The sequence below is a fragment of the Eschrichtius robustus genome, chromosome 3 (assembly GCF_028021215.1).
Source record: "Eschrichtius robustus isolate mEscRob2 chromosome 3, mEscRob2.pri, whole genome shotgun sequence".
Taxonomy (NCBI): domain Eukaryota; kingdom Metazoa; phylum Chordata; class Mammalia; order Artiodactyla; family Eschrichtiidae; genus Eschrichtius; species Eschrichtius robustus.
The window spans coordinates 132,431,182-132,575,360 of NC_090826.1; the positions used below are offsets into that span (position 1 = coordinate 132,431,182).

Below are 144,179 nucleotides of genomic sequence, written 5' to 3' on the forward strand. Positions count from 1 at the left end.
AGCCCAGCAGGTTTCAACCACAGCCAGGTGTGGTCTCCTGGGAGGAGTTTTGATAAATACAGGGTCTCAGTGAGGAGCCCTCACCCACACATCCAAAAGAGTGCTATTAAGCATCTCTGGTGACTGCTGAGTGCCTGCTAGGGTCTCCCTGGTCCTGATTCTATGTCCCAGGGTAGCGTCTGGTGGGGGAATGAGATGGAACCAGACTGTCCTTAGGCAGTAGCTCTGGAACATACTGGGTTGGCTTTCAACGTAGCCTGGTCCTCTTCACCTCTCTCCACCCGAAGAGTCAGCGGTGGGGCTGACCTCAGCTGTGGCTGCTTTGTTCCACTCTTGTGTCCTCTGTTCCTTGTTCTCTGGCTTTTCATCTTTTTGCCCCCTCCTGTTCTCAGGTGGCCGTCGGCTCACCCATGATAGCAAGCTGATGCTCTTATTTTTCCCAGGGCATTTTTTTAAGGCAATAAGTTGCTTTAGGGAACTAGGTTAGTGAAAGTTTAGATCATAACGCTGCTGGGAAGATATCTGAGGTTTAAGCATGATTTTCAACATTGTTATACCTTCACCAAGTTATCTCATTTCCAGTAGTGAGGATACCTACTTGAAAGCATTTTCTGCACATTTTAAAGTTTGCCTCTCACAGTAGTCTGTTGAAGTAGGAAGGACAGCTATTCTTGTTCCCATTTTAGAGATAAGGACACTAAGCTTCAGAGAGGCAAAGGGACTTACCCTAGGGCATGTTACCAGTAAGTGGCAGAAATGGTTCGATCACATAGGCCTCTGACCTAATATCCAGCATTCTTTCCTCTGTTCCTCATATGGTCTCAAAGTATGCTATTTTAGGGATCTATCCTGAATTTTAACAAAATTAAAGCTGTTAATTGAGTCTCTTTTATAGACATAAGATAGGACTGATTCGATTCCGTTTACATCAATTCTATGTTGAGTCCAAACAGAGGGCTGGGCTAAATTTTGGGAATAGAAATGGAAAACCCAGCCTCTTCCCTCAAGGAGCTCACAGATGAGGGGGATACTCTTCTCACTGGTACTTTCCCAATCCCTTCCCAATCCCCTCCAAGCCTTTGGAAAGAAAATACGCTTTCTACTTCACCAAACTGGAGGGCTGACTCTTCAGAGTGGCTTGGTCTTGGAAGAGAAACAAATGGTCTGGCAATCTGATAAAGCCAGACCCTAATGGGAGAATCACTTTTTGAGCTGCTTCAGTGGCTCTTGATCTGGAAGAAAACTCTGTGGTGGAAAAGACCATGATGGAGAGCAGCACATCTCCTTTGGTACCAAGATGTGAACCCCACATTTTCCTCCCTTGCTGCAAGCTCTGTGGCTGTGCCCATCCCTGTAGGAAAGGGACCTCATCAGAATCTCTTGAGAGACTGAACCAGACCTGTCCCATTTGACCAAGAGAGCTGTTAGTCACACTTGCATGTTGATACTCTCCTGAGCCCAGATGACCTTTACAAGTAACATAACATTACAGAGATCTACCATGGTGGCTGGTTTTTCTAAGCACAAAACTAGGCCAAGTGGCTCTACAGGCATGGCTGGGACACTAGGAAGGAAAAATCAACACGGTGACTCCTCTGAAAAATCTGGAAGTAAAAATGACATCCCTCCTTGCCTCCACCTTCCTGTTCTGGAAGAGCTTGTTTGGGAGGGTGAGCTGGGGAGAGGGTTTAATGGTAGGTGTGCTTCTCTGCCATGTGCTGCAGTAGATTTCTTTCATGGACAGCTATCTATTTTTCCCTTTTGCTCCATTTCTATTCTTGTGACACAATTAAAGTTCTCCCTTGCTGGAGGTCTTAGCCTTTTGCTTTCCCTAACATCACAGAGCACCCTCTTAGGCAAGTGACTTTGATATACACATTCTTCTGGGGAACATAGGCAGTGATACTGTCCTTCCTTGCTTATTTGACCAGAATCCTGGACCTAAGTAGAATTTTGGGACAAAGCCTTCCCTCCTCCTGTCTTTGCTGCCCAACTCTCCCTTGATTTCTTTGTTCTTAAGAAACCTTCAGGACATATGAGATTGAGAAGCATCTGGGGATCTTAGACAATCAATACCATTTATTATTGTCCTTCATGGTGGAGCAACAGAGCCATAGGTCTAATTTCCTAGTGACCCTAGGTTTGAAACTTAATTGAGCCCTGGAGAGCCATGACAAATTGAACCATTTGTAAGTCATACTATCATTTTCAGCAAGCACCATCTTATAAATTCTACTTGCTGCCTTGGAATCTAATCTTATACCACAAAAATACCCGGAGTCATTACAACAAAATGAAACTAAAACACAGATATATGCTTTTCAAACATTTATAAATTATATAAAAAGAAATTCAATAGAAAATCTACATCAGTGTTCAATTTGGGTGACTCTTTTGTCTTTTGGACTGAAATGGACTGGCTGAAGCTTCTGAAAATGTTGCTTCGACGAAGCTGGGACTGAAGTCATCTTCTTTTGTGATAAATCTCCCTAGACAGTGGTTGTCAACTGAAGGTGATGTTTTGCTCCTGAGGGGGCATTTGGCAATGTCTGCAGATATTTTTGGAGGGGGTGGTGGTCCTACTGGAGTTCGGTGAGTAGAGACCACGGATACTGCTAAATATTCTACAATGCACAAGACAGTTCCCTGCAACAAAGAATTATCTGACCAAAATGTCAGTCGCACTGCTGTATTGAAACCCTGCCCTATAGCAAGCATGGGCATTTCAAACTGAGTTAAAATTCAGGTCATTTCTTTGGGGGGAAAAAAAGGGTCAAAGGTAGATTTATATAAATGTCTCTCAGAGTCTCTAAATGGTACATGCTGGGGCTGGGGGAGGGCAGGTGGTTCCACCTTGACCTCTTCAGTGATCCCTTGCTCATCTAAGTCAGTAAGTCAGCAAGTCAGCTGAGTTGCCTTTAATAGCAATCCAGGTTGTCATTGCTGCTCATTGTTTCAGTGTAGCTTTGGTTGCAAATACAAGTTTTTGTTATTACTCTGTGGGTTTTATTTATGTGGGGGAAAAAGTCATAAAAAGTGAGTGTGGGTCACAAATCACGCCAGGTATTGCCTGCACACAGACATAATTTACACATTCCCTCAGAGTTCTCTCTGTTTTCCTTGGATCTTTAAATTTCCTGTACAGCTAGCGTATTGAATTTTCATAATTGCCACTGCATTTCTTGTAATTTATACTCATTTCCCAGAAACCTCTAAAGGGCTTATTGTTTGTCATGAAGAGCAGACCCAAAGCTTTTACACAAGCTATGAATGAGTGCTTGGTAGTCATCTCTGAGCATAGCAATTCTTACTTAAGGCATTAAAGGGCATCCACATCCGAAAGTACCAGAACATTTTCTGATGCCCTTTTCCCCCTTCCCCTTCCCAAGGAAGATTCTGTAGTAATCAGTCCTTTGAGAAGGTTCTGTTAACTTTTTGGATCCAAGAACTTTCCTTAATTGCCACATTTCTTAGTGTTTGAAATGTGTCTGAGTTAAAAAAAAAAATTGTCAGTTTTGAAATGACAACCCTCATCCTAATTGACTGAATTCTATTACTGTATATCTCTTTCCAATTCCTCATGAACACATAAACATAAATTTGGAAAACTTACTCTATTTTATTTTAAAACCTTTGAATCGAGGGTCTTCACTCACATATGTGTGGAACATTGATTGGGGAGTAGGGAGTTTGGTACCAGTGGACAGAAACAGAAAGAGGCAAAAAGAGGCGAAATCTCTTCAAGGGAGAGGCGGCCCTTTCATCTCTGCACATGCAGGGCCAGCGTTGGGTCTGGTCCATAGCAGGTGCCCATTGAACGCAGATGATGAGATGAGGGAAGAGGAATAAGAGATGAAGTTATGTGTAGATTTACGAGTCCAATGCATGTTCCTTGAAAGCCTGGGCAATGGAGACTATTGTACATATCACATGAGAGGAGAGATACAGGCCCCATGGGCTCTTACTCTGCGATGATGTCTTACTGCTAACTGGCAAAGAAGTCACTGCTGGGAGTGAAGAGAAGGGAGAGAAGACGCTACTGTGTTTAGGTCGGGTTCTTGGTAATCGCACTGATTGTTAATGCTGTTAACATTTCGCTTGCTTAATAATCCACTTTTAATTTTACCCGTGGCAGTTCTTCGTTCCCACAACACAGCAATGATTAAATCTGTGTTCAGATGGTTGTAAATGCACCCAAAGGTCTTAAGCAATGGGTGAATTATACTCATTTAAGTTAGAACATAACATTAGCATTCAGGCACCTCAGGAATAAATACTAATTCCTGAAATGCCTTTGAGTTCCATTATATTCCTTTAATTTCCTTTTCCCAGATACACGCAGGACGAGATTCAGGGGATGGGTTTTATCTGAATATTATAAAGGTCACTCTTCTGGTAACATAATCCTGACATATGGGTTTCCGGGGTGGCTTATTTAAAATAGGACCAGGAAATGTGATTTTTTTAAAAAAGGGCCTCTCTTGTCTGATATTACAGAAATCTGCTTTTTAGGAAAAGAGGCACAGGGAAAGGCTAAGAAAAGTGTTCTGCCCCCTTTCGAGTAGGGTGCCTTCTGTGGGAGATTGTCACGTGATTGGAAGCTGGGATTTTTGTCCGTGTTTCTCACACAGCCACAGGGTTGAGGAGAGGCCTGCTGGTGCTTAGAAAAGGTTTATTCCTAAGAGGAATAAACCTTTAAAAAATTTATTTCCGAGGCTGGGAATCTGTCCCTTTTTAAAAGTACGCTCTACGTCTCCCTTTTAATATGGGGATGTGGAGAAAAGTCTCTCCCTGTTGGCCTTGGGATTTCACAGTGCTCAGTCTGTCCCTGTGAGCGGCTCTGTCATCAAACTCCCGTTCAGGGCCCCAGGGAGCCAGGCCAACATGAATACTCACCACTCCTGGCCCTGCTGTTTCATGCCCTCTGACTCTCATTCATGCCCTCTGACTCTCATTCATGCTGTTCCCTCCTCATCTTTCCCTCGGCTAATGCCTATTGTCGTGAGACCCAGCCAGGTTGACCTCCTCAGGTAGTCTCCCCCATGTCCCTGCCCCAGCCAGCTGGGGAAGAGCCTTTCTGGGTTTATGGTGCCTACCATGCTCTGTCACAGTCATCTGTGTACTTCCTGGCTCTGCATGCCTGTAGAATTGAACTGCATGGAAGTTTCCCTCATGACCTCCCTCTTGGGGCTGTTACCTTGCTGGGTCTCACCTAATGTTACCTGGAGGTTAGAGTTGATCTGACAGTGTGTGCTGGGACTAGTTTCAAGGGAGAGAAAGAGACAGTGTTATCCCAGGTAACCAAGTCTGAGAGGCAGGTGGTCACAAGGAGTTGGAGACTGACTGAGCCAATGGGAGGCAGGCTCAGCGAGTTGGGCCTGTTAGATGTTCTCCACCGGTGCCCATAGATGGCACTAGAGCCTTGGCGATCTGGCTACCACTGGGCACTGCAGGCTTGAGAGAGCTGGATAATGAGTCAGTCTTTGTGGCTGATCAAGGGCTCAGGATCATAGACAGGACCAGTCCGGGTGATGCTGGAGCATCGAGCAGAGGCTGCCACCCAGCAGTGACATTTCCTGATGATAAATGCAAAGGGTGAGATGGAGACTTCAAAGCGAGTGGGAGATAGGGAAGGAAGAAAGAGAGAGAGACGAAGAAAGGATAGAGGAGGAGGAGGAGGTGGGGAGAAGGAGGTAGAGATAACGAGGCTATAATGAGAGAATAGGAACAGGGGAGGCAAGAAACACAGATGGAGTAGCAAGACATTGGGAATGAGATCAGCCTACCTGTGTTATTGTGATTTATAATAAATACATAGTTGTCTTCATCCACCGTTCCTGGCTCACAGCTCCCAAAACCCTTGGGATTTCCTAAAAGTTGAGAAGTGATAAAGGTGTCTTTCATTATGTGAATGAGGTGACTTTTGGAAGCACCTAAGGATGGGGGCTGGTTGCCAAGAGAACCAACCACACGATTAGAGGGTTGGAAATTTCAGTCCCACCCCCTGACCTCCAGGGAGGGGAGAGAGAGAGGCTGGAGGTTGGAACAGTCACCAATGGCCAATGATTTAATCAATCATACCTATGTAATAAAAAGCTAAAAGGACAGAGTTCGGAGAGCTTCCAGTTGGTGAACAGGTGGAGATTTGGGGAGAGCGGTGTGCCTGGGGAGGGCATGAAAACTCCATGCCCCTTTCCCCATGCCTTGTCCTATGCACCTCTTCCATCTGGCTGTTCCTGAGTTATATCCTATTATAATAAACCAGCGATCTAGTAAGGAAAATGTTTCTTTGAGTTCTGTGAGCCGCTCTGGCAAATTAATCAAACCCAAGGAGAGGGTCTTGGAACCTCCAATTTGTAGCTGCCAACCAGAGGCACAGGTCACAACCTGGTCTTGAGACTGGTGTCTGAAGCGGAGGGTGGTCTCCCGGGACTGAGCCCTTTACCTGATTCTATTCCAGGCCGATAGTGTTTGAGAATCATTTGTTGGTGTGGGGAAGCCTCCACATACACGATGGGATTGGGTCCAGGAACCCCTTCACTACCCAAGAGGGTGATGCAAAGAAGATACTTTGGCGGAAGTGATGGGTGAACACTGAGGGGCGGGGGAGGGGCTGGAGCAGAGGAGAAGGCTGGCCTGTCGGGAAGAAAGGTGCACCTCCGAGATTCCCCACAGGACTCAGCAGAAGCACGTCATTCCTTCAGGATCTTTTATTAACGTATAGAAAATGTGTTTAAAAAAGGAACTATACAGAGGCTAAAAGCAACCAGGACTAAAAATACTAGTTAACAATGGTTAACAAGTGGAGATTCCAGTCTTTGAGCTACAGTGCCACGGAAAGATGGGGGAAATGTGTTAGTCCTCTCCCTTCCTCTGTCTGTTTTTAACGTTATTTTAGTTCATTTACGTGTGCATTGCCTGGGGAGTGTGTACTCCATTTCTTCTTGTTTTTTTCTTCCTTCCAGTCTTTCTTTTAAGGAAATGCTTTTCCCGGCACATTGTAGCTACAAAGTGAGTAAACCGGTCTTTGTTATTTTTACCTGAAAAGGCTTGTTAAAAGTTAAAACGACAAACTCAAATTTGGAGAGACTGGAGGATTTGGTGTTTATGACTTCTCAGAACAACAGTCTAGAGACCATCAGGGTGGGTTCCAGCTGCCGAGCCCCAGGTAACAGCTCCCTCAAAGTCACGGTGACTTGCTTCGGGTACCTGGGAATTCCTGTGGGCCTGGAGTGTCTTTGAGGTTGGAATGATGGGATGGGTGTGTGGAATGAGAGGAAGGGGGAGTCTGTGTGTTAGCTGTAGCTTGTGAACCTTGGTCTATGGGGCCATGGTGCGAGTCTAGGCATCAGGGAGGTCATGGGTGGGGACGGAGAGTTGGCAGGGGAGCACTTTCTTGACTGACATGTTTTTGGAACCTGTGGTGTCTGCTGCATCTAACACAGAGGTCGCTGCTGCCCAAGCAGCCCCTACATGGGAGAGGACCATAAAATGCAGAGATCTCCCCCAGGACACCTATTCCTTTACATATAAATGTTCAAATAAGAGACAGGGGCTCGTTTCTGGAGTTCGGGCCAGGCAGTGAAAAATACAAGTTACCAAGTACCAATTGCCTTCTAAGTTCCCCAAAGTAGCATCTCAAAGTAGCTGAGATTATAGTTCCTGTTCTGAGGCCCCCTGCCCCCTGGGAGGTGGGAGCAGGAAGGGAGAAGGGTAAAGAAACCAGGGAATGAAAAAGATTAATTTGTTTCCTGCCTTCTTCTAGCCTCATTCCTCAAAAGTTTCCACTGACATGTCCCTGCAAAGAACCATGAAGGTCCTAGTACCCCTGAGAGTCTAGAAGGAGGGAGCCCAAGTCAGTCTATAACTTACAGGTTTTAGCCTAAAAATTCTTGGCATTTCTGCATTTGATGCCATCTGCATTGCTTTGAATACATGAATGATATAATCCTTTTCCTCCCAAATTCAAGAGTAAAACTGACACTCCAGGAACACGTGCCATGCTTATTCTGGGGGCATCCCCCTCCTCAATCCTGGCCACGTCTTCTGCCTCAGTTTGAGAAGAATGACTCTGGAATTTCCCACTCTTCTGATGTTGGATGAGACGGAGGCTGCATATTCTCCAAGAAGTGGGGTGGGGGAAATCGTGTTTCTGTTCTGGTCTTTACCTTCCCCTCCCAACCCACTGTGACCCTCTCCTTCACCTCCCAAATTAAAAAAAAAAGGAAAAGGAAGAAGTTGCCAGGATGTTTCTTACTTCTGATGGTGAGGTTGAAGGTCCCCTGGAGTATGTGGCAAAAACTATGCAAGAACTGCCTTTTCTTAAAAGACAGAGAGGAGAGAGGAAGTGGCGTTAGAAGCCCCTGTGTGAGAATATTAGTAAATCCAAGATGGTGGCCACTTGGCTAAATAAATTTAAAGGGCTGCAGCCTCATGAAGCAGCAAAAGCATGGACTTTAGTTAGACAGAGAGCTTCCAATTATGGCTCTACTTAGCAGCTGTGTGACTTCGGGCATGTTACTTAACCTTCCCGTTCTTCTATTCTCTCATCTGTAAAATGATTAAACTTGAGCCAGGGTGTGGTGAAGATTTAACAGTGTGGTGAAGATTTAACAAAGTAATAGATGTCAAGCTCCTAGCACAGTATCTGGAAAATAGTAGGTATGCAATAAATACCATTTCTCTTAGTCTTCATCTGGGGAGAGAAAAATGAAAAAGCCTATGCCAGATCTGATCTCAGCTCTGTTACTGATTAGCTGGGTGAACTTGGGCAAGTTGCCTAACCTTTCTGGGCCTCAGTTACCTGGAGAATGAAATGAGGGGGATGGGTTAGATGATTTTCAGAGTCCCTTCCAGCTTTGAAGGTTTCCATATTTGCCTTTTGGAGGCTGTGTTGAGCTTATCAGTGTCAAGGACAAGATGTTAATAAAGAACGCAGGGTCTTCCTGGGGGCTGCCAAACCAGTGATGGGAAGAAAACAATAGTTCTCATCCATGCATTTGCCTCCTGGCCATGCACCTGGGCCCACACCCTCTCTCGTGGCTTCAGTGTTCCAGGCCTCCTGAGATGTTTGCACTGCCTCCCATGATCCCCTGATGCCAACGAGCCAGTGCCAGCACCTGGGAGAGCTGAGCCCGTGAGACCAGAAGGCTTAAACGAACTGGAAATTTAGCATCAGCCCAGCTTCACAGTCGACAATGAGTAGCTGTTTTATGAAGTTAACAGCGGACAGGGGTTTTCTGAGGAACAAGAGCTGTGTTATTTGGATGCTCTGCAATAGCCTTATTAAGCTTGGGGAAGGAGGGAGGATTTCCGGTGGGGAGAAAACGCAGCACTGTCCAAACACTGCAAGGTTTGCCGAGGACATTTGGACAATGAAGTGCTGCAGGTGCAGTGAAGTCATGCTTCAGGCAAGGGGTGACCTTGAAAAAGGAATCAGAAATGCTGGAGATGGCAAGTCGGGCTTGTGGCTGCTGTGAAGGAAAAGCGAGGTCCGGGCAGACTGGTTGAGCAAGCAAAGAAAGCCCTTCTGCTTCTCACTTCTGTGCTGTGAAGGCCTCTGGTGCCTTCGTTTGGTGAAGTGGGTGAACTGACAGGAGGTCTGTGGGGAGGTTGGGGGCTAGAACTCAAGGAACTAATGCTGGTCCCTTTACCAGGGCTCCTCACGCCTGGTCTCTGTTTCTTTGTTTTTTTGTTTTTGTTTTTTTACTGTGGGACCATCTGTAGAAAGCTTGCTTTTTGTCTCCAATGACCCATCAGCTTCTTTTTTATGTTATTTTGTATTTCACATTTAATTTTTTTCTTCCCAGCTGTTTCTCAAAGCTTGAAGAGCCCAGAATGGACATAAGTAAATCCAGTGCGGATACCATTAGGATGCACCAGACCCATTCTTTCAAATTGGACCTGAATCTACACCAACACATTCTTTATCCTAGAGTTTTTCCCTTACTTGTTTTTAGAGGTTTCCATTTGGCCTGTGAGTACTCCTTTGGCCTGGTAGTGCCAGAATGTTCCAGTATTGCTGAGGGAAACCGTATCCCATCTGTGTAGGGTTGGGTTATGGAAGAATCAAAGGTTTAGGGAAGCATTTAGTCAAAGATCTTCAGGGTCTTGGCCAAGGGACCCTAAGGTAGAGCCAGAGAGAGGCTATAGGTACAGTGCAGAAGCCAGCCCCGCGACTCACCTTTCCTCAGAGCAAAGAACCTCTCTGTTATTGTTGCTGGGAGGAAAACAGACCACTCAGGGAGGCTAAGCAGAGCTGAGTCAGCAGCTCTTGGTATCTGGAGCTTTGTGCAAGAGGCAGACTCCTAAACTTCACAGATTCACTCCAGCCCTCTGCAGTCCCAAGGCCCTTCTTGCAGCCATGGCAAGTTTGAGGCAAGTGAAAACAGATTACCCCACCCTCTTGGGATTATTGAAACTGAAGTGCGAATCTTTCTGAGGTTCCTTATCAAAGTTTTAAGAATGGACAGTGAGATGCAAGTATAGGGCCCCCTTTGGAGGGAAAGAAATGGAAGTAAGGGATTAGATTGAGTAGGAGTCTGGTGATAAGAAAGCAAGTGTAGAAAATCACATATCTTGAGTTAAGTGGCTCCACCTTTCCTGAAATTCTGGGTGGAGGTTAAAGAAGAAAAAGAAAAATATTTTCATGCCCAAGGGGTATTTGCAAATCCAGGCTACCAGCTAGTCTATTTCAACCCCCTCAGCTTGGGCCCCCACTGTTCTCACAGGTTCCATTTATCTTCTAGAGGAGAGGACAAAGGGGAACTCATAAACCCTCTCTCAACTGATGCTTTTAAAAGGGCTCTTTGAAAAAATTCCATAATGACCTTTTGTCCCTTAATCTACAGCTCAGTTCTGGGACTGGATTTTGAAGGTATAAATGTGATTAAGGATTGTTTGGTTTGGCATTGAGCTCATTGGCAACCTTGGTTCTTCAGGTTTGTCTTTGAAATAACAGCTTCACTGTGCGGAGAGCTGGTTGCTTCCCAGGTGGGAGGGCACAGGTGTTGGGTATCTTGCTACTCCATGAGTAGTGGAGTGGGAGCTGGTAGGTGAAGGGTAGGGTGGATTTAACTATTTCTGGAAGTTTGCTTTGCATTTCCTTGCTGCCATTTTTGTTGTTGCTTCTTTTACAAATCAGTTGGCCAGTTTTCCTGGGTCCTGGTTTGGTATGAGTTCTCCTGAAAACCTGGAGGCACTGGGTATCCTCAACCCCACTGTCAGTAGGTGACTGGGGGTTGTAAATGCCCCAGTGGTCACACTTAGCAAGTCTCCCTCCTCCAGTTAAATCTGTCTAAAGGCCAGCAGGAATTTTCCACAGATTTGTCGTCTCCCCCCTACCCCCGCCCCTTCACCTTCCAGATATAAGCCTGGAGAATGTGAGTTTACTGGGTTGGAAATTATCTGATGGGGAAATGCAAAAAGAAGAAACTGTCTGGATCTTAGGTCTAGGCAGTGAGTGTATCACAGTCATTGGTGGTAGGGTTTTTTTTTTTTTTCTAAATACACATCCTGATGTGTCTGCAGTTTAACTGCCTCTGACCAGGGTCCACTTCTATTCCCTCTAAGTCCCTTGAGGGAAACTTTGGTGTGTGAGGGTGAGTGCTTTGTGAGTATTGCTTACTGGATCCACCCTTGGGAAGAGCACAGGTACTTGGAGGAACAGGATAAGAAGGAATGCATGAGTCTAGTTATGAAGCTTTGAGTCAAGCTGACCATGAGCCTTGGGGAGGTAATGGGCACAGTGTCTCTTAAAAATGGTGAAAATTTGTGAGAAAATCACTCTACTTAATAAAAGGAATCTATAAATCCTTTTATAGAATGTTGGGTGAGCTAATCTTTGAAGTTCCTTTCTAGCCTTAAAATTCTTTAACATGAATCTAGGCAATGCTGCTGATACTATTTATAAAAATGTTCCATAGGGTAAAATGATTCCAGTAAAAGACAGATTTTGGTTTCCACTGATGTTTCTTGGCTTTCGCCTGAATTGACAACATGGAGACTCATAATCTTTTTCCGTTTCAGTTCCCTTGATGAGGTGGGCTGTACTGGCACTAGGTCCCTGGGTTCTGCTTTTATGGACAAAATGAGTTCAGCCACTTATTTGGCACAATCTTTTCTGCAATGTTTTCGTGTGTGTGTGTGTGTGTGTGTGCGCGCACCGCACACTTGTGTGTATATTTGACTGATGACTTCTGATTCTTTCTTTCTTTCTTTCTTTCTTTCTTTCTTTCTTTCTTTCTTTCTTTCTTTCTTTCTTTCTCTTTCTTTCTTTCTTTCTTTCTTTCTTTCTTTCTTTCTTTCTTCCTTTCCTCCTTTCCTTTCTTTCTTTCTTTCTTTCCTTCCTTCCTCCTTCCTTCCTTCCTTCCTTCCTTTCTTCCTTCCTTCCTTCCTTCCTTTCTTTCCTTCCTTCCTTCCTTCCTTTCTTTATTTCTTTTCCTCCCTCCCTCCCTCTCTTTCTCCCTCCCTCCCTTCCTTCCTTCTCTCTGTCTCTCTCTCTCTGTCTTTCATAAAGCAGGGCTTCTGGTGAATTTTCATTCACCAGAATGAAAAGCAGGGCTTAATTGTGCTCTCTCACCAATGCCAATTTCCATTTTCAGATCAAAGACTAGCCTTACTGACTGTCAAAACTGAAAGGGAAACCATTCTAGTCTAAACTTTCTTTCAACAGATGAGGAAACTGAGGCCCTGAGAGGTGAAACAACTGTCCTGATGTCATAGTGCCAACAAAGTGGCAGAGCTGGGCCTATTCCTGAGACGCCAGTTTCCTCCTTCAACATGCTTCCTACTGTTCATTGGTGTCCCACTCCCTATCTAAATCTTATTTAATTAACGGGTTTCTTGAAAGAATTGTTTCTGTCTCTTCTTCCTTCCCCTAGTTTTTTGAAGCCCATGGTGAACTGAGAAATGGAACCTCCGTTTCCAGCACTGGTCCGGCAGTCACATCCACACCATGGCAGTGAACAAGGCCTTGAGGGTCTGCTAAAGGGAGAGTGCAAGTGGCAGCTGACTCCATCCTCATAACCTCAGAAGTGTGCTTGTCAGTCTGAGGGACTCTCCTTTCCTGGTTAAGAGAGTTTGGTTAGATTGTGGATGTTTCCATTAGAAAATTTCCAACTCTCAGGCTCATCCCGTGATTGGTTGGGAAAGGCCCAGGATGCCCCAGTTTGACTAAATGTGGGCATTACAAAAAACAGAACTGGGGCCTTAAGGAAAAGGCAGCTGGGGAGACTGGGCATGGATTTTGGCAGATGCTGCAGGGATGCTTGCAGATGGCATTTGATTGGAGAAGTTGAAGGGTCATGGCTTTTAGAGCCTCCAGCTCTCTTGGGTTTAAAAATCAAATCATGCCAGTGAAGAGAGCACATCTCATAAAATGGGAGGTAGGCCCGCACTCCTCCCCTCTTCACCTTTGGATTTCTAGATGTTATTTCCGCTGGCACTTTTCATTTTTACTCTCAAAGGCAGAATAATAAAAGAAGATGGAGAAAGGCTTCTCATGAGCTCACCTCATTAAGGAGGTCATTCCTGTTTCTCACAGGACCAAAAAAGAGGAGAAAACTGAAACCAAAACCCTAAAATTCCACCTCTTCCCAAGGATTATCAGTCAGGGGAATGGCTGGCTGGTCATATAACTTCTTCTGACTCTTATTAAGCCCCCCCCACCCCGCCCCCCAAGGAGAGCCTGGCTGAAGACAGGAATGAGGCCTTTCGTTTGCAATTCAGGAAAAAAAAAAAATCCATGACAAATAGGACCAGAAACAGAGAAAATGGAGCTAAGTGCGATCTGTGTTCCCCGTGGAACAGGTCATCTCAATGGCGGGGGCCCTGATTTCTATTTCTTCTGTCCTTTCCTCCATGCCTGACCCCAAATTGCTACAAACCACAACTGTCTCCCCCTCCCATCTTCAAAGAAAGTTGCTGTCTGTGACCCGAGGGAGGGGCAGGGACTTATGACCCCTAGGTACACAGCTGCTATGCAGCCCAGGCTAGCGGCAGGCAACACCTTGGGAGCTAGAATCCAAAACAGTGGTTGCACTTGTGGGGCTGTAGGGGGTCTAAGGGTTAGGGTGGAAGTGGGCAAAGGATGGGTTGGCTGGAAAAAAGGCCACTACTCTTGAAAGGTGACAGAGGACACTTGGCTGGTAAGAGTAAGAGTGTCAGATGATAATCTTTGGCCCGTTAGAAAGGCCTTGGGTTATTGGGATGGGGTGAGGTTAATCTGTTTCCTTTTAAGTGGACTTGTTGGCAAAGCTTTCTTGCTGAGGCCTCTTCTCTGGGCTGGGGTGAGAACCTGGCCATCCAAGGCAGTGACCAGAGCACAATACCTGGAAGTGAAGGGCATCTCAGAAGGAGGGCAGCAAAGAAGGCACGTGCCTGTCACCGTCACAGAGTCTGACTCCAGGATTTGCCTTTGAATTGGTCTTTTAAGAAAACGTCTCACTTTTCCTCCTTGGTGGGAAAAGAGGGGCAGGTTAAGGATGACTGGGTAGGAGGGAGCATGGAGACAGAGGGTCAGGCCCGGGGGCAGCAGAAACCATGAGCTGCTGATTCTCAGCTGATTCCTGCTACATCCTGCTTCCTTCAAATGCTCTTAATATGTTGCAAAGCATTACTATGTCCCCCACCCCTTGTTTCATATTATAAAATACAAACAAATGACAGAAAAGGTCAGTTGGCTCGCAGCCGCCCACTGCTTAGAACTGCAAGGACCGCCGTTTCCTCCCCGCCATGAGACGGTGGCTGTAGGGGCGCATCTTCATTTCCACGAAGGGGATGGAGAACTCGTGGCCTTTCCAGTGGTACCAGTTGATTCCCTGGGAAGGAGAAAGATAAGCATGTCAGATCACCCCTACCCCCTCAACGGAAGTGCCAGCTTGAAAAGATAGGGGATGATGAGAGTGGAGAATCCAAGGTGTGCATTTAGTCATTTCCCATTAACATGAAGCTTGTGGCTGAGTTCCCAAAAAGGGCAAAAGAGCAGAGATTTGTTTCTAGCTTTTCTCTTTAGACATTGCCAGTGGCCTGGGTCTATAATGGGAATGTGTTGCAGGTCATTCCTTATTGCTGGCTTTCTGGTTTTGGCTTTCAGGATTTGCACGCACCTGCAGTAACTAGTGTTGAATTTCAAATTCCCAACAGTATAGAAGCATTTCGAAGAGCATAACTGTGTTTGACTGCTCACTCCCGATGGGAGAGTCAGGTGGTTTCCACCTATCAGGTGACCAACCCTCTGGGTTTGCCCAGGACTAAGGCATGCCCTGGCTGCTAGCCTTTCAGTGCTAAAATTGGAGAGGTCCCAGTTGGCCCAGTTGGTCACCCTATCACCCAACCCAGCCTATGGACTTGTGGTCTCTAATGGGGAAAGACAGTCCCGTTTACACTGCTATTTCTGATCTCTCCCTTCCTAGGACACTTCTTTGGATGAAGCTGAGCCTCTAAAGCTGTCCCTGAACTTGATAAGCTTTTCATGGGATATGCTAGATGAGGAAGTGAAATGGGACTTGACTGGTTGTCAAGGGCTTCTCTGGGGTGAGTTCCAGCTCCTGCGTCCAGGTGCCTCCCTTTTCTTCCTCTGGCTTCGACTCTGTCCTGCTTTTATCCCAGTGTCTGCATTACTTTCCTCTTTATGAGAGTCCTTTCTCAATACTCTGAGTGTATCTTTTTAAAAGGGAAATATAAGACCCACCTGTGTACTTAGAACATAAAGCCAAGGGACGTGGGCTGCACGGCTCTGGGTCATTCATGCAGCGGCAGAGCTTCACCCACCTGGCTGTGCCTGGACTCCCCGTATTTCCCATTGAGGTTGGTCCGGTGGCAGTTCTTATACCACCAAGCCCCCTTGTATGACATGGCACAGTTGGTAACTGCAACATCATTGTCTCTGTCCTCTGTGGAGAAAGGGCGGCCCTGATGATAGCTGAGGGAGTCCCCTGGAAAAAAGACACATTCATGAGCCCGTCCAACCTGTTGTTCTTTTGTCAGGATGTTCTGGACATTTGACCCATGCCCAACAAACCTGGCATCTGCTTAAGAGACCTTCCACTCACCTCTCTGTTCCTATCTGGCTCCTCAGCCTGGCTGCACTGAGCTCTTACTCCACCTACCCCTTGGGTCCACTACTTCCGGGCTGCTCTCCCCAGCTCATTACAGTAAGTCCCCTACATATGAACCTTCAAGTTGCAGACTTTCAAAGATGCGAACGTGTGTTTGCACGTCCAATCACGTAAGTTAGTTCACATGTCTGGCGTACATTGTCACGTGCGTGCATCCTCTCCAAGTAGTTGTGCTTTTGTGTACTTTACTGCACAGTACTGTATAGAGTACAGTAGTACAGTATCTTTATTTCTTGCCTGTTCACTCGATGCCAGCCCCTGTATGCCAGTTGTTGTACTGTACTACTGTACTTTTCAAGGTACTGTACTATAAAATTAAAAATGTTTATTTTTGTGTGTGTTTGTTTTTTATGTATTATTTGCGTGAAAAGTATTATAAACCTGTTATAGTAGAGTACTATATAGCCGATTGTGTTAGTTGGGCACCTAGGCTAACTTTGTTGGACTTAACGAACAAATGGGAGTTACGAATGCGCTCTCGGAATGGAACTCGTTTGTATGTAGGGGACTTACTGTGCCTCATTCCCCTGGCCTTCTGCTCAGAACTCTGTCCACTCAGCTCCACCCCACCATCCCCGTCTGTTTCTTTCAGGCCAGCACTGGGACACAGACATTCACGGCTCCTTTTGTCTCAGAGGAGACCGTGATGAGTCATGGCGACCTGGGCCAGTCCGGGTCACCACCGTACAGCCTGGCTTTCTCCATGGCTCATCAGGCCCAGTCAGCTCACACCCAATATCCCCCTGTTCAGAACTTGGGGCCACATGTGAAGAGGGGCATTAGCTAACTAGAGTTCCTGTCCATAGGAAACAGGATGGTAAGAAAATCCTCACCATGTCGGAGGAGAAGTGGTTGGGGAAACCAGGGCTGTATCTTGGGGAAGAGCAGGCTTGAAGGGGGAGACAGTGTCCATTATCACTGACTCCAAATATTTGATGGACTATTGAGTAAACAAACAAACAATCCCCCCCGCCCAAAACGAAAACTCTTTGGGAAAGTATGAGGATCAGTAGGCAGAGACTGCCAGGTGGCATATTTGGGCTAAATATATGAGGAGAAATTAGCTAAATTTTAGAGCTGTTTATAAATGGTATATACTATTTGGAGATATGGAGAGATCTCTATTCTTAGAGGCTGGGTGTTCTCTTGTTGGGATGTTGTGCAGGGGACTCATATGAATTGAGTATTTGAGGTGAGGTATCAAACTGTAATTAATTTATACCTACTGGCCAAACTTTTGGCAGGATTTGTGGTTAGAAATGTTGTGAAGGGGCTCACGCTATTGAATGAGTGTTGTCTTAGATGCTTCTGAGGTCACTTTAAGCCAGGATAGGTCATAGTTCTGATCCTGTGGCTTCCGAGTCCACACGCACAGTGGCCACTCAATGCCTCCAAGTGCTTCTGGCCACAACTTAACTCTTAGGAAGATGATCTTTGTTTTATGGGGAAGCCTGATTCCTTCAGGCCAGTTGGGTCCCTAAGTCCATATGTCATTATTTCTATCCCATCTTTTTCATTTCCCCCTCCCAGTCTCTAAAAAACCAGGCTTTGTGTCCACCCAGAGCTAATCCCACTACCTGCAACTCATTCTTTCCCATGTCTTCCAGGTCCTGGAGAAGGCAGAAAATATTTATTTTTTCCTTTTTTCATATATATATATATATATATACACACACATACATACATACATATATATATATATATATTAGGGTTTTCATCTCCTCTCACCCTAACTCATACTCATATCCTTTGCCTTAAAAAATCTTGAATTAATCCTACTCTCTAAAGACCCTTTCTTTACCATCAATTCCCTATGTTGTCTCTACCCACATTCCTACCTTCTCATCTCCTGCTTGTCTCCCTGTAATCTAGAAGCTGCCCTCATTACTCCCTTGGAACAGTTCTCTCCCACTTCCACTCTGTTGTGCTTTCTGCACATCAGTACATTATCTAAGTCTTGGTTTTTCTCTCTCAAACTGCTATTCAGATTTGTACTATTCTCTTAATTTCTAACATCAGTCAAGTCTCCTATGATCTCCTACCAGGATTAATGCAGCAGCTCCAGCTGTTCTCTGTTCTTCACTCAGATTTACTTTATCCTATATATGGCTGTCACTTTGATCTTCCTAAAACCCCACATCCATTGTGTCACTCAGGACCCACCGTGGCTCTCCGCTGCCCACCATATTAAGACAGAACTCCTCTGCCCCCTCAGTTTTAAGGCTCTCCAGGGCCTGGCTCCACCCACTTTCTTTTTTATTCTTTCCGAACTCACACCCTGTCCTGGACAGCCAGGCCCTTTGCACTTTCCCTCCCTCCACAGTAACTGCTCCTTTTGTGATTTTTCTCCCAGGATTTTCCTTCCCTGGAAGGTTTCCTTTACCATCAGGATCCCAGTCAAACGCCACTGCCTTCATGAAGCCTTTTTCAACCACCCAGAGCCCCCTTCTCTGAATGCCTGGTAAACTGGGAGTGAGTACCATTCATTTTGTGATGAGTTGCTTCTTAATGGTCTGTTTTTGTAAATGGATGTTTAGTTCTTGCAGAGGTCATGTCTTATGCTTCTTCTGAGTCCTCACAATTCACACAATGAACTTTTAGGGGTTGCTCAACAACCTTTTATTGATAACTTGACTTGGAATTTTCAGTTCTAATCCAATTAGAGTCCTGGTTAGAGACTTGGATTTTTGTAGCCTTGAGAACAACAGAGATGGGAGAAGGGGCTGAACTTGGAATTGGAGGCCATGGGATGGATTGTTGCCAGAAGGGCCAGTAAAAATGAGCAACATATAAGATAAAGGCCAGGGAACTTGGGCAATAGTAAATGCCAGAGAGAGGATGGGCTTTTCCTCCCTAGAGACCTTCCAATATGGAAAGAACAACCGTTGTGTGAAGTTGCCCAGAGAAGGGGGCAGCCTACATAAGCCTAGTTTCTCATCTTTTGAAGAAGATGAACTGAATATATGACATAAGAGGTCAGACTGCAATTACTTTATGATGATTGGCCAAATTGTTGGTGGGACTTGCCTCTGAGACATGACAGTAGAACGCAGTCCAACAGTTATGACCTCCATGGGGCCCGGCAGCGAGATAGAGCTGCAACAGAGGCTGCAGCAGCTGGGCCCAAGTTAGACAGGTAAGAGCATAGGCCTGGAGCAGGTGAGGTGGAGGGAGGGAGGGAGGCCATGTAAGGAAGTGGGAGGGCTTGCTTCTCTTTCTGTGGGAGAAATAAGAACTGCTTTTCTGCAGGCACGATTCTAATTAGGGAGTTGTTGGTATCAGGTTATTTTTGCAATGATTTAGTCTGATATTTTGTTTAATACACTCCATTTCAATGGCTATTTTATGCCCAAAGTGTGGTAAATTGGATCTTTTGTTGGGGCACTTCGGGCAGGTCTGATTCCCATTGGGAATGATCTCCCATATGAAAAACAACAAGGGAAAGTGTGCCTTCTCTTTGGAGTAACAGTACAGTACCTGGCTGAGCAGAGAAATAACTGAGCAGATGCAGTCGTTGGAGAGGCAACACTTGGATGATCTTCTGAATTCCAAGAGTTATAAAAATGTTGCTAAATTTATATCCTAGCATTTAGCCCTATAATTGGAGTTAATGAAAGGACCAATAACTCCATGTACCAAATAGTGGAATATTTGGCAAAACAGGTTTTAGGAAATGTGCTATAAGAGAACCCTGGAAATAGATTGGCAAAGCCTAAGAAGCAGACTGGATATTATGTTCTGATAAAACTATTAATGCAACAGAGCTTATAGAGATGGTTTTGGTCTACTTAGTGGAAGTGCCATAAAAATCTATACAGAAAACATGACCATGTATGGGGTTCTCGTGGAGGAATGAAAAGGAATGTGGCCCATGGGGAACATTTAGAGCTGTTGTGGGCTCCTTGATGGAGGAGTTATGGTGACTGCTGATGGAGGGGAGTAGAGCTCAGAATGGGGGGAATCTGTCTTATTTTTATTAGTTCAAAGGTGGTTTTCCTAGATGTCATTACAGGGGAGATTTCTACCAGACAATAGATGATTATGCTGTCACTGGATAAGAGCCTATATTGATTAATCTAGACAAGAAAAATAATCCTTCACCCTCACATTGTACTTTTTTTTGTTAACTTTAAAAGCACTTTCGCTCTATTTATCACATTTCTTTCCTGACTGCTCTGTGAACTAGGACAGGCATCATTATTAAGATTTTCCAGATGAGGAAACTGAAGTCCTAAGAAATTGATTTCAGGTCACCTGAGTGGTGAGGGGCAGCGTGGACCAGAGGCAGTGCGCCAGCCCTCCGCCCTCCTCCTTGGCTAGCGGGGAATTCTGCAGCTCAGGCCTAGAACATGGGGGCCCGGTCCTGCTGCAGGCCCACTGCCCTCGGGGGCTGCTCGGGGCCAAGGTACCTGCGGTGCCATTGTAGCCTCCTATGCGGAGTTTGTACAGGCTTCTGCTGCCCTCGACAGAGAACTTGTCATAGTAGGCGAAGGCGGCGTCCTGGCCGTCACGCATGTCCACGCGCAGCTCATAGCGGCCCTGGGACGTGATCCAGTGTATGTTGTCCAGCCCTGTGGAGAAGAGCAGAGAACGCAGTCAGCCTGGCCTCAGTGGCTTTGGAAATGGGAGGCAAAATGCGACTATGGCCTCAAAACAGATGTTCTGGGAAAGAGGAGGGGTACTGGGATTGCTTTTGCCTTCAGTCCTTCCCAGGTTGTTATCAAACAGACCCTACCAGACTGAATTTCCTCCTGCAAAAAGACCAGACCAGTTCTGCTGATGAGTTCCCACCGCAGGTCAGCTCAGGGGTCCTACCATCTAGTCATGACCCAGTACCGGACAAGCCCTGAGCCTCAGGATTCTGGGCCCTGTCCCCCGCCACCTCCCACTGCACACCATGGTGTTAGTTGAAGATGACAAGATGCATCACATAGGTGTGAATTCTTTGGTGTGAGTGATAGGAAGCAAGAGGTAGAAACACTGATCAGAGTAATTCACAGTAGGCCCTCGGGGTCCAGGATATCCTACCATCTCCTAGTAGCCTGGGAGGGGGTTCCGTCCACCTTTAATTACACTGCCCCTTGTTCTCTCAGCCTCCAGACCTCCTGAGGCTCCCATAACTGGGTCAGAGAATATTGTCACCTGTCTCCTAACTCCAGTTCTTTTCTCTCTAGTCTACTTGCTATATCTTGCACTGCTACGTCTTCACTCGTCTTTCTGGGCAGTTACTCTCCCTCACCCACTCTCTCCTTGGCCTCTAAGCTTCCCAGGCCTTGGTCTAATAGATTCTTGTAAGATGCAGACCCCATGAGTCCAGAGTTAGGCAGATCCCAGATCTTCCTTGGTGATATTTTCTCATATGTATTTTCTTGTCTCTTTGCCCTGGATGGCTGTGCTCTGGGACTTTCTGATTTTGACTACCTGCCCAGACTTTGAACCACTCCCCTCGCATTGCTGGTGATCTTTGAGTCCTCCTGATTTCTACCTGCTTACTGAACTTGGGTCCTCTTGCTTTACTGTGACATTTGATATCTATCAGAGTATACCATGACTTAGAATAAAAAAATTTGCAGAGATGGAAAGGAATCTAGAGATTACTTAGGCTAGTCTCTTTGTGTTGTGGAAAAGGAGGCTGAAGTCCAGAGAAGTAAAATGACTGGCTGAGGGTCACCTCGATCTTTCTGTTTCCCTGTCCTGTTTGAGAGTTCAAGCTTTCTGTTAAGTTATATGTTGAAAGCTGTTTGCTATTTGCTGTGTGCCGGGTTGTTGTTACCCTAGACTTGTGCTTTTGTGGATATGGTGGATCCTGGTGGTGCCCTGCCCGGATGCCCTTTATTTTTTTATTTTGTACTGTTTTTATTTTGAAGAAGGGAGATGTTACAGCATGTTTTCTAGTATAAGATGTATAGGGGAAAATTCAATGAAGAAGTAGAGAGAAGAGAGAATTGTCAGAGGGGGAAAAATGGTCCTTCAAAGGCAAGTGGAAATAGGAGCCAACACACATCTGGAGAGTTTGGTTAGATCACAGACAGTCCAGATGCCCTTTAATTGGACAGTGGACATAGCCCCCAGCTGCTAACAACTCACAGCTGCCTCCTTCTTGGATCATTGCCCTTGACCAAACAGGAGTTGCTCTACTCTGGAAGTTACCTGCTCCCTCCCCCATGCCTTGGGACAGACCTCCATCAATACCTGATGTGGAGGTACCAAATCCCAGCCCCCTTGCCCCACTGGAGACCAACTCTGAGGAGCAATTCATGCTCCAGAGCTTCCCTGAGGATCAGGCTGAAGCTAATCTCCCACCAAGATCCCACTGTTGAACATTTCCCCCTGCTCTATGCTACTTCCCTCATTCCCCGTCTGAGAGCACGCCCCTGATAAATCACTTGAACAAGAATCCCTGTCTCGTGGATGGATCTAGAGACTGTCATACAGAGTGAGGTAAGTCAGAAAGAGAAAAACAAATATCGTATATTAACGCATGTATGTGGAACCTAGAAAAATGGTACAGATGAACCGGGTTGCAGGGCAGAAGTTGAGACACAGATGTAGAGAACAAATGTATGGACACCAAGGGGGGAAAACTGCGGTGGGGTGGGGATGGTGGTGTGAGGAATTGGGCGATTGGGATTGACATGTATACAGTGATGTGTATAAAATTGATGACTGAAAAAAAAAAAAAAAAGAATACCTGTCTCAGGCTTTGCTTCTAGGGAACCCAACTTACAACATAAACCATGGGTCAGAGTGTTACCCCTAACCTGAGTATTGTCACCGAACTACACATCACCAGGCTGTGCTTCTATTTAAGAGCCCTCCCCGGCTCCCTATTACCTATGGCGTTGAGTCAAACCTTCTCTTCCCCACTGTAGGTACCACAACGTGCCTTTGTTCAACCCACCTTACCTCATTTTCTTCTTTCCCTGAGCTGCATCTTTGCTCTGGTTGGATGGTTTTTCCATTGTCCCGTTTGCACATGTCAAAAGGATCCCTGCCTTCCCTCTTTTCTTGTGTGCTTCCCTCCTGCATTCTTCTTACTCATCCCTCAGTGTCTTCTCCAGGAAGCTGACTCTTCCTTCTCTGAATATCTGCAGACTTCTTGTCAGTAGCTCATAGATTAGTACAGTGTTTCCCAATGTGGGAGGGCATCTCTGATGATATGAGAAGTAGTTGGGGAATAAGGACTAAATAAATTTGAACATGTAGGGAGAAAAATATTTCCAAACTCTCTCTTTTTCTTAATAGATTAAGGGGAAACTCTAACCCTGATCCTAACGGTAACTCTCAGTCTCAGTTTGGATCTTGTACTTTGTGGTTTACACCCAACACTTTCTAATCTCCATTTTTAGTACCACCAACACAGCAACAACTGGCATTTAATAATATATATACTGTTTTCTTTTCATTGCGTTTATTTTTGAGACTCCCTTTTATTTATGGCACATGATGACTAGCTTTCCATTTTTGGCACTGCTGTAAAGTTTCTTTCACAAAACAGTAGATTTCTTTAAAAAAACAAGCAAGATACAGAAAATTCAAGTGCGTGATAGTTCAGATATTTCCCAGATATGGTAAAAATTGTGAACGTGGTGTACCGTAGCTGAGGTTTGGGAAACATGAGCACTGTCTGCTATGGGTGCATTGATTCCTGTGCTTTATACTTATCTCCCAAGCTGTTCGTAAACTCTTAGAAGGTAAGGATATTTTCTGATTTACTTGACTTCTCTTTCAATGTTTTTATGTGATTTTTACCTTATATTTTTTATTATGTTCAACAGCAAATACAGATCTGGGCATCTAATAGGCACTCAATAAATTCTTATCAATTGATTGATTGATTGATTGTTATCTACTCTTTAGGTACCTACTATCCCCAGCCACTGTGATAGGTAATGAGGTTAAAAATGAATATGGTTTGGTCCCAGCCCTGAAAGAAGTTTACATAGTATAGTCAAGAGAGACAGAAAGGAAAATGGACGCTGATTTGGACCACAAAAGAGAAAGTAGCTAATTCTCCCACAGGCAAAGGGTGAGAAAAATGGGTAGGATAGGTCCTATGGAGGAAGAAGAGGTTAGCTGGGCCTTTGAATATGCACAGAGCACAGCAAGGTGTATGGGGGAGGGGGAGAGTTGGATGGCAGCGCGTTCCTTGCAGAGGAAACATTAGTGATTGTAAGGGTTTGGAGTTTGGGGTGGGGAGGGATAAATTGGGAATTTGGGATTAACAGATACACACTACTATATATAAATAGATAAACAACAGGACCTACTTATAGCACAGGGAACTATATTCAATATCTTGTAATAACCTATAATGGAAAAGAATCTTAAAAAGTATGTGTGTGTGTGTGTGTGTGTGTATGTATATATATACATAACTGAGTCACTTTGCTCTACACCTGAAACATTGTAAATCAACTATACTTACATAAAAAAAGCGTTTGGAGTTTGGTGTTGGTTGGGAGGTGTAGGGAAGAGGAGCAGGGCTCTTGGTGGTGGGGAGCAGGCCCAAGAGGAGGGCCTTGTGCCATAGCTAAGGTGTTTAGTCTTCACGTGCTGGTGATGGGGAGTGGTTTAAAAGTTCTACAAATGGGGTTAGCCGTTGCTCAGATTTTGGCGTGAGGGAGATGATTCTCCTGGCCATGTGGACAATGGGTGGTCCAGGAGGCAGGAAGGCCAGTTAGGGGTTGTTATATGAGCGTCCAGGAGAAAGACGTTGAGGCTAAGTGGGATAGTGACAGGGGAGAGAGAGAGGAGACCACGAATACAGAACACAATTATCCGCCTTTCCCCTGCCTCCCTTTATAATCACTGTGAAAATCCAACCAAGAGGGAGATGCAGGGAAAAATAAATTTACTACTTTCTGGGATTGGCTCCACTGCCATCTGCCTGGGTCAGGTGTGTGTTTATCTTCTCACACCAGTTCAGTTCTCAATCTACACCTCCTGCTTGTGTCAGACCTCTAGGAAATTGCTGGTCACCTCTAATGTCATTTTCATTTTTTCCCTTCCCGTCCCAAGTCAGTAATGACATTCTTCCAAGGAACTAGAGCCGAGTGACTGCCTCATTTCTCTTCTGACCTGCAGGCTGGTACCTGGCTTCTGAGAGATGACCAGACATCCTGTTGCTCCCTCTGCCCCCTTCCCTCACCAGGCAGCTCTCTCCCTTTGTAAAAGTTGCCTCATGTCAAGACCCATCAGCATAAGAGACTATTAATGAGGATGGGAAGAGACAGAGCAAAGAGGAAAACACCACACCAAGATAGAAACAGATCAATAGTGGAGCCTAACGGAGCAAGAGGTACTGAAAGCAATTCACGAGCTGTCAGCTTCTCAACGGACACAGGGTTTCTGATAATCCCAGGTGGACACAGAAAGGAGAGAGATGGACAAAGAGCCCGAGCTGCATTCCAAGGGAAACAAAAAGGAGGCGTTACCCAGCCAAAACTCATCCTCCAGGTTCCCGAAGCCAACGCGGTACTCAGCCCATTTCCGGAAAAAATCAGTTTGGCCATTCTGCCGCCTCTGGAATACCTGTGAAGAGAAAGAGGGGAAATGAAGAAAATGCTAAGGAAAATAAACTCTAACTAGTGAAACTGCTATAACTGGGTTTTATATCTGCAGTGACAAAGATTCTCAGATAAGCGCCACTGCAGTACGGAGCTCGGTATTTGCACAGCAGTCGTAGGAGATGCTCAGAGCCCTTCTCTGAAGCGCAGGGGCGCTTGATGAATAGGCCAGGGTGTAATGTTGACACTTATTTGCACCCCTGCAATGTAGAAAGGATATGAAGCCCCCAACTAGTCAAGGGAAATAGGCTTGGCTCTCAAATTAATCTTTTTGCGCCACAGAATGCAGTAGAAAGCATTTCTCACCAAAAGAATGGGACCAACTTCAGATCAGCTAGGAACTGTCATCATCCTATTTCAGGCAAAGCAATTGCATATCATTCACTTTCCGAGCTGTTTAAGTGCTAATTTCATTTACCCTCCAATACATCAGCCTCGACTTCAATCTCCAATTATGCTTTAAGAAGAAGGCACAAATATGTCAGAAACATAAAAGAAAATGCTTCCCAAGGGTGGCTGTTATGAGCACAGCCACCATTTAACTCCATTCAACAACTATCCATTTTGCACTGTGAAAAATCCAGCGCTGTGTGTTGGTGCTAGAGGAGGGATCTGCAGGAGGAGGGTGGGTGGAGGGGCTGGGTTTCCATCTGCACTGCCTGAGCTAATGCTGCTCTGCTTGCAGGCCAGGCTGCCGGAACTCGCCCATCTGCGTAGTGGCCTGTACTGATGTGTGAGGCCATTCGCCAGGCTGCCCTTGCGCTTCTTTCTGTACTGCCCTATCAGACATGGGAGGAGGGTGGTGACAGGAAATGGTGTCTCTCTTTTCCCCACCGCTTCTCCTCCCTGAAGTCTATGACAGCTCTGGGGAAGAACCAGAGAGGCCAGGGAAGGATGGGGACAGGGGTGGCCTTTGTAACTAGAGGGGGCTATCCGGGTTCTGCCCCTCATCTGCTCCGCCATATGTAATTCTCCAATAGAAAGATCCTAATCATCTCTGCACAGAGACTCACCTCCTCCTGCAGGGGACTCATCTCCTCTATTTCTTTATTATTTCCGCAGTCTTCCATCAGGCAAGACCCCTGGGCCTCTCTGAGCCACTACTCCCTTTCCCTCCTGCATGAACTATCCCCACAGAAGGAGCAGTTTTCCTGGGGCTTCCTCACTGGGCTGGGCCACTGCAGCCTCGATGTTCTTATTCCTTCCTGTGCCTCACCAAACCTATGGGCTGCTGAGCAAGGCCCTGAGGACAATGCAAAGCCCCAGGTTGGGCATGAGGGGAGTGGGTGAAAGGATGGCCAGAGGATGGTGAAGTGTGGATGGGATGGGTGCTGAGCCAGGTGGACTGAAGCATCAACGATGCTGGTGGGCACGGAGAACAGCCGCAGGTACTTACAATCCAGCCACCCCCGTCGGTCGTCATATCGCAGTACACCTGTAACTTCCGGCTTAGCTCTCCGTTGAGGAAGATGGTGTAAACCCCGCTCAGAGTGTCTCCGTTCATCAAATGCTGGGCACAGTCTTGAGGATGAGGGAAGACCCGGCCCCCTGCACAAGAAAAGAGGCAGTTTCCAGAAAGGGTCCTTCCTCCCCCTATGCATAAGGGCCCTTTGGATCAGAGAACAGTTTAGAAGGTCTCGCGGTACTTCATCAAGAGCTGTAAGGAATCCTCACTGAATCTGTGTATGAATCCTGCATCATCTTGCATTCCCTCTTTTCTACTGTTGTTGGGTTTATCAGACAGTACACAGTTTTACGGGATCTGAGGACCAAAGAGCTGGGTTCGCTGTGTGGCTCCCCCATTCACCTACTTGTTTAGCTTCGGCAAATAGCCTGACTTCCTGGCATCATCTTTTTATCAGAAAGATGGGGATAATAAAAATATTCCTCCACCAAGGGTGAAGGTATGTTCATGTACCTAGTAATTGGTTACTTAGGCGATGATTACAGAAGCATGGAGAACAATAAAACACCGCGGAGTCCACCTTTCAAAAGAACAAGAGGGATTAAGCACAGCTGTCTGCCCGTTTTCACAGCAGCCAGTAAGGAATGCCCAAACAAGCTTAGCGTTAGCAAGAAGATGGATATCTATTCCTCCTGCAGAATAATCTCCTGATTGCACTAAACAATCAAATGGCCATGTTTTACAGTTCAGTTTAAGTTTAAGGAGAGGGCAGAGGAAATAAATTGCTGCTCATCTTTCAGAGAGAACAGCCCTATTTGTAGAACAATATCTAATTACCTGAAAGAAAAACTTAAATCATGTGTCTTGAAGAGCTTAGCTACAGGGCAGATTTTAATGTTTAACAGGCAAGCCAGAAAAGCAGAGGTCCCATGGGAGGAGCTGTACTGGACTGCAGGAGCTGATGGAGCAAGTTAAAGGCAGAGCTTGGCACGGGAGGAAAAGTGGTTTGGGTGCTCTATAAATATATGATCTCTGGGTCAATGGAAAGTGTGGTGCGGTTGATGTGGTTCTGCATCCTTGAAGGGTAGCTAGGAAGAGAGGTGGGGTAGGGACTTCATGGGACCTACAGTGCCCCCTAGTGGCAGAACTCGTGCACTGCAGGTGTGACAGAGGGCCCCTTGGAGAGTCAGCCAGTGGGCCAGAGCAAGTGGCAGCATAATGCCACACAAGGGAGGTAACGTAGCAACCTCACTGAAGCATCCTGTGTTAGGGAGAGGTTGTAGGGGTTCAGTAGACTTTATGCAAGGCCCCTCTTGGAGATGTGTTAACTCCTCTGGCACAACGACTGTCCAGCTTGCTTCCACACCACGGTCAAGGGTCGCTCGCATTTGAGGTAGTTTAGAACAAGGCACCGCCTGCTTCAGGCATACACCAGGGAATAACAATATATTCCGATAGAACTAGTATTTTACCAAGTGTGCTTTTATTTCCATTTAATTTTTGCAAGAAATGCGAGAGGAAGGCAGATTGTTATAGATTGAAGTCTTATTTTACAGGGAAGGAAACTGTACTCAGAAAGATCGCATGACTTCCTCCCTTCACTTGAACTCAAGTTTTCAGACCCCGAGTCAAGTGCTCCTTGAACTCTACTAAAACAGGGGATATAACATATGATACAGTTTACTGGATCTATATCTGTCCAGGTAGCAAATGATTAACTAAAATCTATATTTATCTTATAAGCATATAGAGCCCCAGAGGTTAAAGTTACCTCAAAAAGTTCTATGTTCACATTAAATATCTTAACCCTCTCAAAATGTATTTCCTTAATAGCTGCAGAAAAGCTCTCAACTTTCATCTCCAGCCTGTCCTAGAGCTCGGTAGAGTTCCTGATCCCACCTATTCCTAGAGGGTCCAATTATGTTTCAGGGGTAGGTGTGGGTGAGTGCCTTTTCTCTCCCTGTTGCTTTGGGAGCACAGTGATTATTTCATGGCTTCCAGGCCATTCTCTAGCGGATCTTTGGAGCAACCATCCTGTCTGCCTTCCTTTCTCCCCTCTTTTCTCACTGCCTGAGTTTCTCATTTTAGATCAATACAAAACATGCTTGGTCTTCAGCTCACTCCTACCTTATGCGCTAATAGCCCTTTCTCCTGAATCAACTCAGTGCCTTAAAGGGGCCAGAATCCCAACTTTCTTCCCAATATCCAACATGTCCCCCACAGAACATCTTCTCCCAAACCTCAAAACGACAGCCTCATCCAAATACACGTATAAAACCAAATGAAACTTTAGAACAGACAAATAAATAATCTTATACAGGCTTCTTCACATTGATAAGATCAATTATTTAATTTTTCTATTACAGATACTTTCAAAAGGCTCAAACGTATTAGTTGCTTTAAAGGTAGAACTACCAAAAACAAATATAGGAAAATGAGATGATTTGCTCTGGAGGAGAGAAGTTGTTAAATATCTGAAGGGTGGTCATATGCCATGTGTAAAATAGGTAGCCAGTGGGAACCTGCTGTATAGCGCAGGGAGCTCAGCTCTGTGCTCTGTGGTGACCGAGATGGGTGGGATGGCTGGGGAGGGAGGTCCAAGAGCGAGGGGATATATGTACACATATAGCTGATTCACTTCACTGTACAGCAGAAACTAACACAACATTGTAAAGCAACTGTACCTCAATAAAACAAATTTTTTTTAAAAAAGGGATCCATTTTTATAAAGTCAGAAAACGGGAATAAAATCAACCTAAGAAGAAAGTGTGACCTAAGGAGTGTCAAAAGTTCTGATGGGATGAAGGTCTCAGACTGCACCTTGGGAGAGGAGGGGTCGTGTTTTCTTCCTTCTGGGCCTTCACGTTGGACTGGTCGGTGGAGGCACTCACCAGATGTATGTGGGACTGATGCATAGTTGCTGGGTGTGCTTGCCTTACCTTTGACAAATGGCAAGGCCACCTGGTGGTTTAGAGATTCCACTTATCATAGCTTAGTCTGTGGCAGAATATCCGCAGCGGCAATATTCACATCTTGGGAACTTGGAGACGACATTTACCGTGAAACCACTCTTCTCCACCCGCCTCCGACCCTCAAGACTGTAAAAGTTTTACCTCATACCACCAGTCCATGATCAAATTATTATTCCTTTTCACCTGATGAGAGGAAGTAGGCTCACTAATTGTTCCCAAGCCAGGGACTATGAAAATTCAGGTTCCTGGGTTCTGCAGCAGATCTACTGAATCAGAATGCTGGGGGGGTAAGTGTCAGGAATCAGTGTTTCACCAGAGCTCTTCAGATGAGCCTGAAGACCAGCTGGACTTGAACTCCACTCTTTCTCCAGTATGTTTCCCTCTCCTCAGAGAGTGCAGAGGTGGAACTGGTTAGCTAGACTGTGCCCCAAGGGGTGTGATGGTCTGCTTTCTCTGCTGAGATCCATATGGCAGGGTAGATAAATAGACCGAGTGTCTGTCTGTCTCTCACCCTCCTTCCCCTCTTCCCTTATTTTCTTTCCCTTTCTCCCTTTCCTTCTCTCTCCCTTTCCTTCCCTCTCTCTTTCCCAGTAAGCACGTCTTGAGTGGGCTGGTCCCAAGATGTAAATTGAGTGAGAGGGGATATGAGACTCTGTCCTTGAGTTTAAGCCTTGTGTTCCAGTTTTTAACATTAGGTTCTCCTCTGGGGTTATTGGACTCAGGCTTAGCTAATAATAAAGAATACACTGATTCCCAATCTGCTTTGTTCATTGCGTGTATACTGTGGCTTCATACATTTTTAAGAGATAGGGCAGTTTTCAGGCATCCCTAGCTCTCTGGATGTTATACCATCTAATATCATCAAAAACTCACCTTTAATCCTAACATAGATCATCCCAGTAATTTTTCCCAAGGCAGAAATTTTAGGTCGAAGAGAAAAACTGGAAGGCTTTTCTCCCCTTCCCCTTTGATACAATTACTAGGGTCTGGCCTGACAAAGAGGCTTCTTTCCCCCTGCCCCCCGCTTTTTTTTTTTTTTTTAAATGCAGGCTGTGGTGATTACCAAGTTAACAGGAAAGCAATGCCAAGTGATCGGTACACTGAAATGTCTCATGGTTAAGCATCTCTAGATGTAATTGGGAGTGCAACAGGGCCAGGGCACTCACTGGAAGAATTGCTCAGAAATTGGTTTGGGTTGGGCATCCGGAGGCTGAATGCTGAGTAGAGGGAAGTGAGCTATATGACACACAGTGCAAATGGAGAGCCCCCAGCCAGCTGGGAGTGAAGGGAGAGACTCTTTCTGTCCCTTACTTGCTTTGTGTTCTTGAATGTGGTCTTTAAAGTGGTGAGAGTTAATGGCTTTGGAAAGTGTCTGCCCACTGCCCACTCTAAATGGCCTTAGCATCAGGACCAAAACCATGATATCAGTGTTCCTCTCTGAGAACAACCTCAGCAGGTCTCTCTGATACTAGCATAGGTGAGACCACCTCTGGCCACCCACACTTACATTTTTTTCACAGAAGTGGGGTTGTGGGTAGCAGGGCTTTGGGAGTCAGTCTGAGGCTGTGGACAGGGAAAAGTTATCTGTTTAGTCCACGTGGGCTGTCAAACCTACCACCTTAGCCTCCTTCACAGCATCTTCCAGTTCATTTACCTGTTCATTCTTTCGTGTATTTATTCAACAAACATATAGGAAGTGTCTGTTGGGGGTCTAAATACTGGGCTAACAGATTGGAATACAAGGAAGAAAAAGACACAGTTCCATCTTTCAGGTTGCTCACACTCTGGTGGAAGAAATAGAACAATATAATCCCAAGTTCTAAGTACTCTGGAAAAGAGATAAACATAGGGAGCTATCAAAACATGGAAGTGGGCATGCAATGAATTCTGGGGCTGGTGAGGGTAGGGTGAGTGGCAGAGCCTGGTATGGGGCAGAGATGAGCAAATACTAATCAGAAAGTGCTTCTTAATTTAGGAACTGATGTAGAAGTCAACCACAAATTGGTGGAAGAGAGGTGTTCTAGGTCTGTGCAAAAAATGGCCTATGTAGGAAACTGCAGGTTTAGCCAGGAAACAAGAGGAAGAGCTGGGTTGGATGGATAAGGGAGAGTTTTGGGGAGATAAGAGGGACTGGATCATGCCATTTAAGGAGGTGGACCTTCTCCTGAAGGAAACAGGATGAAGAGTCCTGATGGACTTTAAGCTCAAGTTTTTAGAAAGATCGTTCTCACTGTAGTGTAGAGAACGAATTAGATGAGGGTGAGAGTGGAGGTAAGACCCCATTCAGGAGGTAGCAGTGGGAATCAAGGTAGAGAGGTAACAACAGTCTTTAAGGAGTCAATGGAAACATAGAATTAACTGAGCAGTAGACAGCTTGAGTGTCTCTATCTTAAGCAGAGTTGCTGAGGAAGGTCTTAAGCATGGCAGACCACCTGCCTTCTACCCACAAAGGACAAATGCAACAGGCTTCCAAATCTTTCCTTCGAATTTACTTGACTATTCCTTGGATTTACTTATATCAGGAGACCCAATTGCATGGCAGATTAATTGATCACAGACTGGTAGCTTCCAGCCTGGCCCCTCTCTGTGGCTCTTGATTTAATATGGCAAGGAGTAGGTTGGGTTATGGTAAAGCATCCTACTTGGTCTCTTCTTGCTATTCTGGCTCCACTTGCATCTATTCTCCATATTTTAACCAGAGTAATCTTTTAATAATCTACATGTGATACTGTCTCATCCTTTTTCTCACTTGCTGAAAACCCTCCAATAGCTTCTCCAGTACAACAGCTCCGATTGCAATGGCTTCCTGCAATTAGAATAAAAACTAAAGTCCTGAACACATCCTATAACTTCCTGCATGCTCTGACTCTGCCTTGCACTGCTCCCACTTTCTCATTGGCTTTCTTTTATTTTTTAAATTTATTTTTTATTTTTTATTTTTTGGGGTAATTTTGCCAATATTTTTTTAAATTTTATTTTTTTTATACAGCAGGTTCTTACTAGTTATCTATTTTATACATATTAGTGTATATATGTCAATCCCAATCTCCCAATTCATCCCACCACCACCGCCACCACCCCCTGCCCTGCTTTCCCCCTATGGTGTCCGTACGTTTGTTCTCTACAACTGTGTCTCTATTTCTGCCTTGCAAACCAGTTCATCTGTACCATTTTTCTAGATTCCACATATATGCGTTAATATACGATATTTGTTTTTCTCTTTCTGACTTACTTCACTCTGTATGACAGTCTCTAGGTCCATCCACCTCACTACAAATGATCCAATTTCGTTCCTTTTTATGGCTGAGTAATATTCCATTGTATATATGTACCACTTCTTCTTTATCCATTTGTCTGTCAATGGGCATTTAGGTTGCTTCCATGACCTGGCTATTGTAAATAGTGCTGCAATGAACCTTGGGGGTGCATGTGTCTTTTGGAATTATGGTTTTCTCTGGGTATATGCCCAGTAGTGGGATTGCTGGGTCATATGGTAATTCTATTTTTAGTTTTTTAAGGAACCTCCATACTGTTCTCCACAGTGGCTGTATCAGTTTACATTCCCACCAACAGTGCAAGAGGGTTCCCTTTTCTCCACACCCTCTCCAGCATTTGTTGTTTGTAGATTTTTCTGATGATGCCCATTCTAACTGGTGTGAGGTGATACCTCATTGTAGTTTTGATCTGCATTTCTCTAATAACTGGTGGTGTTGAGCAGCTTTTCTTGTGCCTCTTGGCCATCTGTATGTCTTCCTTGGAGAAGTGTCTATTTAGGTCTTCTGCCCATTTTTTGATTGGGTTGTTTGTTTTTTTAATATTGAGCTGCATGAGCTGCTTGTATATTTTGGAGATTAATCCTTTGTTGATTTGTTTGCAAATATTTTCTCCCATTCTGAGAGTTGTCTTTTTGTCTTGTTTATAGTTTCCTTTGCTGTGCAGAAGCTTTTGTTTCATTAAGTCCCATTTGTTTATTTTTGTTTTTATTTCCATTACTCTAGGAGGTGGGTCAAAAAAGATCTTACTGTGATTTATGTCAAAGAGTGTTCTTCCTATGTTTTCCTCTAAGAGTTTTATAATGTCCGGGCTTACATTTAGGTCTTTAATCCATTTTGAGTTTATTTTTCTGTATGGTGTTAGGGAGTGTTCTAATTTCATTCTTTTACATGTAGCTGTCCAGTTTTCCCAGCACCACTTATGGAAGAGACTGTCTTTTCTCCATTGTATATCTTTGCCTCCTTTGTCATAGATTAGTTGACCATAGGTGCATGGGTTTATCTCTGGGCTTTCTATCCTGTACAATTGATCCGTATTTCTGGTTTTGTGCCAGTACCATATTGTCTTGATTACTGTAGCTTTGTAGTATAGTTTGAAGCCAGGGAGTCTGATTCCTCCAGCTCTGTTTTTTTCCCTGAAGATTGCTTTGGCTATTCGGGGTCTTTTGTGACTCCATACAAATTTTAAGATTTTTTGTTCTAGTTCTGTAAAAAATGCCATTGGTAATTTGATAGGGATTGCATTGAATCTGTAGATTGCTTTGGGTAATATAGTCATTTTCACAATATTGATTCTTCCAATCCAAGAACAAGGTATATCTCTCCATCTGTTAGTGTTATCTTTGATTTCTTTAATCAGTGTCTTATAGTTTTCTGAGTACAGGTCTCTTACTTCCTTAGGTAGGTTTATTCCTAGGTATTTTATTCTTTTTGTTACAATGGTGAGTGAGATTGTTTCCTTAGTTTCTCTTTCTGATCTTTCATTGTTAGTGTAGAGGAACGCAAGAGATTTCTGTGCATTAATTTTGTATCCTGCAACTTTACCAAATTCATTGATTAGCTCTAGTAGTTTTCTGGTGGCATCTTTAGGGTTATCTATGTATCTGCAAACAGTGATAGTTTGACTTCTTCTTTTCCAATTTGTATTTCTTTTATTTCTTTTTCTTCTCTGATTGCCGTGGCTAGGACTTCCAGAACTATGTTGAATAATAGTGGCTAGAGTGGATATCCTTGTCTTGTTCCTGATCTTAGAGGAAATGCTTTCAGTTTTTCACCTTTGAGAATGATGTTTGCTGAGGGTTTGTCATATATGGTCTTTATTATGTTGAGGTAGGTTCCCTCTATGCCCAGTTTCTGGAGAGTTTTTATCATAAATGAGTGTTGAATTTTGTCAAAAGTTTTTTCTGTTTCTATGGAGATGATCATATGGTTTTTTTTCTTCAATTTGTTAATATGGTGTATCACATTGATTGATTTGTGTATATTGAAGAAGGCTTGCATCCCTGGGATAAATCCCACTTGATCATGGTTTATGATCCTTTTAATGTGCTGTTGGATTCTGTTTGCTAGTATTTTGTTGAGGATTTTTGCATCTATATTCATCAGTGATATTGGTTTGTAATTTTCTTTTTTTGTAGTATCTCTGTCTGGTTTTGGTATCAGGGTGATGGTGGCCTCGTAGAATGAGTTTAGGAGTGTTCCTTCCTCTGCATTTTTTGGGAAGAGTTTGAGAAGGATGGGTGTTAGCTCTTCTCTAAATGTTTGATAGAATTCACCTGTGAAGCCATGTGGTCCTGGACTTTTCTTTGTTGGAAGATTTTTTAAAAAAATTTATTCATTTTTATTTGTTTTTGGCTGCGTTGGGTCTTTGTTGCTGTGCGCAGGCTTCTAATTGCCGTGGCTTCTCTTGTGGTAGAGCACGGGCTCTAGGCGCACGGGCTCAGTAGTCGTGGCTCACAGGCTCTAGAGCGCAGGCTCAGTAGTTGTGGTGCATGGGCTCAGTTGCTCCGTGGCATGTGGGATCTTCCCAGACCAGGGCTCGAACCTGTGTCCCCTGCATTGGCAGGCAGATTATTAACCACTGCGCCACCAGGGAAGCCCATGTTAGAAGATTTTTAATCACAGTTTCAATTTCATTACTTGTGATTGGTCTGTTCATATTTTCTATTTCTTCCTGGTTCAGTCTTGGAAGGTTATACCTTTCTAAGAATTTGTCCATTTCTTCCAGGTGTCCATTTTATTGAGCATAGAGTTGCTTGTAGTAGTCACTTATGATGCTTTGTATTTCTGTGGTGTCTGTTGTAACTTCTCCTTTTTCATTTCTAATTTTATTGATTTGAGTCCTCTCCTTTTTCTTGATGAGTCTGGCTAAAGGTTTATCAATTTTGTTTATCTTCTCAAAGAACCAGCTTTTAGTTTTATTGATCTTTACTATTGTTTTCTTTGTTTCTACTTCATTTATTTCTGCTCTGATCTTTATGATTTCTTTCCTTCTACTAACTTTGGGTTTTGTTTGTTCTTCTTTCCCTAGTTTCTTAGGTGTAAGGTTAGATTGTTTATTTGAGATGTTTCTTGTTTCTTGAGGTAGGATTGTATTGCTATAAACTTCCCCTTTGAACTGCTTTTGCTGCATCCCATAGGTTTTGGATCATTGTGTTTTCATTGTCATTTGTCTCTAGGTATGTTTTGATTTCCTCTTTGATTTCTTCAGTGATCTCTTGGTTATTTAGTAACATATTGTTTAGCCTCCACGTGTTTGTGTTTTTTACTTTTTTTCCCCTGTAATTTATTTCTAATCTCATAGCGTTGTGGTTGGAAAAGATCCTTGATATGATTTCAAATTTCTTAATTTTACCAAGGCTTGATTTGTGATCCAAGATGTGATCTATCCTGGAGAATGTTCCGTGTGCACTTGAGGCGAAAGTGTAATCTGCTGTTTTTGGATGGAATGTCCTATAAATGTCAATTAAATCCATCTGGTCTATTGTGTCATTTAAGGTTTTTGTTTCCTTATTAATTTTCTGTCTGGATGATCTGTCCATTGGTGTAAGTGAGGTGTTAAAGTCCCCTACTATTATTGTGTTACTGTAGATATCCTCTTTTATATGTTAGCATTTGCCTTATGTATTGAGGTGCTCCTAATTTGGGTGTATATATATATTTATAATTGTTATATCTTCTTGGATTGATCCCTTGATCATTTTGTAGTGTCCTTCCTTGTCTCTTGTAACAGTATTTTAAAGTCTATTTTATCTGATATGAGCATTGCTACTCCAGCTTTCTTTTGATTTCCATTTGCATGGAATATTTTTTTCCATCCCCTCACTTTCAGTCTGTATGTGTCCCTAGGTCTGAAGTGGGTCTCGTAGGCAACATATGTATGGGTCTTGTTTTTGTATCCATTCTGAGAGCCTGTGTCTTTTGGTTGGAGCATTTAATGCATTCACATTTAAGGTAATTATAGATATGTATGTTCCTATTACCATTTTCTTAATTGTTTTGGGTTTGTTTTTGTAGGTCCTTTTCTTCTCTTGTGTTTCTCACTTAGAGAAGTTCCTTTAGCATTTGTCGTAGAGTTGGTTTGGTGGTGCTGAATTCTCTTAGCTTTTGCTTGTCTAAAGCTTTTGATTTCTCCGTCAAATCTGAATGAGATCCTTGCCAGGTAGAGTAATTTTGGTTGTAGCTTCTTCCCTTTCATCACTTTAAATATATCGTGCCTCTCCCTTCTCTCTTGGAGAGTTTCTCTTGGACAGTTTCAGCTGTCAACATTATGGGAGTTCCCTTGTATGTTATTTGTCGTTTTTCCCTTGTTGCTTTTAATAATTTTTCTTTGTCTTTAATTTTGTTCAATTTGATTACTATGTGTCTCGGCATGTTTCTCCTTGGGTTTATCCCGCCTGGGACTCTCTGTACTTCCTGGACTTGGGTGGCTATTTCCTTTCCCATGTTAGGGAAGTTTTCAACTATAATCTCTTCAAATATTTTCTTGGGTCCTTTCTCTCTCTCTTCTCCTTCTGGGACACCTCTAATGCGAATGTTGGTGTGTTTAATGTTGTCCTAGAAGTCTCTTATGCTGTCTTCACTTCTTTTCATTCTGTTTTCTTTATTTTGTTCTGCTGCAGTGAATTCCGCCAGTCTGTCTTCCAGGTCACTTATCTGTTCTTCTGTCTCAGTTATTCTGCTATTGATTCCTTCTAGTGTAGTTTTCATTTCATTTATTGTATTGTTCATCTCTGTTTGTTTGTTGTTTAATTCTTCCAGGTGTTTCTTCTTTAATTCTTCTAGGTCTTTGTTAAACATTTCTTGCATCTTCTCGATCTTTGCCTCCATTCTTTTTCTGAGGTCTTGGATCATCTTCACTATCATTATTCTGAATTCGTTTTCTGGAAAGCTGCCTACCTCCACTTCATTTAGTTCTTTTATTCTGGGGTTTTATCTTGTTCCTTCATCTATTACATCGTCCTCTGCCTTTTTATTTTGTCTATATTTCTGTGAATATGGTTTTCATTCCACAGACTGCAGGATTGTAGTTCTTCTTGCTTCTGCTGTCTGCCCTCTGGTGGATGAGGCTATTTAAGAGGCTTATGCAAGCTTCCTGATGGGAGGGACTGGTGGTGGGTAGAGCTGGGTGTTGCTCTGATAGACAGAGCTCAGTAAAACTTTAATCCGCTTGTCTGCTGATGGGTGGGGCTGAGTTCCCTCCCTGTTGGTTGTTTGGCCTAAGGCAACCCAGCACTGGAGGCCAGGCTCTTTGGTGGGACTAATGGCAGACTCCAGGAGGGCTCATGCCAAGGAGTACTTCCCAGAGCTTCTGCTGCCAGTGTCCTTGTCCCTGTGGTGAGGCACAGCCACTCCCTGCTTCTGCCGGAGACCCTCCAACACAGGCTGGTAGATCTGGTTCAGTCTCCTATGGGGTCACTGCTCCTTCCCCCTTGGTCCTGATGTGCACACTACTTTGTGTGTGCCCTCCAAGAGTGGAGTCTCTGTTTCCCCCAGTTCAGTCTAAGTCCTGCAAGCAAATCCCGCTAGCCTTCAAAGTCTGATTCTCTGGGAATTCCTCCTCCCATTGCTGGAGCCCGAGATTGGGAAGCCTGATGTGGGGCTCAGAACCTTCACTCCAGTGGGTGGACTTCTGTGGTAAAATTGTTCTCCAGTTTGTGAGTCACCCACCCAGCAGTTATGGGATTTGATTTTATTGTGATTGAGCCCCTCCTACCATCTCATTGTGGCTTCTCCTTTGTCTTCGAATGTGGGGTATCTTTTGTGGTGAGTTCCAGTGTCTTCCTGTAGATGATTGTTCAGCAGTTACTTGTGATTCCACTGCTCTTGCAAGAGGGACTGAGAGCACGTCCTTCTACTCCACCATCTTGAACCAGTTTCCTGGTTTTCTTTTAATCTGTTGAACATGGCAAAGTTATTCCTCCCTTGAGTTGTAGTAATTACTCTTCTCTAGGCTTGGAATGCTTTTCTTGTGTGATTCACTCTCATCTTGCAACTCTTGGCTGAAATGTCTCAGCTCAAAGAGAGGCCTTTCCTGACCACCCTAGTTGAGGCCAGGGTCTGCGATGGGGGGAGATAGTGGCAAGTGAGTCCCAGTGCAGAGGCAGGAATTTGAATGAAGCCTGGATCAGACCCACTTGCTTATCTTGGAGAGCCTCCCAAAGAGACAGGAGGCAACTGGGATGCCCCCTGGGGACATAGGTGTTGGTGGCAGGCATTTTGGGGAGCTTGTCCTACAACAAGGACACTGGTGCTGGCAAATGCCATTTTGGAATCCTCCTTCTAGCCTATTAGCACCAGGGGCTTACCCGCCCACCAGTGGTCTGGCACTAACCTCGGATCCCCTGGACTACACAGCTAGCCTTGCCAGAACCTGGCCCTGTCCACCATGGGCCAGCAACTGCCACATGGGTCAGGGCCAGGCAGCCAACCAGGCCAGAGGCCAGTCCCACCTACGAGCATACCCACAATAGTCAGCCCTGCCACAACAGAAGGGCCCACACAGCCCACATAGGGGGAACTTCTAGAGTATATAGCTCTGGCGACCAGAGAGCAGTGTGCTGCTGGGCCCCATAGGACGTCTCCTACATAAGGCTACCAATCCGAGATGGGGAAACATAACTGACCTACTTAATACGTAGAAATAAAAATAGAGAATGAGGCAAAATGAGAAGACATAGGAATATGTTCCAATGAAAGAACAAGACAAAACCTCAAAAGAACTAAACAAAGTGGAGATAAGCAATCTACCCAATAGAGTTCAAGGTAACAATCATAAAGATGGTTGATGAACTCAGGAGAAGAATGAATGAATACAGTGAGGAGTTTGACAAAGAGTTAGAAAATATAAAGAAGACCCAAACAGAACTAGAGAATACAATAACTGAATTAAAAAAAAATACACTAAAAGAAATCAACAGTAGATTAGATGATACAGAGGAACAGATCAGAGAACTGGAAGACAGAGTAGTGGAAATTACCCAAGCTGAACAGAAAAAAGAAAAATAACTTAAGAAAATGAGGATAGTTTAAGAGACCTCTGGAACAACATTAAGTGTACTAACATTCACGTTATTGGGGTCCCATTAGGAGAAGAGAGAGAAAAGGGGGCAAAGAACTTATTTGAAGAAATAATAGCTGAAAACTTTCCTAACCTGGGAAAGGAAAGAGACATCCAAGTTCAGGAAGGACAGGGTCCCAAACAAGATGAGCCCAAAGGTCCACATCAAGACACTTTATAATTAAAATGGCAAAAATTAAAGAGAAAGACTTTTAAAAGCAGCAAGTGAAAAGCAACTAGTTTCATACAAGGGGACTCCCATGAGACTTTCAGCTGACTTTTCAGTAGAAGCTTTGCAGGCCAGAGGGTGTAGCATGAAATATTCAAAGTGATAAAAGGAAAGAACCTACAACCATAGTCTACCCAGCAGGCCTATCTTACTGATTTGAAGGAGAGATAAAGAATTTTATGGACAAACAAAAGCTAAAAGAGTTCAGCACCACTAAACTGGCATTACAGGACATGTTAAGAGACTTCTTTAAGTGGAAAGGAAAAGACCATTATTAGAAACGTGAAAATTATGAAAGGAAAAAATCTCACTGGTAAAGGCAAACATACAGTAAAGGTAGTAGATCAACCACTTATAAAGCTAATAGGAAGTTTAAAAGACAAAAGTAGTAAAATCACCTATATTCACAATAAGTAGTTAAGGGATACACAAAACAAAAAGATGTAGAATATGATGTCAAAAACATTAAACGTTGGGGGAGGTTAAAAAAAACACAATGTAGTGTTGGCAAAAGAACAGATAAATAGAGCATGGAATAGAATAGGAGTTCAGAGTTCAGAGACAGAGCCATGTATATATGGGAATTTAATATACAATACAGCACCACGAATCAATGGAGAATAGATGGACTATTCAGTAAAAGATGCTGGGGAAATTGGCTCACTGTATCCCTACTTAATACTGTGTACAAAATAGACTAGATATAAAAATAAATCCAGTAAGTTAATAGAAGGATGTATAGAAAAATATGTTTGTGTCCTACAGGCAAGGGAAAGATTTTTTTTAAGAAAGACTTCAAAAGTTCAAATAATAATAGCTAATCCTTATCTAGCACAGGAACCCTGATGGACAAAGGAGAAGGTGGGCCTCTCCTTTTAGGGGTTTGCTTGTCTCAGTGAAGTTTACTCAGCTCTACTCAGAGCTGTTTCTAAGTAGTGGAGCGGAGAGAAGCCCCTTCAGTTCCCTACTCTGGTGTGGGAAAGTGTGGCATACATAGGAGTAGATTGTGATGAATAGTGGTCATCAGGCTTTCCTTGCCCATTGATAACTATGTGGACTTGCATGATCCACCATCTATTGTTCCAGAACCTAGGGTTTGCCCATTTTTCTTAATTTTCACAACCTCAAAAACTGAAACTTGTGTTAGAGTACACTCTCAGAGTTTTCCTGAAAAGCCCCAGAGAGCAGCTCAGCCTGGCTTTGGAAGAGCAGGGACGGAAGCAAAGGCAATAAAGAAAACTTCTCATTACCCGTCTCTGGGTGCTTCCGAAAATGATTGTCTTCGCTTAACCTCAAGGTCAAGACAACCAGTTTTATTGTGTTCACTGTCTCGGAGGACAAGCTTTAGTGAGCGCCTTGTTTGCTTCTTATAGTATTAAAATAGACAATGAAATAGGCTTCTCAGAAGATCATTTCACAAAGTCCCTGTTGCTCTGTGGGGAATATTTGTTTCCTCATTTATATTCATGTCTCTAAAAGACAAGTAGACCTTGAATGAAATTTCAGGCGACAGTAAATTATAAATAATGTGTCCATATTTTTTTTCCTCTTCCATACTACTTGTATTTAATTCCCCCCAGAGTCTTGTGCAAACACCAGAGACAAGAGGACCAGAAGCTATTAACATGATGGAAAGAATGAAATGGGCTTATGTTATATGGCAGGAATGCAACAAGGGGAGACATCTTGATCAAAGGAGTTTTTTGAGGTTTTGTGGGAGCCAGTTCTTCCCTTTTTTCTCTCTCTCTTTTATTTTTATTTTATTTTTTTTAACATCTCAACTCTTTTCTAGACCCTTAAGTAGTCATCTGCTTGAAATGAGTCTCTTTACTTGGCCCACCCAGGACAAGATGAGGGCTTGTCAATGGATGGAGGCCACTATGGGGTCCAGCTTTAAGCTCTTCTGTTCCCTAAGACACAATGTAGAAAACGCTTAGAAAGATCAGCTGAGATCAGCCTGTCCTAAGAATAGGATGCTGGTAAGTGGAAAGCTCAGGTACTGTCAGTGAAGTCAGAAAGGATGCCAGTTATTAGAATGAAATTAGCCTCTAAATCCATCAGCCCTGGTTTGCTGTAACATAGGATGCTCTGGTGTTCCTCAGCCCTCTTGCCCAGCAGGAGTGATTCATGGGGTTCAGGCCAGCAGGCCTCCAATCTTTCGAGTACGTGAAGATACTCTGCTCTTTGTTTTTGTTTCTTTCTCTTTCTCTCCCTCTCTCTCTCTCTCTCTTTTAAGCAAGTGACAGGATCCTGCAGATGGAGCTTGGAGGGTGCACCACGTGGCTGCGGGGGTGTGAGGGGAATAAGCGCTGGTCCTGATGGAGGGGCAGGAAGAGGATGGTTTGGGATGTGCTGAGTGTCGGGGGTGCTCAGAGAAGAGCAGAATGAGACCTGAGGTGCTGCTGCCCCAACCACTCTTCCCAGAGGAAGCCCACTCTCAGGGCATCTCAGGAGATATACGGGCAGACAGGGGAGTTCTGGGATGAGAAATACCTGGGCGCCCAGGTGCCGGAGGCCTCTCTTTTCCCAGACTCCTTGTAAAGGAGTCTAGCTCATGCCACCTATCAAGTAAACCCCAATCCTTCTCGAGAACATCTCCACCCCCATACTTAGGAAGCTGGTACCCTTGTACTCTCTTCTTCTTTAATAAAATTTGCTGTTTTGGTGGGGGAATTGGAGGATGGGGGTAGAAAAGGGGGAGGGCGTGACACAGGCAATGAGGACTCATTAATATTGACATGCAAATGACTCTGTAGGCTTTGTGTAATTTATTCAGGGAAATTTGCCTGTGGGGTGGCAGAAAGAGCCTGCAATCAGAGGGACGTTGGGCATCATACTCTGCAGGCAGTACCTTTTTTGCCTGTGTCTTCCCTTTGAAGGATACTGAGAATCCTCTCCTCCTAGAGCTTTCTTTAACCAGAAACCCCTCTTCTGTTGCTCTGCAGCTGGGATTTAACTATTCCACTCAGCCACCATTTATTATGTCTGCTATGTGCCAGGCTTTGTGCAAGGTGATGTCACATGCATTACTTCTGTCCCTGAACTTTTCATTCTGTAACTGGTCATTTCAGGGGGTTCTGATAAATCTCCAAGACAAAGCCAGCAGGGTTTGGTATGCATCAGTGATTGAGATTTGAATTTGAGCTTTCCAGTAAAACTCTGTGAAAACTTCTAAACGTGGACCCATCTTTGCCATGTACCACTGTAGTTGTAGTAGCAAGTCCTTCTCTGATTCCCCAAACTGCTTGGAGCAACTCGGGCAGTAACTTACACTGATGGTACAGGCAAGTGGGCTCTTCAGTGTTCTCCTTTCCGAGGGGTATTGGTCATGCTGCAGTCGCCCAGTGTCAGTTGAAGTCTCATACAAACAAACAAAGAAATACCTAAATACAGCCTGATGGTCCCCCTGTGCTGTCCTCTGAACAAAGCCACTACCCTGGGCTCTTCCCCAGATTTCCGTGAATTGTCAACCCTCTGTTTATTGGATCTTGCTGGGCCCCAGCTGGATTTGGGATTCCAACTATTGCACACCCTCTGGGGGCAGCTTCATCTAAGAGAGGCCAGTGGTGGGCACAGAAGCTGGCATACTTTTACAGCCCAGGCAGACCTGGAGCAAGGCACAGCTGCAAGATACTGCAGAAACCTCAGGCATATTGTCTTCCTGCTCACAACCACTAGCTGTGGCGTTACCAAGATGGGAATTGAAAGCTCATACTATACTGAGCAAGCCTTGAAACCCATGCATTTTTGGAATGAAATGAGTAGTTTAGACCTAATAAATATGCAGATCAGGGGCTCTGTTTATGTTTCTGTCATCTGTGTTCTTTTTAGGGGAAGGACAATTTTAATTCAGTGAAGAAGCTCCAATCCATGGGTCTTAGAGTGGTGGCTTGGGAAAGGAAACCCTAGAGGACTCTTTAATTAACCTGTGAATGTGCAGGGAAGAGCTTGACCAAGAAGAGGGTGACGCCTTGGTTCTGAGATAAGATACCCCTAGAAAGGTCATGGAGGGTGAGCGTAACTGACTTCAGCCCATAAAAGAGATCAAGTGTCCTCCAAATTCCACTTGTCAAGGACCCTCTTGGATTCATGTCTTGGTTGTGTGACCAAGGTTTATTTTTATTTTTTAATTAAAAATTGTTTTTCTGATTAATGTGCTCGTTGTCGACACTGCAAGATATTGAAAAGTATAAAACAGAAGGAAAAAGGGGACTCATTCATAATCTCACCACCCTAAAGAATCACTAGCGACGTTTTAATGTATTTGGTCCAGTGTCCTGCTTTGTTATTCAGAACAAGTCTAGTGGGGGAGGCACCTGGGTAGGGATGGGGGAATTTCTATCACCTCTCTCTGGTGATGGGAGGATGGGCTCTGGGGTGTGGACAGCAATCCAGTCATCCTGGTGCTCTAAGATGGCAGGCAGAAGTGTGTCTAGGGATAAGGAACATGCCTGCACTTGCCCCACACTGTGTAGAGCCAACCCCTTCTGCATATGGGAGGGGGAGAGAATTCAAGGTCTGGACTGGGCAGTCCCACATTACAGACTGTAGAGAGGTACCGTTGGAAGTGTTAGAAACGGTTGTTAACAGCACAGACCCCAGAGGTAGAACAACTGGGGGTCAATCCCAGCTCTCCTACTTGAGAAATATGGGACCTTGGGTGAGTTACCTCACCTCTCTGTGGCCCAATTTCCTCATCTGTAAATAAGGATACTAGAACATACCTCATAGGCTGTCATGAGAATTAAATAGTACACGTAATGCAGTTAGAACAGCAGTGCCTGTCAGATAGCCCTCAAAGGTCAGGTGTTAGTTTATTTCCTGTTATACGCATTAGGACACCCTTATCCCTTAAGGGGATTTCCAGTATCTTCTGCTGATACTTAAATGAGGGAAGGCAGAAAGAATGCTGGATTTAGAAGGAGAAGACCTTGGTTCAAGTTCTGACCCAGCCACTTACTACCATGTAAATTATTTGATCTCCATGCACCTGAGTTTCATCATCTGAGATGAAATGGGGATAATAAGGCCCTTCTCACCAGTTGTTATAAGGATGAGTGGAGACCATAGAAATGCAGAAGTGCTTTGTGTGTGGAGAAGAACCACAGTTTTAATATTGGGGCTTTCCTCCTGTGACTTTTACTAGGTGAATCTGATTACAGGCAGCAGAGGAAGGAAGGAGGGAAGGACAAACTGTGCTGGAAAGAGCCTTGCAGAAAGTCTAAACAGGAGCCTGCTCTCTTACTTGGTGCATTTGCTTGGTGCAGGTGGACCAGGACTTTGTACTGCCAGTTCCTGTGGTTGCCCTGGTAGTGAGAGGTTCCTGGCAGGGCCTTGGAAGGCAGGAGTGGAGGGAATAATTATTTTCCTCTGCAGGAAGAGGCAGTCGAGTTTCTCTGATGGGCTCCTCCCTGGCCAAGTCTCAGCAGAGGCAGCCGAGGAGCCAGACGCCACGCAGGGGAGGAGAAGGCATCAGAGCGGCAGGAGATCTCTCACCTGTGGTGAAGGCGGTGGAGGTGATGTTACTCCGCTCAGTGTCCTGGGCCGCCTGCAGGAGCACCGTGTAGTCTGTGCTCTCGGACAGGCCCTCCAGTCGGATCCACGTGTCCTCCGCGTCCACAATCAGCTCCTGCGGGATGAGCGGAGGAGGGAGGTGCAAGGGGCTGAGCAGAGGGGTCACCATGGAGGGCAGTGGGGAAGGGAAGGTCAGACCCCAAGGTCAGTATTGCAGTGGCCTTTTTTATCCTCTCCACCCCACATTACGTAAGAAGGAAACCGTTCCAACAAGCAGAGAAAACAGCTCCTGTGTGAGACTGAGGCCAGCTCCTGTCTCACGGATGCACATTGGGAGAAACTTAGGCCCGGGATTATCGAACCCAGCGATTTTTGGATTGCACGGGGCCTCCTGGAGCCCTGAGGATGCAGGAACCTAGGCTTCCCTCTTCCACATCCAACAGACTAGCTCTACTTAAATCTAGTCTGTGTATTTGGCTTCTGAATATGATTTCACTTTATTTATTTTTTTTTAAAAAATTTATTTATTTATTTATTTATGGCTGTGTTGGGTCTTCGTTTCTGTGCCAGGGCTTTCTCTAGTTGCGGCAAGCGGGGGCCACTCTTCATCGCGGTGCGCGGGCCTCTCACCACCGCGGCCTCTCTTGTTGCGGAGCACAGGCTCCAGACGCGCAGGCTCAGCAATTGTGGCTCACCGGCCTAGTTGCTCCACGACATGTGGGATCTTCCCAGACCAGGGCTCGAACCCGTGTCCCCTGCATTGGCAGGCAGATTCTCAACCTCTGCGCCACCAGGAAAGCCCCTGATTTCACTTTAAAAAAGGATTACACTGTTAACAAAAATTTGACTACCAGTGCTCTAGGTGAACTGTTTCAACTGATCACCTAAAACCGAAATTTGTCACCTCTACTGTGGGCTACATAGATGTAGCCTTTATAATGCTTATCTAGAGGCATATGAGACTGTCCGATTTGGTATCCGGCTCATGTTTGCTTGGCCCTGTTAGTGAAAAACCGTTCCAATACTGTGTACTTATATTGGCTTGGAAGCTGGTGCGTCATCATATTGGTCGCATCACCACAACTGAGTGAAGTTGCAGGGTAGATGCCCCCATTGCCTAGAGAAGAAACTGAGGCTCAGAGAGGTTGAGTGCTTTGCCTCAACTTGTATGGAGAGTAATAGTGGAGGCAAGACTAGCACCCAAATCGCTGGCTTGCAGATGAGGGCTCTTTCCTCCACAGCACGCTAGGTATCCATAGTGGCAAACCTAGCTTGTTCCCTGTGGATTGCTTGACAGCAACGGTCTTTCCCCTTTCCAGAAAAATCTCACCTTGCGGCTTCCGTCAGTGGATTTGTAGGTCAAGATGTAATTCTCAGTCTCTGCTCTGGGAGGCTGCCAGGAGATCAGGGCACTTTGTCTGGTGACTTCACTTGCTGTCAGATTTGCAGGAGCGTCCAGGACTGCAGAGAGGAGAAAATGCCAGGAGTGCCTGTCCTTCTATCTCCTTCCTCTTTGATTCCAGGCATGTAGATCAGTCTGTCTATCTATGTGGTCTCTGGGCTGCTCACATGCTAACCCCAGTTCTAGCTTGGCCAGGGGCATAAAGGGCACTCCTGGGTCAGAAGATAATCGTCATGTCATGATCATTCCTGCAGCTATTCCCCCTTCCCTCACCTGACCCCCTGGGCCTAGATGTGACATCTTCCGATCTGACCCTCTAGGTCTGAAATCATGACCTTGTTAAACCTGCATGTCTGTGAGTTCATTCTTGAACATATAACATTCCCACATCTATACCTTTGTCTGCTGTTCTCCTGGCCATGACCGTACCCAGCAACTCCCTCCCCAATATTAAGCCCTTTAATATCTATCAGATTTTTCCGGGCCAGATGCATTCTCAGTACTGGCCTCTGTTGGCCCGGTTCTACTGCTGTCAGCCAGACCCAGGAAGAGAGCTGCAACTCACTTTCACTGGCATTTGGGCTGCAGTTAACTAAAATAAGAATAGCTCATAGCTGCATTGTCCAAAACCTAGAGACTATAATCTAGTCCAGCACATGGAAACTGATCATTTTCAGCATCAGTAAAAGCCTCCCAGGCTACTAGATATGTAGCTGGCCATGTACTCACGGGTAGAGAAGTTAGTGCTGATGGTGCCACTGGTGAGAGGCCCGCTGGCGGCATACATAGTGACGGTATAGTGGGTCCTAGGAAGCAGGTCAACAAGCTGGAATTCCTCACTGTCTCCATCAACCAGGATGGTCTCTCCAGCAACTGAAATCAGATGGTTATGGATGAGGAATGAATAAGGCTCTTCAACTTAGGAAAGACCTATCATATCCAAAGGCATTTCATAAAGATGCAATATTAGAGAATTTTGGAAAAAATCTTTTAGAGGTTATTGAGCTTAGCATTTTATTCCATACAAAGCTCCCCTCTCATCTTGTTTTGCATCTTAATGGAGAAATTATTTGGAGGCCAAATTGTCTTTTGTATAACTTCTACTCGGGTCTCTGGAGTTACAAGAATAAACCAAATCCTTTGTCCACCTGACCTCTTCCTGCCCCCCACCCTTCCTAGTCAAGTCTTCTCTCTTCTAGACTGAGAAAATTCAGCCCCCAATCCCCATTATATGTATGTGATGATTCTAAAACTGTCACAATCCTGGCTACCTTTCTCTAAACGAGTAACAGTCTATCAGTGTCCCTGCTGAAATACAAAACTCAGAAGAGAATTGAAAACGATCATTGAGATTGTTTCATTACAATACATTGTAATGTCAGTACATTGTCAGTTTTCATTGTACTGACAATGAAAGAAACAGGGTCAGTCTCTGCTTCTATTTGTGCCAATTATGTATATTAATCCATAGGTTTAGAGACAGTCATGGGATATTGTTATCACATGCTGAGATTATTATTCATCAGAGATCTTGTTTATAACCCACTCCCCAGCCTCACCTTGTGTAGTTGATTTTCGTTGATTTTTTGCACCCATGGGAAGAGCTTTGCATTCATTTCTACTGCATTTTGCCTTGTTGACTGAGTTTTGGGCCACTGTTTCAGTTTATTAAAATATATGTGAATTTGGATTCTATTGATCACAGTTTTGTCTTTTGGAAGAGCTCACATAAGGGCTCTATTTCTTTAATATCTTCCTTTGCATATGCTGCCAACTGTCAGCTTCCCAGCCACATCAACTACAGCAGTTCCTCAAACTCCCCACTCTCTCTCTCTCCATACAGGGTACTGTTTTTCTTGGAACGCCCCTTCTTCTCCTATTCTCTTTGTCTTTAACTTTATCTAAGATCTGCCTTCTTTCTTCCCCTCAACACCTTCACCCCAAATCACAGTGGCCCATCAGAGGTGGCACACTGGTGTTTTGTGTTTGCCCAAATCATGACAACTGCCCACGTTGGGTTGTAACTCTTTACTTGTCTGCATCATCACCAGAAGTGAGTTCTGCAAAGACAAGAACTCATGTTTGGTCTCTGAATCATTATAGCCTTAGAGAGTGCATGGCACATGGGAGGGCAGCAAAAGTAGTTGTTGAATGAATGGAAATTAATGGCTGTGATGGAGCTCTGTGCTTCGTATCTGTGAGCAGGTGCATCTGACTGCCTTAGGGGAATAATGGAGATAGTGTTGAAACTAAGGCTTAAAGGATGGGTTTACTAGGCAGATAAGTAGGGAGAGTGTTTCCTGGTAGAGGAAAGAGCATGTGCACGGTGGTTTGAGAAGGCAGGTGAGAATTAAGAAATGCAGGGTCATAATGTGCAAGGAGGAGTGGTAGGGGTTGAAGTGGCTTTTGCATGAACACAGGGAGGTTAGGATGTATCCATAGTAATGATATTCATTCTCTGAGGAGGGTCAATCATTCAATCAGCTATGTAACTCCAAATGCGGTCCACCATGTATTTTTCTGTCTAAGTGGTAAGTGGGTCTTTTTAATGCCTTGCTGAGATACTAATGTGCTCTCAGACTTGCCAATTAAAAAAAAGGACATAAAGTGGTTTTGGTAAAACTCATACTTAGTGAACCTGTGCTGGTATGTAGTAATCACTGATTCCCTTCCAGCTTATTTAATAGTCTGTTTTGGTTTTTACTTTCCCAAGCTTTGACAGTCAGTTTACTTTTCAGCTTACAGAATTGACTTAATCTGTCATTTTTGAAAATTAAGACATCTGCCTGCCTTCTCTCTTCTGGTATCTTTGTTCTCTGGATTCCTGCCTATAACCCACAATATTCTGTGAGCACATGTATAATTTAGGCAGGGAAATAATTTTCCTTGGCTTAGGAACTTGAATTACTCAACACTATTTTGCTTTGGGCTTCTCTGTTCAACTTCAAATAGCGTTAAGGTGAACAAGTATGGTGAAGAAGACGTTGCAACTCAAGATTTCACGTTGGCTCAACCTTTTGGGATGGATATGAGTAGAGAAGATCAAAGCAACAGAAGAACTTAGTAGTTCTGAATCCTTTGTCACCTGTTACCATGGATGGTCCTTTAGTGCTTTGGTCACTCTGTAAATATCTAGAAAAGTCAGCTTTCTTGCCTGCAGCATTTTGGGGCAAGTTCTGAGTTTTGTCTTCCAAGTGCTATTTCTGTTTTTGTTTTCCTCTTGGTTACATACCCTTCCTATACCTTTTAGATTCAGCTTTCTCAGTTCTCATAGTTGATACAGTTCACAGAGTTTGGGGGCTATCTTGAGGGCTTTATGGTGAAATTAAAGCAGGAAAATTTACAATTTTCTCTCAGATGGATAAAATGTTTTGGTTTTTTTTACTTTCATACTAGTCTTCAGCCCCAATCCCCACCGTTCCCCCCTGATGCATAGAACCGCAGACACCCACCTGCAAAGTGTGTGAGAACAATGACGTAGTTCTCCACTTCACTCACTGGTGCCTTCCACTGCAGCAGGGCTTCTGTTGGAGTGATGTTGGTAGCAGTCAGATCCACAGGATTGTCCATGGCTGAAACAGTACAGGAAAATATCAGGTAAAGGTAAGAGGAACTGCAGGATAGAAGGGCAGAGAACCATCTCCTATAGTTTCACCCAGGATTCATGTCTGCTGCTGCACTATACAAAATAATGAAGTGAGTGAGGACCTCTTTCCTTTCTCCCCTTCTGATTCCATCAGCCCCTTCCCCTTCTCCCATTCCTCCTTCCTCTCAAGCACCCCGTGCTCCCCTAATTGCCCTCAGAAGTTCCTTTTTAATTCATTCATTAACTTCTTAATGTGCAGAGCGCTGTCAGGTGTTAACGGGGGTGTCCAAGGTATGGATCTTGTGTTTTAGATATTTAAACCTAGATGGAGAAACTAAGAACATGCTATAGAAACTATTATATTTCTAGTTAATGAGCTAATATGCTTCCCAGGCTCTTTGTTCTTTGATAAATACAAGGGGCATGCCTTGTGGAACAATCTCTGTTGATGAACGTCAGGAAGTGTGGTGGGAGTTCCATGAAGTCAGGGAGTAACCCCAGCACCTGGAACTTAGAAGCTACTCAGTAAATACTTGTGGAGTGAAGAATGGGACTCAGGTTGCCTTTAAAGTCAGATCTGATTACTGAATTCTTGCTTTGCTACTTACGAGGCTGACTCTGTACTGAGCCCTGGGGATCCTTTTTGTGGCATAGAGAGTCAAGGGACTTCGTCCAGGCTTAAAGCCAGGAGTGCCTGTTGAGGAACAGAGGTTGCTCATCATAGCACCATGTTCTTATTCTCACTTGCCTATGCTCCATGCGTTTGTTTCCTTACTGTGCCTCCCTTCCATAAAGTTGGGATTTATCTTAGAAATGCGGGTTATTACAGTAGTTTAGGCATCAGCTCACCCTACGTGTCATGTAATTTACTTTTGGAGACCAAGATATGCTGTTGATCTGGTCCTATTCTCTAACTGAAGGTTCTTATCGCTTGTCTGTGTCTTTTATTTCAAAGAAACAACCATAAAATATGTTTACAATTTTAACATCTGAATTGTATCCATAATCTGTGCCTTGAACAAGGTCTTCGAATGCAACCTTATTGAAAAGAAACAAAGAAGAAAAGTCTTATGAGACTACAATTAGCTTGACCTTTCTGAGATTGACCATGAGACTCCGAGGAGTACTCATTGCCAAAAGTTATAAAATCATAGACATCATATTAAAACAACAAAATAAAACATCTCTGTGAGTAATATGGTTATTGGGAGTTGCCAAAATAGCTCTGCCTGAACTTGAAGGAGGGCAGTTTGGGTTGGTGCACTACTGAATACCTGCTTTAGAGAGACTTGCTTATGACCAAGAACCCAAGGAATGAGTTTTTGACCTGAATTGTTGTTCTCCTTTACTTCCGGGGTAGGAGGCTCTTGAAGTCCATTTTATTGTCCTCACTGAGAAAAAACCTAATTTCTTTAACATGATTTCTAAGACTTTGAGGAAAGTATGGGGGGTGGGGGTGGCTTCTTTTTACTCATTGGACATCACTTCAGGTCAATATCTGTTGATACTTTAATGGTCATAGATAACTTGATAGGAAGGGTAAGATTGAACCAAAAACATGGCTGCGTTATCTGTAGTCATAGGCATGGAAGGAGATTAGATTAAGGAAGATTAGAACATCCTGTGGTGTCTTTAGATGAATAATTTTTTGAGTTTCTGAAGGAATGTTTCTTTGGCCATGGCCATAGGGATGTTCTTTCTGGGCTAGTGAGTTTATCTACAAAAGCAGTGAGGAATTCCAAGTTGCCCTCGTTAAGAAAATACGATTCTCTGAGGGAAGTAAGCAGCCTCAGGAAATCCAGGCGTTCTCCTCATGAGGCAAGCTGGATGTTTTCCTGTGTGCTACAGGAACGATAGCCTCATGGAGAGTTAGGTCTGGGGTTGCAACAGGAAACTTGGGCTGTTCCCTCTTGTGTCTTCTACGGCAAATCTTTCCTAGTTTTGCATGATGGGCTGGCTGAGGGGTCAGAGAAGGAGAGCAGGGGAGCTGCTGCCAGAGCCCTGTCCTCAGGCCCATCATTCTTCCAGAGAAAAGCACCTCCTTCCTCCTCCCTGGAGCATAAAGCAAGAACAGATGCAGCTACTTGGTGGTTTCTGGTCACATAGGATGAGGAGTTTCATGACCCCAAGGGTCATTACTGGAATAACAGCCCCCTTTTGTTTTTTCTCTAAGGTAAAGTTTCCTTGTCTGAGTCTTTTTAACAATTAGACGGGGTGAATCAGATGTCTGTTCTGGAATTCACTTCTGTCATGAGTCTTTGGAAGGTTACTTTTCATACTGGAAGTTCCATGAAAATGTCTGACCTAAACCAGTAAGACTCTTAGAAGGTGTCTCTCTAAACTCCTAGTGTTACAGAGGAGGTCAAAGGGGAGAACATTGCAAATTGCTTTGCATAACAATGTGAGTCAGAGGAGCACCCAGGAGAGGAGCCTGGGATCCCAGGATCAGTGTCCTCTGCATTAGCCGGGACAACTTCACTCTTTCCCTCTTTTGTTGGTCGCAGGTCCTCAGCCAGGGTCCCGACTTGGCCCACGATAGGGAGACATGCCCACCTGTGTGCACAAGAGTGCAGATCCGCTCACTCTCCTCCCTGCCCCGCACGCTGTTGAGGCTGATTTCATATTCGGTAGCTGGGTACAGCTTGGTGATGGTGAATTCTGTCACTGTGTTGGGCACCACTGAGCTGTCCAGTCGTCCCACTAAGGAAGAGCAGAAGCCACAGGTCAAGTTCAGTGGATCCCGTATATACGCAGCTCATAATACAGGAGCTCTTGGTGGCACTCTTTTTTTCATGAAGCCAATATGGGTGCAAGGCTCAGCACCCAGTTGGGGGACGGGGACGCTGGGAATGTTGGAACTTGAAGAGACCTTGCATGCTGATCCCACCCCCTCATTATATAGGATCCCAGGAGCAAAGGAAAAAAAAAAACTATTTATTAGGTGGTTTTCTAACAAACTAGTCTTAAAGCAATATAGAGGGAATGGCGGAAAAGAGTGGTCCATGCAGCCCAGAGACCGGGTAGTCTGGAAAATTATCCCACCCCCTCACTGGAAGTGATTGTACCCTCTACTTCATTAACAATTCCACATGCACCAGCATGAACTGTTAGGATGCAGGTGAGGTCTGGGCCAACTTCTTCTGACTCATAACTTGGCTGGAGTGGCTGTAATAGGACCACCGTCACTGTGGTTCCCTCCAAGGCTCCATCTGGCTCTGTGGTGTCTTTAGGCATCCCCTGGGGTGTTTAGCCTTGGACTTTAATTCTCTCAGAAAAGTGCATGTGACCCTGGCTCTTGGTAGATCCTTTTAGAGTTCTTTGTTTCTCACTACACTGTCTGGATAATGGTGACCGATTACCATGGTTCACTCTACTGGTGAAGGGCCTGCTTTTTGAGTGAATGTAATCAAGCCTTTTGTCAGAGGAGTTGGTGAGTTCTGGATTCCTTGGCTGTTCCTCATCAACCCACTCTCATTCTGATGCAGCGTGCTGCAGAGAGGAAGGAAATTGCAGGCAGGAGGGTGATATCCCCTGGGATACGCTAGTTCTCCCATAACAATCTTCATCCAGCTCCAAATCCCATTCATCTTTGAGAAACCAAGAAACTTTATTACCTTGTGTTGGCCGATATGATACTCGGTAGTAATCAAAAGATGCAACAGGAGGGCTCCAGGAGACCATAACTGAGTCCTTGGTCACATTGCTGATTGTGATGTCTTTGGGGGGATCAATTCCTACAAGGACCCAGGTGGTTATGGGAAAAAGACAGGAAGCACAGTGTGAAAAACAAATTCCTATTTTTGGTTTTATGTGGACCAAGAGCTAATGGTGTCCCAGAGGCAGACAAGACCTTACTTTATACTAGGGCAACCTTAAAACCATGATCAGGCTGAGGTCTCACTTGAAACCTCATAGGAATGGCCAGTGTCATGCTCCTGGAGAATATTTTAACAACATGAAGTCAAGCTGTCAAGGTCTGTGCCTGTGCAGCAACTATTACCTATCTGTAGGGCAATTGGGAAATTTCCTTTAAGTTTGTATGTTTTATTTTGAACTGGGAGTAATGGTCATTCTCTCTGGGGCAGCCTCTCTTGGACAAACCCAACTCTCTCTCTATCTCTGTTAAGCACCCACCTTTTGTTCAATTTGGAATAATTGCTATTGACTGTAGAGGGATTTCAGAGCACAAGTCCAGAACAAATCCACTTCCCTAAACTGTATTTTATTTATACTATATACTTTGTTTTTTTGACTACTGGAAGATTGCAGGGTCAAAACCAGCTGAGTGTTTAATCCACTTGTTCAGTTTATGAATTCTTGTATGTAAGAAACCACCCAAACACACATGTCCTCACCCACATGCACACTCATATTTGTGATTATATATGAGAAGAATGAGATACAAGTGATCCAATTCATCTGAGAGTACCTGTGTTTTCCAAACAACATGCAGATCACCCCATTCTCAGAGTACCAGGTCCCTGTATGGTTGCATGCTAGTCCCATGTGATCCTGAGGAAGCATCATTCACATCAGTGAACTTACTGGGCAGTCAAGAGATAGCACTCCAGAATAGGAACAGATGTCTCCTTACTGTAGTAGGGTTTCCTCTTGAAGACTAGCTCTCTCCAGGGCTTTCTCCTAAGTTGGTAGTGGGAAGACCTCTGGACCAATGCATTAAAGGCCTGGCCTCCTCAAGACATTGAGTCCATCCTACCTTCTAAATGGAAGTTTCCCGTCTTACATATTTAGTGCGGCCCTGGAAGAGGTGGCTGTTTCAGAACAACTCATAGACCCTCTCTTGATAAATGAGGTGGTCCCCTACTCCTTGGGTGTTTCTCCTTGTAAATTTCATTGACTTGTTGAAGGCTACTGTGGGAACCCCCCTGACCACCTGCTGTCAAGTCCTCCAGCCTCACCTGTGGTGATGGAGCCCATGATGGGCTCCGAGGTCACTGTGCCATGGACTGCCACCAAGTTCACGATGTACTCGGTGGCTGGCTGCAGGCCCATCAGGACAGCATGCCTCTTGGTGGCATCCAGAGAGACCTCCATCGTCTCTTCCTCTTCATCCCGGGGACTGTAGTTCAGAATGAGTCTGTCTGCTGGAGGGGATGGGTCACTCCAGGTGATGTTCACACTGGAGGAGGTCACGTGAGAAAAGTGCAAATGGGAGATGGGGCGGAAGCCTGCAAAGCAGAGGACATGGATGGTTCTGAAATCCACATGAGGTGGTGGGGCCACTGGGATAGAAGAGGCATCTGACTGAAGAGATCTCCTTTCCTCGCAGATAAGGACTACACCTTCACCTGTTGACCCAGAGCTTCCACATCCTCACTTTCCTGTCCTGTCTACTCTCCTTTCTCCAAGCCATACACTGAAAAATGAATGCCCTCAGCAGTATAAAACCAGCATTACCTCTGAGTTATTCATAATACTGATCTAGGATTTAAAACCTCTATCCTGGAAGGAATTTAACATGATCCCATGGATCCTCAGAATGCCCACTGATTTCATGCAGGCAGGGAATTATGAACAGAATCAACCACTATGTGCAGCCTATAGGAAACCAGATACAAAATTTCAGGCGTGCAGGTAGCCTTGTTCGTCACCCCCTTTACCTCCAACCATTCCCTCTTGAGGTATTTATTAGTTTCTCCTCTATCTCTTTCTCCACTTACATTCTTCCTTTCTCTAAAGGATATGGGGCACTGGAAGAGTGGGTTGCCTAGACGACCTTCTCACACTAAGATCCGTTGATCCCTGAACCCAGCCGAGATTTCTGCTGTCCTGGTACCTGTGAAGGCATCCACCGTGGACTCCAAGCTCTGCTGCCGACCCCTCTCAGCTGTGATTGAAATGATGTACTCTGCGCCGGGCTCTAGATCTGTCAGTGTGTACGAGGTCCTGTCCTTGGGCACAGTGATTTCGGAGGCGATCCCAGAGGATGGGGTGAATGTAATTCGGTAGTGGTCAATGGGGCCACTGGCCTTGGTCCAGATGAGGGAGATGGAGGTTTCTGAGGAGGCTGTCACCATGAGGTCTCGAGGACTGTCAAGTTCTGTGGATCAACATAAGTGGCCTATTTTACATAAGTTCCACACGAGGGCCAGTATTTATTGGAATTGGACCCCCTGTGGATTTCTAAGCTATCAGTGGCTCTGCTGACCATGAAAATTGGCTTGTCATTGCTGACACTTATCTCACACTTTGTTAAGTACCATTCCTTTGAAAGATGGCCAGGAGCTTGGCATATAGATGAACAATCTGCAGGAAGGCATTAGTAACTCCGACACCACTGGAATACACCCACCTCTGGGACAAAGCTGGCTGCTGATTTTTAAGCTCTCCGTAATCATTTTCTCCCAGCCTTTCTCAGTAAGCCAACCATGGCAAAACAGGTACCACCATCAAGTACGGATATGCCATTCCTGGAAACCGTAGCTACCTCTGTTCCTGGTGCCATTTTGACTGATCTGGCCATGGGTGTGCAGGCAACAAGATCTGAGGACTCCTGGGGACCCATGTCCATGTGGTTCTCTAGAGAGGTGGTCTATGCTGGACAACCTTGGGACAGGGATTGGTTCAAAATCCCCAGCCCAGCCCAGGCTGCTTGTACTTAAGTTACTGAAGTGACTTTGGAATTTGCCTGGGATTTGGAAGCAAAACTGCTGGATCCAGAATAGCAAGGGTCTCAGTGGACTTCTCCATTGCCCTTAGATTGAATGCGTGGTTTCCATGTCTAGACCTTCAGCCTGTGGCTTTTCTGAGGGCTTCTGTCCTACATGGTGAGGAGTACCACATTCTGCCTGCTGTGGGGTGATCTAGAAGGGAATATGACTTGCTACAACACCCACTTATTTGGGGATTTCCACCTCTGCTCTCCACAGCTGTGGGCAGCCCTTCAGACTGTGGGGAACCACACGCAGATCTGTGGGGAGAGGGTGGGAGTTCATCCTGCACGTCAGATGTCAGAGGGTAGGCACAGGGAATCAAAAAGCTGCCGGTAGATGGTGTTCTTTGGCTGATAATCGTCACCCAGGGACCTGTTCACTAGGGGGCATTGCCTTCTGACCAGTCCTTGCTGGGCTAAGCTTCCGTGGCCCCTCAGGCTTGCAGACTGTCCTGGTCTCCTTCCACAGCAATCTTCCTACTCACCAGTCCTGGCATTCATAGTGGCTGGTACGCTTTGCTGTGAGTTCATGATGGCGGATATTCCAATTCCATACTCAGTGCCAGGCACTAGATCTGTTGGTAGATGCAGAAACAAACATTATTCCGTGTGTGTCAGGGATGGGGAAGGCTGGACGGCGGGAAGCAAATGACCTTAGGTTCTTGTTCAGATCTTCCCGAATCCACTCCTATTTTTACCTATTAGGAAATCCCAATTTCACCACTTAGAAAATCCATACCAAGTCAACAGGACGAACTGATCAGTGCAGAGCTTCCTTCTTGCTGCTGGTCTCCTCGGGAGGGCAGTGAGGCTGCCCTTGTCAGTGACCTTCAGAACTGTGCTCTGCTGTGGAAGGTCTCCCTGAGGTACTTAGAGTCTCAGGTTGGCTACAACTGGTGAAGGGATTTCTTGCTTACACTGTGAATCGGGGGAGTGCGTAATCGAAAAGGATTGTGTGGACCTAAGCCTTTAAAGCATTTCTTGAACATTGTGGGTGAAGACCAAGCTGTACCTTTTATAGACAGGGACTGAGGCCATGTGGGGACGTTTGCATCCTTTCTGGGGAGCACCTGTGGATGGACTGTCTCGCTGAGCACAGGGCTGTCAGGCCTTTAATGTAAGGGCATGCAGAAGCCCTGCTGCTGTGGGCTCCCTACCAAGGGCACTCAAAGCTGTGGATTCAATGTTAGGATGACTTCTGGGGGACCCGAGGAAGCTGGAGAAAATGAAAAAACTGTCCAAATACAGGGGGAAATTCTTTAGGGTTCAATATAAAGGATCTAGAATTATTTGGGGTGTCTCCCTACCCTCTCCCACATTCATTTTCAGATTAACTGGTTTGACTGGTGTATTAATTTCCTATTTCTGTTGCAACAAATTACCACAACCCAGTGGCTCAAAACAACACACATCTATTATTTCATAGTTCAGGAGGTCTGAAGTCTGAAATGGTTCAGCAGGGCTGTGTTCCTTCTGGAGGCTCTAGGAAAGAATTTGTTTCTTTGCCTTTTGTAGCTTCTAGAGGTTGCCTGCATCCCTTGACTTGTGTCCCCATAACCCATCTTCAAAGTCAGCGGTGTAACATTTTCAAATCTGTTTTTCTCTCTGAGCTCTGCTTCCATGGTCCCATCTTCTCCTCCGTCTTGTAAGGACCCTTGTGATTACATTGGCCCCACCTGGATAGGACAGGCTGTTCTCCCCATCTTAAGATCCTTAACCTAATTACATCTGTACTTTCCTTTTTGCCATGTAAGATGACATAGTCACACGTTCCAGCGAGTAGAATGTGGGCATCTTTGGGGGCCTTTATTCTCGTACCAAACCCGCATCAAACTCACCCTCATTTATTAGGACTGGAGCTGCAGGAATATGCAACAAGATCAGATTATCACCTGTAGGGCCCCTCATTGTCCGCCTGAGTCCCTCTGGGAGGCTCTTTTTGGGGCCCTTTGTGGGCTCGACAGAACCAAGGCCGATGATCTTGCTGTTCTGCATTTGTATAACATTTGTTCTTTTCAAAATACCTGACTGTGTTTTGACTGTCGTTTTCCTCACAACCTTGTGAGGAAAGTGGGTTGGGGAGTCTTTTCACCATCTGCATTAATTTCCTGTGGCTGCCATGACAAAGGACGACAAGCTAGGTGGCTTAAAACCACAGAAATGTATTCTGTCACAGTTCTGGTGTCTAGAGGGCCAAAATCAAGGTGTTGGTAAGCCCATGCTCCTTCCAAAGACTTTATGGGGGGAATCTTTCCTTGCCTCCTCCTAGCTTCTGGTAGTTGCTGGCAATCCTTGGTATTTCTTGGCTTACAGCTGCATCACTCCAGTCTCTGCCTCTCCTCTGTTGGTACGTGGTGTCTTAGTCTGTTTGGGTTGCTATAGGCCAGGCAACTTAAACAATAAATATTTGTTTCCAACAGTTCCAGAGGCTGAGAAGTTCAAGATCAAGGCACCAGCAGATTTCATGTCTGTTGAGCCCCTGCTTCCTGGTTCATAGACCATCTTCTCACTGTGTTCTCATACAGCGAAAGAGCAAGAAAACTCTCTGAGGTCTCTTTTATAAGGTCACTAGTCCCATTTATGAGGGCTCCACCCTTATGACCTAGTCACCTCCCATAGGCCCCCATTTCACATCGGGAATGAGGATTACAATATACGAATTTGCGGGAAGGGACACAAACATTTAGTCCATAACACATGGCATTCTCCCTGTGTGTCTGTGTCTTCTCTAATCTTTTGAAGACACTGGTCACATTGTATTGAGGTCTCACCCTCATCTTGATTTCATCTGTAAAGATCCTCTTTCCGAATAAGGTCACATTCACAGGTTTCAGGTGGAAATGGATATTTTTTTGGGGGGGGGGTTGGGGGTAGGGGGGACACTATTCAAATCAGTAGTTATTTCTTTATAAAAAGAAACTACGGCAGAGAGCAAGTCTGTGACCGGCTGGAGGTGATCCTTAGGCTTCTGGCCTCAGGGTTCAGGGCTTTTAGGACTGAATGCCTTACCCTTCCCTTCATTTCATCCCCTCCCCGGAGCAGCTGTGACTTCCCCAAGAGCCCTGAGGTAATAGGAACGATTTTGACAGGAAATGCATTGAGCAACCTTTCCTTGACAGCGGCTTGGATTAAGGAAGGTGAATGCTGCCTGGGACCCAGAGAGTTCTGCACTCCCTCCTCTTTGTGGCTTTCAGTACAGCCTGTGCAGTGAATCCCTCGTGCTCCAGTACGGCAGAACCTACCAGGCCTTACTGACCAGGCTCTCTGGACGGAATGTGTTAGAATCAGCCCTCTTTTTCCCTTCTCAAACCAGCTCCATTCATTTCCTAACCTTTAGTTCTTTCTTTCTCTAAAGTGTCGACACTGGTGGAGGTAAACTTTGACTTTGAGGCCTGCCATACTTACATTAATATTCAGGCTCTGCCACTTTCTACACGTGTAACTGATTACTTCACATATTTGAGCTTCAGTTTCTGTAGAATGGGAAGAATAATAGTATCTATCTCAGAGGGTCATTGTGAGGATTAAATGAACCAACATGTGTGAAGAACAGTGCCTGGCCCATTGTGATAGTAGCCCATAGTATTATTACCTTGCTCAGAGAACTATTCCAGGATTTTGAGTTGTTTTTTGGTGAGCCCCAGGAAGGTACAGGTTCGTCCTCCGCACACCTCTTGTCAGTTTGCTGAAGCTTAGCCTGTTGGCTCTGATGAAACCAGTGATTTAGGGAGTCCCGGGGTCAGCGAGGAGCTGGCCCCTGGCTGGGCCGAGTACCTGTCACTAGAATGAGTTGGGTGATTGCAACGCCCCAGATCCATTCAAAGCACACATTTATCTCTGTCAGTATGTTCGGCGAGTCCCAGCTACATCCTTGGTTGGAGAAATTAGATTACCTTTGGGACATAAACTGCTTTTCTCAGACAACTGATTGAGACCTTCAATTGCCTATAATGAAGTAGAAATTCTCTGACGTAGATGAAGGGTGACAGATCGAGGGAGGAAGACAGAAATTACATGTTGCCAAACGGATCTACCATGTAACGTTTTCATCCGAGTTTCTTATTTATGAAGCTTAAATGAAATGTTCAATAATTTACAACGGAATCATCTTCTCCCAGAAAAGTGCAGAGCAGAATTTAAAGTACTCTCTTCCCAGGCTTTCTGTCTAGGTGATTTGGAAGTGAGACTTGCTTATAGGTTCCTGCCTCCCGCTTCCTTTGATTTTCAGCAGCTTTCTTCCTGTGCTACAAGTGAATTGTTGCTCTTTGCCAGCAGGTAAAGTACACCTCTGCTGGAAAAGAAAATGCGTATCTGAGGCATACCCAGTACACTTATATATCAGCACTTGGAGGACTCCTAGGGATTTCTCTCTTTTTAAAGACCCCTTGCTCTCTACCAATGCTCTCTTTATCTTTCCATCCAGCTCCTGCAAGTAGTAGCATATGAATGGCTCTGTTCCCTTTCTTAACAATAGCTCAGAAAATTCATCTCATAGGAAACCACCACTCTGCATCCCTTATAGAACTTCCTTTGTTCAGCTTAGAGGGTGATGCTTTCCTCAACTCTTTCACTGCATAACCATTCTTCTTTGAATTCCCAAAGCACACAGTTCAATTCACTCAGCAAACATTACTAAGGGCGTCCTTTGTGCCAGGAACAGGGTTGTATACTGGGGATACCAGGGTGAGCTGAATGGAATCACCCTTGTCCTTAATGAGATAAAAAGAAATCTGTACTGAAGAAGGAAATTAATTACTTACTGAGCACCCATAATATGCCAAGCAATGAGCTGCATGCAGTAATCTAGAAGAATAATGAAGAAAAAAGAGAGGGAAGAAAGGAGGGATAAAAATCAAAAGAGAATTTTAAGTGTCTGGTGGCCAGGAGGTCTATTATTAACTATAGTTTCTTAGCGATTCATACCTGTTACCTCGTTTTCCCCTGCAGCTCTGCCAGGAGGGCATTACTCATGGGTAAACAGAGGATCAGAGAAGTCCATTTCTTGATCAAGGTCACAGAGATAATATACAATAAAACTGGGTTTAGAACCCAGGTTCATTGTTCTTTGTGACACATCATAGCATGGTCCCTGTCCCTAGGAGTCTTACAGGCTAGGAGAGGGGAGTGGAGTAAGCACCTTGGAATTTGAAGGTGATTTGGCACTACACCATGGGCTGCTAACTAAGAAAACCAGTTCAGAGTGGGGATGAGATCAGCATGGGCTGGAGTAGCCAGAGAAGGCTTTCTAGAGAAGGGACTTGAACCTTGAAAGCTAGCCAAGATTAGGAAAGGCTGAGGGACGACGGAGACATGGAATTTTCTAATTGGCAGGATGGGACATAGTGAGCAGGAACAGATTAATTAGAGCTGGAGAGCAAGAGGAACTAGCAGATTCTCACCTACACTGCAAGGACTGTGGGTGGGTGATAAAGACAGGATGACTCACTTCCCTCTGTTAGGAAACCTATTCTTCATGCTTCCTGCTGCTAGCAGGAAAACAGTGGGAGAAGGAGGCCCAGGAAACTGAGATTGCTCTGTCTTGCTGGCAGAAACATGAATAAGACACCTGGGGTCTGCAGGCTTGATTAGGTTCAGATGGCCATGCAGAACTATATGGACCCTTTCCGTCTCTGAATCCCTGGACTCACCTCCAGAATATCTGTGAAGTTCAAGTCCACAAAACTGGGGTTGGGGATTTGGTTGTCTCTAGTGCAGGGGTCCCCAACCCCTGGGCTGCAGACCCCTACTGGTCCGGGGCCTCTTAGGAACCGGGCCCCATAGCAGGAGGTGAGCGGCGGGCGAGCCAGCGAAGCTTCATCTGCGGCTCCCCACTGCTCACATTACATCCTGAACCATCGCCAACCCCCCCCGACCCCCGCCCCGTCCTTGGAAAAATTGCCTTCCACGAAACTGGTCCCTGGTGCCAAAAAGGTTGGGGACCGCTGCTCTAGTGCATTTGAAGGACATCTGCCTTCAAAGGGAGGGGCAAACTGATGACCCTGTCCCCAAGGAGCTTGCAGTCAGTCTCTCAGTTTTTATCACAATCATGCTATTATGTTGTTATTGTTAGTTTTCTTGCTGGTCTCCTCAGTAGACTCTTAGGTCTTTGGGTCAAGGGATTTGATTTTTTTAATATTTTAATTCAGTATGTAGTATAGTGAAAAAAATATATGATGCATAGAAGCAGCATGGCGGGGGCAATCGTGGTGTTGGGAGGACTTCTATGAGAGAATATCTCAGCTGGATTTTGAAGGATCAGGGGACATTTGGTTGGGGAAAGAGCAGGCTGAGGGAATAACATAAGCAAAGGTATATCTGGTAAAAGAACTTATGAAAACCAGGGACCTAATGTAGGGCCCCTCATAGGGAAATTTCCAGTAGGGAATTTGGGTGCCAGAGGTTTCATAGATGGGGAGATATTTGGAGACAGAGGATCTTCTGGGAACCCCTGAAATCATACCAGATAGGCAACAATCTACTTTTCAGTGTACTGAGATCTAAGCTCCCAGGCTCCCCATTCTGATATTCTTGGGGAATGGCAGATGCTTCTCCAGGGTTCCCCGAATGAGTCAGGCTTTGGAGGACATCCATTTGGGTGTGGATGATGTTCAAGCATCAAGAGAAGACTCTCTGCTGACTTTAAGGAAGGGACTGGTCCTACAAACTTATATTTAAAAAGAAAATCATTACACCAAGGACTGTTCTCAGATGCAACTTTCTTGTTGCCAGTGGGATTAATGAGGAACGTGGGTCTTCACTCCCTGTCCTACGGGAACATCCCATGTCTGGGTCTTTACTGTAAACAAGCATTCGCTGCTGAAGAAGTCAAAGCAGAAACGGAAAAATTCCCACCTGGCTTTACTCTTGGTTCCCTTGCACCAGCCCTTTAATGCAAATAAGGGGACAGATGCCCTTACATGCCAGCTGTGAGGAGGAGGACGTTGTGGAAGCCTCTGCCCTTTATCTCCTCTCTTCTGCTTGGGTCTCTGCAGCCCCTGGAAGGTGGCGCTGTGCTCAGAGGGTGCCTTACCAAAGTGACCACTTGGGGTCACTGTGACTTCGCCCAAAGCAGGATGAGCACCATCTGGCCCAGGCCCCGGGCCCACTGCCCGACTCCTCCTCCTTAGAGGAGCCTGCAGGGCATTGACGTTCTGGCACTCAGTCTGGGGCTTGTGCCCTGGCACGTCAGGGAGTGCAGACAGGGTGAAGTGAACGTCAAGTGCCTCAGTCGGCGCTGATTTGCCAGCTGGACTCCTCTGGGGGTCTCGGATTTCTTCATGGAAAATCTTCCTGTGGACAAGCACCTCGCGGAGCCCACCTTCTCACCACGAGATCTCCATTTGAGCCCCAAGGAGACAATGAGGGATTTGGTAGAGGCCTCGGTTTCCTGTCCCCAGCAACCAGAGACCTGGAAGGCGGCAATTCACAGGGCCTGACTGGGGCGTGCTTGCACACGTCAGCCTTGTGCAAGTGTGTGTGTGTGAGTGTGTGTGAGTGTGTGTGGGGGGGTGTCGTGTGTGGCTGGCTGCAGGTCTTTGTTTTCTCGCGATCCAATGTTGCACCATGAAGTCTGTAGGAATCTTCAAGCCTCTGGGCTTCCTGAGCCCTGTTGATGATTTTTCTGATTAGCACCTTGTTGACTGGAGATCCGGGGAGTCGCAGTGCAGAGAGGCAGCTGGTTGGGAAGCATCATCAAGAGGTGTGTAGGGGGCGCCCCATCGAGTGGGTGAGGGATGTGATGACCGGGCCCCGGAGCGGGGTTAGAGCCCAATGCTCACGTGGCCATATGGGCCAGTTCCTTTTGCCCTTCTCCTGACCACAGGGGTCCTCAAGTGCGGGCTCCTGCTCCTGAGGGAGGACCAGGCAAGAGGCTGTAGATGACTGAAGATGAACCCCTTTCCGCTGTTCGCAGAACACCGAAGCCACAGGCTTTTCTGATGACAGCTTAGTGGAGCCCCCTCAGACAGAGACCAGAGCAGTGTTTATAATTTGCATTGGTCACAGGCAGGGTTTTGGGTTTTTGTTTGCATTTTTTTAATCAACTTCCAGTCAAAGAATGAAAATTTCCTTCCTTTCCTCCTCCCTCCCTTCCTCCCTTCCTCCCTTCCTCCCTCTCTCCCTCCACTAGGGGTTTTCTGTATGGTTTATGGTTTTTCACTGCTACTCAGAAAACAGTGATGGTGCCAGACCCTGGTACATGCTTCTGGTTCTAACCCAGAGGGACCTTGGTGAGCCTGTAAGGTACATAACACTCGGGGACCCCTTTGGGACTCCAGGTATGGTTCACAGGCCAAGCAGAGGTGGTCCAGGCTGAGAGGCTGAGCCTAAAAAAAAGACTTATCGTTAAGGACGCAGAAGCCACCAGAGCAGAGAAAAAAAATCATTGCAGACACCGAGTCTGTTGTTGAGAAACAGATTCACACTCCAGAGGGAATTTGCTGGGCATTGCCTAGAGAGAATAATGGAAAAGAAATGTTTGGTATTCTGTGCCCCAGCCTGGTCTCTGTGTTGCAAAGGGGGAGGTATATGATGGAGGATGCAGGGGGGTGCTGTGAGCCCACCATGTGACTCTGAGCCCCAGAGTCAGGAAGGGCTTGCATTCCACAGCGAAGGGGTAAGTGGTGGCTGCAGAGACAAGGGCTTCTGCAAGGAGTATCCAGTACAGATGCCATAGGACTTCAAGGACTTGGAGTCAGCTGGCTGTGAGAATAAAGGGTATGTGAACTTCTGCCTGGGAGAGGCCAGGTTGCCAGAGATCCAGGCTGAGTTTTGTAGGGATTAAAAACAATAAAAGGTCAAATGGCTATTGAAGGTTTTCTATGTACCAGTGCTCAGATATGTAAATATATATGAGTTCATTGAATCCTCCCAACAACCTATGAGGTAGACATGATGTCCTTCAGACCAGGAAGCGGAAGCACAGAAATTGAAGAAATTTGCCCAAAGATGCACATCAGTGAAGTTGGTCTCAAGCCTGAGTGGGTGACTTCAGAAACCATGCTCTAAGTGAGTGCTTCTTGACCATTAATGTGCACACAAATCCCCCGAGGGGCTTGTAAAATGCAGGCTCTGATTTCACAGATCTAGGGGGGAGAGGGCTCTGACATCTCCTGGGGTGATGCCCTTGCCGCTGGTCCTCCCACCCCACTTTGAGAAGCAGGGTCTCCACTCTGTGCCACACTTATTACACGGGATCGTCCCAAACCATCCGTTAGCTCACAGACCTCCTCCTCTGCCTCCTTATTCCTCCTCCTCTCCCCCTCCTCCTCCTCTTCCTCCTCCTCCTCTCCCCCTCCTCCTCCCCCTCCTCCTCTTCCCCCTCCTCCTTGCCCCCCCATCATCATCACCATCATCCATGTATTGAGTACTTTGCTATGTTAGAAGAATGGTCTTAAACTCCTTCAGTACATGATCTCATTAAAGCCCCATCAAACACTATGAGGTAAGTGGCATTATTCCCCTTTTACCAATGATGAAACAGAGGCTTAGAAAGGTCGAATCAATGGCTCCAAATCACACAGTGAGTAACTGGGCCTAGATACAGAGTCTAGAGTCCCAGCTCTTAACATGTCCCACAGAACCGAGCATTCAAATAAAACTGAGACAAGAGAGAATGGTACCTTCTGCTAGGGTTGCAATTATTTTTGACTGGGGATAAGGAGTGTGGGGACAGCTGAAGTTTCTAGTCCTTCATACTCTTTCTGGCCAGGGAGGAATTGCTTCAGATGAGCCTGGAATGCCTTTCCCACTGAGTCCAGGGTCTTGTTTTATATATACAAGCAAATAACTTGTTTGGAACTAAAAACAAACAAACAAACAAAACCCCCAAAAACAAAAACAAGTCTCAGAAGCTGAAAAAACTCTCCTTTTTAGCCTCCAAGTTGGAGAGTGAGGGAGAAAACACAACTATTTAAAGCTGGGATCAAACTTCTCGCTCTTTTTGCCTTCCTTCCTTCCAGGTCTTTCCTTCATTTTCCCCAGCTACCACAGCGAGACTGCCAGCAATCCTTGTAATCTGCATCTCAGCAAGTACAGATATACTTGATTTCCTTACATTCCTATAATCCCTTTTTAAATCACATAAGGCTATTTGCCTTTATAAATCTTCCCAGCAGTGAGCTCCCTGGGATAATTATGTGTAATATATATTTATAGTTTTATTTCATAAGCCCAATTCAAATAAAAAAAAAAATCAACCTATCTGAGCTCACTCCTCACTAATAACCTTTCCATTCCTTGTAAGTCTGCAAGATTTGACTGTTCCTTCCATGTTACTTCTTTAGTAGGCGCAGCCATGAAAAGGGATGGGGACTTTTGACTAGGATTCAGAACTGCCTTTGAGTCACGGCCCCCTTGCTAGCTTTGTGAACTCGGGCAAGTTTCCAAAATCCCTGAGTCTCAATTTCCTCATCCGTAAAATGGAGATGCTGATGGGGGCGCCTATAATGTGATGGCTGATGGCTGTGACATCCTTTGTTTACTGATATGGCAGGCAATATTTTAGTTCTCCTGTCCCTCATGAGTTGTTGTTGTGAAGATTAAATAAGCTAAAACTATGTGAAGGTGCCTGGAATAACAGAGATGATCAAATGGATGTAGAATCTTCTTTCTTTTCCCCCCCTCCGGTAATGGGAAATAATAGGATGATTATTATTAGGATGTGACTGAGTTCTCTATATCTCATGACTTTAAAGTGTGTCCTCCATCCAAACAACTAGCCATCATCTTTGTAAAATTGCTAATTGCCAAAGCAGCCTGCGGCTCTGGGCAGAGATGGGCTGCGCCTAGAACCAGTTCCCTCCTGTATCATTGCAGGTTTTTTTGTTTAGCTGAATTTTTGTGAATGTCTCCAGCTCTCTGTAAAGGCTCTATGCCAGCTGGTCTGTTCCTGTTATGTTTAATTCACCCCCATTAACCTGCTTGGTCAGCATATCTTTCCATCTCCTTGCTGTGTTTCAGGAGTGCGTCTGTTTGGAAAAAACATTTATTATATTTACTTTAACTGGCCTCATTTGGCAAGGTGGTCTGGGATTTCAGTTCAGGAGGAAAACAGATTTGATTACACTGCCCTTGTTTACTGTACGCACTCTCTTGTGTGGATCCCTTGTCTACTAATGCTTTTGCAAGAAGCCAAGACACAGGATAAACAAAGTCTCTGCGAGCACACTGGTGGCCCCTCATCCATGGCTGCTTTGCACAGTCTCCATCTGAAAACTGTGCCTCACATTTCCAGCCGTCTACCTTTCAGCAAAGTCCAGCAGGCAGGTTTTCCTGGCGGGTGTGTCTAAGGCCCCAGGAGGAGCGCTGGTTGGGCGCCACATCCTCATGGGGACAGGGAGTGCTCCCCAGCCAAGCGTCATGGTGACCTGGGGCATCGTCTTAGTTCATACCACCATTATCTCTCTCTTTGACTCCATGCAGCCTCCTGACCTCTCCTTGCCTTTGGCCTTGTCCTGTTCCCGTCTGTTCTCCACACCGCAGCTGCCCAAATCTGGTCATTGCGTCATCTTATTTAAGACCTTTCAACAACCCTCCACTCACACTCTTTATAGGGTACATAAGGCATAACCAGGCTCTTGTAGCCTATGCCCCAGTCATAGTGAGCATGTGCAGTTTCTCTCATCATTCATGCATGCGTTTATTCATTCGTTCGTCACTTATCCAGGACCTGTAAGTGCTAAATGCTGTGCTGAACGCTGGGGAGTCATGATGAGCGAAACCAAATATGGTCCCCCTTTCACAGAGTTTAGCCTAAGATGGAGACTGACAATCCAATAATCACACCCACAAGCGTACAACGATAACTTGAGGAGTGCTGTGAGTGGTAACCAGTCAGATGAGGCTGCCAGACAGGATGACCTGACCTCGCCTGGGAACCAGGCAGGGTTCCAGAGGAGTGACAGGTGAACTGAGAGCTGGAAGGGAAGCAGACGTCACGAGGTAAAGAGGGTGGTGGGAGAGCCTGGCAGGCAGAGGGAACAGCATGCGCCAAGCCCTGTGGCAGGAGGGAGAAGGCGTTTGAGGAACTGAAAAAAGTAGACCTGTGCGCCTGGAGCACAGGGAGCACCAGGGGACGTGGGAGGGAGAGGAGACTGGGGAAGATGGTAAGGAAACCAAGGCCGTGCAAGGGTTTGGAGTTATCCCAAGAGCAGTCGGAGTCCCTGAAATGGCTGCAAAATGGGATGGCATGATCACAAATGTACTTTGGAAAGATAACTGATGGAGTGAAGAGGGGAGCAGAGGGGAGAGAAAGTGGGGAGGTTATCGCAGTGGCGAGGACAAGATGTGGTAGTAGCTTAGACCAGGTGATGGCAGTGCAATGGAGAACAGCAGACGTATGTGATAGGTACTTGAGGGGTTAAGTCAATGGGATTTGGCGATGGTTGGACCAGGGAGAGAGCTGGGAGGGTGTGGACTCAGGAACTGCCATGCCCCCAGGAGCTTACTTACCTGTGAGCGTGGCTCTGGTGGTTGGACCGATGCCCTTGGGGACCAACAGCTCATGGTACTGCTCGCCCGCCAAGGTGCTGTACACAATCTTGTACTCCTGAACCTCTGCTTCACTATTGTCCCACTCAAGGTCAAGGCTGGTTGCTGTGCGGGAACCACGCCGCAGGTTCTTGGGGGCGTCAATCTCTAAAAAAATCCAGACATCACCAACCTCACACAGGATAATGTGCATTTGTCATGCATCTTGAACTTGAACAGGCTTTGGGGTGAGAGCCCATGACCTTCTGCCTCACATTTGAGTGAACCCAGGGGCTGCCCCTCAGCTTTTGGTCTGCCAGGTTGGCCATGACAGATTACGTGGGCAGGTTGGAGAGTTTTATTCGGGAGTTAGATATCAACACACTTTACACGTCCCCCATTCCCATTCAGGAGTTCTAGTGGCATTCTAGAAATTGAAGAATGAACCAGTTAGTATAATAAGGTTGAGACTAAGCAAGAGAAACCCTAGAAAGTGGAAATCAGAGATGGCATCCAAGTGATGAAGATGAAATAGAGTAATTTCAAATTTGATCACTGAGCAAAAAGCAGAGGATTGACTGCAAGATTTTGAAGTATAAGGTGTCTTCCCCTGGATTTACTTGCATAGACACTGCTGAAAGTTTTGCATATAGAGAGGGGATGTGATGTATTGGAAATCAGTCAGCTTTGGAGTCAGGTCTCAGTTTGAGCCCCACCTCCGACTCTTATTGTAATGGGACCGTAGGCAAGTCTTCATCTCACTGGGCCTTGATGGCCACATCTGTAAAATGGGCTAATAATACTGCCTTTTTAGGGAGTTGTACAAATTAGACAATGCATGTAGAAGTGAGTAGCATGGTGCCTGGTACAAAATTAGGTGCCCAAGCCCTGTGCTGGCTTCCTGGTGCCTCCAAAGCTCTCCCTGAGTTCCAACAATCTGGTGCCCCCAATGCTTGCTCCTTGGGGTTCCAAGAATTCCACAACAGTGAAAAGACCATTGGCATTGGGGTCTTTTCTGCAATTGTGGGGGGCTGGTTCTCTCTTCCAGGACTGGTCATCTCTTCAGGCTTATTTGGGCAGAAACAACATAAACAACTTACAGGATAAGAAGGTGCTGTCTTGACAAACTGCCACTTAAAAAGTTCCAAATAGGTCTTGACTTTGAGACTTGAATTTAACTTTGGAGTGGACCAGCCATTTGTTCTGGGAAAACCTCAAGTGGACTGTTTTAATTTGCAAATGCCAGGCAAGTCTCCACCGATTGTTCTTTCAGAAGATGGGACTGTTGTGAATCAATCTGAGTGCAGCTGCTGCAGAGTGAGAAGTGTTCTGTTTAGTGATGTAAATTGGGTGAATCTTTTGGCAGATTTATGCCTCTGCAGCTTATTTTTCTGAGAAACGTTTCCTTACTCAGTGTGGGTTTAGCATGCTGGAAACTGTGCATTATCCACGTGCTGTGTGTGGGATTTCTTGAGCAGTTGGATGGAAAGAGGAGCATGAGTAGAGGGGCATGTAGGAGGAATGCTCTGGGCTGCAGATCCCTAAATCTCACATCCCTAAATCTCACGTGGGAGGAGAGGCTGGCAAAGGACTGGGCGGGGCTTGGGGGTGCGTGGCCTGAATGGAACTGGAGCAAAAAGAGATTCACTTAAGGTTTAGGTTGAGTCTTGTATTTACCTACTGCTCTTCACAACTAAAGACCCCAGACCTGGGAAATGTTTGTTAGACTATGGATTTGTTTTTTGCTTTTTTAGTCTTAGGACCCGTGCCCTGTGGATAGGCGGCAGTGTTTCCTCTGAAGGGACTGGACATTTCCAATGTCAATGATCCCCAAAGAGATCAATCCTGAGAATGAGGGCTGGAGAAGGTAGGTGTCTTAGGACTGGGGTGGAGTGAAATGGTTTGCTCCCCCTAGGTCTTGAAGCCTGACCTCTAGGAGGGGCAGCTGAAGGGCACCCTGGCAAGTGGGAGCTGTGCTGGTCTCTGCAACACACCAGCAAGCTAGGGGCAAGGTAAAGCCAGGTGTCCAGTGGGGGCCCTGTGGAGAGGCTGGGGCTGTAGACTCTCACCTCTAAAACATAAATTAAATCAAGCAGTTCTCCTGCTGAAAACTTTCCACTGCTTCCTATTACGAACTCCTAATTGTGGCCCTCAGGGCTCTACGTGATCTGGCCCTGCCTGCTTCTCAGGTGGCACCTTGGAACATTCTACCCTTACTCACTGTGCTCCAGCTGTACTGCCTTTTTCCTGCTCCTGAATCACAGCAAGCTTATTCTCACCCCAGGGCTTTTGCACTGGCTGCTACTTTTGCCTGGAACGCTCTTCCCCAGACCCTCACATGACTGAGGTCACTTAGGTCTTGGTTAAAACTTTAGCTCCTCAGAGAGGCCGTTCTGACTACTCCCTCTATATCATCCATTTCATTTTTTTAGCATAATCCTCGTGATTGAAATGATCCCATATGTTTCTTTTCTTCTTCCTTATCTCGTTTCCGCCCCTGGAATGTAACTCATGTGAACTGGGATCTTGTCTATCTTGTTTATTCTGCATCCTCACTGCCTAGGACAGTGCTTGGCACCTACTAGGTGTTCATTAAGCACGTGTGAAGTGGCTGAATGAATACTGTCAGTTCTCTGTCTTGTCTGCTCCCTCAAAGCCTTTGGAAAAGTCTTGTTAAATATTCCAGCTGGGGATTTTGAGGATGCTTGGGGCCAGGTGGTACAGGGAAAAGAACAGCTTTGACTGAGGGCAGCTGGTCTTGGCTGGCTGACAAGGGCCATCCAGGTTGAACTTGTGGAGGCATTTCCTGTAGAATCTCAGAGTACAGTCCCCGCCCAGCTGTTGTGACTTGGCCCTTTGTATGCGTTTCCTGGGGCTGCCGCCACCAAGGGCCACACACTGGGTGGCTTCAACGATAGAAATGTATTGTCTCACAAACTGGACGTCTGAGACCAGCGTGTTGGCTCCCTTCCAAGGGCTGTGAGGGAGAATCTGTTCCGTGCTTCTCTCCAGTGGTTTGCGGAAGGATCCACCAAAAGAGTCCCGGGAATGCCCCCATGAGGGCAACTGCAACCAGAGCTACGGAGGGCAGGGAGGTTCGGGAGACTGGTCTCCGGGTTTCCCTGGGCTGCCTTCTCTCTAACCATTGGCCTTAGTGGGCTTCCATCGGTGCTTTCCTTTTTCCGAGCGGCTCTAAGACCCAGACAAATACCTTGCTCACCACGCAGGAAGCAAATCCCCGTTTTAATTGCCTGTGCAATTAGTGCGCTCCTAGTGTCGAAGCCATCACCTGGAAAAGCACTTTGGCTAATTTGAATTTAAGCAGAGTTCTGAAATGACTGAGGGCCCTGCCGTGAGGGTGCAGGCATCTTCTCCTCATTCAACCAGCACCTGCCAGCCCCAGGCCTTGAGAGCTGGGCTGCAAAGCTGTCCGCGGCAACCCACCCCGCCCCTGTTGCCCCCTCACCCGCTTCGGGCAGAGGGGGGCAGCTTGGAGGTACAGGCTGCTGCTGCCTGCAGAAGGTAGCCACCTAACAGCTGCCCATCCTCCCGGCAACCGGAAACAGAGAATCACGCAACGAACGGAAACTCAGGGGGAGCTTCTAGGAGGCAGAATGTAATTGTCTTGATTGGAATTTTCCTGGGCCACCAGCCAGTCCTGCTTCCATCTCGTTGACGTAAACATCAAGAATTATGCTTTCCGTCCTGCCGCTGGAGAGCTCTCGTCTCCTTTTCTGCCTCTTCAAACTCCTTATCTGAGTAAAGCACAAAGAAACCACTTTTCACACAAAAACTGTGTTGAAATTAAAAAAGAATGCAGGACTCATGGCCCTCAGGAGGTCCCAGCACCGGAGCAGACCGTGTCCTGGGGGTGCAAAGGCTTGGGGGTGGGCAGGGCTGACCTTGAATTCACCAAGAAGGGAGCTTGTGTGTGAGGCCCTGAGCAGTTTTGGTTCACTGAGGGGAAAAGATGGCAAGAGACATGGGCAGAATGTAGTCCCTTTATTTTAAAGACATATGCATAGTCACTGGAGATCCCAACATGTGTTCAGTAAAACATCTGACCAGCGACCCCTGGCTGGGGTGGAGTCTGGCACGGGGGCTGGAGAGCAAACCTGAGAGGGCCTCTTTCAGAGTCAAGCTGCCTTCTCCGTTTCATCAGTGTCCATGCTTGCTCCCTTGTAACAGGGAGTTTTTCTCCCCCTCCCAATGTTTCCTTTGGGGTGGAGGGAAACCCATTATGAGATTCCCGGCCTCCCTCTTTCTTCTGCTGGGGAAGATGGACTTGCTTCAATGGTGAGTTTTGTAGCAGGCCCGGGCACGGCCCTCCTGCTCCCCTCTCTCATGGGCGCCGTCTGCACATGGGGATCGGCCTCTGCTTGTTCCTCTGTGCTGTAAGCCCTAACCTGAGTAGCCCCACAACTTCCGCCAGATGGGGGTCTTGCCGAGGTCCACAGGGTCCATCCGTTGGCAAGCCCATCCAACGCTAAGCTAGGGGATATTTTGGCCTCCATCTGTCTTACTCTTTGCCTTATTTATCAGCTGATTTTAAACACAGGTGGAGGGTAATGGTGCTGTTTATTGAACCTCCGTGAAGCCCCTTGGCTGGCTTACCCCATCCCGTAACAGACTCTTAGGCCACCACTCAATGTAGGATGCCTGAATTAGTGATTCTCCTACTTTACCCCATCAGGAGATGCCGGTTCTTAGATCTTACAGAAGCCGGCAGTTTCCTTTGATCTCTGCAACAACTGGGGAGTTGGCAGAGACATTCCTTGATGTGTGACCACCCCGCTGCTGCCCCCCAACAGGGCAGAGAGGCCGAGACTGGGTATCTGGGTTAGATGGAGACTCACTGTCAGGTCACAGCCCCCGACCACCCAGTGAGAGTGCCAGGGAGCCTGTCTTTGGATGGTGCCTGACCTACTTGTCCGCTAGCCGGTCGGCCTGATGGGCTCCTGGAGAGCCAGGGAGCAGGTCGTGAGGTCTGGCCTTGCCCAACTATTGGAGCCGGGTCTACATTAGCCTTCTTGCCGGTGCTCACAAACGGCAGGATGAGTCACAGACTCTCAGGTGGAAGGCCTGCTTCCAGGCATGCAGGCCGGGCTTTGCACAACTCCAAGGGGCGCCGTCATGCTGGTGTAGTCACTGTGGATTTATGGAATCATTACAGCCATTTCTGGCAAATTGCAATCAAGTGACTCCAGGAAGGGGTACTGAACCCTCACAAAATTGCCCTTTGGGCTAGCGATGGGAATGTCAAGTGACTTCAGGACAGACTTTTCATTTTATAAAGGAGAAACCTGAAACCCGAGGGGAAGAGACTTCTGTCAAGTCACAGATCTGGCTGGTAGCAGAGGCAGGACAGGAACCCAGCTCTCCCGTCCACTGGTGCTGTGCGCTCCTCTGCCCTGAGATGTGACCTCACCGGGATGCCCTGAAACCTCTCGCTTCCTTCTTGCAGTGTCCGTGATACGTGGTTGCCCAAGCACACGTCATCTCTCTCCCTGGATGCCCCTCTTGCCATGAGGATACCAACTGGCTCAGCACCCTCTCCCCTCCTCGGGCTCTGCTCCCCCGCGCCCCACCCCACCTACAGCCTCACCTGTTGTGAACTGGGTGGTGGTGGACTCACTCTCGTTGGTTCCACGGACTGCGCTGACCCACACCTCGTATTGGGAGCCGGGCCGCAGGGCCTGTACTGAGTACTGGCTCAGGGGAGGCTGCAGTCGGAAGGTGGTCTTTCCGCCTTCCCCGCCCACCAAGCCGTACTTCAAGAGAATGAAATCGACTTTGGCTCGAGGTGGGGTCCACTCCACGAAGGCTACAGTGTCGGAGACATCTCGAACCAGGATGTGCGTGGGCCCATCAATGACTGAATGAGAAGGATCCAATAGAAAAAAAAAGTTTGAGAAGTGAGCCTCTGACTTAAGCTCTTTCCTTTCCTTTCCTCCTTACATTAGCCTGGTCTGTCAGAGAGAGAATGGGTATTATTATCCCATTTTACAGATGGGGAAATTGAGACACAGTGAGATAAAATCTCTTTCGTGAGGACCCATGGTTTTTCAATGGGGGAACAGACACTGGATCTTAGGTCCCCTGAACCTTGCTGTCACGGGGCTGTGGTTTTTAGGATTGGCACTTCCCAGGTTAGGCAAGGGAAGGGCACTTACTGGCTTGAGAGGGCCAGCACTGTCCTGTCAGGAGGCTATGAGACAACAGAGAACTGTGTTTCTCGGGTGTGCCCAGCTCTCACATTCTGTGAGCCCCAAGGAAAGATCTATGAAATTAGCATCCCTATCTAAACATCTGAGACTTCCAACTTGGTTGCCAATGAGGGCATCACGATTATCCAGAAGATGTCCCTGCTCAGCTGTACTGACAACTCAGTCAACCAGCTGCTAAGACAGTCAAAAACCCAACAGACATTTGTATTTTTGGATATGAAATATGCCTTCTGGGGAAACTTGCTCTTCTGTAAAAACAAGGATCTCAGTTTTGGAACAGCCTCCTGTGGGCTGTTTTTTCCCCACCGGTTCTTGCGTATTCCTGAGCCAGGAGGGCACTGCAGTCACACACAGTCCCTCCAGGTTATTCAGCATGTGTCCCTCGTGAGTCCTGGCCTCTGGCACTGAGCACCTGAAGGGAACACCATTGTGGGATGGTGTTACCTAGGAAAAGCTGGTTGGTTTCCTAGGAGTCCTACCACCCTGGTTCCAGCACCCACTTGGGGTCCTGTTCATATTGAATTAGGTGATGGTGGCGGTGGGGCAAGGTGAGAGAATGTAGAAGGGAAATAGAAAGGGCTTAGTGAGTAGAATAGAAAATGGTGTTCTCAACTCCTCATGGTGTGTCTGGATGGCTGACGTGCCCTCCTTTGAATTACTCATTATCTTCTAAAAAGAGCTGGCCGGGCTTCCATGTTTGCATTTATTATGGACTACACCCCTCTAGCTGGGGCTGATTAACATTAATATTAATATTCTTCAAGGATTTGGAACTGGAACCACAGACTCTGGCTCTCTGGTTAGCTGGTTTTGGACCATGTAGAGCCAGGGCTGGTCTGGCCATTCTCTACCATATTCACAAATAAATAGAAAACATCTGATCTGGGGAGAGAGCGAGAGAGCGAGAGAGAGCAAGAGAGGGAGAGGGAGAGAGAGAGAGAGAAAGAGAAGAGAAGAAAGGGGAAAAGGTGATTTTTAATAATTACATATTTGGTCTTCCCTTCTTAGCGCAGAGCTCCTAAAACCCTGGGAATTTCCTAAGTGTTGAGAGTGAGCAAGTTGACTTTTGTTATGTTAATGAAGCGAGGGAGAAAGCTGGTTGCCAAGGGACCCAACCAGGTGATTAGAGGGTTGGAACTTTCAGTCCCACCCCTGACATCTGGTCAGTCCATCAATCATGCCTATGTAATGAAGCCTCCATAAAAACCCAAAAGGACTGGGTTTGGAGAGCTTCCAGTCTGGGGAACCAGAATGCTTCCATGTGCCACTGTGATGGGCCCCAAATTCCACAGGAGCAGAAACTCCTTTGTTCAGGACCTCACCTATGTATCTCTTCATCTGGTTGTTGATTTGTATCCTTTAATATCCTTTGTGATAAACCAGTAATTCAGTGAGAAAATGAGTTTCCTCATGAGTTATATGAGCTGCTCTGGCAAATTAATCAAACCCAAGGAGGGGTCGTAGGAACCTCCAATCTGTAGCTGGTCAGTCAGAAGCACGGGTGACAACCTGGAGTCGTGATTGGCATCTGAAGTGGAGGGTAGTCTTGTGGGACTGAGCCCTCCAACCTGTGGAATCCGATGCTCTTTCCGGGTAGATGTATTGGAATTGAGTTGAATGGTAGGACACCCAGCTGGTGTTGCAGAGAATTGCTTGGTGTGGGGAACCCCTCCCCCAGTCACACACATACTGGAAGTGGGTGCAGATTTTTAGGAGCAAATACACAGAGAGAAGCAGAAATGAGTGACCATGTGGCGCTTCTAGAAAGGTATAGAGAATAACTCGGTCCTTGACTTTCCATTTTTTGGTTCAAGTCTTTTGTGAGACTCAGATGCATTTCTGGCCCTGGGGTTTTATAAGATACTCTGTGTCCTTCCAGTAAATTATCTTTTTTGCTACAGCTAGTTTAAGAAAGCGTTTTCCCCTTGTTACCAGAGAGTCTTGACGAAGACTGTTTTCTGTGTTTTCTAACCAGTCTGCACTGGACCACCTCCTCGTCTGTCTCCAGAATGGAGTGTCTCCCTCAGGACTGTCTCAGCCTGACTTGGAGCCTCTCAATCTTTCCGAGTTGGGCCTTTCGCTGGGTACCCCACCCTCTTTCTGGGTCTAGCCCAGTCCTGTTCTCTATTAAGCAGCTTAGGATTTTTGGTCTGGCACCAGCCAAAATGAAAATCACCAGACCATTTTGGTTTTGATGCCACCTGATTTGGAGTGAAAGTGAAGTTCTGTTTTTCATATTTGGAGTAATAATGAGATTTAACAGAATATATCCAGATGTTTTCTTTTCTGCACGCTGTATTTAGTGGTTTTAGGTAACTTGGGCCTTTTTAATTTCATTTAATTTAATAATGAGATGGAGGAAATGATCTCCTAACTGCTGAATAAGCATAGTGCTTGAAACATAGTAGACACTCAGTAAATGGGTGTTGAGTAAATGAAATAAATAGATGACTCTCTATATGCATAAGAAAGAAAGTGAAGCATTTCAATGAATTGGAGCTTCTTGGAAAAAAAAAAAAAAAAGATGTCACCAAAACTCAAATGACCATGTAAGGCTTTTGTCCATCAGCTCTTTAAGTCCCCAAATCCTAATCATAATGATTGATCATATTAAAATGTGACTGTGTAGCACCAAGGGCTCTGGCTGCAGGAGGTCTTGTAATTTGAATTCCCAAAATGGCCTGCCTGGAAGAAGCCAGCCTGCGTGCCTGATGAGGACTCAGAGCTTCGCAGGAGGGGGTTGGTGTGGGTCAGACGTTAGCAGAAGGAAATAATTAAACGATTGTTTCTTAAAAACAGCAGACAGGGCTGGGAGCCAACCATCTTTTCTGCAGCCGTCCTTGGATTCGGCCCTTCAGTTGGCCATTGGGTAGCCATGTCCCATTCCAGTCAAGGAGGTATCAGCTTACTTTCAACTTAGGCCCTAATTTTTAAACAAACACACATCCTACTCAAAAAGTAAACTGGAATAAATATTTTTCTTTCCATTTCTTCGTAATTCTGTACACAATCCCAAAATATGAACTAGGACTTTTTTTTCTTAATTGAAAAAAATTCTGCCTGGCTTTACCACAGATGACTAGATCTGGAACTTTTAATTTTAATCTTAAGGAAATTCCAAACCAAAAAATACTGCAAATTTTGTCAAAATGTGGTTTAAGTAGAAGACTAAAGCAGAGTTGGACTATCTTCTCTAAGTGCTGTCAGTACTTTGGAAGAAAAGCATCCTACATCTGTAATGTTCTTCTCTGCCCTCTTATGAACCATCTCCTTCTAGCTTTTTTTTTTTTTTTCCTACTAATACTTTCTTAATATCAAATCACAGAAGTGATCTGGGGACCCTGAAACATTCCGCATCAGAAGAGGAGAATCTACACGTGTTACCAAATCAACTCTTCAGGGTCCAGCATAACCTTGGGAAGCAGAACTGGGGAAAAACTCTGGCCATGTTGTCTGGAGAGATTCCTCCAGAGTACTTTTAGACTTTATGGCTCTAGAGTTTCTTCTAAAACATATTTGGATAAGCATAGTGGTTTTAAAGCCTTTTGGGGAGGAGGGGGCTAATATTCTTTTTTAAAAGAGCAAAATCTTAAATGATTGTACAAAATATAAAACAGACAAAAGTGGAGCTGCCTCGGTTGGAGGGTGTGAGGGGCATGGGAGTGGGAGTAATTAGAAACCTGCATCTCCACTTCCTCCTTGCCTTGAGGCATGGCCATGGAAAACTGGTGCTCTAATGGAGCATAATCTAATGCCACAATACTTTTAAACCAGTGTTTTCTAGACTGAGCATAAGCCTCAGCACCTGATGCTGTTTAGTTTGGATCCAATTAACAAAGTATGAATCACTAATCCATAAACATGGGCTCATTATATAGTGTTGTGATTCCCTTTTCTGGCCAACTTGGCCTTTGTCCTGCACTCATGACTGGTTTTCTTAGGTGTCAGTTTCTGTTTATGAAAAATAAAGCTGTACCAATATTTGCCTACCTCAGTCTCTGTTACTAACAGGGAACATTGCTTAACCTTCGAATTTCAACTCTCCCATCAATAAAATGAGAACGAAAAATGATACCAGAAGCTATTTATAACTTTTGAGAAATTCTTGGTGAGGGCACACACACATGCATCATAATTGTTAATTTACAGCATCCTTTGTTAGCTAAGGAAACAATAAAGCAAAATGCGATACAGTTAATGAATCAAACCTAGAAATATAATGGTCTTGCTTGAGAGGAACTGTGGGGATGAAATAATAATCAACTTAAGTCATCACCTTGAACAGTGACCCAACCCACAATTACTGGTTTTGAACGATGTTTCCCGCTCTCACTTCTAAAAGTGTTCTCTGAGTGTATGTATACACACAAGGTATTGAGCACTCACTGTCATTGACACAGTGTTAATCACTTTGTGTGCTTTATCTGATTTAATCCTCATGTCATTTCTATGAAGTTCATCATTGTCAAATGAATCGAGGTTTGGGAAGGTCAGATGACTTTCTGCAAATCTCACAATAAATAAGAGTGAATTAGCTCTTGCTGGTTCCAAAGCTCAAGATACTAGGGGCTGACAAACAAGACCTCTTAATGAGTAAGATTAGAAGACATACACTGGAGATCCTAACAAAGAATTTCCCCATAGAATACTCTTCCAGATTTTTGTGCTTGCAAGGATAAGGAAGATGTTCAGCTAAGCATCTGGTCGAGTAGCTCCATCTCCAGGTACCCAAATTAATCTCAGCTGTGGGAGAAATCCTAGCACCCCTTTGTCTCTCTACTTCCTGGGTGAGTCTGCAGTTTTTCCTGAGTGACCTAATGGGTAGCCATAGGGTGAAAGGTTGGAGGCACTCACCAGTGGAGACGCTGGCCGAGGTAGGGGGGCTCCGGGCTTGCTCTTTCAGGGCCACCACATTGACAGTATATTCTTCCCCAGGCTTTAATCCCGTCTGGTTGAAGGATGTAACGTCACTGGGGAGCTGGGCAATCACCCCTCCTTCATTGTTCTGGAGGGTGGGGGCGGGGAGGGAGAAGCAGAGAAAGCAAAAGAGGAAATCAATGGGAGGGAAATGTGTGGGACACTGTGCATTAAAGATGGGGACCACTTCTCTGCCCTCCAGGCTGACAGCTGAGGATCTGGGGCCAGGAATGACTCCCAGCAGGATCAAGAAGAATGCCACCACTCTATGAGGATTTGGCAAACGGAGAACCAATTTTCAAGAACATTTCTTTGGCTTCTCCTGAGTCTACTGAGTTTGCCAATAAAAATTAGTCATGAGGTGATGTAGATTGGCTCTTGCCAAAAATGAAATGTCTGATGCTTACCATCTATCAGATTTTTTGGCATTTATCATGGTGAGCATGGCCTTGGCTATTTAGAAGAGTCTAGTTGTGTATGTATGTGTGTAAACATCTTTATGTACATGACAACATGTTTCAAACTAAGACATTCCCAGTTTTTTAATGAGCCGGAGCTATTATTTTGCTGTATCTGGAGTTTCTCATGGTGTTACACTGGCTGAAAATCTGTCAACGTCTTATTACCCAGATGAGTTAGGAATCCATGACATAACCAACTGTGAAGTACAAAGAAGAGAAAAGGGGTAGAACAAAGAATAATACAAAGGAGAGAAGAAAGAGACAAGTTGGTGGAAGAGGAAATGAAAAAGATCAACTTGATGATGTTGGGTCCAGGATTTTGTATCTTTCTACCCGCCTATCTGTCTGTCTGTTTGCCTATTATTATACATTTTCTCTGTGTGCCTCTGGAAATGGAGGTGACAAGAGGGCTCTTTTTTGTGGCACTGCCCTTCTCTACTATTCTTTGGTCTCTGTTCATGTCACCTGGAGTCCCCTATTATGTAATTTATAGCCACACTTTTATAAATCAACGTGACCTCCCACTGGCCTCAACCTACAGATCATACAGTTATTCTCTGTGGCTGTATATTTGACCTTGGCATGCCCTGGCTAGTCCCACTCTTAGAGTTTTACATATTGGATGTAAAACAGGCCAACCTGGCATTGTTCTTTTCCTGCCTGAGCGGCAGAGTGACATGATTCTCTCGGCCCTGTTTTAAATCCAATTGCCCACCCTACTTTACTGGCCATTTTAATGCAGATAAGACATATAAGAACGTATGTGTATAGAATGTCTGCTTCGATGTATTTAGCTTGCCATGACATGACTATATCCACTTAAGAGAAGTGGACAGAGCCCTGGAGTAGGAAGTGGAGACCCAATTCTTCTTTTAAGCCTGCCACCAACTAGCTGTCTGATATCATTTAAGTTCACTGAGTCTTAGTCTCTATAAACTAAACAAACTAGATATAAAATGAAGGGTCATCAGTTCCAACAGTCCATGCCTCTAAGAATTTTGAAGTAAAACAATGGTGAAATCATAGTCTCATTGGCGAAAAATGTGTCATATGTCATTAAGTCTGATGAATGACTGAAAAAATCTTCTTTGATATTGAAAGATGAAGACAGAGGAAAGGAGTATGATTAAACATTATACCCTTATGAGTGGTATAGTTAGGGAAAACATCAGTGGCATTAATAAATCCTGGAAAACTAGAACTAGTCAGGCTCCTCTGGCAACTTAGAAAAGTAGTTTTAGGGTTAATAAAATAAAATACTGCTTTGATGAATGGAAAAGAATCTTAGGATAATTTTTAACTCAAAGACTAATAATATAATTTGTTTAAGGAAAATTTTTCTCAATGAATAGGTTATGAAAGGTGTTTTTGTGTTACATCTCTGACCTTTAGAGACTGAAGCCATGCAAGCTGACTTTTGGGGCGTCTGTCTGCACAGAAGGAAGCTGTGGGTTGATTATGAGACCGATTCAGTTTGGCTTTTCTTATGTCCTAAAGAGACGCCCCAACTTTTTGAAGGTCTCAGTTTTCAGACTTGCTAAAATTACAGCTTGCTAAACCCTAGAGCTTTCTGAGCAGAGAGCTGGGGCTGGTGGCTGCTTCCGTATTCTCCTGTCATCCAAGGCCCAGGTGCCAGGCTCAGGGCCATTACTCAGTCCTTACCATGCCTTTATGAAAGAAATGTTCTGTAGCCCATATACCCACAAAATGCCCCTTTGTGTCCTAATGGCACGGAGAGAAAGATTGGGGGGGGGTGCCTTTTTTGCTGCCCCGATTCCAAGTTAAGGGTATGAATACCCCAAATAAGGCTGTTTGGCAGTCTGACAGGTGGGGGTTACCTTTGGAATGAAGCTGATCTCCCACCCATCGAAGGAGAATGAGAAGGGCTCCCACTGCACCTCCACGGTGGTCTCTGTGATCGTCTTGAATTGTAGCCCTTGAGGAGTGGAGAGATCTGGAACACAGCAATGTGGGTGACCATGTCATGGCTCTCCCTGGCAGGGGCAGAGAGCATTACCTGGTGCGCCCTCCACACCATGGGTGTGGTGGCGTGTGATGGGCAGGCTATCCCAATCTCATTACACAGGTGGTGGGTTCCAGGTAAGGGATCAGCCCATGCCACTGTGGTCTTGGCACTCAGTGTGGGCGAATATATGAATAAAGTTAACAAACATAACCTAATAAATACTTTTTTATGCTTTCTTTTACATAATAGGTTACTATTAAAATAAAAAAACCACACTTTCCTTTCCTTACTAAGGTGGTGAATCTTGGCATTTAACATAATGCCTTTTTCAGAGAAACTGAACACTGTCTTCAGAGGCTTTAAGGGTTCCCGAGAGACAATATAAAGGCTAACATCACTGTTTCCATTTCACACCCAGGAAACCGGGGCACAGAGAGAGTAATGAAATACGTGGAGGAAGCCAACTTCAGAATATAGTCTGGAATGCTTTTCTCGATCATGTGATGTGCCCTAAGAATATCTTGTTTAGCTCAAATCGCCACGTCTAGGATGGTCTGAAATTTCCATTTCATGTATACAAGCAAAGCAAGGGCATAATCAAGGGACAGTAGCAGATACTGAGGTTTTCACTCTCACTCCACTAGCTCCTTCTTTTCTCCAGCTGTTCCTTCATTCTCTCTCCCTTCTCTCCCTCACTCACCTTTGCCTCATGTATCTCATTTTTAGTTCCTCTGCTTATCTCCCTCTTTTTCCATTCCCTACACCCTCCCCCCACCCCCTCCCCCTCCCCAACACACACACACACACACACACACACACACACACACGCACAGGCACAGGCACAGGTGGAAGTATGCTTGTCCTAATGGAGTTCCAATTACCAGCCCTGAAATAGGACAGCACGACTTTTCTCAGTTCTCCAGTGAGCCTGCCCCCATTTTAGCTGTGTCTCTCCTGGGATATTCCCATTGGAAAATTGACAGATTCTCATCCTTCCTGTTTGGAAGCTTCCTCATGCTTCTTGGTGAAAGGCAGGGCTGATTCTGAACCCACTTGAAGGTGTGTCAGGGGAGTTTACATGATTCTGTCCTTGTCACCTGGGAGCTTGCCTGAGGGGATGCCCTGAATTGGTGTAATAAAGGCCATGGGAGATGGAAACCTCATCATGGCGTGTGCACGTAGATCAGAGAAGAGACGCCTGGGAGTCGGGCCAGGCTCTTGCTGAGGTGACCGATCCTGGAGCAAGGTGGGAAAAGCGGCAGATGGTGACCTGCCTCTCTACACAATCATTGCAGATATTTTAAACTAGTTCTCAAGCACAAGAGGAATTGAAGAAAAAGGTCAAATATAAACAGAGATAATTACAGGCATATTAAAAAAAGGCAGCATTCATAGGGGGAGTCCAATATTATAACAGGATCTTTGTCACCTGAAAAGCAAGGGGACAAAATGACTTCTTAAATCCTTTTCCCTCTGCTTGCCCCTTTGCTTACATCCTTCAAAGCACAACTCAAGTCCTTGGGCCTCCATGAAGACTTCAAAGCCAACTCTTCCTACTTCAACCTCTTCTTATTCTGAACTTTCATGACATTTGTTACCCAGATACCATCTTGTCATTTAAGAGCTACATAAAATGGGCTCAGATCTCTCATCCCATATTTGGTGATAAGTCCCATTTACCAACCCAGGGGCTTATGTTTCATGGTCATGTCTTGTTCCCGTTTCCTGCTACTGCTAAATTCTCTGCATTATGTAATAAAAAATAAGTATTTGGTCTTTGTTCTGGCACACAGCTCCCAAAACCCTAGGAATTCCCAGAGTGATAAGAGTATCTTTTGTATGATTATGAGATAACTGGTAGCTGGGACCTCCTAGATAGCTGGTCTGCAGAAAAACCCAGGCATGATTTAGAGAGAGGGTTGGAACTTTCAGCCCCACCTCCCAACCTCCAGGGAGGGGAAAGGGGCTGACTTGAGTTAATCACCAATGGCTAGTAGTTTCATCAATCATGCCTGTGTAATGACACCTCCATAAAAAAACCCTAAACAACGGGGTTCAGAGGGCTTCCGGGTTGGTGAACACATGGAGGTACTGAGAAGGGTGCTTGTCCAGAAAGAACGTGGAAACTCCACACCCCATACTTCACCCTATGCATGTCTTCCATTTGTTCGTTCCTGAGTTGTATCCTTTATAAGAAGCTGGTAATAGAGAGTAAAGCTCTGTGAGTTCTAAGGAATTACCAAAAATAAGCAGGGGTTGTGGGAACTCCTTAAATTTATAGCTGGTCAGTCAGAAGTCCTGGTGACAACCTGGGACTTGTGACTGGCGACTGACGTTGAGGCCCTGTGAGACTGAGGCCTTAGCTTGTGGGATCTGATGCTAACTCCAGGTGGATAGATATTGAACTGAATTGAACTGGATTGTTGGACACCCAGCTGACATTTGAGAGCTGGACAAGTGGTGTTGGAAAGATAATTGAAGAATTCGGAGGTGTATAAAGAAAACTAAATAACAGCCCCTTCCCATCTCTTTCTTATTCTGCTCTTTGATGTAGTCAATGTTAATAGTTGGCATGCAATTTTTAAAAAAATTTCTGTGCTTAAATAAGCATACAAAATATAGATACATACCTATAGCAGTTTCTCTGTTATAAATAGAACACTTCCATTTCTCATGGAGAAGAGTTTAGCTTGCTCTCTGTGTCTGTCTGTCTCTCTTTTGCCCCGTTGTCTTTCTAAACGATGCTTTAGAGCCTCAACATTTATAATCAAAATGGACTATCAGGATATTTTACTAAATAAACGATCATGAAGAAATAATGCTATGAGGGGAGGTGGGTGTTTTCATTTGTGGTTTTAAATAAGATTTTTTTTTCCACTCTGTTATACACTTACCATCTGTAACATACCATTTAGCACCTGCTTATTATACATCCTATTTCATATCTCCTGGTTTCTAGTCTCTAACTAGATTGGAAGTCTATATAAGTCTCATACTTTCCTTGACTTCTAATCAGACTAGCTTATAACAAGTCAGAACTCAATAATTAAAGTACTTTTTGTCCTTTTGGTTCTATAATTGATAGGGGTTGCCTGGATTTGGAAACTCTTTCTTGGAAGTGCCCTTTTAATGATGTACCCTTTCCTAAGTGGGTCACGTTGGAAGCCCTTCCCCTCAAGAGCAATGATTATTGCAGGCATCCCTGAAGAATTAAGAAAAGACACTACTATCATGAATGCCCATGATCTCATGTAGGAGAAAAGAAGAATGAAACAGGATGGGGAAATGGTACGTACGGGTGGCCACCTTGGCCGTGATGGGAAGGCTGAGGATGTTGCTAATGACAGCGTAGACGCTGATGTTGTAGGTGAGACCTGGCTCCAGCTCCGAGATGGTGACACCACTCCAATCTCCAGGCACCCGCTGCTGGAGCTGGAGGCCCCCCAGGGCCGTCGGCTGGTAAGAGATCACATATTCCGTCACTGCCATCGGCCCGTCCCATTCCAGCTCAATGGACCTGTCGCTGATACCAGCCACTCGCAAGTCCTCTGGAGGGGCAACTACCAGGAGGCAATACACAGATAGCATGAGCTCAGAGGACTGCCTTCCCCATCCTGGACCCAACTTCCTTCCTCACATCTCACCCCACATGCCCTGTCTGTATATTCTGCTCAGCTCATTGCCTTTGAGTGATGGGTAATTCCCTTTGCAGGCAGGTTCTTATCTTTTCTGTGCTCAGTACTCCCATCCCTATAGGGCCATGAGTTAGTGGTGTGCTGGAGCCGGCTTCTACTGGCTCAGGAAAGTTGATTGTCGAATTTTGCAAGACAGTTTTAAATAGTCATTATTGAAGATTAAATTGTATTCAATATTAACTTACAATTAAGTAAATTATCTTAAAAACAAAATTATGAATACTCCAAACTCATCACTGGCAAATTACTTCACTACATTTTACTATTATCTATGCCCTTGAGTCAATTTACATGTATTGTATCTCTCTGATAGAAATACTATGTAATTGTGTGCTAATGCACAGCTGTTTCCAACTCTACATTTAGTGACTTCATGTTGGTAGTTTGAAATTGGCCACAGAGGGAGTATTTACACCATGGAAGTTGGCAAATGCTACAAAGCGGGGCTTTTTATTTTTTCCCTCAGAGAGCTAGTTGTTAGATATTTAACAGCATACATTGGCTAATATTTTTGGTAGTTTAATAAATTATTGTTACCAGATTACCCTGGGAACCAGTATTTGATTTGGCAAGTGGAAATAAAGCCTTATTCCCGGTTATTTTGCAAAATACAAGAAGCCAAAACAGTAAATCCTAGATACCATGGACTGATGAAGACATTCAATAACACTTTATTTTCCCTGTTAAAAGGAGACTGTTTAAGTTTTGAAAGAAATGTAACTCGTGTTAAACAAATTTTTATTAGCTTTGATTTTGGGGATGATGAGAAAGGAGCATTCTTGAGGGCTTTGCTTTTCTCTCTTGTTCTACTTTTCAAATGCTATTCAGAGAATCACCAAAAATTAAACCGCACTGAAATAGCCTTTCATGTATGGTTCCCTTGGGAAGTGAAGATTCACCAGTAGTGGGGGTATTAAATAACTGAAACTTTAAGATCAATTAGGAAGTTAACGCCAGTATACCTGTAATTGGACCTGCCCATAGATTAAATCAAAGATCAGGCCAGTATTTAAATAGTCATAATTAACTTATAAATTTATATGCAGTGGAGGCTTTGGTTAGTTTAAAAGTTGTCATTGGTGTTGAATTTCTCCTCTGAGAATTCTCACTCTTTCACCTTTACCAGAGCAGAGGACTGAAACAGCTGCTAGTCACAGGGCCCTGTGAAAAGAAGGTGCCTGCGCTCCCTGTGGTGCTCAGCCTCAAATCCTTGGCAGAGGTGTAAATGAGGACTCATAAGATGGAAATTAGGAACATATATTTACAATGTTGGGCATTTGCTTTGATTGCTTTTGCCCCAAACTGTGAATGGTATAAAACAGTCTAGATAGCAGAGCTTCCTCTGATTAAAGATGGCAAATGTTGACCAAAACAAAAAAAAATTTTTAATTTATTTTTTTTAAATTTATAAAACTAGATGAATGTAAATGAAATTTAAATAATCAAACTTTCAAATGATAGTTTATAAGCATATATCATTTCTAACTCTGGCATGATGAAAGCTTTGAATTGCACTAAGATCTTTGGGGTAGCCTGTATAATGCATACCAAATGACTCCTGGACCAGGGAAAGACGAGTTGGTATATAGAACCTATCAGTATTTTGCATGGTTATATAGAGCATTTATTATGCACCAAGGACAATGCTAAACATTCTGACATAGATTTTCTTATTTCATCCTCTCACCAACACTATGGAATTGGTATTATTTTTACCCCTGTTTTATAGAGAAGAAAACTGAGTCACAGAGTCAGCAAACACAGAAGCTAGGATTTGAACCCAGGCACAATGATTCTAGAATCTCTAAGCCAGTGTACAATACCACTTTACATTTGCATAGCATTTCAGTCTATAAAACATATTTAGATAAACCATCTAACTAGATTTTTTAAAAAAAATCCTTTAATAGCAGCTCTATGAGGTAGATTGGGTAGATATAATTATCACAACTTTACAAATGGAGAAACTGAGACCCAGGCTAAAGGACTTGCCAAAAGTAAGGGAGTTGGGTCATAGCTGAACTGATTATCAAACCAAGATCTATCCTTAGTGTGTTCTTTCCCCTACAATTTGTAGGATGGGTTACTGATTGTACCAGATGCTTTCCTTCATTTATACACAGCCCTCAAAAATAAACTACATCAGTGAATAATTCAGACTATCATTTAGGATGTGAATTCCAGACTGGTGCTTATCCTAGAGGTAAGAAACTTCTTTTAAGAAGGATTCTCTAAAATTTCACAATTTATATGGAAACACAAAAGACCCCAAATAGCCAAAGCAATCTTGGGAAAGAAAAACGGAGCTGGAGGAATCAGGCTCCCTGACTTCAGACTATACTACAAACCTACAGTAATCAAGACAGTATGGTACTGGCACAAAAACAGAAATATAGATCAATGGAACAGGATAGAAAGCCCAGAGATAAACCCATGCACATATGGTCACCTTATCTTTGATAAAGGAGGCAAGAATATACAATGGAGAAAAGACAGCCTTTTCAATAAGTGGTGCTGGGAAAACTGGACAGCTACATGTAAAAGAATGAAATTAGAACACTCCCTAACACCATACACAAAAATAAACTCAAAATGGATTAAAGACCTAAATGTAAGGGCAGACACTCTAAAACTCTTAGAGGAAAACATAGGCAGAACACTCTATGACATAAATTGTAGCAAGATCCTTTTTGATCCACCTCCTAGAGAAATGGAAATAAAAACAAAAATAAACAAATGGGACCTAATGAAACTTAAAAGCTTTTGCACAGCAAAAGAAACCATTAACAAGATGAAAAGACAACCCTTAGAATGGGAGAAAATATTTGCAAATGAAGCAACTGACAAAGGATTAATCTCCAAAAAATACAAGCAGCTCATGCAGCTCAATATCAAAAAAACAAACAACCCAATCCAAAAATGGGCAGAAGACCTAAATAGACATTTTTCCAAAGAAGATATACAGATTGCCAACAAACACATGAAAGGATGCTCAACATCACTAATCATTAGAGAAATGCAAATCAAAACTACAATGAGGTATCACCTCACAGTGGTCAGTATGGCCATCATCAAAAAATCTACAAACGATAAATGCCAGAGAGGGTGTGGAGAAAAGGGAACCCTCTTGCGCTGTTGGTGGGAATGTAAATTGATACAGCCACTGTGGAGAACAGTATGGAGGTTCCTTAAAAAACTAAAAATAGAACTGTCATATGACCCAGCAATCCCACTACTGGGCATATACCCTGAGAAAACCATAATTCAAAAAGTCATGTACCACTATGTTCATTGCAGCACTATTTACAATAGCCAGGACATGGAAGCAACCTAAGTGTCCATCAACAGATGAATGGATAAAGATGTGGCACATATATACAATGGAATATTACTCAGCCATAAAAAGAAACAAAATTGAGTTATTTGTAGTGAGGTGGATGGACCTAGAGTCTGTCATACAGAGTGAAATAAGTCAGAAAGAGAAAAACAAATACCGTTTGCTAACACATATACATGGAATCTAAAAAAAAAAGAAATGGTTCTGAAGAACCTAGGGGCAGGACAGGAATAAAGACACAGACACAGAGAATGGACTTGAGGACACAGGGAGGGGGAAGGGTAACCTGGGACGAAGTGAGAGAGTGGCATGGACATATATACACTACTAAATGTAAAATAGATGGCTAGTGGGAAGCAGCTGCATAGCACAGGGAGATCAGCTTGGTGCATGTGACCGCCTAGAGGGGTGGGATAGGGAGGGTGAGAGGGAGATGCGAGGTGGGGGGACATGGGGATACATGTATACGTATGGCTGATTCACTTTGTTATACAGCAGCAACTAACACAACAATGTAAAGCAATTATACTCTAATAAAGATGTTAAAAAATAAAAAATAAATAAAACAAAAGCACAACAACAAGAAAAAAAAAGAAAGAAAGAAAGAAAGAAAGAAAGATTCTCTAGGGCCTGGCTTTTGTTATTCAACACGCTGATTCCAAGTTTCCTGTGTGGGACTCCTCCTGTCATGGTGACAGAAACGGCCATTCCAAATTTCAAGTCACCAACAATTCTTAGGGTATTTGGGACAAGTCAATGTATTCATTTTTAGTCCCTTTCTCCAGAAAATAAAGCTAATCACGATGAAGGAGAATGATCCAAGCAGAGCATTTGGGGATTTTAAAGTAAAACACAGGTGCAGAAGGATTTTTTCATCCTGACAACTTAACTTGGCAAGTTTTTTATCTTGAGACCTGAGCCTGGTGGCAATGGTGTCGATTGTGGAAGAAGCATTCTTGAGAGCGGTGGCTCCAAGGAGGAGACCGTCACCTTTCACCCTATAACTTAGCAGCAGCTGTGTACATTGGGTGTCAGTAATTCTTATAAAATGAAATGGTATTGAACTAGAAAGCAAACTGTAAAAGAGCCGTATGCCTTGATTCAAGAAATTTAGTGTGTGTGGGGGGCTGTGAATTATTCTTAGTCTTACTTTCTTTGGGGCTCCAACTTGGGAACTTGGGGAAGAGCAGGCAGTTAAAAAGGAGTAAACTGCGGCTTGAGGAATTGGAGTTGCTTATCTGCAAAGATGCCATGCTGTTTACTTTTTAGATCTCGCATCAATTTTGCACGTATGTGGTGAGAGCAGTTGGAATTAGTTCCATGAAGTGTCTCACTCGGAGGAGCGAGTGATTTCAGGTGCCAAAGGTTGGGCTGGCTGCAGTGCTGGCAGATGCAGAGGCTGATGGTGATGAATCTCTGCAGGTCTGACTGAAGTCCAGGGAACGGCTTTCTGGATTGTTTCAAGCCCCTGCTCTGGTTGTTCTTTTATCCTGTTGCTTTGCAGGGAGTTGTGGCCAGGTCACCAGCCAGCTGCCGCACTAACCTCCTTCCCTGGGGGCAGGTGTGGACAAATGGTTGAAAGTGCTTCCTTACCCCGTCTCCAACACCTAATATTTTTTTATCATTTGACAGAGCTCAGCTTTCATATCAAAAGACTATTTCTTTGTGTATGTGGCTTTCAAAATTTTTATTTTCTGATTCCACTCTACTTAGCATCCCAGGGAGGATTAAAGAGTGCTAGAAGTTGGTAGGAGACCAGGGTTCTTATTCTTGCTCTGCCATTAATTAGCTGTCTGGCTGTGGAAAAATCTTCCTGTCTCTCAGGGCTGCTGCTTTTTCAATTTGTAAAATGAGAAGCCCAGAGTAGCTTCTTTCAAAGCCTGTTTTAAGTGCTCATATTCATGAATTTTTTTGTTCCATTATCTTTACCCGGCCAGAGAACAGAGGCAGAAAGGTTGAGATCTGGTCCCACGGCCCACTATGAGAAAGATCAAGGCTGGGAGTCAAATAGAGTGGCCTTGTCAACTCTATTCAATTGCATTCAAGCTCTAGCGGCCTAAGGAGCCTCAGAATGAAGTCCACACAATGGGCAGCCATTTTCCATGCCCTTGCCAGAGAGAAAAGAATGGCCTGTGGAGAAGTGCCTTTTGTGGCTCTCCACGTTTTCACCTTCCCCATTCTCTTCTTTCCTCTCCTCACTGCTGTTGGCGAGGGGAGCAGTAATGCTGGAGTGTGTGCATCTGGCCAGAAAAGTCAAACAGTGGATAAGCAGCCCCTCTCCTAGAGCCTTCTCACAAAGAGCAAGTGAAGTAGCACTTTAGATAATGACCTAGTTACTTCTCTGGAAAAGACCCATGGCATTTGGTTTAAAAGACAAGAAAGCCTTGAGAGCAGCACCTGCTGCAATGAGTGGGGGCCCCATGGTTGCTATAGAAACAGATGGAGATTATGCAACTGTCCCTCCTCACATGCTTTGGGAACCTGTAAAGTAATTTATCTGGGTGTCCAGAAGTCTTCCTCAAACAGCACAGAGGTAACGTGTTGGAGGTAACACGTGCTCGTAGTTTGGGCTCAACCCAGTTGTAGTTATGCTAGCAGCTGCTGAGTCTTCCCTGAGTGACCAGAAGGGCTTATCTCCAGTTCAGTTTGGACCCTGGATCAGATTAAGATTCTGTTTGCAAATGAACCCATCCCCGTGGAAAAGGAGGGTCAAGAACATGAGAAGTATGTACAACCCAACAGAGATCAATTTTATTAAGAAGGATGTGAACTATAGAATAGCCGTACATAGAAGAGGGCCCAAATGGACCCTTAGCAGCCTCTGATGGGGCCTCATGAAGCCTCGTCCTGTGGGTGGGAACTAGGATCATGCTTCTGCCGCCTCTTCCCAGCAATTACCTAGTGACTTTGGATTCAGAAATGATGAAGCTTAACTTCTGCTTGACGTTTCCTTCTGAACAGTTGGTATAACAGCTATTTATATTTTCAGTAAGATATTCAGTAAACAAAATTAGGAGGCTAAATGACATCATCGACCATGGAAAAAAATGGAAGAACGTGAAAATATCTTTTTTCCTAAGCGGTGGGTTGTTGTTTATCTTTTAGTTGTTGCCATCGATCTTTTAAAAAATTTTAAGTTGAAGTTGCAGGTGCAGGAGACTTGCCTGACTGGTCTGGTACCTAGGTGGGAATCATTGATGACGCTCAAGAATAAAAGGCTGGTGAAGCTGGCCTCCCAGGATTTCCCCCTTAAACCAAGGTCAGAAGGCTGATCAGAAAATTCCTAGAATCAACCCATCAGAAAGCTTAAAAATGTTCGTTTGTTGTTATTTCTTATTTTAAATTTTCCCAATGAGCACTCTGAGCCCACTGTTACAGATTGAACTACGGATGGAAAAGATCAAGATCAATTACTCAATCTGTACTGTTTACAACGCAGATTTATCAGTGAGAGTCACTGATTTAGTCAGAAGATGAGCAGTAACAGTGAGATAATGACAATAATCTGATTTTAGGCAAAAGAAAATGATCTCCAGTGAGATACTGGTATTTTCCCACTGATAGATTTAGGTCCTCCTTTTGGGACATCACCTTTGTATTGGTTTCCGTGGTGCAGACACATATGGGGTTGGTTCCAATTTGCTATGTCATCTGGAACAAAGCGACTCGTAACCTTTTAATATTCTGTACTAATAGTTGGAATGTGAGTTGTTGCTCGATGCCTTTAGTAGTTTATTCCTATTTACAAGTAATTCCTTGCCTATAAATACTTTTATCCATGTGGACACTAGATCATTTCAAAAATTAATAACACTTTGCAATATGTAAGCTCCAAAATAGCCAGAGTGCCAGAGTGCCCTGCTAGCCTGGTTATCACAGACTAACCACCATTGCATGCCCTAGCACTGTGAAAGGACGTGTCCCCAGAATATGGCAACGGGCAAGGGGGATATTTTGGAGCAGGTGGAGCTCTGGGAAGCCCTCTGAGTTAGAGTGGTCCCTTGCCTAAGGTGGTGCCATGGTCTGACTCTCTGCTTTCTTCCATCTCAAGGACAGTGAAATGCTGTCACCATTATTACCATTGACTTTGTTCCAGTCTTGGGGTAAGATTCAGCTTTCATCCTGAACTTGACCTTTTCTGGTTTCCACGCTTCCCCCCTTAAATCTGCCTCGTCAATTGTGATTGACTCAAGAAATCAGCTGTCTTGGAAAGCAAGTGTACGTGACCCAGTTGGGAATTCTTCGGCCTAAAATTCACCTTCCCTCCCATCTCTCTTCCCACCTCCAGCCAGTTTGCTGGACCACCCTTGACAAAGGCCCCGCCGAGCTCCCCTCCCTACCTGCCGAGCAGTCAGGGCCCTGGTAGCCCTCTTCACAGAAGCAGAGCCCCTCCTGGCAGTGTCCTCGCCCACTGCAGGCGTTCAGACACCGCTGCTGGCCGCAGTCCTCACCAGTGTAGCCCTCCTGGCACAGGCAGGTACCGTTGGTACATCTCCCCTTCCCCGAGCAGTCCCCAGGGCACCTCAGCTCGCTGCAGTCCTCGCCAGTGTAGGCCTCTTCGCAGATACACTCCCCGTCCACGCACAGCCCCCGGGAGCTGCAGTCTGTCGGGCACCGGAGCTCCGAGCAGTCGTCACCACTGTACTCGCTGTCACAGATGCACTGGCCATCCACACACACGCCCCGACTGGAGCAGCCTAGGGGGCAGTAGGGCTCCGAGCAGTTCTTGCCAAACCAGCCTTGATCGCAGATGCAGCCACAGGACTCGAGGCTAAAGTTGCCGTGGCCACTGCAGTGAGGGATATAATCCAGTTGTCCTGGAATGGCCAAGGAGAAGGTCAAAGGGCAGCAGTGGAACCTCCTGTAAACGGGGTATGGGAGGGGTGGGCAGAGACCTCTCCTCACTCTCTGATCAGATTTGTGTTGCAGAGAATTAAGCTCAAGCTAGTTTGGTACATCATCGACTTCATGAATGTTTTCATCTAATAGCGGTTGTGCCTGGCCCAGCGCTGGGGGCGAGGATGAGTGAGATCGGGTCCCTCGTCCTTCAGGGGCTCACCTTCAGTGTGTCTTGGCTTGGGTTCCCTAGAAGCAGACTTTAGATGAGAATTCAGATGAGAGTGACTTACTGCGAAGTGCTCCCGGGAAAAACTGGTCAGGGAGAAGGGGAGACTCAGGAGGTTGGAGCCCAAGCCAGACACATTATCAGGCAAAGTCCTGGGGGGGTCACTTGGGTTCAGTCCTGCAGGGTCTTCTGGACACAGGGTAAGCCACACCTCAGCTGGGATGAAAGGCTGTCCTTGGAGGGTGTAAATGTCCATTGTCTCCCTGGGGCAGGCCAAAGAGGTTCTTACAGCCCAAGGACAGCCCCTGACCAAGACGCCCAGGTGCTGGCTATGGGGACGGAAGGGGATCTGAGGGCTTGTATGCTGAGTTCCAGGCCTGTGATGCAGGCCAAGGTCACAGGTGCTGCAGGCACATCCCACTCCCTCTCCTTCCCGCCATCTAACTAACTCTGCTCATTCATCACAACTCAGCACTAGGGTCACTTCAAAGGCTTCCCAGAACTTGTCTCATTTGGTGACTGTTTGCTGTGATCTTTTTAGGATTCTATGCATATCTCCTGCCCTGGCCCTTACCATGCTATAACTATAGTGGTTAATTTAAACCACTATAAAAGGTAAAAGCTTGAACCCAAGATAGTAAGGAAGACACAGTCCTCTTGTTAAAGAAAGAATTTCATGGGTTGAAGGTACCTTTTGGGTGAGAGGAGCTGGGCACAGAAAGGGACACACTTTCTGCTCATTGGGGGTCAGCTGATAACAGCTATTGCACGTGAGGTCCCTACTAGAAGCCAGGCTTTCATCTGATTGGAGGCTTTTGTATTTAATAACTCCTTGTTGTTCTAGTCTGTCACCATTTGTCAATGGAGAAAGGAAGTCATGGGTTATGTAACTTGCTTAAGTCACAAGCTAGTAAGTAGCAGAGCTAGGATTTGAAGGCAGGAAGTCTGGCTCTGACTTCTCCCAGAGAGGTCAAGATAGTCATTGGTAAGTGTTACTAGTCAGGGGGTGGGTGAGACTAGAGGTACAAGTACTGGATACTCAGCCTTTGGAGGGGAGGGGGTTGTAATAAGCTCTGTGAGTGGGTGTGTGCGTGCACTTGCATGCACACCCACGTGCGTTCGTGGAGGGGGCAGGGCCTGGAACTTCCGTCTTGCTGGAGAAGATGGGGCCAGGTCCTCTGAGACTATAATGACTATCATTTACTCAGATGGGAGAAAGACTGAGATGGAGTGAACAGAGCGCCTGAATTCTCTAGTCCCCCAGGTTAACATGGATAGATATCAATTCAACAGCCTGTGAAAACCAAAGATGAATGAAGACAGACGTCAAATTCCCTGCTCACCACAGAAGTTGCTGTGCTGAACCGATGTATCATTACCTGACTCATCCCCCCAAAATCAGGTTAATGTATTTCAAACTGACTAAGCGCTGTAAAGAATCCCTACGCCAAATCCCCCGGGAAGGACGACATTTAGATCCTAGAGACGTCTGAACAGAGAGCTACAGACTAGGGCACTTCTTTCCCTCTGTGTGAAGAGGTGCCAGATTTCGAGGGGAGTGGTGGCTCACCCTGCTTCACTCTCCCTCTCTGCTCAGCGCCCTCCCTCCCTCCTGAGACCGGCTGCAAACTCCCAGACTCTACCTGTGGCCGCACTTTCCTGGCAGCAGTTGCTGGTGCACTGGTCCCGAAGCACTGACACCTCCCTCTCCAGCATCTCGATTCGGCTCAGCAGCTCCTGCAGCACCTGGGCAGAGCTGGCGCATGGGCAGGCCTTTCTGGGGAGGTTGATCCTGTGGGTGAAGGTGACCTGGCTCTCGTGGTCCGAGGTCTGGCCCGTGTACTCTGTCAGCACCTCGTCTTCAGCACTCACCTCCTGCTCGGCCGAGGCCTCCAGCCCCGAGGAGCAGAGGCTGTCCAGGGGCACGTTAATGTTGTACACGTGGTTGAAGACCACCGGCTGCTCTTTGCCGGATGTATTGTAGGTGGCAGCACCTCCTTCCTCCTCCACCGCCTGTCTCTGGACCCTTTCCGTGGTGACCTCCAGCTGACACTCTGAGGGCTTGAGCATGGAGCCCAGAAGGATCAGGTTGACGCCAATGAGCATGTTCTTCAAGACCACTGTTTCCCCGTCTGCCCCCATCCTCTCGGCAGAGTGCTGGATTCAAGACCGGCCTGCAGCAGAAAGCATGGAGTTGTGGAAATTTGCAAGAGAAACCAAGGAACGAATGAGATGGCCTCTGAGACCTGCGCTTGGGCGCCACGCTATGCACAGTCCTACAAAGCTAAAGGATAGCAGTGAGGATTTCAAGGGGAAGGTTGGGAAGTGACTACCAGGGTCATGAAAGCCCAGAGCTTTTTGTTCCCTAGAGGAATGAACCCTTGAAAATGGACACTGCTTCTGCAGAAGGGCATTTTGATTTCCCAAAAGGCTTATCTAGAACACATGAGTCTGGCACCCACAGTGGGCAAGTGGTTCCAACAAAGAGGACATGTGAGGACTCGGGGCAGGGGCACTGTGGCTAGGCTAGTCCTCCAAGGAGAACTCAGAGCGTCCTTTCACTTCTGAGTGAGAATTAGGATGAACGGTACCATGGAGCCTTAGGCATACCCTCATATTTCGCCAGATATTTATGATGAAGTGGCCCCACCAGCCACTTCAAGATAACTTATTAACTCCTCTAAGCTCATCTGTTCAAATACAAGTTGACTTTAGAATAACCAACCAGGCAGATAATATAGTTCCAGGTAACTGTGGTTGTTAATAATCCTTAGGTACATTTGTGATTATCTGGGACTGTGTGAGCCGAACTTTCTTTTAATCTTCTCATTAGTATAGTCCCAGTGCTTTGTGATCACAGGGTGCCTTTCTTCCGAGGTCCTGTTTAAATTGCTAAAATAATGTATTAGCTCCTCTACTGGTTACCTAGTCACCAAGAACCATGGAGAACGATAAATTTCCCGTAATGCAAATCAGTTTTACAGAAATTATATTTCTTCTATATTCCCTGTGTAAAAGAGAAAAAGAGGCTTACAAATTTTGGTTCTAAAGGTAATGTTAGAGCTAAGAAGATTAAGGACAAAGGAACAGAGTGAGAGTAAATGTGAATTTGGGAAGAAGGCAATAAGCAACAGCTAACATCAACTGAATGTGTACTGTGTACAGACTGCGCTGTGCACCTCACATGGGATCTTACTTGACTCTTAGAACAAACCTATGATGGGATGTTATGATTATCCCCACCTTGTAATGGAGTGAATTCTGCCTAGAAAGCTTAAAACTTGAATGCAGGTCTGACTCCAAAACCTGTGTTCTTAACTGCTGTGCTCCAGTGCTTGTCTTGATAAGCATGTTCAATGTTCTGTTGTCTCTGATGGAAATTGTGTTGGTTATAAGATCTTCCCAGGAATATTGAGATTAGAAAATTTTGCTAGGGCCAGATCCAATGTTCCTTCCTCCACGAAGCATTCTCCTCTCATCTTTTTCTTCCATTCCCTCAGGAAGCTAAGGACATCCCCAGCACAGGCTAAGTTTATCCCTCACTCCTTATAAACCCCCTCTGACAGCATTTGCCACACTAGACTGTGGGTTTCCTTTGTCTGCTCCTGCCCCCCACCAGCTTCATCCCCTGCCTCCCCCCACTGGCCCCGAACTGCTAAGTCAATTTAGGTCAGACCACATCTTATCCGCAGTATCTGACGTGTGTCTAGGACAGCAAAAGTGTTCTGTACTGTGGTTGTTGAATGATTAAGTGAGTAGATACATGGAAGGATGGATAAACAGATGAATTAGTGAGTAAATGCCCTGTGAGCAAAAGGTTGAATCATTCTCCAACTCATTTAATCTCTTTCCATTATCCTCAAGTTATTCACTATTTTCTTCAATTTCAGTTCAACTGGACAATTTCTGAGGGATGATTTTATTAGGAGTAATCTGTATTAGTGACTATTTTGGAAACCATGTCTTATTACTCAGTCTTTATATTATATATTGGACTAAAATCTTTGTTTCCAATATGAAGAAGAAGCAGAACAGAGTAGAGCTATTACGATTCTGGACTCTGGAGCCAGACTGCCTGGTTTTCCCCTATCCCAGGACTACCCTGAAATCACTGGAACATGTGAGAAATCTCTTCTATCATTTGACAGCCGGAAAGCCCAACCTTAGCATACCCTTGTTCAAAGAAGGGTGAGAGGTTCTTGGAGTGATGGGAGAGGTAGTGATCCACTGGTTACATCAGATGAGGTAAATCAACCTTGGGGACAGATGGAGTGACATGTCTGAACCAAATTTCTCTCATGACTGTAAGCTCTTTCCAAGCCCCTCTATCTGAGGTATTACTTGCTTTCCCATTTTCAGCTGCTCTAGGCGTTTCATCCTTGGAGTGGCACTCTGCCCTTATATCATTGAAAGTTTCCCAGGAATGGCTCTGATATAAATCATTTACACTTACATTTACATTGGAGGCTAAGGAGCCTTAGCCATCTCACTTGCTAAACTAAAGTTGGTTTGTCTGATCCATGTTGATATTGCTGAATAGTTTTTTTTTTTTTCTGGGAATCATAAAATTATCATGTAGCAGCCATAGCACTTAACAGAACTTTTTGCACAGAGCAGACACTCAATAAATAAGTGAAAGAATAAATGACATTATAAATGAAAGGGAAGACAAGTGACAGGAAAATTAAAAGGGACAAATGTTAGGTTCCACACCAGTCCAAAGCAACAACTATAAAATTATATGTGGAGAGAAAAGTATAGCTTTATGTGTGAAAAACACAAGATTTTAGTCAATAACCAAACTGACTGTGAATTAGTCAACAGTGTGATATTTGTAACCTCCAAAACCTTATTTAGACTCAGGATTTATTGACTGATTGACTGATTGATTGATGGATTGAAGTATAGTTGATTTACAGACTCAGCCTTTATTAATTGAAATTATAGACTAGGGTGAGCAGGGGACTGTTTTGCTCTGTCCTGCACTTGTCATTGATTCCTTCTGGGTGGAGAGGATGCTGAAGGTACTCAAAATCTTGTTGTAGGAGAGGGAGGAACTTAGCATTTTTGTCCAGAGAAGTGACAACCCCAGAGCTATCGTTCCTTTATCATTCATTCCTTTGACAGATATTTATTGAGTACCTACTATATGCTGGTCCCTTTATTTACAGAAGTTATATTTAAGTGTGTGTGTTGGGGGGAGAGGGTGGGAGGGGGAGGACATACAATACATAAATACCCACAATAATTCTGTATGTCATATATAATATATGATATAATGCATATTATATAGTATTTAATATATGACAATGTAACATTCATTTGTGTGTGTTGTGTCAGCAAGTGGTAACTGCTGTGGAGGAAAAGAAAAGAAGGGAGCCAAGGAGGTACCAGGACAGGGAAGTCACATGGATATTTTGTAGAGCCCAGCCAGGGAAAGCTTGTCTAATGAGGTGACCACTGAGCAGAGACCTGAAGGAAGTGAGGAGTGAGCTTAGCAGACAGCTGAGGAAGTGCATTCCAGGCACAGGGAACGGCAGGGGTGAGGGCTCTGAGGCAGGAGCCGGCCTGGTGAGTTTGAGTGACAGTGAGACTGGAGGCGAGTGAATGAGGGAGCAGATGTGGGGAGATGAGGTCAGAGAAGGAGTGGGGGCCAGGTCAGAGAAGGCCTGTGAACCACTATAAGGACTTGGGCTCTTACTGTGGCTATATAGTCATTGCTCTCAAATGCATTCACATGCTAAATGTTTATGACGATCTAGTTCTTGTCATTGAGAAACTCTCAGCCTCATGAAAGAGATGGAAACACAAGTAAATATAATGACAATGCAATGTGTTCATTACCGTGACCAAATAACACACAAAGTGTCTCTAGAGGGCTGGAGGTGACACAGCAACTTTGCCTGGGGCAACAGTGGAAGCTACGCAGAGAGTGTGGGGTAATCGTCAGTGCTGTTTGCCAAGTATTTCTGGCCTGGCTTTCCAGACATGTGGTAGGACTACATTTTCCAGGGCTGTGTTTTCCGGCCCCCTGTTGGTTAGGTGAGGCCATGTCACTAGTACTGGCCGACGGTTGTGAGAGGAAGTGATGTGGGTCACTTCTGGGAGGGGGTATTCATTGCTGACGGGAGACCCCCCAGAGCTCTCTCTTTCCCATTGATGGTGACTGGCAATGTTCAAGATGGTGGCCGCTTTCTCAGTCTGGGTCCCCGAGTGACCATGATAAAGGGTGCCCTGGCTGCATACAGTAGGTGTGTAGTGCATGAGAGAGAAATAAACTTTTGGTTTTGAAGTACAGATGTTGGTATTGCTTTTTCCTACAGCATAACCTAGTCTATCAGAAGATAATACTGAACTGGGTTTTAATAGATGACTCTTTAAGTAGAGAAGACAGAAGTTCATTATAGACAAAAGAAATTGCATTTGCTAAAACTCTGACATGTGCACGAATATGGCTTATTCAAGGAATTCAAGTATTTGAAGGGCTGTTAAGTGCTGTGGGATTGGACTTTTATATAGCAAAAGGTCCAAGGGAGGGAATTTCCCCCAAATGGGGGAATCTACAGGGAAACAGATTTTGGCTCCATGTAAAGAACAGCTTTTATAATAGAGCTATTGGGTTGTCATGATAGGTAGTGAGTTCCTGGTCACTGGAGTTGTTCAAGCACAAGCCACAAGACTACTTAGTGAGAATGTTGAAGATGGGCTTTCAAGCATCACGTCAGAGAGTGGACTAAAATGAACATTAAGGTTTTCTCTTTCCTGTTACTTTATGAATTCAGGGTCTTACGTGTCCTTTGAGGAGGTTACCCACTATAATATTGTGTTAGTTTCCTAGGGCTGCCATAACAAGTTACCACACACTGGGTAGCTTAAAACTCTAGAACTCTATTCTCTCACAGTTCTGGAGACTGGAATAGAAGGCCAAAACCAAGATGTCATCAGGGTTAAGCCCTTCTGAGGCTCTGAAGGAAAATCTATTTCATGCCTCTCTCCTAGCTTCTGGTGATGGCGGGCAATGCTTGGCATTCCTTGGCTAGTAGATGCATTACTCCAGTCTCTGCCTCCATCCTCACGTTGCACTCTGCCTGTGTCTCTGTGTCTTCACGGGGCCATCTTCCTTCCAGGACATCAGTCATCTTGGATTAGGGGCCCATCACACCAATATGACCTTGTCTTAACTAATTACATCTACGATGACCCTATTTCCAAATAAGGTCACATTCTGAGGTGCTGGGGGTTAGAACTTCAACGTTATCTTCTTTGTGGGACACAATTCAATCCACAATCCATACCAATAGCAAACTGAGTATTTACCAGGTACCAAGCTAAGCATTTTCCTTATAGTACTTCATTCATTCCTGACAACAACCCTATAAGCTAGGAGGAGTGATATTTAGGAGTCAAGATATTTAGCAACTGGTATGGCTCGGGCAACAACCAATCAGAAGGGGGCATCCATCCATCAGACCAGCTGTAAACAACCAGCAGGGCTCTGTGGTGATTTCACCATGATGGTAGGTCCTCTTTCAAGTTCCGTTATTGGAGACAAGGAAAATGAGCTTCAGGAAAGGCCAAGGAATGTGACCAAGATTCTACAGCTAATGAGCGCAGGAGCCAGGACTGAACCCAGATCTTGCTGACCATAGTCTGTCCCCTTAACTGCTGTTTTTCAACCAGCTTTAATTAGTACCCACATAGCACTCTCATGAAAAGACTTAGAGCTCTTACAAATCAACACTCTTCTCCCCCTGGATCAGATTTAGGACTTCCTGACAGCGATGACTTTTCGCTTAATGTTTTCTCCACTGATCCCGGCTACTACCCCAGATATTGCTTTAGCCTCTTACCCTGGAGGGAAGGCTTGTCTGCTGGCTTTTTATTTAAAAGTGCCCAGCCTCCACTGCGTCCCAGAGAGTCAAGAACAACGCTAAGCAAGTAAACCTTGATCCTAGAGGGGTCAGGAGACATTTTTTACACTTGTCCTTTCCTAGGACAGTTCCCCTCCAGCCAGCAGTCACGGAAAACCAGGGCTTGCCCTGGCCCCTTCATTCACTTCTCTGAGCTCCCTTTGGCTTGTCCCCAGCAAGCTCAGTCACAAGCCATTGTTAACCACACCACTGACCTCTCTGCTTCTCTCCATTTGCATATGGCTGAGGATGCTTTCTGAGGGCAGGCAGTGAGAGGGGGTGGGATGGATGGCATGGGAGGCTTCATTTTTCTCATTTCTTCTGAAGCCTGCTGGAGGGGGGAGGGGAATGAAACTCATGCTTATTTAATGCCTACTTAATAAATGTGCTCTTAGTTTTGCTAAGCTCATGTCACTTAATAATTATTTCAAAGTAGCTTTTCTTTCTTGTGTCCCTGAAAGCTTCCCTCTCGGGCTTCATTCTCTACCTCCACCACCTGTTCCTCTGGATCACAAGGAATACCGACTGTTCTGCAGGCGGTCCCTTTCCGTGGCACTCTTCAGCGATGCTGCTGGGCAGATCTTTGCAACTTCCTGTGAGGAAGGCCTGTTCTAATCCTGTGGCCTATCCAAGAACGCTACGTTGATGTGTTTGTCGCCTTTAGAGGGGTCTTGCTCTGAGACCTGTGATCTGGCTTCGGTGTGAAGTGGTGCCTGCGCCTCTAAGCTAGATGCAAAATCTCTGTCACCAAAAGCAACGCTGGAGGCTGGAGGGGACCAGCAGAGCCCCTCGCCTCCCTCACTCTCTTCCTGTTTCTCAGATGAGTCATCCGACTAGAGCTGTAAGACTCCAGGATAGAAGCAAAACAGGCCAGTCAGAGGATGAAGTGGTGGTGAGAGAGGGGAAGAGGAGGAGAAAGCTGGGAAGATGGAGAAGAAAAATATGGCAGAGCGCCAGGCTGGCGAGAGCAACAGACAGGGTTCTACAGGTAGAGGGAGAAAACATAAACCTGAGGGACAGATAATACACTCAGGGTTCGATGATACACTAACAGTTGTAAGCAAGACAGGTAACTAATGACCCTCCAAATGAGGGTGCAAGCAGGTTGCAGCAATTCGATAGATCGATACTCAGGAAATCCGTGCAGTGCCATTGATTCATTTCCTCCACTCCAGCCTCCTTATCAATATAATTATCATGGCGGGCACCACAGGTGTCTTTGGGTCATGTGTAAGAGGCGAGTGGACAGCTGGATGGGCCTCCAGGCCCAGGTGGTGCCGAGCTGCTGTGGTCTGCGCTCCCCGCCTCCTGGGCGGCCTGCGGGGAGAGTGCGGGTCACCCGGGCTCGGCCAAGTCTTGCCCCAGCTAAAGTTGTCCTTCAGGGGCTTTTCTTTCCCTTGCCCTCCTCCACATGCCTTCTCCTGGCTTTGTTTCTTCACGTTGAAGGGCTTTGCTACTGTTACAGAAGAATGTTCTGGGAGCCATCACCTTTACACAGGCTGGGAGGAGGGGAGAAGTGGTCTCAGGAAGGTGGGATGTGGGGTGGGAGGGAGGACGGGGAGGGGATGACGAGGGACAGAAAGAGCCACAAGTCACTCAGGTTGAAGCTCTGCCTTTGTGTTTTCTCCTATTTATTTTCTCTTAGAGCCAGAGAGGGAGTGAAAGAGACAAACACAGGAAGAGGAGCTTCAGAAAAATAAAAGAAAAAGAAAGAAAAAAAAATGAGTGTATAGGTTGTCGGGTGGGCAAGGAGAGGTAAGCAGCCAGTGCTTTGCTTAGATTTTCTAGCTTCTGCCAACCTTACACCCCACGCTGTCCCTGGGGGTGATTTATAAACCAGAACCATATCTGTGAAAAAAAATGACACTTTTTTTTGTGCTTTTTTTTTTTTTTTTAGTTAGAATTAGTTTAAAAATAGTTCCCCGCCTGCCGTTGGGATGCTCTGTCACTTGGAGAAAGAGGGTAATTATGAAAGACGAGGGTGTAATGTGATTACCGCCGGCCCCATTGTGTCAGCGGAGGCAGCGTCAGGGCTGCTGGGAGGGCTCAGGGCCCGCTTGTCTCCATCAGCTCCAAGCCTTTATTGGGCATGTCAGGTTTCTGAAAAGAACCCGAGGGCAGAAAACTCCCTGCAGACAGGACTCAGTGGCTGGCCCAGAGCTGTCAAGAAGGACGCGCGGAGTAGTGTCGGAGGAGATGCAAGGCCAGGCTGGGGAGTCGCCTCCCCCCAGGATTGGCCGCCTCACCCCCGCTCCGGGACCACATCCCTTGCAGGTGGGATCTGCAGGAAGGGTCTTTGGTTCAGAACGTGATGGAGCCACACTCGTGTTTTGGCACAAGTGGGTCAGCCCAATATATTTGTGTGTGTGTCCCTGCGGGATAGAGAAACCGCATTGGCTGGGTGGAGGAATCTGGCTTCTGGTCTTGTCCTCTGGCTCTGTCTTGTGCTGTCTGCGAGAATTCCAACTGACCTGGCCTCTCAGAGCAGTTCCTTCTTCATCTGAAAAGTGGGGTCCTAAAGATCCATCAAGGGAATAACACCAAGGAAGTAATAGAATCTCCCGATTGGAAGTGAGTGTGAGGCCATCCGGGTTTGAATTCCTGCTTTACAGTCTAAGGGGAGAGGCTGGGCAAGTGTTACTGCTGGGGGCCTCTGCTTCTTTTTGCGGCAGCTAAGGTTGACAGTCTACCTCCAGGTTTCCCCATGATTTTTGGTAAATAGAGATCCCATTTAGGTGAGAATTTATCCAATGTCTATAGATCCCAGAGAATTCTTAACATCTGTAGAGCATTTGACTATATACATACATATATATATACAGATATATATATAACCACATATATATATATATATAGTTATATACGTATGTGTGTGTATATATATATATATAGAGAGAGAGAGAGAGAGAGAGAGGGAGTCATATATACAGAGCCCTATTTAATCCTCATAATGGGCAATGGGATTATTCCAATTTTATAGACAAGGCTCAAAGTATGGGAGTGATTTGCCCAGTTACACACAGTGAGTTAGAGCCAAACTAAATCCTGAGTCATATTTCCAGACTCTCAGTTCATTCGTAGATGCCACAACCTCCCTCCATCAGCCACCTTTGTCCTTTGGAAGTAGGTAGGATATAAAAAATGAATTCCTAATTAATCTCCACCATTTGCATTCAAAAATTCTTCTAAGAGCCTGACCTTTTGCTATCATTAATATCTATTTTTCATCTGTGTTTCTCAAGCTGGGAGAACAGCATGTCACCGTTTGCTGTTCAGTTACTCTTCTTGAACAGTCATCATCCTGCTTTTCAGCTTTCTTTTCTTTACATTTAATAAAACTGCAAAGCAAAGTCTCTTCTAAGAAAGATGACCACTCAGACTGCAGCCCAAATCGATGCTTTTTTTTTTTTTTTTTTCCTTGCCCAAGATACTCATTAGAACAGACAGAGAAATTGGTTTAGAATATAAAAAGTGGTCTCTGCCCTCATGGGGCTTATAATCTGGTTGAGAAGACTAGACTCATACACGTGAAACTGAACGACAAGACAAGGCTGTCCATTTGTATTATTGGTCACTTACTTTAAGTTTAATAGATGCTCCTCACAGTGTGGGACAGGTGACCGGAAGAGGCTTCCTGAAGAGGTGGTGTCCCAGTCCACATGGAGGGGTGGTGTTGGAAAGGTTGGTACGAGTTGTGGGGAGTGGGTGAGGAGGTGGGTAAAGGGCACAGCATAAGCAGAGTTGATTGAAGCATCAAGGCCAAATGCAAGGAAGTTCTGCCTCTGAAGGGACTATCTTCAGTCTTCACAAAGGTTTAAAATCAATTAACACTATGTTATGAAAATGTATGAAAATAATCCCTACATGCCCTGTGTGTGCCTGAGGTAAGGGAGCTGGTCATGTCTTAGTAGTGCTTCCAGGGCTTTATGTCCAGGAGGCCAACTCGGGGCCAGGCCAATTTATAAACATGGGCTGAGAACTTCTAATTAATTACAACTCTAAATGTAGGAATTGTTTGCTTGATTACTTGGACATTGAAACCCTTTAGAAACAAACAAATCTTGGGAGTAGTTACCTGTAGAAATTATACTCACCCACATCCAGAAGACCAGATAATTCATCTGCTCTAAAAATACCTAATGACAGATTCAAATATCAGATTCATGCTGTTTCCAATTATATGACATAACTACATTGGATTTGGTCCTTCTATCAGGAACTGAATAATTGCTTTAATGTTGGATATCCATTAACTTCTCCAGATAACATGTATGTTGGAGGTGGCAACTTATGAACGTTTAGCTCTAGAGGTCTAGAGGAGTTATTTACTTTATTGTGCAAATTATCAATATGTGTTTTCCAGCATGAAAGAGCACCACTCTGACCCAAAGACTACACACAGATGAATTCTATTTTCTAGTGCATGAAATAACATTTTGAAATTCGAGGAAGCTCCAAGGGTACTGGTCTATGGAGCACAACCTGCTTAATTAAATGCAGATGCACACTGATTGCATGCCAGGAGCTGGGCTAGGTTCCATTCGAGATGTCAGGGGTGAGCTAGAGAAACCTCAGGTAACTCCCTGTATAACTAGGAGGAAGGTATTTACATAACAAGAATAAATAGCAGGGGCTTCCCTGGTGGTGCAGTGGTTGACAATCTGCCTGCCAATGCAGGGTACACAGGTTCGAGCCCTGGTCTGGGAAGATCCCACATGCCGCGGAGCAACTAGGCCCGTGAGCCAAGATTACTGAGCCTGCGCGTCTGGAGCCTGTGCTCCGCAACAAGAGAGGCCGCGATAGTGAGAGGCCCGCGCACCGTGATGAAGAGTGGCCCCCGCTTGCCACAATTAGAGAAAGCCCTCGCACAGAAACGAAGACCCAGCACAGCCATAAATAAATAAATAAATACTTAAAAAAAAAAAAAAGAATAAATAGCAAACCATGATAAGTAGCATATCCCAGGTATGGAGAAATTCTTCTGGGAGCCCAGCAGAAGGAATCATTTCAACTGCAAGACTCTCTAGAGAAATCTCGATGTTTTCCATCGATGTAGACTTTGAGCTGGGTCTTGAAGAATTAGAAAGATTTTGAAAGGAGGAGACAGAGGAAAGGGCAGTAAAGTGAGTGAGGAAGAAGGGCACAGTTCCTGGGGTGTTTGTGTGTATTCAGGGTTGAGGGGACTAAGAAGACGTCAGAGAGCCTTGATTGGCATCTTTAGAAATTTCCTCTGTATTCTGTGGGCTGGTGGAGCCTCAGTGTTTTTTAAGTAGGGTGTGACATGGTTAAAGAAATCCTTTAATATCTGCAGTTGCAGTTGGCCCCAGAGATGAATTCTAATCTGAAAAACTCAAAAGATTTTTTTTTTGCTTGTCGTTTATCTTATTTTGTAGTTATTCAGTCGGTAAGGCCTGGATTAGCCTTGCTCATTACTTTAGAGAGTGGTTTTCCAGGGTACATAATTTCTTAAATTCCTTTTCTCTCACTCTCTGTCTTGACAAAATGCATTTTGCTCTCCATCAAGTTATACTGCGTCATCTTTGCTCATTGTTGTTAAAAGGGGGCTCCAGTAGAATTCAAATGTTGTTTTATTAACTGCTAAATCCAGGATATGTATTGTACAATTTTGGGCTTTTTAAATGTTTTCAATCTGAATAAAGATAAGAATTGACCATTTAGCTCCAAGCAGCTGCCTTTCTGACAAATTGAGAATGCAGACAGCACTGAATTGGCTCTGAATGTAGCCAGGCTTTGGTGAGCAAAGCACGGTGTTGAGGGTTCCCAAGTCCACGTATGATCCATTTAGGGTACAAAACAGCCCAAAAGAGGATGCAGAATGTCCCTGATGGGCTGGGGTTGATGCCTGAAATAACTTGTGCATGGCGCCCTCTTCTCTTTGACGGGAGTTCTCCTTCCCCAGAGCAACTCTCCTCCCTCCCCAGCCTCTGTGCGCACTGCCTGGGCCTGCCTTCCTCTCCTGCACACACAGTTGGCGTTCTCCCTTTGCCCCTCCAGACCCTCTCTCCACCCTTTTCTTCTTGGACCTGATCTCTCTTCCTGGAGAGCTTCCCATTCAGCTAAAGGAGATCCCCAGTAGGGGAGCTGCAGCTCCAGCCAGAGGGGAGTGGGGTCCTGACTTCCCTCCCGGGAGGTCACCCGCTGGTTGTGTCCCTCAGCTGAAGGGCGTAGTTTCTCTCAAGGTGACCTTCTCGATAGGAGTGACTCTCTTTCCAGGTTCTGGTAATAACCTCTCTGCCAACTCCCTTCACCTCCTTTGGGGCTTAAGGATGGCGACAACTCAGCTTCTACTAACCCCAGATGGTCTGGGTGCAGTGTCCTCACTGACTGACCCGTGGCTGTCTAGTGCTTATCCCTGAAGGTCTCCGCAAGGGCCTGCTTTCCTGGCAAGGGCTGTTTACCCCAGACATTTCCTCCTGGCCCCAACTCTGCTTAAAACGTACCGGTCCTCTGTGCTTCATTGCCTCAGTAGTCAAATGCCAAAGTAATACAAGATACAGTGCTGGCAATAAATTAACACCTTCTGAAAACCTATTTGGAAACAGGTAGGCCTTAAACCATAAATAACAGTCACATTTTCATTTTAACAACAGCCTTCAACTAACCTAACAGTGGACATGGTTCAGTGTGGTTTCATGCTGTAGCAGAGAATAAGATTCATTGCCTGTAAAAGGTTTCAACATTTTTTTCTCACATTGATCTTTCTACCTTTCCCCTGTTGAAAAGCACTAAAATGAGTCAGAGGAACAGAACACCTGGCATCTGCAGAGCTCATTATAGTTTTCAAGACGTTTTCATAAACGTAATCTCGATTGATCGTTCTATGAATTTTGTAAAGTATGTAAGGTGGGTATACTGCCCCACATTACAGATGAGTAAACTGAGGCTTATTCCTATGAATAACATGCCATAAAGCTGGAACGAAATCAGATTTTCTGAGGAAAACGTAAGAAATTTATCTCTGAGAACTTTACAGTGTTAAAAGGAATTTGACTCACATCTTCTTGAGTTTGTTTTTCTGATGGGGAAACTGGAAAAGTACAGTGACATTAAAAAATAATAATGATAAAGGCACGGGTTTATTTATTCCTCAGCAAGAATGTGTTTCTCTGAGTTCAAAAATAGTTCCAGCCTTATACTTTTGCAACTCTTTGGCCATGTAAAGGGGCTTTAATGAGCACTTGGCTGGGGTAGGGGTTTGGGGGTGCAGCCATTGACTCTTGGCCGCAGGGCTGGGGGTGGGATGGGGTCTGGCAGCTGAGGGTGAGAGGAGAGAGAGGGAGGAGCCCAAGCTGGTCAGGGCACAGGGAACCTTTCTGTTTCTCTCTGGATTTACTCTACAACTCTCCTGCTTGAGGGTTGGAGGACTATACCCCAAGGGGCTCTCAGATTCCCCAGTAACAACTCAAGAGTGAATCCTTTCTCTGGAGTTTGTAATGGGAAAACCTATCCCTTTGATTCTAGTTTGCATTATCAAACAGGATTCCTGCCGGGAAATCATTATGAAAGAGTGCCCCCTGCTGAGCAAGACACCAGCCTGATTCACTGAATGAGAAGCCCAACACAGGTGACCTGTTTCCCAAGCCAGCTCTGAGAATTTTCCATGCTTTATCCTGTATTTGAAGATAATTTTGAAGTAGGCAGTGACGTGCCTTCCTACTGTTCTGGAATATTATACCTTCATTAGTCTAGAGCCTAATGTCTAGAATGAAACAAACTTTTGATCGACAAGACGAATCCACATTTTTTTTTAACTTTAAAAGATTCTTTTATTATTTTATTTTTTTATACAGCAGGTTCTTATTAGTTATCTATTTTATACATATTAGTGTATAACTGTCAATCCCAATCTCCCAATTCATCCCACCACCACCCCGCCCCGCTTTCCCCTCTTGGTGTCCATACGTTTGTTCTCTACATCTGTGTCTCTATTTCTGCCTTGCAAACTGGTTCATCTGTACCATTTTTCTAGATTCCACATAGATGTGTTAATGTACGATATTTGTTTTTCTCTTTCTGACTTACTTCACTCTGTATGACAGCCTCTAGGTCCATCCACATCTCTACAAATGACCCAATTTTGTTCCTTTTTATGGTTGAGCAATATTCCATTGTATATATGTACCACATCTTCTTTATCCATTCGTCTGTCGATGGGCATTTAGGTTGCTTCCATGTCCTGGCTATTGTAAATAGAGCTGTAATGAACATTGTGGTACATGACTCTTTTTGAATTATGGTTTTCTCAGGGTATATGCCCAGTAGTGGGATTGCTGGGTCATATGGTAATTGTATTTTTAGTTTTTTAAGGAACCTCCATACTGTTCTCCACAGTGGCTGTATCAATTTACATTCCCACCAACAGTGCAAGAGGGCTCCCTTTTCTCCACACCCTCTCCAGCATTTGTTGTTTGTAGATTTTCTGATGATGCCCATTCTAACTGGTGTGAGGTGATACCTCATTGTAGTTTTGATTTGCATTTCTCTAATAATTAGTGATGTTGAGCAGCTTTTCATGTGCCTCTTGGCCATCTGTATGTCTTCTTTGGAGAAATGTCTATTTAGGTCTTCTGCCCATTTTTGGATTGGGTTGTTTGTTTTTTTAATATTGAGCTGCATGAGCTGTTTATATATTTTGGAGATTAATCCTTTGTCCATTGATTCATTTACAAATATTTTCTCCCATTCTGAATGTTGTCTTTTTGTAAATCAACAATGAGTATGTATTGCCTTTCTCCAAAATAGCAAGATTGCTGGGCTTTTCTTTGAAGACTGAGCACGTGGGGCTGGTGGCTGGGTTTGTCCAAACCAGCTGCTTTTGATTAGGAAGGTAAAATCCCCGCCACCTTCACCTTCACACATAACTGCATGACCCAGGATTTGTGCAGTTGACCACATTGCAATGTATGTGCAGGATTGTTCTATGAAGGAAAGGAATGGCTTTTTCTGTCTGATACCTACATATCCCAGGCACACTCCAGGCACTCATCCAAGGGCATTACATATTAACTAAATCCCCACAGAAACCATACAAACTACTATGATTGTCCCCATTTTACAGATGAGGAAACTGAGTCACAGAGAGTTTAAGTGACTTGTCTAAAATCACAAAGCATTTAAGCAAGGGCACCAAGATTCAATTTTTTTTGTCAAGGGATGCATCCAGTGTGTCTGGAAGCCTCCATATGAGAAAGAATTTGTGACAATAATCTCCCTCTCTGAGCTCCAGCAGAACTTGTTATTACACTTATCACAATAGTTACCTGCAAAGTTGTTCCCCCCCACCCCCACCAACAGAGAGTCCCTAGAGGGCAGGTGTATAATCTACTTGTCTTTGGTCCCAGCATATAGCACAGATCCTGGAGTCTAGTAGATTCTCTCTCTCTCCAAATACATACATACACAAACATGTGATGTATTTCCAGCCATCCTTACCTACTCAGGTGTCTGCATATCCCCACAAACTGGTTTTTCCTGCCGCCAAAGTTTCTGAAACGTTCCTCAATGCAGTGTTAGCCAGGAGAACTGCTGCTGGGAGTGTGTGAGGTGACCCCGATGGGACCGAGGACCCATTGTGCTGCTGGCCATCAGCACAGTTTATTGTTAGGGTAATAAATGTCCTGCCCACCCCCTTCCAGGCTTCCTTGCTGATAGCTTCAGGATTGCAGTCTTCCCCGCACACTTATTTTGATTACTGCTGCCTGTCACGTTGTTTCTTATTACTGACCTTGGTACCTGTCAGACCATTCACACCCCCTAATTGTCTTTACCTGCTACCCGTCCATCTTCACTGAAAGGCTGGTTTCTCTGATTACTCAGTCCCTGTCAGTTTCTCATGGATTTACTTGATTCTTCTCCGAAGTGAAGGAGTGCTTTGTGGCCTTCTTTGCCCTTGGATTGATGAAGGTTTTTGGCTGTGAGCCAGGTCACAGATGGTCCTCTCCAGAGGGCCACCTCAGGGAGGTTTTAGAGAGGGGTCACTGCCTAGGGGGCAGGGCCCTGCCTTGAAGACAGCATCTCTCTGGGTCTCCTGCCATTTTCATTTATTCATTTATTTCATTTATTCAATTTTATTTATTCAAGCTTTCTGAGCTTGAGCAAGTCATGAGACTGCTCTGACTACCTGTGAAGTGGGAATTATTTGTAGTGAGAATCAGGTCTATGTGAAAATACTGCTCTCTCCAAATGAATCTTCTCCTAGGTACTGCTCTCAACCTTTTAGACCCTCAGTGTCAGGAGGAGGTTTAAGAATTGTGTCCTGCATAGAGAACAGACTTGTGGTTGCCAAGGGGGAGGAAGGGTGGGGGAGGGATGGATTGGGAGTTTGGGGTTAGCAGATGCAAACTATTATATATAGAATGGATAAACAACGAGGTCCTACTGTATAGCACAGGGAACTATATTCAATATCCTGTGGTAAACCATCATGGAAAAGAACATGAAAAAGAATGTATATATATATATACTTTGCTACACAGCAGAAATTAACACAACATTGTAAGTCAACTATACTTCAATTAAAAAAAAAAAAAAGAATTATTTCCGGGGGGGCGGAATATTGTATCATCTATGAAGTGGCACATAATCAGTGGGAAGGTCTCAGCATCGCTAACGTATGACAAATAAAGAAGCGCATGGTCTCCATTTCTGCATGGATCAGAGTTTCGTTATTTGACATCCAGCCACGGAACTGTATTTCCTTCTCAGTCTTCCCTGAGGCCCAGCATTTAGAGGGGGCACGAGCAGGATGGCGAGTCCTCACTTGTTGCTAAGTTGGTAATTGTTGGATTGAGTAGAACTGGCGATGCTCATGTGGTGAAGAGTGACAAATCCCACGGTGGCATTTGTGGTGCATCTTCTTGACCCACAAGTATAGAGAAGGACCATCACTTCATGAAGATGATCAACAACCCCCAGGGAATTGTCTGCTTTCCAGAGGGGGGTTGATTAGAATGTAAAAAGGGAACTCAATCCCCTAAGAATCACAAGGATTTCTGAATTATTCTATGGCTGTTCCTAGGCTGAGTTTGCACCCTGAAACTGGACTCTTAAGAAACCAGAGGGACACCAGGGGTCAAAAGCTATTCACCTGATTACAGCAACCAGACATGGGGCCTGGGAGGCCACCTTTGGGGTCCAAGGCCAAGGTGGGGCTGTACTGAGCTGGACAAGACGAGGGTGGACAATGCGGTGTATCCAGGGCACAGCCAGGGTCAACTGAAAGTCACAGAGCTGGATCAAAGCCACCAGAGTCAGAAACTAAAGAAGAGGAGACACAGCAACAGAACCAGGATGCAAATCCCACGTGTCACAGAGGTAAAGCTGGGTGTGTGCCAGCCAACACCATAAGCCTTGGGAGTTATAATACCCACACCACTGGCCTAAAGCAAACCAACAAGTCTCTATTAAAAAAATTTTAATTCCCTGGTGGCGCAGTGGTTAGGAATCTGCCTGCCAATGCAGGGGACACGGGTTCGAGCCCTGGTCCTGGAGGATCCCATGCGCTGCGGAGCAGCTAAGCCCGTGCACCACAACTACTGAGCCTGCGCTCTAGAGAGCCCACGAGCCACAACTACTGAGCCCGCGTGCCACAGCTACTGAAGCCCGCGACGCCTAGAGCCCGTGCTTCACAACAAGAGAAGCCACCGCAGTGAGAAGCCCGCGCACCACAGCGAAGAGCAGCCCCCGCTCGCCGCAACTAGAGAAAGCCCGCGCGCAGCCACGAAGACCCAACGCAGCCAAAAATAAATAAATAAATAAAGTGTTTCTCTAAAGAAAAAGAGAGAAAAAAAAGAAAGCGATCGGCAGTCCTGGGTTCTCCAACTACCAGCGAGACCTGTGCCAAATCTCCTTAAAAAAATAATAATAATTTTTTTTTCTGATTGGAAGTAAAACACATATTCATTATAAACTAATCAGAACATACAGGTTGAATTTTTAATAACTTGACCCAGTGAAAGCCACTAGTGTTTTGGTATATTTTTCCCCAATTTTTTCTCTGTGTTTATTCACATAATTGGGATGGAATACTATTTGAATTGATACTTTAAACAAGTAAATTTCTTGGGTAAGCACCACCCAGTGACAGTTCAGGCAGGCTCAGAAGGCAGATCTCAGGCCAACTCGGGTCCGTATCAGCTGCCAGGCTGCAGGGTTGTACAGGTAAGGCAGGGGCCAGGCCTGGCCAGGGAGTAGGGGAGCGGCTAGGCTGATCTCACTCAGGGAGCAGCTTTTGTATTTTTCCCTCCTCCCCTGGCAACAAGCACATTTGTCTGTTCGTTGGGAGCCTGGGCGAGTGTTGACAGGGTGACTAGCTTCCTCTGCACAGTCCTCCTCATTAAGACGCGTGCAGAATCGTGTCTGAACTCACGGCTCTTGTGGGGGACATTCCGTTTCGGTCCAGATCGGAATAAAGAACGAGGTCTGTTAGGGAGTCCTGAGGGAGAGCAGGGTGACTCCCGACTCTGTGGTTTCTGAGCGATCTGAACAGCAGGGCCCTCAGGCAGGTGGACCTGAAGCTCTGGAGAAGAGAAGTTTCAGCAGGGTGGGCATGCCCGGAGCACAGAGCAGACACGATGGGCGTGGATGAAGTCCCGCGGTTCCCACGCACCACCCTGCACTGCTAGGTTCCATCAGAGGGAGTTAGGAAGGGCCAGCGGCCAAGTTTGCGTGCAAGACAGAAGCGGCTGGCCAAGATGGAATTGCGCTCAGAAAGAGCTTCAGGAACTTTTTGAAACCTGTGATGTCAGTTCCTGAAGTAGTGTCCTCCTTAGCTATGAAAATGGCCTTTGGTGACAACCACTGGGCAGGATAAAGGGCAGCTGGCAGCAATGGGATGTGTTTGCATCCTTTCTCCTTACACATTGCCTACGGCCACTGAATTTGCAAAGACAAGCCTTTTGTCAGCACCCCCATGGACTGGGGCCTGGGAACACAGGAGCCCTCTGACCCTTCTTCCCAGGGCTGAGACTCCTGGGGCAGAGTTGGGGTTAAGCAGCTGTTACAGTGCAGGGAGCTGCAGCTTCCATGGCTTCTGTGAACTTGCATCACTGGGGTGAGGTCAGGACCAGCCCCGGGGTGGACCTCAGCCTCTGCCACCAGTGAGGTTGTTCAAAGCACAGTTCATCAACTTGCCGCTGTGGGGTCTTAAATCAACCTGGAGCTGGCCTTTGACTTCCAGGGAGTGCTGCCTTGGGAGCTTGCTGAGATCACTGAGACTCAGTCTCCGGGAAGTGTGGGGAGGCGGGGGTGTTGCATTTTTCTAGTTTAATTACCTGGAGGGAAGAGGTCTTTGAGTTTTTGATTCCCTGACTAGTCTGGAGAGGAAGCTTCTCCGGTCATGCTGGGATAGGCTGAAGTAAAGAGCAGACCTCGATGGATAAACTAGTAACACAAGGTCTAATTTGCCTTTGAGTGGGTATTACTTCCTGCTCCTCGGGGTACTTGGATGCTGTCTGCCCCCTGCCTTCACGTGCCAGGGCCCCAGGAGCCCTCAGGGAGTCGCAGGGCAGTGCTCAGCTGCTTTCTCCTCAGGCCTCTGTACTTGTATGACTCACAGAGGTGGATTAATGGGCAGTGCAGGTGCCCTTCTTTCCCGCTTTACTGCATCAGGAGAGGCTGCGAGGTTTCCATAAGCAAGAACTTAAAAATTGTAGCATCGACCTGACTCATTGCTGAATCTCCCTAGTCAGATACCAGTCGTATAGCCTTTGTTTTTATGCCAGAACATTCTGATCTAAGGAAGTATTGTCTCATCCTAGATAACTTAGAAAAGGGGTGTTGAAATACTTTTTTTTACTCTATTGGCAGTGAAAAATATTTCTTACCTTGTAACTCAATACGTCATGCATAAATTCTATATACATATAAAATTGAAACCAAATTTCACAAAACAATACTCACTATTTTGACTATGTTTCAATCCAATCTATTACAGAATACATACTCTATTCTCCTTCATTAAGGAAGAATAGGTTGTAACCCACTAAACTGGTTTCATGCTCCACTAATACATGACCCACAATTTAGGAATCATTGCTTTAGAGCAGCACTGTCCAATAAAAGTATAAGGCGAGTCACGTATGTAATTTAAAATTTTCTAGTTAGCCGCACTAAAAAGGCAAAGATAAGCAGGTGAAATTAATTTTAGTAATATGTTTTCTATAGCTAAAATATTATGATTTCAACATGTAATCAGTGTTAAACATTGTTAACAAGCTATTTTCCTTTTTTTAATACTGTTTTTGAAATCCAGTATGTACTAGATGCTCATAGCACATCTCAATTTGGACTAGCCACATTTCAGCAAGTGCTCAACAGTCACATGGGGCTGGTGACTCCCCTTTTGACCAAGTTTAGAGGATACTTCAGGAAGAAGAATCAAGTGTTTATCCTGGTGTTTACAGGTGTGTGAGGTCCTGGCAACATATATATATATATGTTTTGGAAGCTGCATTTTCCAGGCACCTCTGCTCCAACACCAAGAAATACATTACAACAGAATGGACTTGGGCTTGGTATCTGGATTTATTATTAGAAATCCTGTCTTTTGTGTAGTGTGGGGAGACATTCAAGGAGGGTGTTAAGGGGGACACCATTCTATCTCCTAAGTAAACCTTAAGGTGTAAAGTTAGCTGAAGTCAACAAACCATTATTGAACAGTTACTGTGTATCAAGTGTAAACCAATGTCTCAGCATCTAAGTGTTTTTTGGGGGGCTCTTTTACTCAGAGCCAGAAGGTGATTTGCATAGGGATTGTCCCTGCTTTGTCCCTAGTGGGCTTTCTTTTAACTCTTTCTGTACCAGGGGCTTTCTTCTCCCTGCAAGCCTGCCACTATCCAGCGTCCCCTACTCAGGGTGTGACTCAGGTGGAGACCTGGCTGAGAGAGCTGATGTAAACTGGGACGGCTGTGCTTCAGATCCAACTAAGTTTATTATTGTTGATGATGACAGCGCTTGCAGCTGACATTTACATCAGCCTTTAAAATTAACACTCATAAATACATCATCTGATTGAATTTTCACAGCAACCCTGGAAGTTGAAATCCCTATTTTCTTCTCCATTTTACACATGAGCAAACAAAGGCTCAGGAAGGTTAAGAAAGTTGTTCAAGATCAAACATTCATTTGAGCCAACATACATTTCTTCTGAGCACCTACCAGACACAATATTATATGTTGAGCTTATAAGAAGGAATAAAGTTTTAGGTATTGGTTGAATTGGGGCTCAAATGAAAATCTCTAGTCCAAATTTCAAGCTTTTTATGCCATCCCACACTATTCTCATTTTAGGTAGGTGGAAATGCTCACCATCTATATTAGTTTGTTCTTGGCTTGACTTGACTCACCTGTTTATCCTGGATCATCAATTACTTAAAAATTTCATTGGGAATTCAGGGATGGTGTCCATTCTGTTCTCTACATTTACCAACTCCCTTTAAACTCATTTAGGACCTGAAAAATTGGATAACTCTCATATGGATTTTTGAGTCATTCGGTTATACTAATGTTGGTCTAATATTGTATACTAATATCACTAACAATGGTAAATTAAGCAGAGAGCGAGTCTGGGATTCAAGATTCTCACCCTTCCTTCACAAAACCCTCAAAAGCATATTTTCTTGGTGCTCTAGAACATTCTATAGCATGAGTTGTTAGTAGAAGCTAAGCAAAGACAGGGGAAAAAAGTGTCTGTCGGGGGCTTCTTGTGTCAAATTAATTTAGAAATCACTTAAGCAGAGTTAAATAGATTTCTTTATGGAAGGAATTTTAAGAGCCTTTAACATGCTAATGTGATTTGTGAGTCATGAAGATAGATATAGATGTAGAGGTAAACGTAGATTTATAGTATATATGTAGATAAAGGTACACAGTATAAAGATAGATAAATATAGAAATGGGAGGCAACATGATGTAATGGTTAAAAGAATGGATTCTAGATTTGGATTGCCAGATTGAAACTTGGCTCCAATATTTGCTAGTTGTGTGACCTCTCTTGCCTCAGTTTCCTCATCTGTAAAATGGACATTATGATAGGGTTGTTGTGAGAATTAACTAAAACATGCAAAGCACTTAAATCAAAATTTGTCACATGATGAATGCTCAATAACTCTTAGATGAAAATGTTAGCTATACTTAGCATGTGGCATTTTCCAAATGTCGGATCAAAAGCCCTTCTTTTAATAGCATCTTCTGGGGTTAATATTACAGAAATACTCTTTGTAAAATGCTTCTCAAAGACTTAGAGCACAGGTTGGAACTGGAGAAAAGGGGTAGGAGCTGGGAGCTCTGTTCTGGACGATGGGCGGAGACTGTTGTATGAGGTCACTGGTTGAGGAAAGATGTTGTCACTGGAGGAATGGGGTCCTCACCATTGTAGTTTCATCTCCATGAAGGCACAGGTTGGTCATCCAAGAGCTTGGGGCCCAGGGACAGCAAATAAGTGGCATGTATGTCATGACTTCTGTCTTCTTCCCTCATGGCAGACATTGCCAACTGATCATGATGCGCTCTCCTGCCAACCTTCTTAACACGGGACTTCATGCAACTCTACAAGAAGGGTGGAATCTGTGTGTGAGAGAAAACCTACTTTCTAGCCCTGGGTCAGTCATCATTTGGTGGCGAAGAAAGTAGCAGTGCTTCAACACAGCTGGTTGCTGAAACCCCAATGCATAGGTCAGACAACTAATTCTACTGAGACACCAACTTTTCAGCTAACTTTGTTTAGAGTTGGCTCTCTATAGAGGCTGAGGAAATTAACTAACAACAAAAGTCATGGTAGTCATAATAGTAGCAAAAGTGAGAAAGAAATTGGTGAGCAGGTAGCTGAATGGCAACTTGGACAGCCTTTAGGAAATAACTTCTGAAGAAGGAATTAAGTCAGGGTTCCTGAAGCAAGAATTAGACAAAAGTCTTAGAATGTTCGTAACCTCCTATCTCAGGCTAAAAGGATCATTCTAGTGGCTGAGATTACATCATGTTCTAGAACAGTTTTCCGTACTTCTCACTCCCATCTCCTTGTACTTCCAATGGGTACAGACTCCAAGTGGCATCAGCAGGGTTTAGAGCTCACTTTAGACCTTTCTGTTTGACAGGAGAAGAAGCAACCCGATTCTCAGTGGTAGATCTGAGATTAGAAAGCAGGTCTCCTGACGCCTGGCTCTATGTTCTTTCCACTGTACAATCTTCCTCCTCGATGCAGCCTCAGAGTTTTCCTTTAAACCCAGCAGAGAACCATGTTTTTCATTGGAATCCTTCAAATTTCTTCTCTACTTCCCTTTCACAGTCTTTAGATAAAAGTTGTTTATATCTACTGTATAGAGAAGAAGACCCAGTGAAACATCACTATTTAAAGGGAAATTATGACTGCAATAATGAGTTCTTTCATATTTTAGAGTGAAAAAAACATCATTTTTGATGAGGAGAAGGAAAATTTTGTTTTAGTGCCACTCTAAGTATTTTGGAGTCTCTCTCTTGGGCCCAATTTGGGCATCCTTATTTTGCAGGTATAGATATGAACTGGGGAAGACATTTGACCTCATCATCTGCTTTTTCCTCATATGAGTACCTCTTCCAGGAACTGAATCGTTCACAGCTCCCCACAGAGCCCAGGGAGCAGCCTGCATTTTTGCATAATCATCTGTGTGACATTCAGCCTCGGACATCCTCAAAACTGCCTTTTCATTTGGGGACCTCTACCAAATGGACGTTTAGGGAGGAATGAATCAGTTAGGAGAAAAATCAGAACCTGAACCTTTTCCTAGGAAGTTTTTCATATTAACTTGTTATTTTAAAAAAATTTTAAGGTTTGTGTCTCAGCTATGTGGAGCTGAGAAAATAGACATTTTCTCATATATTTATTTAACAGGTATTATCAACTGTCTACCATGTGAGGAGAGCACTGTGTTGGTATTGAGGGTAATATAAAATGTAAGATCTCAGTCTCTGTTCTACAGAACGTTCTACGTTCTAACTATGGTGATACCATAGGTGACATCCTCCCTTCTCCTCTTCCCTTCCTTCCATTGGGGGATGAACTAGCCTCCACCCAGTGCTTTAGATTCTAGGAAGGTCCAGAATAAAAATAATTTAATCAGCATGGGTGCTTTTCCTCTCGGGTGGCCAGGAGGGCTTCTGCTGTGATGTTTCTCTTGTACTGGGGCCCAGCCTCAGGCAGAGCAGTAAAGAATCAATGCCTCTCAGAACAATCATAGAAGGGGGTCAAGGCCATGATGGTGGTCTTCTATTCCTAAAGGGCAGGGTCAAAAGCTGAGGAAAACCAAAGCTTGCCTCTGTGAAAGGTGATTACTTGATAGGCAACCTAGTAAGGGCATCAGTCAGTCTTCAGCCCTCACTGGGCATCCACATCCCCTTGTCTATGTACCATAATCTGTCTCTCCCTCTGCAGGCTACTGATGGAGGTGAGAATACCAATGCCCTCTGCCAAAGCTTAATGCATTGTTGCCTCAACTGGCAAGATGCAAAGAGGAATGTGGGTGAGCCTCCCCCTGTGTGGAGGGCTGGAGAGGGGCTGGGTGGCTGACTGGGATTCTTGACCCAGGGGCTCCATGTCCTGGGTGAAGGAGACAATCACAGTGAACACCGTGTTGCAGAGGCCAGTCCAGAAGGGGCTGTCTAAGGTAGCAGCAACTTCCACACTGGAGGTGTGCCTGATCCTATAGGAATGAACCCCGAGTATGTACATTGGGTACCGGGGTGCTTGGTTTGGTGAAAGCTTACGGTCAAGGGCAGCTCAGAGATAGAGGAACCTGGCTGGCCCCATTTCCTAGGCATTGCAGGAGAAGGGGCTGGAACATCTATGGTTACAAGCAGAAGCAGGGAGCCCTGCTCCTAGGAAGACACAGAAGAAGACCCTAGGCTTGCAAAAGAGGAAGCCAAAACTTACCCAGTAATAAAAGTCATTCCTGCAAATGGAAACTGGAGGCACCATGAAACACCTGGGTTACATTTTCCTTTTCCTCCTTTCTTTAACCCTCTTTTGTTTCTGCTTTTTTCTGATTTCCAGCTCTCTTTTTTAGTCTCCTTTTTCCCCTTCTTCCTTTCATTTCCATTTCCTTCCCTCCTTGATCATTCTTCCCTTCCTCTCCTCTCAATCCTTCCATTCTTCTTGGACTTATTCCCTTTGCAGAGAATTTACTGTTATTTTAGGTTCCATGATATCGGGTTACGGGCTAGGGTCCTCTGCTCCTCATATGATTACAACCCAACTGTAACCGAGACTGCTGGATTCCACCCAGTTTTCATTCTCCTCTTCTCTCTTAGTGGCAAACACATAATATTATATGGGGCCATATTGCATCCAACTAAAAGACTTTATTTCCCAATCTTTCTTGCTAGGAGTGGCCAGGTAATCAAGGTAGGGCCAGTGAGATGTAAGCAGAGTGTTGTGTGGAAGTCTGGAAAAGTTGCCCATAGGAAGCTGACCCACTGAGAATTGCATCCTTCTTGCCCTTCCACCTTCCTCCTTCCATTGACTGGAGCATGGACCTGACGGCTGGAGCTCCGGAAGCCATCTTGAACCATGCAGTGAACTTGAGGATGGAAACTACACAATAAGAAGTGTAGAGAGAAGATAGAAGGAGTCTAGGTTCATGATGACACTGTGTGTCTGCTATACCAGCCCTGGACTGGATGTCTCTGGACTTCTTATATGTGAGAGAGAAATACATTTTTAAGTTGTTTTAGCCATTGTTATTTCCAGTCTCTGTCCCACAGCTGAGCTCAGTCCTAAATGATCCACTAACCTCGCCAGAAACTGTTTCCCCTGCTCCGTGATCCCCGCCTAGGTCATGGACCCTCCTCTCTTCACTATCAGGTAGGACACGAGGCTTTAAGGGGCAGTCTGGTCATTCTCATCTTAGATGGCTCATCACAGACAATGGAGCATCCCTGACTCTGTTCTCCATCCAACAAACCCTTCACAGGCACAATGTAGAACTTTGGGGAGTTTGGAATTGTAGCAGCTGAAGGTTTGAGTCCCTTGTACCCACAGCAGAGTGTCCTAGAGAAATGTCCTATGGGGGAGCAAAGGCAATCTGTCTGAGGCTGTCAGCTGTCCAGGAGCCCGGACAGGGCAACAACTGATGAGGCGCCTTCAGACACTGAATGTAAGAGAGGGCTTCATCAAGCAGATTTTGCTGGCTGTGTTGTATGTACATTCACAAAGTAATTTACAGTTCCCTTGGAAACATGAAATAGTTTGGGTCTAAATTTAGAGTGTTCATTCTGAGCTGTTGTAATGAGCTCAAAGAATATTCAGAGTGAAGGAACAGAAGGAAAGGATGTGGGACAAATCATCCATCGGTCTAAGCACCAACCCATCCATTGGGTCACAGAGCTGGGAGTTGCTCCTGCAGGAGGTCAGTACTCCTCCCAGTCCTACCAGGCAAGGGACAGAGGGCAGGTGACCACTTCTTTGCAAGTTCTAGGAACTCTGGTCCTAGCGCTTTGGTTCTGGGTTTACTCCTTTGCTTCCTCTGTTGTGTGAGGCCCCACGACATTTGCCATCTGTTTTCCGTTAAATTTTCTTGCAAAGTGTCTCAGTGTGTGGTCCCGGAGAACCAGCATGTGAAATTCTCAGGATGCAGCCAGACTGAATTTTCAAGATTCATCGGTGTGCTGGTTTCCCAGGAAGGTTCTGGCAGCCTGTGAGGTAACATACATCCATTTCCAGAGAGCAGGTGTGAGATGAAGCACTGGAAGAGGAGTGGAGATTCCAGATAAGCTCTACCTTTTATAATCACAACGTACGGGGTGTCAACTGTTTCTGAGGACATTGTTCCTTCCCTGGGTTTGATAATTTATCATCTCTTGCCTGAATTGGAATATGAGTCCTCCAGCTGATCTTCCACTCCTTCCTGTGTGTTTCCCTCCCAGCCATCCTCCATGTTGCTGGGGAGGTGATCTGGCTCAGACCGTACGCCGTTCCTCCCTACACTGTAGCTGCTCACTGACATCCCTACTGGACCATAACTGTGACCGCAGTGCCATTTGCCCAGCAGTTGGCACGTTGCCTATATTAATTCAAAAGAAGTTTATTGAGTTCCTGAGTGAGTAACACCATCATACCTCTGCATATAACCTTGAAATGTCTCACTGTCATCTACATCCCAAGCTCATTAACTTGGCATTGAAGGTGCTCCGTGATATGACCCTCTTTCGGTCTCCAGCCTCATCTCTTGCCACTCCTGGCCTCTTGGTTTATGCTTAGGAATATGTTTCTACCTTTTCTGGTTCCTACCATGTTCCGGCATGTAGCACAGAGTATCTGAATTCTCTGGATTTGCTCCCGCTGACCCTCTGCCTAAAAGCTCTTGACAGTTCTTCCCATTCCTTACTCTCTCTCCACCAATGCATCTCACCTAGCTGACTCCTCCTTAATTTTAATACTCTGATTATAACCTCTTCCAGGATGCTTTCTATGATCTTCCCCAATTTGGGGTAGTAATTGTGTCTCTTTTTTGCTTCCAGAGCTTTCTGTCATTGACTTTCTACATTGCCTTGTGAGTGTATTTTTATATTTCTGTCTGCTCTGCTAGACTATGAGCTCCTTAAGGGCAAGGACTGAGCTTGTAATTCTGTTCACTAATCTGTGTTTATTGAGTATCTAGTATGTTTTATGTAATGGGGACATTGCAATGAACAAAGTAGCTCCCAAGGAACTTACACCCCAGGGGTGGAAGAGAGAAAAGAGATATATAAATATAGTATACCAAGTATGATAAGTGCTATAAGGAAAGTTCAAATAGAGTAAACATGGATAGTAAAGTGGTGCTAGGAGGTCTAAGGACACCTCTTATGAGAAATATTTAAGCAGGGACTTGAAGGAAGTGGTGGAACAAGCCATGCAGATATGTAGAGGAGAAGCATTCTAGTCAGAGAGACCAGCAAGTGCAAAGATCCTGAGGTGGGATTATATTTGTGATATTCTGAGAATAGTATGAAGGCAAGTGAGAAGGAGAGTGATAGGAGATAAAGTCAGAAGTGTCTGAAAGCAGTGCCCATTATGTAGAGCCTTGGAAGCCGTAGTTAGGACTGCAGGTTTTCTCTGGGTAGGATGGGGAACCATTGGAGGGTTATGAACAGAGGAGTGACATGATGTGACTTATATAACATTTTGAAGGAGGAACTAATGGAGTTTCCTGATGGATTGAATATGGTAGGTGAGAGAAATAAAGAGTGAAAGATAGCACCAAGATTTTTTGCTCTATGCAAATAGAAGGATGGCAGTGCAATTAACTAGGATGGAAAAGGCCAGGAAGGACCAGGTTTAGAGCATGGAGGTTCATTTGGGGATGTATAAAGTTAGCGGTAACTATTAGAACTCCAAGAGGTCATATTGAGGAGGAAGTTGGATATAAGTGTCTATAATTCAAGGAAGATGTTAGACTAGAGCTGTATATTTGAAAGTTATCAGTGAATATTCATGGAAATGGATGGAGTGAGTGTACGAGGAGAAGAAGATTCCAAGGACGGAAGCGGAGGGTGCACTGACATTTAGAGATGTAATTAATGATGAGGAACCAGCAAGGATGAATGAGAAAGAGCACCTACTGAGGCACAAGGAGAACCAAGAGAGAGTGGACTCATCAATACCAAGGGAAGACAGTGTTTCAAGGAGCAGGGAGGATTCAATTGTCTTAAGAGCTGTGAATCTATCCAGTAAGATGAGAACTGAGAATTGACCGTTGGATTTGGCAATGTGGAAGTCATAAGTGACTTCAGAGCAGAGGAAAATAGATGATGCAGAATAGAGAGGATGTTCAGTGGACTAGTGTCCTTAAGTGGACAAGAAAGGATGGGATCCAGCATTCAAACGGAGAGAGCTGGATTTAGATAAGAGCCTAGTCACTGGAGGGAAGGCAGAGTAAAAGCAAGCGGGTTGGTAAATGGGAAAGTGGGAGGGGATAGAATTTCTCTTCTGATTGCTTGCACTTCTCAAAGAAGCAGGTCATCAGCTGAGAATGAAGGTAAAGGCATGGATCTTATTCACTTCTGTGTCCCTAGCAATTAACATGGTGCCTAGCACATGGTTGGTATTACCACATGGTAGATGGATTAAGCTCTATCCAATGACTTGGCATTTTCTGCTTATCTGGGAAATGAAACATCACTCTAGTTTTGTGCTGTTTGTGTGGTCAGAACACTTGCTGTCATACTATAAGATGAGAAGATGGGATACCATGGGAGAAACAAAACGCTTTTTGATCAAAAATTTGTGTGCATGTTCATATACTATATGTAAATATATTTACTTCTATATACACATATATATTACATGTATGTTACATATACATACTTAAAAATTAAACCAATTTAGACATTATCAATTACTATATTTTAGATAAACGCATCTTAGATCATTGTTCTTCCTTGTAATAGCCATGGGCAACATTCTGCCAGCTGTAGAAATATACTGACTTTCAAAAGACTGTGGGAAGGCAGGTCCGTGGGAGGCCAGTGGAGGAGCTATGGTGAGAGAAGGGGACCTCAAGGTAACTCCTTGAGCTACACTAAGGAAATCACTACATCTCATCCACCAGCCCTAACACTGGCTGGGGGAGGTCCTGGTTCCCCTTCCTAGCTGATGATTTCCACCCAGCTACTCATCAGTGACTTGATCCAAATACTTCTAATGCACTGTCATCCTGCCAGAAAAGAATATGAAGAAGGGCTTTTAAAACGAATCGAAAAACCAAGGTGCGGGTTAGATAAGCAAGGAAAGGGAGTGTGAATGACTAAAAAACAGAATTTGAAATTTATGTCTAAATGTGACATATTTTGCATTTGGAAGTCTTCCTAGTCTGGAACTAGCTGCAGTGGGAACAGAGGGGCAAAGCCTGACATCGGTTGGCTGATGGTGGCTTCTCGGGGATGTTGCAGCTTCAGTTTGCAGAGAGGCGGCGTGTTTTTGCTCTCTGAAGTGGGAGCTCTGAAGGAATCCACGAGGTAAAGCAGTGCAGTCAATTTTAGTTTGCCTCACTGACCTACCTTTTTTTACATCTTATTTTTCTCTTGTTTTTTTACCCCTCTCCCTTCTCCTTCTCCAACCAGTTTATAGAATTCACTGTGAATAGCAAGCAGCAGGACATGTAAAGTAGCCTCATAAATTAGGACAAGATGACTCCCATCAGTTTGACTTAGAACCACGAAAGTGATCGGAGACTTAAGCAGAAACAAGATGAAAGTGAATGAAGATAGAGTAGCTCAGGGGTCACGCCTGACGACAGGCTGTAAGACGGGAGAGATCTGGGTTGAAACATTGATGTTGAATCCTAGGCTCTGAAATTATATTGGCTGGATTACTAGCACATTCAAAGTGAGAGGGTGGCCTCAGAGCCGACTACAGAGGTGAAGAGAGATTGCGTTTGGAATCCCTGGACCATAACTAGATGTACTGTCTATCAAGATAGATGCATACAGAACGACCAGAGGGAAGAGGCAAAAGCTTTCACCCGCATCCTTCCTGGCATACCTCAGCGATTAGATCTTCTGTTTCCAAGTGTTAAATAGTACAATAAATACGAAAAGCCCTGTCAGCTGCCCCAAAACACATTTATTCAAATCAGCTGTAAGCGGTTTTTAAAAGTAAATGTCTACATATCAGAAAGATGCAAGGGATCTGGGAAAAAGAAGTCCTAAGAGAAAACTCCCAAATACGTTCTCACACTCTGACAATTGGTGTATTTCCAGGATCTACAAATTTACCCATGCTGTATACTTTGTTGTAAAATACCCATACCTTTCCAAGTACTCAGTGCTAGTTTGGTTTCAGAAGGGTGAAGTCAGTGTGAAATGAGTTGTAAAGATAGTAACATATTCACCATGTATATTTCAAACACATTCCTGCAGGCAACTTGTAGCTCCATGGAACATTTACTCTGTAGCATAATTTTTCAAAAATATTACATGCATTAATAAAGGTAATATAGAAAAAGCCTCATAAATTCATTTGACTTTTTTGCCAATTGCCAGTGTAATAAAACGCCTTTACATTATGCTGCAATAGAAAAGCTGTGCCCTTTTGCTTGATTAAGTTAAGTCCCTTCCACGTTTACAACTGGATATTTGTGTGTCACTTTATTGCCATCTTATTTTAATTTGAACTATGGATTTCCTGTCTCTGGATGGCACTACCCTTATGGTTTTGGAGAAGGGAACTCTTATTCTGCACACCAGGAGGATCAGGGACATGAATGCTAGCCTAGAATGTTCTATCACTACCAAGCGTTCATGATATTTACACTTTACCCCCCCACCCCAGGACTCCCAGGTCAACTAGGTCCTCCAGTCAGTGTTCAGCAAGTCTTTTCTATCACCTACTATGTGCTTGGCATTTTGGAAGAGATGGTGGAGGGTATTGAAGCAAGATCATAAGCTGAGGTGAGAACATTTTAAAAAGGCTTTGCTATGTTGAGCCTGGAGTGGAGTGTGAGACACCCCTAAATGCATGTTTCAGCTTCCATAGATAATCACTACTTTTCTCTGCCAGAGCCAAGGAGAATTGTTTTGGTTCCGAGAAAGAGGGGGAAAAGGAGAGGTGGGAACTAAAAGAAGAGAGGACCCTAAGGAAGGATTATGTAGTCTGGATGGATAGTTGGGAAGGATTCGGGTAGAAAGGAATGCAAAAAGATGGGTTCTGAGATTGATTGCTCCAGGAATTGAGATATGATTTATTTCTTTGCGGTTTCCAAAACCTTCAGGAAGTTTTACTGTCCCTATAAATGTTCTGTTTGGGCGTTGATTTATTTATTTATTTTTTAAATTAAGAGTTTAATTTTTTTTTAATTAATTAATTTATTTTTGGCTGTGTTGGGTCTTCGTTTCTTCGCGAGGGCTTTCTCTAGTTGCGGCGGGTGGGGGCCACTCTTCATCGCGGTGCGCGGGCCTCTCACTGTCGCGGCCTCTCTTGTTGCGGAGCACAGGCTCCAGACGCGCAGGCTCAGTAGTTGTGGCTCACGGGCCCAGTTGCTCCGTGGCATGTGGGATCTTCCCAGACCAGGGCTCGAACCCGTGTCCCCTGCATTGGCAGGCAGATTCTCAACCACTGCGCCACCAGGGAAACCCTGGGCGTTGATTTTTTGAGGGGAGCTCCTCTTCAAAGGAAACTTTGAAAAAAACTGAATCCCTCATTGACAGGAGCTTGAGGCAGAGGGCTTCGTGAAACCACAAGCCCACGGGAGAGCATTAGGATTCGTCTGGGGCGGGGGAGGTCTGTGTCCACTACAGCTAGAACTCTGAGGATACGGAGGCACCAGAATCAGAGACTCTAATCAAAATGCTTATAATCTGATAGGAAAATCACAACCAGCATGCAAAGCCAAGGTGCCTGTTAGAGACAGAACACAAGTAGTGAATTGAGAGTTAGGGCCATGGTTGTTAGAGGGATAAGAATGAGCCCTGTAACATGAAGAAGGGTGTTAAGGAGTCTCTTGATTTTCTGACTGAGGAACCTAGAACCTTTTTAAAGGAGGAAGTGCGGCTTGATAGGGACTTAAAAGAGCTAAGGATTTTGAAGGGCTAAGGGGAATTTGGGTGCATGCCAAAAGAGAGGCCCACATTGACAGGTGCAGTGGGGGAGACATGAAGTACAGCTGGTCCACCCCTGGGTGCCTTACCTCTTGGTCTGTGGGCAGAGCTTCCTGGACGCTAATCCCTGTGACTGTGTCATAGGTCCTGACTCAAATCTGCCACTTACACATTACATCCCCAAAATAACAAATAGCAACAAATAGCATGGTTCATCCACCCATCCATCTTATTGCTAGAATTATGGTGGTAAATAATACAGACACAGTCTCTGCCATCCTGTCCCCTGGGAGAGACAGAGGCCTGACGTGTAAACTCACAACTAAACCACTCTAAACTGCAAGCAGTGACCTGGAGGAGACCAACAGGATGCTGAGATGATATTGCTGGGCAGGTAGAAGCCACTTAAGAAAAGGCATTCAGGGAAGACCTCGCTGAGGAGGTGATATTTAAACTGGGACTTGAAGAATGAGAAAGAGAAAGTCAGGCAGAGAGTGTGGGAGCGGAGATGAATGGCTCAGGGAGAGGGGAAAGCATGTGCAAAGGCCCTGAGTTGGAAAAGATCTTGACACCTTTGAAGACTCTTGAAGAGGAATATGGCCGATGCAGAGGTCAGGAAGCAATAGACATGACACAGAGTAGGGGGCCAGATCATAGGAGGCCTTATAAACCAAACGAAAGAGTTTACATTCTATTCTGATTGCAGTGAGAATTCATCAAAAATTTTTGAGCAGAAATTTTAAACCTGTTCAAGGCTGTTTTCATTTCTTGGTCTCTATAAAAATGTTCAGTAACAAATTCTCAATACTTTACCTGCGTGTACATGCCCCAGCCACTGTGCTACAGAAGGTGGCGTGAACCTGCTAAGGTTTACTCATTACAGGTCCTTGAACAAGCAACAGATGGATAATAACGTTTAGTCATTGCGGACTGGCAATTACAGTATATATTTAAAGAAGAAATAAAAACATTTCCTGCTTCAAGTTCTCTCATATGAAATGGAGAACCAGTATCTGCCAAATTGTGTACCAGAGACTCAATCCATAGTTCTCAGAACTGATAGAAATCTCCCCGAGGTTAATAATTCATGCATGACCTGTGATTGCAGTGGTACGTTTTATCTGTTTTCATTAGATGTTCTCCTTTATTGAGTTTTCACAGTGCACATCAGTAGCCTCTGTGTGCCCCTGTTTGAAATAAGCTGCTTGCTTTTAAAATGTTCTGGACAATATAATTTCTTCTGAACCATTATTGGGAGCACATGTCTCCTGTGTGCCTGGCTTTTTCAGTCTTTTCACACGGGTCTCTAAGACTGTGGTGGGATGTTGATCTCAAGCTTTTTGGGGGTCTAAAGAGTTGGGGCTCTCACTGTCTTAGGGGTCAGCTTGCCCCCTCCTGCTCCCCAATGCAGATCTCTCTGATCCTGAGAGGAGGGTTTCTAACTCAGGGCATTTTGCAAGAAGGCATTGCACATACTTGGAAATGAACAAAGTCCTGGGTCTGCAGACAACAGGGAGAGAATGACATCTCGGCCCCGCTGGACCTGACACTGGCACCCAGGGCATCCCAACATCAGGACCAGAGCTCAGAGTCTGGCCTGGTCTGCACTGTATCCTTGGGTCAGAAGCTGGGCTCTGTCGCTTCTTTCCCCTGAGGTACATTCTTCCAGCCACAAGGTGGCTATGACTTTTCCTTTATTTTATCTTTATAGGACTATATAGAAATTCCTGAACTAAGGGCAGCCTTGTAATTACTGGTGACATAGTCTAACTTATGGCTATAGTCCTCCCCAATCTGATTGTAAAACCAGTTGGAAACTGTATTGCTATAAAAATACACCTAATTTGAATAGATCTATAGATAGACATGCACATACACACAAATTATTAATAGTGAGCATCTCTGGATGGCGGGATTTTAATTATTTTTCCTTTTGCTTAACTGTATTTTCTTTTTTGCCATGAAAGTGTTATTCAGGTTATAATATACTGAATTATTTATGCAATAAAAAAGCAAAGAAAGAAAAACACTTGCTCAGTCAGTCTTGGTGCCCATCACAGTGAGCTGGGGGAAGGAGAGAAATGACAGCCCTCAAGACATCCAGCAGGACCAGCCTCCCACCCCCTGGTACTCAGGGTGTGTGGGTGCCCCAGACATTTGCTGTGTGTCTGTGTGTGTTTGTGTGTCTGTGCATGTGTGTGTGTTCCGGAGGCTCAAAACCTCCCTCTGCTGCTCCCTGCAGCATAAACCCAGGAAACACTTCAGCTGGGTTTCTCGCATCTTCTGAAAGTAGTGGTGGCGTGGAGAGGGTGCAGGGTGGGTGCGGAGAGAGCCCTGGCTCCTCTCAGAGACCCGCACCAACAGTGAATTTGGTTCCCCTCCTTTCTGGTCTTCTGCCTGCTTCTCTGTAGATTGTCCGCTTCTTCTCCTTCCTCCTCCTCCTCCTCCCACCATCCCTTTTTATTTTATTCCTGCTCCTTTTTTTTTTTTGTGCCTGAGTGGGAGGAAGTCATCGTTCTTAAACCATTCATCATCCTGCCTTCTTTCCAGTCCCTGTTGTTGGCAGACACTTTCAGCAGCCAGTGCCTCCCGCTCTGCCTCTTCATAATCCAAGTCAAATTTCTGGAATGTAGAAAATATATTCTCTATAAAACATCAAAGCAAAAAGTCCCAGTGCTTTTGTCAATCAAAACCCCTGGGACTTCAAGACGATGGTCTCTGCTATGATTCTTACAATGCCTGTTGGGAGACACGATCAATTTCTGTGTTTTCTCTATTTTTTTATTAGTTGGTTGTTTTTTGTTCTTGATTTTGTATCCTCTGCGCCCACCACCTGTGGGCAAGGCATAGCTTCTGAGGCAATGAAGGCTGTGGCTCCACGTAGGGAGGGGGGTGTGTGGCACTCAACAAGGGAAAATTCCTCACTTAATATCATCAAATTTTATTTCGACACATGTAATACGGGACCAGTTATGTACCTGTCTCTCTTAAGGTTGTTATGAGGATTTAATGAGCTAATCCATGAGAACCTTCAACACACCGCCTGGTAGTAAGGCGTAGTGAGGGCTCAGTAAATGCCGCTTATTATTATCGTTACTGTTACTATCATGCTGTGCATCACTTTCCATTGGGAAAAGATAACAGATGCCTGATTCGCCTTCCCCAGGTGCGAACGGGGGTGGTTTGGAGCCATGTCGGAGCTCCAGTGAACCACACCTGACTTCCCCGCCCCAGATGGGCTCTGAGCCCTGGCACGATAGCTCTACCTTTATGTCCCACATCCTGCTCTCAGGGGTTTTTGGGGGTCTTGCTGGCTTGCCATTCTGGTGTCAGTGGCCCACTCTGCTATCTTGTGTACCTCTGATCAGTCAACGTGGATGATCACATGGGACACAGAGACCTGGCTCAGCTCAAGAGGGGCAGAGTCAATTAGAAGCCGCTAGAGGAGGCTGGCCAATCACACACCCTCTCGGGCGGGAAGCAGATGCTTCCAGGTTCAAGGTTCCTGATGTCCACTTTGGTGGCCCCTGCAAGTCCACCAGCGAACCTGCGGTCTAGGATTGAGCCTGGAGCTGTTCCTCCCTCTAAGGCAGGCAGGGGAGCTCGGGGAGGGAGTGGGCTGTGCCTCTGAGCCATCCTACTTTCCTCCATGCCAAGAGCCGCCTGGGTCTGTCCTGTACCCCACACAGAGGGATGGTCCAAGGAAGGCTGAAGCTGCTTGGGCACATTTCAGCCCTTCCTTGGGGCTGGCTCCAATCTAAGAGAATTGGTTTTCTGTAGGGTCTTGTCTTCTGAACCAGCAATCAGCCTGCTGGTATTGCCACCTGCTGACACATTTAAGTGATAGCAGATCATGGGAACTTCTGCAAAGACCCTAGGTTGTTTTTTATCTGAAATAGTAGAGACCACTTGTAGTAGAAAACACTGTGGAAATTGCTGCCTCCCAAGCAGCCTGACGGGATGACATCCATAGACTGCCACAGAACTGACTGGCAAGACCTCCAATTCCCCAGGGAACCCTGCTACTCCCCTCTCACATACAGGCACACATTCAGTCACACATGCATGCATGCACACACACATACACAGGCACCTGGGCACACATACAGAAGCACACACATGCAGACACACGTACACACAAATGCACGCATGCACACACACATGGACACATACATGCCCACAGCAGTGTCCAGGGCACCCGCACATCCTCAGTACCTCTGGGGTGGGCTGGTCCTGCAGGTTGTCTTAAGGGCATCGTTCCCCTCTCTTTCCCTCTTCTTTTTCCTGCTCCTCTACAAATGCTAGATTCTTGAAAATATTGAGTGGTTGTGCAGACCAGTTAGGAGACATTTACATTTTGTGCTGGGTCGGTTGCTAAATGAATGGCCCTGGAGATCAGATACTCATGGCTGCCATCTGTCCCAAGAAGGCATTTGTGAAGATCAAGGTGAAGAGCAGACAAAAAAGATGGAGCTATAAGGAAATGCTGAGGCTTTGCTAACATGTCAGAGGAGGCAGGGCATCCCATCTGGCTGCGTCCCCACTGATCTGGGCTGGATTTGGGGGGATCCTCTCTCATCTGCTCGTGTAGGAGGGAGCAGCGGCCTTCAAGTTCAGAGGGCCGGGGAAACTCTGCCCTTTTCCTTAGAGATTTGGGAGCTTCCCTCCTCAAGGCTTCCTTCTTTGTAGCCCCGAGAGTCTCCATGTTTCTGCCCAACACAGGTCGGCTTCATCTGCAGCCTCACCGCCTACCTTCAGCATACTCGTGCTTTGCTTCTGCAACACTGGCTCGTCTTCCCACGCTGGCTCACCAGTCCCCCTTGCCTCCGTTTTCTCCTGGGACCTCTCCCTCTTGGTGCCCCTTCCTTCTCCCTATCTGGCTTAGACCCCAGGCCTGTCACATAAACCACTCTCCTATCGGGAAGGCCAGCTCTCTTGCTCTCCTGTCCACCTACTGCGTCTCCTGGAATAATCTCACAGTCCATCAGTGGAATCCTCCACCTTACCTGGTATGATGGGAAAAAACCTATCCCCCAACCTTGTCATTTAGTGTCCTTAAAGATTTACGACCAAGTGAGGCTTCATAATCCCTCTCTCTGTCCCTCCATCAGACCCTCAACTCCTCTTCCCAAACCCTGGAACCACTATTTCTCCATAGTCCCTTGCAGCTGTGAGCTGATCTTAACCTTTAGCAATGACAAAAATAGAGATATTTAGGTAGAATCTTCTAAGACAAGCTCAGGTGTCACCTCCTCCAGGGAGACCTCCTTGATCGCAGAGTACTCCTCCCAACTCTGGGTTAAGTTCTCTGCTCTGGGTTCCCATAGCAGCCTGTGCTTCTCTTTTCCATAGCACTTATCACACCTGACTGCTGTGGCCTGATCACTCTGTTTACTTGCCTCTCTGAATGGGGAACTCCTGGAGAACAAGGACTGTATCTTGCATCTCTGTGTCTAGAGTGCCTGGCACAAAGTGAGTGCTTAAGACATTTTTTTTTTTTCATCTCAGACTTTTGAGTTGGAAATAATTGCTCTTGACACCTTAAAACATTGTTTTTTAAATACTTTTATTATTTTATATTTTTTAAAAAGAAAAATGTTTTTATTATTGTATATTTATATGTGTATATGCTACTTTTCTATTTTATATATCATAAAATATATTTAAATTATTTTTTATGATTAGCTCTTATGCAAATTCTTGGTGGTAAAGTTGGTCTGATATAAGTTATTCCATCATAGCCAGAGAGGGAAGTTCTCTGGGCCATTTTTTTAAATATTACTTATTTATTTATTTATTTTTTATACAGCAGGTTCTTATTAGTTATCCATTTTATACGTATTAGTGCATATATGTCAATCCCAATCTCCCAATTCATCACACCACCACATCCCCCCACCCCCGCTTTCTCAAGACATTTTTTTTTGATGAATGAATAAATGAATGAATGAAGCCCATTCTTCATGGAAACATGGACCCTGACCAGGCAGACTGTATGGGCCAGAGTAGTCAGGGCCAGGGGCTCTCCCTAAAGGGACCCGTGGAAATCCAAGGGGGCCCCGAGAATCTGTCTGCAGCACGGTGATCTGGAAGCACAGCCAGTAGCACCCTTATAATAATGAGAAAGCTATTTTCGTCAACTGGCATTCTGTAGATTTTTAACTGATCATTTTGAGGGGAGGGGAAATCATTTCTTCTCCTACTTTTCTTTTCCAGAAAGATAAATTCGCCCTTGTCTTAGAGTCCTGAAGTGTACTACCCGACTGCGAGCTGGTGCAAGGCAGAACGTGAAGGGGATGAAAGCAGCGTTAGGTCCCCCTCTCTCCCTCACATCTCTCTCTGCACCCTCTTGCTACACCTGGGTTAGAATGTCCAGGCTTTAAGGGGGCTTGAGAACCATCTGGCTCAATTATTTGCTCTTGCACTTTATGGAATGGAGGCCCAAAGAGGTTCGTTCAAAGACTTGTCAGTGCCACCTGGTTAGTAAAAGGGGTGCACCTGAGCCAGGCCTCCAGGCTTCCAGCCTGCGCCTGTGTCCAGCATGCAGCACCTTTCCGGCAGAAGTCTTGGTTATGTCTCTCCAGTGACGGATGTCATCACTGTGGCCCTAGGATAGGCCATCCAGCTATAACACCCCCTCTTCCAAGGATGAGAGCCTTTGATAGCTCTTAAGAGCAGCCGTGCGGAACCTGCTGAGCATAGGATGGTGGCTGGCATCCCCTGTACCTTTTACGGAGCTGCCTATCTCAGCAGCAGGTAGAGCTATCTGTTCCCAGCTTGGCAGGATTGTAGCTCTTATTGATGAAAGAGAAATCAAGCCAAGCCTGAAAAATGCCTTAACATTTTGAACGTTGAAGAGACACAGACTAATGGGTTCTCTCCTTACATATATTACGTGGTACAGTGACTTGGGGGCACGTCTATAAAGAATTGCTCTGGCTGCACCCAGCCAGGTTTCCCCTGTCACCTCCAAGCTCTCTGGGAGCTCAAAGCCTGACATAGCTGGGAGTGGACACGTGCCTTGGGCTTTATGGTGCCAGGTGTGCCCTTCCATGCCATATGTTCCTCTGCCCAGGGCTCCCATGTGGAGGCGGCCAACGCAGCTGCTGAAGGAAGAGTTCACAGCAGAGGCTGGAGCGTAACAGGAACCAGCACTGTGTTCCCCCAGCCAGCTCCTTTTGGAGCCCTGTGACTCCTCTGTCCTGCTACGCTTCCACTCGGCACTGTCAGATCTGACTTTCGGATGTATTCATTCCACAAACACACAGAGCCCCCTGGGTGCCAGGCCCTGTCTGGGCTCTGGGATTCAGCAGTGAGCGAGGCAGCCTGCTCTACAGTCTAGAATGGGGAGAAGGCAGCACCCAACAGGGATTAACATCCCTGTTGTGATGTGATGTCAGGGGTGCAGCTGTTTGGGAACAAACAAACTAGGAGCAGGACCTGGTGACTGGATGGTCGCTTGGGCTTTTGCAGCTCAGATGCACGGGGAAGGCCTGAATGAAAAGGAGCTGGCCACTCTCAAGTCTAGGGGGAAAGCATTCCAGGCAGTGGGGAGAGCATGTGCAAAAGCCCTCAGGAGGACATGCTTGGTGAGTCTGAGAAACGAACAGAAGGCTGGTACGGCTAGAACCTGGTGAGCTCAGGGGAGAGAGGGAGGCCAGAGAGGGAACCTGTAGAAATTAGTGGACAAGGGAAAGGAGTTTAGATTTTATTTTTACATAAATCTTTGGAGAGCTTTAAAGGAGTGGAGAGTGACAGGATCTGATTTGTATTTTAAAAGATGACCCTGTATGCCAACCTTCATAGCAGGATTATTCACAACAGCCCAAAGGGGGAAACAACCCTCACGTCCATCAACTGAGGAATGGATAAACAAAATGTGGTCTATCCATGCAATGAAATATTATTCAGTGTTAAAGGGAAGTGAATTCTAACATGCTACAGCATGGATGAACCTTGAAGACATTGTGCTGCGGGAAATAAGCCAGACGCAAAAGGACAAACACTTTGTATGTCCTTGAAGTGAAGTGTATGGTTTCACTTATGTGAGGGACCTGGAGAGAGAGATCTATGGTCCCAGGGAGCTCAGATTCAGAGACGGAAAGTAGAATGGTGGTTACCAGGGGGCTGGGGTTGGGGGAGTATGGGGAGTCACTGTTTAGTGGGTAGAGAGTTTCAGTTTGAGATGATGCAAAAGTTCTGGAGATGGATGGTGGTGATGGTTGCACAACCATGTGAATGTCCTTAATATTAATAATTTGTACACTCAAAAAGAGTTAAAATGGTAAATTTTATATTATGCATGTTTTACAAAAATTAAGAAGAACACAAACAAGAACAAACAAAAACCAAATAAAGACCTCCTGACTGCTGTGTGGAGCATGTATGGTAAAGAGCAAGCATTGAAGCAGAAAAACAACAAATAATAGTAGAGGCAAATGTAATAACCCAGGTGATGGAGGTTTGGACCAGGGTGGAAAGAAAGGAGAGAGGAAAAAAAAAAAGGATGGAGATAATTTCAAACTTAGAGAAAAGTTGCAAAAATAGGACAGAAATTCCCAGTAACCCTTTACCCAGGTGACTGTTGAAATATTTTGGAAATAAAGTTGAGCCAGACTTGACGATGGACCAGTGCGAGGGCTGGAAGGAGAGAAATTTATAGCCCAGTTCCTGAACTTCAGGAAGTTAGATGTGATAGTTAGATGTGAAGGGCAGGGATCAAGTCGTAGACCACTAAGTACCAGCCAACAAAGCCAGGGCCCAGAGAGGTGAGGTGAGTTCTCCTGGGACACACAGCGAACACATGGCAGGGCTAGGGTGTGAGCTCAGGTCTCTGATTTGCAGTTTTTGATCAAGGGTGAAACTGCTTTCATTTTAGCCACATTTCACCTTTATGAAAAGGTCAGGGAAGGGTGGGCAGAGTCAGATTCTCAGAGATGGACCCTGACTTCCTGCTCTCAGGCTCCTGTTATCCTTACAGGGAAAGGAAGGTGAGCTGAAGTCACCAGACAGTTGCACAGTTTCTCCATCTTCTAAATGAGTCCAACAATCTGTCTGCCGGGGCTGGGAATGGAAGTAAAAGAACATTTCTTTCCATTAAAAGGGTTTTAGCAGACAGAGTTCTACCCGAAACATCTCTCCACACCCCCACGTGTATTCCACACCTCTTGCCAGAGTGACTGAACTCTCAGTGATAGGATCATTCCTTAGGGTTGTAAGCAGAGGTCAGAGAATGCTCAGAAGCAGCCAGTCATGCTGCATTCATTCATTCATTCATTCATAATGTGCCCAACTATGCCAAGCACAGCATGATAGAACGGAAACATTCTCTCTTCCCCACGGTGGTCACCTGGTATTGTGGAAAGAACGTGTGCTTTGCAGACAGACAGAGCACTCTGAGTACTGGCTCCATCATGTTTTAGTTGTATGACGTTGAACAAGTATCCCTCACTGTCTGAGCCATGGTTGCTTCATCTGCAACATGGAAACCATGGCAGTTTTAAAGCATGGCTGCAAATTCTTTTATACTCTTCTCATTGAGACATAGGATCTATGGCACCTGGCACTTAGTAGGCACCTGATAAATATCCAGTGAAAGATTTCCTAAGCAGAAGTGGTTGGCTGGTCTCCTTAATGAAATAGAGTCTAGCAACGGATAGTTCAGGCAGTTCAGGCTAAAGGTACTGAAGAATGTTTTGCATGAGAGATTTTTCTTAAGTTAGTAGCTTTTGAAAATAGCCAAGAGCCACGTCTAAAACAAAATGTATGACCCACGTTCAGCACGATTTTCTGATATAAACTTTCCCTCTACATCTCTTAGTATCATAAATTATTATAGCTGGGAGAAATCAGCTCTAAAATTCTCTGTTTCTAAGTGAAAAGCTCTATTATATCTTTAAAAAATTGAAATGATATTTTTTTCTGGATAGTAAAGAAAACCAAAGGTCAGGGTGTTAAGGGGAAACTGAGGACTTTTGCAATTTATGAGTCAATTTCTTGGGTCGGCAGACCATTGGGATTTCTCCCAGTTGCTGTGAGGGGTATTTCAATCCTGTATCTGGCTGCTGGAATAATTCTTCTTCCATTTCTGTAGCTTCCCACAAAAGTCTGCAGATTCTGGTAGATAAATTGTCAGCAGTCCTTCCCATTTCTGAGGCATTAAGTTTAAATCCTGTTAAGGTTCCTCATATATTAAAAATAAAACTTCTATTAACTTTTCCCCTGTCAGTGCGGTCAGAGTTAAATTAATTTTTAACACTTGAGTAAAGCAGCACAAGAGAAATATGCCCCTGGAGCTGCCACATGTGGGCTGCCGGTGGGTCAGGGAGGCCTGGATTGGCTGACTCCCTACAGAAGCTGGCCCATGGCAACAACTGATTGTATTTGGAGGGGCTCCGTCTCCATAGACAGTGCTCCTGGCAGTATAATAAGATGTGGTGGGATCCCAGGCTGTGGTCTATGGGCCATATGCAGGTGGATGGCTAAACAAGACATTGACTTTGTAGACAGGTGCTAGAGCACTGAGACGGCCCACCAAACTGGCCTGCCTGGGTTTTCACTGATTTGATCATGTGGTATTATCACCCCTGGAGATGCCCTGTGACTCACCCTCAGTGCCCAGGGAAAGAGCTCATTTTTGAAGCTGAATATATGGTTTGTGAGAGCATGCGCTTATGTATAGTTGATGTATAACCAGATATATAGTTGAACCCCTGTTTTCATCACTTGAAAGCTGTAAGACCTTAAGCAGAAAAATAAAGGAGGGTGGAAAAAGAGCAACTATTTATTGAACACTTACTTTGTTTTGGGCCCTGAGCTAAGGTGTATGTGTGTGTGTGTGTGTGTGTGTCTGCAAAACTTATTATAATATGATATTAACTACATGTATGTGAATAGTATGTTAACTACGTCATATTAACTACATCTGTTATCACATACATTAAATATATATTATGTATATTACAAGAAAAGCCATTTAACTGTTAAATGACAGAGTTCTTATTTGCACCCAGGCCTATCTGATTCCAAAGCTAGTACTTTTAAGGTTTTAGTGTAAATTATTGAAACTCCCTGTCCCTCAGTTTCCCATCTATAAAATGGGGAAATAGTACCTACTTCATAAGCCCATTGTGAAGATCTAAGGAGATAATGTGTGTGGAATGCTTAGCACAGAGCCTGGTGCAGAGCTCAATACATGCTAGCTACTATTGCAGTAGTAATAGTAGTAGTAATTAAATTCCCTCTTTCTTGCAAAGGCGGAGAAGATCCTTATGAACAAATTAATTAATTTCTTGACGGCTGTGTGCACCATTATGGGAGAAAATGATAACACCAGAGGTTCATTGATTCATCCATTCATTCATTCATTTGTTCAATGTATATTTATTTAAAAGGAATAGGATTTAAGAAACACAAGACATGTACCCCATCTTCAAGGAGTTTACAATCTGGTTGAGACTGATGGACATATGCACAAGATCAAATAAATAATAAAGAAGGCAATAAATGAGTTAAGCCAAATAAGTAAGGTTTGAGGAGGGGAGTCACCGTGGGCAAGAGGTGTGGAGCTGACTGGAGCTAGGCTCTAAAGCAAGCCAGCTTCGGCTTTTAGGAGAGAAGATGGTCAGGACCCCTCATCCCAAAGTCAAGAAAGTACCTTGGGCCCCAGCAGGCAGTTGGTCTCTCAGAAATGGAACTTTCATTTTGCAACTTCTACTCTGAGCTACACAGAATTGGACAGGATTCAGAGAAGGAGTTTTATGGAAACTTGAAATAGAAGCAAACCCTTTCAAAAGAAGTGTCCTGTTTCTTAATAAAAATTCTCTTGAATACAAAGATTATATTGTCACACTCCACCATAATCCATAGACCACCACCACTACCTCACCATCACTGTCGTTGTGATCATCTCCGCCTCTACCATCCCTCCACTATCATCATCCTCTCTACTGCCGCCACAATCATCACCTCCATCACATTAACAGACCACCAGACCCTCCCCATCTCCACCGCCACCATCACCACCACCATTATCACCTCCACCGCCACCACCGTCACCTCACCATCACCTCCATCACCACCATTGCTACCATCACCTCCAGCACCATCTTCATTACCTCACTGCTACCGCTGTTACCACCACCCCCCCACCAGGCAAAACGCCTAACTCTGAGCCAAGATGGTTATATAAATGAGTGGACCTCACCTAAAGGTTTACACCAGTCTAAACGGAGTGAGAGATTTATTTCTTCTGTTCCCTCATGTGAGATGTAGTGGGAGCTGGTCTTGGCCCCAAACAGACCTATTGGGAATACCTTCCCCACCTTGTGATCATTTGGCAAAGCTGATGTTACGAAGGAAATGCATTTAAATTTACTTGCCTTCGTCTGAGCTAAGGTTCCCACCTCCTTCAGGTGTGCCTGGAGAGCTGAAGAGAGGTCCAGTTGTTCACAGTTCCAGGAGGTGGAGGTGGGTGGCGGCCATGGAGAGGGGACCCTGAGAAAACCTGCAAGACAGGAGCTGTTTCCTTCCCACCCGAAGCAGCCCACTCCCTTCAGGCAACAGACAACTCTGACTTCAAACCCTAGCCAGGGATACTGCTGCATGAGTAATGCCCAGAAAGATGCTATAAATGGTTTCTTTCATCTCCTATTGAAATGAAAGAACAAGAGAGAGCGAGAGTAGAAATGAATTGTATTCCTACTGCAGAGAGCTCATTTGATAAATAATGTATACAGAGTTTGCAGTAATAACTGCTCTTTTCTGATTCAGCATGTGCGGGTGAGTTTTGACATATATTCTCTGTATTTCTAACAGACCGTGAATGACTGGTGTATGGATTGGCATTATGAAAGGCAGGGCAGACTGTTAACATTTGCTGTAGTGTCAGAAAGGTTAATCTGGCTTTTCCCTTGAGCTGGGGGCAGGGTGCCTTCGCCTTTCAGTGGAGACGTAGGAGGAGAGGCAGGAGACAGATGGAGGATTCTTCTTCTTCCCCTGGGCTCCTAGGAACAGGTGGCAAGAAGATGACACATGCCACCAAGGTGGAGAGACCAGGACCCAGGCGGGCAAGGAAATGTGTATCTTGAGTCTTGCTCTGCTGCCTTCTGCAAGCTTCTTTTCTCTTAGCATGAAAGCAAGTCCAAGAGACCCACTGGGTGCTGGCAAGAGTGTGGAGATATGCACCCAAGCTTTCCAGGTGGACTTCCCTGGAGGCCTGGGGTGGCGTGGGGGGGCGGGGGGCGGGGGGGAAACGTGCCCCTACCAAGACAGAAGAAGCACCAGGATGTTGGAAAACTTCCCCAATTCTGCCAGCCCTTGGATTTCCAGGAGACAAACACTGGACTCAAGTTGAAAAATTAGTACTTTGATCATCATATATAATCTTCCATTTTGCCCCTAAAAGAGTGTTTTTACCATGTGTTTTGCCTTACAAAGTATCCTCACATATCTTATCTCATTTGGTCCTCACAACAACGGGGCAGGAATTGTTACCCCCATTTTATGATGAGGAAACTGAGGCTAGGAAAGGTTTGGGAACTTGCCCATGGTGGCAAAACAGGTAAGAGGAAGAATTTACTCAAAATATGCTCCAAGTTAGGTTTTCTGACTCTAAGCTCAGTGCTTTTACTACTCAAGGTTTCCTCTCCAGAGGCATTTCTGCAGAGACTTCATTGTACTTTGTATGTGTGTGTGTCGGGGACAGGAGCAGGCATGTGCGCATGTACGTGCACACGTCCACACACGCTCAGGTGCACACACATGAATG

General features: G+C 45.1%; 1 protein-coding gene across 1 annotated transcript; it reads right to left on the reverse strand.

The window, feature by feature from the left end:
* Positions 1-14,699: 14,699 nt before the first annotated feature.
* On the reverse strand, positions 14,700-98,078 carry TNR (tenascin R). The gene is made up of 21 exons (XM_068538388.1): positions 97,580-98,078; positions 95,212-95,688; positions 87,136-87,399; positions 83,712-83,827; positions 81,350-81,500; positions 75,874-76,143; positions 70,251-70,436; positions 58,286-58,375; positions 56,925-57,188; positions 56,047-56,316; positions 54,742-54,861; positions 53,681-53,827; positions 50,994-51,113; positions 48,271-48,414; positions 47,470-47,600; positions 46,122-46,254; positions 27,084-27,235; positions 25,556-25,652; positions 20,528-20,689; positions 15,772-15,935; positions 14,700-14,819 (listed from the first exon to the last, which is right to left on the reverse strand). Exons 1-21 carry the CDS (start codon positions 98,076-98,078, stop codon positions 14,700-14,702), a joined length of 4,077 nt encoding a protein of 1,358 aa, XP_068394489.1.
* Positions 98,079-144,179: the final 46,101 nt, after the last annotated feature.

Excerpts from the sequence above, each read along its gene's own strand:
- TNR (XM_068538388.1), bottom strand. The coding sequence starts at position 98,078 with ATGGGGGCAGACGGGGAAACAGTGGTCTTGAAGAACATGCTCATTGGC. Across the intron at positions 48,415-50,993 it reads TGTTCTCACACACTTTGCAG|TTGCTGGAGAGACCATCCTG; the intron begins GTGGGTGTCTGC and ends ATCTGATTTCAG. Across the intron at positions 47,601-48,270 it reads CAGCACTAACTTCTCTACCC|TCCTGGACGCTCCTGCAAAT; the intron begins GTGAGTACATGG and ends TCCTCTCTGCAG.